This window comes from Stenella coeruleoalba (assembly GCF_951394435.1).
Source record: "Stenella coeruleoalba genome assembly, chromosome: 15".
Taxonomy (NCBI): domain Eukaryota; kingdom Metazoa; phylum Chordata; class Mammalia; order Artiodactyla; family Delphinidae; genus Stenella; species Stenella coeruleoalba.
Window position 1 is genome coordinate 4,700,291 of NC_137161.1, and position 144,179 is coordinate 4,844,469.

General features: G+C 47.4%; 2 protein-coding genes across 2 annotated transcripts; one reads left to right on the forward strand and one right to left on the reverse strand.

Annotated features, from left to right (window-relative positions):
• Positions 1-25,044: 25,044 nt before the first annotated feature.
• APCDD1L (APC down-regulated 1 like) lies at positions 25,045-74,408 on the forward strand (the record flags this gene model as incomplete). The annotated part of the gene is made up of 4 exons (XM_079944853.1): positions 25,045-25,402; positions 65,551-65,689; positions 68,650-69,202; positions 73,638-74,408. Exons 1-4 carry the CDS (start codon positions 25,075-25,077, stop codon positions 74,406-74,408), a joined length of 1,791 nt encoding a protein of 596 aa, XP_079800979.1. The 5' UTR covers positions 25,045-25,074.
• A 13,863-nt stretch (positions 74,409-88,271) lies between these two features.
• On the reverse strand, positions 88,272-138,021 carry VAPB (VAMP associated protein B and C). Its single transcript, XM_079946446.1, has 6 exons — positions 137,738-138,021; positions 111,369-111,521; positions 98,531-98,634; positions 94,896-94,976; positions 92,770-92,946; positions 88,272-90,542 (listed from the first exon to the last, which is right to left on the reverse strand). Exons 1-6 carry the CDS (start codon positions 137,793-137,795, stop codon positions 90,384-90,386), a joined length of 732 nt encoding a protein of 243 aa, XP_079802572.1. The 5' UTR covers positions 137,796-138,021; the 3' UTR covers positions 88,272-90,383.
• Between the last annotated feature and the right edge of the window lie 6,158 nt (positions 138,022-144,179).

Below are 144,179 nucleotides of genomic sequence, written 5' to 3' on the forward strand. Positions count from 1 at the left end.
GAAAACCAGTGTCAAACGGTTCATCCAGAAAGAACTCTGGTCCATGGTTCCTATTTACGAAATTTTCTCTCTCAAATCCCTTCCACAAAAACAACCCCAGACAGAGCAGTGGGGGCGGGCGGAGGGGATTTCTTTAGGCTCTGGGTAAAGCTAGTGAAAGCGAATGGTGGCCTCTGGAGCTTGCCCTTCAAGCAATCGGTGGAGCCCAAGATTAAAATCGGCCAAATTCTGTTATAAACGGCTTCGCTCCACCTGGGGTCTGGAAGGCAGGCAGAGGTAATCCCCTCTCCTGGGCATATACGCTGATGAAAACCCCGCCTCACTCCATCACCCACAGCTTTCCATCAGCCGTTATTCCCAGGCCTGACACTAGAGTTACTGCAAGGTTTTACAACCCTCTGTAAGGCTCTCAATTTTGTGGCCAGAGCTTCCTAAGGCTCCTTCTTACCCAGCCATCCAAATAAAAATAGTGCTATTGATCACAGAGGCATCAATAACGTCAGCCCTAAAGCTACTCATGCACATTTTTAATTGTCCTGTCCCTTTTTATATCTTTAAATATTACCATAAGCTTCCAGGAGACACATCACCCCTCGTTGGGAGGGAGGAAATGGCCCCCACGGCTCAATCCCACGCATCCCAGAGCAGCAGGGAGGGTTCCTCTCGCACTATTTATAATCGGGAGGTCCCTCTTTGTAAAAAAGAAAATAAAACACCAGCTAATCCCATCTGGGGGCTCGGTGTTACAACCCGTCAGGGAATGCCGCCCAATTATGCCTAATTTCTCCTTGTTTTTCCGACGGGTCCGCATCCCGGCAATTATGCTTCATTTGCTGTAACAGAGAAAAGTAAAACACGCAGCTGGTAGGCAATTTCCCCGTGATTAAAGCAACAGGCCGATCAGAAAGCTGCCGTCCAATAAATTAATCAAGAAATAAGGAATGAACGCCCGTGTTTGATGTTTGCGAATCGCACATGTGGATCTCCAGATGTTTCGACTTAATTTTTACCGCCATAAAAACGAAGAAAGAGAAAGCTGGGAGTGGATCCAACAGCCGGGCGGACCTCCCCCGCCCCGCCAATCCCACGCAGCACAGCGACTGCTTAGCGGCCTCTGGAATCTCCTTCTCACCTTTTGGTGAGAGCAAGCCTGGTCCTCAGAGCCTCAGGCACGGCCCTCTCCGGGGCCTGTGCGAGTGTGTACCATGTGGAGAAAAATGATCGGCTCCAAAATTCGACAAGAAAGCCAGAAAATCGAAATTAATAAGTGCTTCATTAAACGCCTGCCAAACGCAGCAATGAGGCCTCCTCGCCGCTTGCTGGCTGCGGTATCCACGATGTCGTAGTCATAAAAACTTCATTACATTTGAGAAAACAGTTGCAAGAATTCCTAAGGATGCTATTGGCTGTGAGGGAATCACAGGTCATTATGACGTTGGTGAATTACCTGCCGCCAGATAATATAAGAAGCAAAATCATTAAATTCCTTTCAAAGATTTTTACTGCAAATAAATTATACTTAAAGTGTGGGTGTGTTTTAATTTGCTGGCGATGATGGGGCACGAGGCATCCAAATGAAAGGCTTCCCAAGGGCTCGCATCCTTCAAACATTACCCACGGTTGGGGGCCCTGCTCCCTCACACCTGAGATGCTCAGGTAGCGCTCTACACCTGCGAGGACCCAGGGGCTCTGCTCAATACCCTGCAATGTATAGGACGACCTCATCACACTGAATAGCCCAGCATCAAGTACCAGTAGCAGTGCCGCTGAGAATCCCATCCAGACCAAAGCAGCCTGCCTCCTGAGGGTCTTTCTCGTGGACTATTTACAACTCAGGAGGGCAGGAAAACTCAAGTTGAGGGACCTCACAAATTCACTGCACACAGTACACCCAGGTCTCCGGGCCGGAGGAGACGCTGCGGAAACCCACTTTTTTGGGCAGCTCTTGCAACTAGACATATTTTTGATGGAGTCAGACCCAAAATGAGGCCGTGAATCTCCAACTTTCCAGGAGAAAGAGCTCTCCGTTTCTAAGCCATAAATTAAGGGACCTGGCCACTCAGTCTCCTCTGTAGCTTCCAAACTTGCCGTGTGTTCATGTCTTTTCTTCTCCACGAACATTATCTCCTTTCACTTAGATCTCCCTTTTCGGGAGACTTGATCTTGTCTGGGGCTGGTTTTAGATTATTCTTTCAAGTAAAGTAACATCAGAAGAGATTAATCATAGCCTGAAATGGAAAGGGATGAAGCCACATCCCATTGTGACCTTATAATTTCCACTGTGATTGCCTGCCCAGCCTCAGGATGGAGACCAGCTCTGGGTGGGAGGTGATCATTTTTCCAAGTGGCCCTCAGCCCTGATCCCCACTCACTGCGGTGACTGTGACAGCGTCTTGGATTTATGAATTAAGTGGCGACCTCATAAGTAGGAGTTTGGAGCCTCACAATGGAAATAGTGATAATAAATACTGCTCATTGGCAACGATGCTATCAGATATAATCTGGGGGCTGTGGGCGGAATTGCCTTCCGCCGGCAAAGGTGTGAGATTAGCCCTCTGAAAAACAGTGACTAATTCCTGTGCTACTGTGAGCAGGGTTGATATTAACTCTATTTTCTAGGAGATGAAACTAACACAGAAAGGTTAGACAAAGCCTGCCCTGCTCCACAGGGAACCGGTCCTGGGGTGGAAATTAGAACCCCAATGTTGTGGGCACCAGACAAGAGATAAAACCTTCATACACATGATAAATTACAGTTTGAAAACTCCGTGCATCCGTGTCCAGGCTCGAGAGCACAACACAGCCAATGATTCGAATAAAAATCAGGCTGGAGAAGAGAAAAGGGAGGCGGGGGGCTGGGGTGGGGAGGCCTGCTCCGGAGGGAGGGTGGAAGTGGGAAGGGTCCTTCTTCCCGGCAGAATGTGGAAACCATCACCCTTTAGAGCAAGAATTTCCCCCACCCAACTACACCCCAGCTTCTTCCCTAATTCCAAGCCCCTTCCTTGGAAATAGGAGAATCCAAGAAGCATCTTGGAAGCAGAGCCCAGTCAGCTAATTCCAGGGCTCCCAGCTTAGCTGCAAGACGCGTGAGAGACCCACGACTGATGATTATTGATCGTGGGGAGCAGAGTTCTGAAAAATGACCCCTCGCTTCCTTTCATAACTTTTCAGGAAAGGCGGCACAATTATCCTTTCTCTTCCCTTGCTTAAAAGTTGAAACTGAAATTAATTTTTTTTAAACAAGCCAGTTATAAAAGAAAACCATAATGCCTTGCCACTGGGTAATTCCTTCTTGATTAAAGACAGGGGCTGTTGATAAAAACTGATGCCCAAAAAACTCATAACAGATGAAGACCTCTGTCTGAAGCTCCTGTGTGACTGCATGGGTTTTCTAGGCAGAGAATGAACATTTTGGGGAGTGAGTTTTCTTGTAAGAAAGTGGAATAAAGCAACCTGAAGTGGGGTAACTGGGAGTGGGTGGATTCCATGAATGGGAGCAAGGGAAGGAATGGGAAAGCTGGTGGGTTTTTCCTGCCCAGAATTAACTCACTCTTTTTCTAGTAATAACCCTCCATTTTACTTTGAAGGCTCTCAGTCCAAGGGGTTCATATGAGGTGGCCCTGTAGCAGCCCCTCCCACCCTCCTGCCCCCAGGGAAGGATACACGTGCCAGCCCGGACATTCGCTCTCCAATAATTTCCTGCTCTAATTATTGGGAGCGAGGTGCTCTCTCTTGGAAGGGGTTGCAAAACTGGCAGGATGTTAAGTCTGGTCCTGCTGAAAATCACTGGTGACACCAAAAGGGAGGAGCCTCCTGAGAACAGAGCCACTCTGGAGGAACTCAAGACCTGGGGACAAGCCAGGGCCGCCACATACAGCTGAGCAGGGTGTGCACTGCACAAGTCTTCCCGCTGAAGGGGCAAGCAGGGTCTGAAAACTAGCCCACACTCTGTCAATCAATGATAAGTATCACATCCCCTTTACCACGTGCAAAGCATCCTTCGAAGCACTCCAGCACCTCGGTTTTGCACAACGACTCTATGAAGTATTATTATCACCACTTTAAACATAAGGAAGGAAACCCAGGCGGTCTGGCTCCAGAGTCTGTGCCCTTAGCTTCTGCCTTTTGTCAGATTCTGGGGTAGAGAGAGCAGAGTATTCAAGAGACTCCAGTGTGGCTGAAGGAGAGAAGGCAGAGAGCGGGTGGTCCATGGGGAGGCTAGAGAAGTAAGGAGGCCGGAACATGAGACATAAAGAAGGAGGATCCATGAGAGGGACATGATCAGATTGCCCTTTGGATCAGATGCACTTTGACCATTGAATCTCATACAAATGGCCAAGGGTCATACCCAGATTATACCAAGAACTACTACAAGTCAAAGAGAACTACGAGTAATCTGATGCAAAAAAAAAAAAAAAAAGGGCAAAAAACTTGGACGGGCACTTCACAAAAAATACATGCAAATGGCCAGTAAGCAAAGGAAAAGAGCCTCAACTTAATCAAACATCCGGAAAATGCAAATTGAAAGTATCACGAGGCGAAAGCAACCTCAACATCCATGGATACAGATGTGGTCCATCCGTACAATGGGATACTATTCAGCCTCAGAAAGGAAGAAAATCCTGACACCTGCCACAACACGGACGAACCTAGAGGACAGGATGCTCAGTGAAATAAGCCTGTCACCAAAGGACAAATACTGTACAGTTCCACTTACACGAGGTACCTAAAATAGTCAAACTCATAGAGACAGAGAATAGAAAGGTGGTCGCCAGGGGCTGGGGCTGGGGCACGGGAGGAATGGGAGTTGTTGTTCAATGGGTGAAGAGTTTCAATTTGGCAAGATATAAAAGTTCTAGAGATATATTGCAGGACAGAGTTAACACTATCGTAGTGTATACTAAAAAATGGTTAAGATGGTAAAAAATCTAATACACAAAATAAAAGCACAGAAAGATACCCTATCTACCCAGAGAACGGTAAACTAAAGATACAAAAATAAACACAGAACTGCTGGACAGTAGCAGGTATTCCAAGGGTACAGGACAGCCAGAGCTCTCACACACCGCTGGCAGGCGTGTAGGCTAGGACCACGGCTTTAGAAAATTATCTGGTGATGTCTATGAAAACTGAACATACCCTATAAGCCAGAAAGTCAACTTCTGGCTTAGATATGTGATAGAAATAAATTTGTACAAGAATGTATATATAAGTTTATATAACTGTTGTTTGTAGGAGCCCCCAAGTAGAAACACCCCAAGTAGCTGTGAAGAGTTCAATGGGTACGAAAATTATAGCAAACTCATCAACAGAATACTACACAGCAAAGCAATGAAAGAGCTATACCCACACACAACGGCGTGCTGGAGTTTCATTTTGTAAATGTTGGGCAAAAGGAACCGGATATAAAAGAACACGATCTCAACTACTTGGTTTAAGGAAAATTCAAAAGCAGGCAACGTGAAACGGCAGGGTGGGATGTCAAGACCGTGGGCCCATTTCTCTCTCTTTTTTTTTTTTATAAATTTATTTATTTTTGGCTGCGTTGGGTCTTTGTTGCTGCGCACGGGCTTTCTCTAGTTGCAGCGAGCAGGGTCTACTCTTTGTTGCGGTGCGCGGGCTTCTTATCGCGGTGGCTTCTCTTGCTGCGGAGCATGGGCTCTAGAGCGCAAGCTCAGTAGCTGTGGCGCACGGGCTTAGCTGCTCCGCGGCATGTGGGATCTTCCCAGACCAGGGCTCGAACCCGTGTGCCCTGCACTGGCAGGCAGGTTCTTAACCACTGCGCCACCAAGGAAGTCCCCAGGAGGGGCCATTTCTGAGACGGGGTGAAGAGGTGACTTCACGATCTGGGTTGAGGCTCCACAGAGGTGCACTGGTGATTATTCTTTTCATCCTTTTTCTGGATGATGTCACATTTCAGTTGGGGAGAAAAATCACTTTATCTGCCGTGGATGATAGGATGTGGGTGAGGCATGGGGCAGGAAGACCATTTCAGAAGCTGTGACACTTGTCAGGCGAGAGGGGAGGATGGGCGGGGTCACGGTGGTGGCTGGGAAGCTATAAGGTGTATTAGTGAGCGTGGGCTGGACAACACTGACCTGCGGTGAGGTTGCTGGACAAGGGGCCAAGCACGACGCCCGGGCCAAACGACTTCTCCCTCCTCATATCCTTTGGGGGGGGCATTTTGGGATAAAAACCATCTGGTGTATATATATATATATATATATATATATATATATATATATATATATATATGCAGTGGAATATCACTCAGCCATAAAAAAGAATGAAATAATGCCATTTGCAGCAACATGGATGGACCTAGAGATGATCATGTTAAGTGAAGTCAGTCAGACAGAGAAAGGCAAATACCCCATGATATCACTTATAAGTGGAATCTAAAAAATGATACAAATGAACTTATTTACAAAACAGAAACAGACTCACAGACATGAAAACAAACTTGTGGTTACCAAAGCGGAAAGGTGGGGAGGGATAAAGTAGGAGTTTGGGATTAACAGATACACGCTACTATGTATAATCTAGATAAACAAGGACCTACTGTAGAGCGCAAGGAGCTATAGTCAATGTCTTGTAATAACCTATAACGGAAAAGAATCCAAAAAAGAATACACACATATAACTGAATCACTGTGCTGTACACCTGAAACTAACACAACATTGTAAATCAACTATACCTCAATTTTTAAAAAAGAGCCTATTTTGTACCTGGGCTACTTGGTCTTTAAGAAAAGGTTTGCCAACTCCTGGTTTAACCAGTCAGAGAAGAATCATATCGGATGACTTTAAAATACACTGATACGGATGTGCATCCTGGTTGGACTAAAAGAAGTGCAAAGAGATCTTCAACTCTTTTTAGGAATAATGATGGTGTTAGTAATAATATTGGTATTATTATTTTGAAATAGCTAGAAAGAGCCAATAAACAACAATTTTAATTATTTGCAGCCTAAGAGAGAAAAGAACTATAAACATAAAATCTGAGCAATCAGATATCCACAGTTAAGACTCCCATGTTGGCTGGGAACCAGCCCGTGGCTCCTGGCCCCTGCATAGGGGGCCTGTGTTTGTGCCCATCTTTCTCCCCAAGATGTGGTTCCATAGCCCCCCCTCCACCCCACCACCCACGTCCTAGCCCCCCACACTCACCCTTCAAACCTCAGCTGCAAACTCACACTCTCAAGGAAGCATCCCCAAGCCCCCAGACTCTCCATGATAAGCTCTCATGTCAGCCTCTGGAGCCACCAATTGTCATCAGCTCTGTGTGTGTGTGTGTGTGTGTGTGTGTGTGTGGTGTGTGAGTGTGCGCACACAATGACTTGTTACCATAGGCCTGAGTCAGAGCACACACCATCATATCCCCAACCCAACAATGCCTGGCACGTGGCAGAAGCTCCACACAGATCTACTGAGTGAAACTGGAAAGACATCGTAACAGCTAATGCTTACTGAGCACTTACTATGTGCCGGCCTACTGTGAGCATTCTCTCACCTAATCCTCTTCCCAGTAATAACCTAACATTTATGGAGAGCATCCTCTTTGCCAGGCCCCGCTTTACATGTAACCCCTCATCTTCTTTTCCCGTCAGTTCTATGCTATCTGGGATGGTCAATGTCATATGTCAGCTTGGCTGGGCTACTGAACCTTATTATTCCACCAAACACTAACCTAGGTGCTGTGGTGAAGGCATTTTGTAGACGGGTGAGCATTGACAGGTGACTTGACTTTTTTCTCATTATTAATAATGAACATTTATAAATGCATGCAAAGCTTGAGGATAAGCAATCTGTGTTCTCCCATTGAATTTTCACAACGTCCCTGTAGGTCACGTACTATTATCATCTCACTTTGTAGTCTTGTTAAATGAGATAGAGAACCGTTACACAACCCGAAAAGATCATAAAGTAGCAAGAGATGAATCTGATATTGAATTCATCTCTGTCTCCCCAAATGCCCTGCTCCTCATCACCCCACGCACATGGGACCAAGAGACTGGAACAGAGCACAGCACACAACTCTTTGCACACACCGGAACTCCACGTGCCCTTTGCTTTCTTTTCTTTTTTAATTTTTTTTTTGAGCTGTAAATTGACTTCATTCAGAAAACAAAATTTTTAAACTGACATTTTAACTGCCTCCCCCCAATTTTAGGGTTTTTAGGAGTAAATTTTTTCTGCTATAAATAAAGCAAAAATCAAACACTTTTTGGGAAAAACATTAAATAAAGGAGATGATCCATAATAAGGTGTGTGTGGCGGGGGCCGGAGTGGTGGGCTTCACCCAGTCAGTTGAAAGGCAAAACTGAAGATTCCTTGAGGAAGAAATTCTGCCTGTGGACGGGGGCCTCAGGCATCCGCCTACAGATTTCAACTTACCTAGACAGACCCCCCCAATCCCATAAGCCAATTCCTTAAAATGCATCCCTTAACATAAATATCCTACTGGTTCTGTTTCTCTAGGGTAACCCTGACCGATACACCATCCAAATTGCTAAACAGGGAAACTGAAACAGGGGCAGGTTTCTACAGCTGGTCCACGGTCCCCCTGCTGGAATAGGCCGGAGCTGAGATTGAAACTCGGGCAGTCGGGCTCCAGGGCTGCAATTAACCTCCAGTGCTCAGCAACGAGTGCTTCCTTCCCCGCCCACCCTCCTCATTGATTAAAGAGAGATGTGGCCGCGGGGGAACGGCGTGGGGCGATGGTGGGGAGAGTGAAGTTCTAGAACAAAAGTTGACTTAGAAACTCCTGCCGCAGTTGGACATGGGTTGAGTTGGGTCAAGGATGGCAATCAGTAAGATTACTACAGCATAGCTTGAGTTTTTATTCCCCCTGTTGTGATGGATGAGGCCTTTGAAGCAACTGGCGGAGGCCTCACCCTGAGCGTCCGGGCAAGATTTGTGGACACATTCATGTGAAGGATCTCCTTCCGGCTCCCATGAGTGTTTAAGTTGACTTGCTTCAAACCAAGATCAAAGAACAGGCGGCAGATATTGTTTCACCAATTTGTATAAATCAGGCAGACAAACCATGGCCTCGACAACTACTGATGTTTCTCCAGTTGGAGATAACTTGTTAAGAAACACATCAGGCAGCTGCAAAAATCCCAATGACTCCTTGGGAGAGAAACTTCTAAAAGAATTGATCACTCGCTGACCGACTTTACCTTAACTACTCCTGAAGCCGTAATTGAGAAGGCCTCAGGGTCCACTATTCACATATCCTTCAACCTTTCAGAATGGATTTGAGTGATCATTTTTAACAGTAATGCCTTGTACGTTCGTAGAGTTTTCAGATGGTCACAGACATCGCTCTGTTTCAACCTCATAACAATCACAGGAGCTAAGTGAGGGCAGCAAGGTGTCGCCATCTTGCTGGTGGGAAATTGAGGCTTAGAGAGGTCAAGGGTCTCCCAAGGTCAAGCAGACACGTGACTGACAAAAGTGAGATGAAGCTGGAAGTTTAGCCCCAGCCCCAGGTGAAGATTTCCTTCTTCTTCTCATTTTGCCAGTGTTTACTGAGGGCTTTCTGGACGCCCTGTGCTGGGCTGGTTACTTCCCCTCTCTCTCACTCGTTAAAATATTTCCTGATCAATACATTTTCTTAACATACAATTCCACAGTGGGAGTAATGCGGAAGCTACTTTAGAAAATCCCATCAGAGTCTCATACACACACACACACACACACACACACACACACACACCAGCCAGAGTCTAGGAGACTTGGGAATCATATAGAAAATAACCAACTCTACAAATAGCTCATACAACTGAATAACAAAAATACAAACAACCCAGCCGAAAAGTGGGCAGAAGACCTAAATAGACATTTCTCCAAAGAAGGCATGCAGGCGGCCAACGGGCCCATGAAAAATGCTCAACATTGCTAATTATTTGAGAAATACAAATCAAAACTACAATGAGGTATCACTTCACATCCGTCAGAATGGCCGTCCTCAAAAAGTCTGCAAAAAACAAATGCTGGAGAGGGTGTGGAGAAAAGGGAACCCTCTTGCACTGTTGGTGGGAATGTAAATTGGTACAGCCCCTACGGAGAACGGTATGGAGGTTCCTTAAAAAACTAAAAATAGAGCTACCATATGACCTAGGAATCCCATTCCTGGGCATATATCCAGACAAAACTGTAATTCAAAAAGATACCTGTACCCCTATGTTCATAGCAGCACTATTCACAATAGCCAAGACGTGGAAACAACCTAAATGTCCATCGACAGATTAATGGGTAAAGAAGATGTGATACATATATACAATGGAATATTACTCAGCCATGCAAAGAATGAAATAATGCCATTTGCAGCGACATGGATGGACCCAGGGATCGTCATACTAAGTGAAGTTAAGTCAGACAGAGAAAGACAAATACCACATGATAGCACTTATATGTGGAATCTAAAATATGACACAAATGAACGTGTCTATGAAACAGAAACAGACTCACAGAGAGAACAGACTTGTGGCTGTCAAGGGGGAGGGGGTGGGGGAGGGATGGACTGGGAGTTTGGGATGAGCAGATGCAAACTCTTATATAGAGAGTGGTTAAACAGCAAGGTCCTACTGTGTAGCACAGGGAACTATAATCAATATCCTGAGATAAACCAGAATGGAAAAGAATATATATATATATACACACATATATATGTATAACTGAATCACTTTGCTGTACAGCAGAAACTAACACAACATTGTAAATCGACTGTACTTCAATAAAATAAATTTTTTAAAAAAGAAAATAAGCCACTCCCTTCTCATCTGTGTACATCTAGAAGTGCCTCCCACAGTGTGAAAATGGCCTTTGGATCCATGAAAATGAATAACCACTCTATCGAGCACTTAACACGAGCCGAGCCCAAAACCAAGCACTATTTACGTATTAGCACTTTTAATCCTCTGGAGTAGATCACATTTGACTTCCATCGTACAAAAGAGGAAGTGGAAACTGAGACTCACTGAGGTCGAGTCCCTCACCCAAGTTCATGCAGATATCATGAGGTGGAACGTGGGTTCCAAAGCTCCTGTCCCTAACGCAGTGTTTCCCCACATCACACCTTCACCTATCACCTCCCCATTTTTTGTCACTTCCTCTGCAACCTGTATGACCGTTTGCTTCCTGTTATGAACTTATTATTTAAAGGAAACGTTAATTTTACTGAAAAAAATTTATCTTTAAAAGAAGTCAGACAGCTTCAGATGTAGAAAGCTGGAAAGGGCATCAGTCCCATCCTTACTACTACAACAAAAAAGCAAGCCAGACAAGTTGAAACTTGCCAGCTTTTCTTTAGTCCAGCAGAGCTCTGAGGTTGCCAGGGAATCAACTAATCTGAAATCTAAGGGAAGATAGGTGCCTCTAGGGAGAGACAGAACTGGGGCACTTGCTTACTGGAAGTACATACCATTGGACACTGGTATGACAAAAGCTAAAATATTTAACAAATTGCTAAAGGTTGATGTGGGCTCATTAGACAGTGTAGGACTTCTGGGAGCCACAGACATAAGAGGAATTCATTCTATATGCAGTTTTGCTTCCACCGCTGAACTGGTGCTCAGATAAACATAGGAAAGGGCAGGGTGAGAATTCTGAGAGAGCTCCCTCGTAGAGCAGGCCTGAAGGAAGGGAACAGCGGCCACCACAGGAAAAGCACAAAGCCCCACCCAGGTCCTTCTCCCCATCTCCTAAAAGTTCTAGGGGAAGGGCAAAAAAAAGTGGTACCCTTAGGACACTGGTGAAAACCAATGAAGCTGATTGAAGGAAAAAACAAAAAAACCCCTCTATTCCTGGGGTAGGGTGGGATGCAAAGGAAGACATCCTGATCCCAGACCCACAGCTGTGGTTGGACAGGCTCACACAGGGCCTGGATGAGATCAAGGCATACTCGTAACAGAGAACACTCCCCCCGCCCTCAGCCCACCACCAGGTGAATCAGTGTGGAGTCACAAGTAACAGCATCAGCAGCCAGGAGGGGGGCAACAGGATGTAGAGAGATCCTCTCCGGCAAAGTGCAAAGGAAGACTTAAAGGTGAGGGTGGAGCAGACATTACGGAAAACGCTCTTGCAAAGCAACTCCCCACATAAACACAAGCTAACCAAAGAGGTTAGCTTGAAGCTAGTGGTACATTGAGGGTAACTATAGCAACAACAAAACCTAAACCCAGCTGAACTCCTAAGTGGATTGACTCATCTCCCCATACTAAAGGCCTGGCAGAAATAAAGGCATGCTCTGTTTCCAGACATAAAAACTATTTACCTCAGTCCCTGTTGTCCAACACTAGATGTCTGGCTTTCAATAAAGAAATTTTGAGACACTCAAAGAAAAAGCAACAAGCCATCAAGAGACAAAAGAATCAACAGAATCAGACTCAGATATGGTATAGATGTTGGAATTATCAGACAGGAACTTAAAATAACTGATCAACATGTTAATGGCTCAAGTCAAAATGAAGACACCATGAATGATCACAGGGGTAATTTCAACAAAAGAGTACAAACTATAAGAAGGAATCAAATGGCAATACTGGAAATAAAAACCACAGTAACAAAGACAAAGAATGATTTTGACAGACTCATTAGTAAACTTAACACAGGTAATAACAAACTTGAAGACAGGTCAATAGAAATTATTCAAATTGAAACTCAAAGAGAAAAAAGAGTTTTTAAAAAATCAGAGCATCCAGGACTTCCCTGGCGACGCAGTGGTTAAGAATCCTCCTGCCAATGAAGGGGACACAGGTTTGAGCCCTGATCTTGGAAGATCCCACATGCCACAGAGCAACTAAGCCCGTGTGCCACAACTACTGAGCTCACATGCCACAACTACTGAAGCCCACATGCCTAGAACCTGTGCTCCACAACAAGAGAAGTCACTACAATGAGAAGCCCGCACACCACAATGAAGAGTAGCCCCCGCTCGCCACTACTAGAGAAAGCCCGCGTGCAGCAATGAAGACCCAATGCAGCCACAAATAAATAAATAAATAAATAAATTTAATTTTTAAAAAAATCAGAGCGTCCAAGAGTTTGGGGACAATAACAAATGGTCCAACAGAAGTGTATTTGGAATCCCAGAAGGAGAAGAGTGAATGAGGCAGAAAAAATATTTGAAGAAATAATTATCTAACTGACATTTATAGAAAACTCCACCCAAGTACACAAGGAACATTCACCAAGACAAACTGTATTCTGGGCCATGAAACCAATGTTAATACTTTAAAATAAATTATTGAAATTATAAAAAAAGGTATTTTCCAAAACTAATGACAGACATCAAACCACAGATCCAAAGAGCTCAGAGAACACCAAACAGGATACAATAAACAAAAACAAACACCAAAACAGGCATATCATAGTCAAACTGCTGAAAACTAAGGACAAGGAGCAAATCAAAGGTAGGCAGAAGAAAAACAAACACATTACATACAGAGGAACAAAGATAATAATTACATCAGACATCTCATCAGAAACTAGGCAAGATAAAAGACAATGGAACAAACTTATGGTTGCCAAAGAGGAAAGGTGGAGGGAAGGGATAAATTAGGAGGTTGGGATTAACATATACACACTACTATATATAAAATAGATAATCAACAAGGTCTTACCGTATACCACAGGGAACTCAACTCAATATTCCGTAGTAATCTAAATGGGAAAAGAATCTGAAAAAGAATAGATACATGTATATATATATATATTTATATATAACTGAATCACTTTGTTGTACATCTGAAACTAATGCAACATTTTAAATCAACTATACTCCAAAAAATAAAATAAAATAAAATAAAATAAGATTTTTTAAAAAGACAATGGAAATGACATCTTGGAGTGCTAGAAGAAAAAAACTATCAACCCCAAATTTATTCCCAGGCTGTGGGCCATATACTGCCTGCTGCCTATTTTTGTAAATAAAGTTGTATTGAATTTATAAAATTCATTCATATATTGTCTATGGTTGCTTTCATACTACAGTGGTAGGGTCAAGATGCTGTGACAAAAACCACATGGCCTGCAAAACCTAAAGTATTTACATCTGACTCTTTAAAGAAAAAGTTTGCCAACTCCTGCTCTAAAAGATAACTGATTTTCAAAAAAATAGTAGCAAAAGCAAAAGTCGTAGCAAGCTTCTGTGTGGTCATATCATATGCAAAACTAAAATACATGACACCAATGACACAAAGCATTTGAATGAAGAATTATTAGCATATTGTTGTAAGTTTCCTAGACTAGACATAACACAGTATCATTTTATTTGAAGTCAGAATTTTTCATTAAAGATTTATATCGTAAAACCTAGGGCAGGGCTTCCCTGGTGGTGCAGTGGTTAAGAATCCACCTGCCAATGCAGGGCTCACGGGTTTGAGCCCTGGTCCGGGAAGATCTCACATGCTGCGGAGCAACTAAGCCCGTGCACCACAACTACTGAGCTTGCACTCTAGAGCCTGGGTGCCACAACTACTGAAGCCTGTGCATCACAACTACTGAAGCCCGTGCACCTAGAGCCCATGCTCCCCAACAAGAGAAGTTGCTGCAGTGAGAAGCCCACGCACCACAACGAAGAGTAGCCCCCACTAGGTGCAACTAGAGAAAGCCCGTGTGCAGCAAAGAAGACCCAACACAGCCAAAGATAAAATAAATAAGTTTTTTTTAAAAAATCTAAAAAAAAAAAACAAAACGTAGAACAACCACTAAAACATATTTTTAAGATATAAATACTAAGCCAACAGGGTAGATAAAATAGAATCATAAATAGAAGAATGGAAATAGTAAAGATAAGAGCAGAAACTACTGAAACTGAGAACAGAAAAATAACAGAGAAAAATAAATGAAACCCAAAGCTTCTTCTTTGAAAAAATAAAGCAGATAAAACTCTAACCAGATTAACCAATAGAAGAAGAGAATAACACAAATTATCAATATCAGGAATGAAAGCCTGGACATCACATTGAAAAGATTAAAAGATAATAAAGGAATATTACAATCAACTCTATGCCCACAAATATGACAACTTAGATGAAATAGAGAAATTCCCTGAAAGACACAAAATGCCAAAGCTCATTCAGGAAAAAATAAATAACCTGAATAATCCTTTATCTATTAAATAAATTAATGGTACAGTTAAAACCTTTTTAAAAAGAAAACCCCAGGCCCAGATGGCTTCAATGTTGAATTCTACCAAATATTCAAGAAAGAGATAATACCAGTTTTTCACATATTCTCCCAGAATACAAAAGAGCAAGGGACATTTCCCAACTCATTTTATGAGACCAGTATTACCCTGGTGCCAAAATCGAAGACATTACAGTAAAAGAAAACTACAGATGAATAACCTCCATGAATATAGATAAAAATCTTTAATGAAATACAAGTAAATCAAATCCAACAATATATAAAAAGGATAATTCATCACAGTCAAGCGGACTTTATCCCAGGAATGTACGGCTGGCTCAACATTAAAAAATCAATCAATGAAACTCACCATATCAGCAGGTGAAAGAAGAAGAATCACATGATCATCACAAAAGATGCAGAGAAAGCATTTTATAAAGACACGTCCATGATTAAAACAACAACAACAACAAAACCTCAGAAAACAAGGACTAGAAGAGCATCTAAAGTGATAAGGGGCATCTACAAACAACCTACAGCTAACGTCACACATAATAAAGACTAAATGCCTTACTCCTAAGATCCAGGACAAGACAAGGATATTGGCTCTCATCATTCCTACTCAATCTGGTACTGCTGCAATAAACCCAGGGGGGAAAGGGCATCTCCTTCAGAAAGGAAGAAATGAAACTGTCTATATTCATAGATTACATAATTATCTACACAAAAAATTCCAAAGAATCTATGAAAAAGTTACTAGAACTAAAAAGTGAATTTAGTGAGGTTCTAGGAGACAAGGTCTATATACAAAAATTAATTGTATTTCTAGACACTTGCAATGAACAATTGAAATTGAAATATTTTACGGTACCATTTACAATAGCACCAAATCCATGAATAATTAGGTATGAATCTCACAAAACACATACAAACCCTATATGCTGAAAACAAAACAATAGTAATGAAGGAAACAAAGACCTCAATAAATGGAGAGAGATGTCATGTCAGTGGATTGGGAGTCAATATTAAGATGTCAGTCTTTCTAAAACCAATTTATAGAGTCAACAGAATTCCAGTCACACAACTCTTTGCATTTTAGAATTGACGTGTTGATTTCTATGCAAAAGCCCAAGTCATGGTTCCATTCCCACCCCACCACCAACAAGTGTCTGCTGAATGAATGACTGAAGGATGAAGAGACTCTGGTCTTCCTAGGGGTGTGTTTCTGCTTATTACAATTTTCTGTAATAGGCATGTATTTCACGTTGGAATTAGGAAAAAAAAAAAAGAGAGAGAGAGAGGAAAGAAAGCTACACCCCTGGAAGCCAGAAGCTGTGGGGTGTCAGTTTCTCAAGCTCACTTCTCACCTCCCTCCAATGCATTTTGGATGTTTTATGGACAAACAACGTGAGTGCAGAGGTAAACAGGGATGCGCTGAGGTCACTGTGGCGGTGAGTGGTTTGGCTGGGCTGGAGCCAGAACCCTGACCCCTGACATCCTGACTCCTCCTGATCATGGTCATCGTCACTGCCATCGTCATTGCCATCGTCACTGCCATCATCACTGCCATCATCATTGCCATCGTCACTGTCATCGTCACTGTCATCGTCATTGCCATCGTCACTGCCATCGTCGCTGCTATCACAACCCGACGCTCACTTTGGGCCAAGCACCGGGACTGCAGCTTTACATACATCTTCTCATTTACTCAGAACAGCTCCTGGAGACCCATCAGTGTGGCCCAACAAAACGTGCATCTTAAACACCAGAATCACCCTCGTGATGGTGCAGCCCGTACGATCTGCGTTCCACTGTGTCCGCGCTGGGGCAGAGCTCACCCCATTAACATTTTTGGTAGAGCGCAGACAGTTGAAACCCGCCACACACTCTACTTCCCAATAAACCACACAGCCTGGAGACACTGCAGGAACCTATGGGTTTAGGTGGGGCAGGAGAAGGCCACCCAGTGCCATGTCGGGGACCGGCTTCCGAGGAAAGGCCCACTGACCCTGGGGGTCTGCAGGGAGGTCAGTCGCAGCCCGCAGATGCCCCCGTTCCCCCTCCTTCCCCACCGGCTCCTCCTCTGCTTCTGGCAGCATCCATGAGGAGGACCAGGACCACGAACGGGGTCTCATTCAGATCCCAGGCCTTTGGTGAGACCTCTGGTTTGAGTTTGCTTAAATTGTTTGCTAAAACTAACGGCATGTTTCTTAATTTCCTGGAGCTTTGGGGAAACAGGCCAGGAAAAAAAAAAAAACCGCCTCTGATTCATTTTCTCTCCACCTTCTGCAAATGAAAGAGAAAACGGAATGAATGGTGTGGTTGATAAATGAGAGCGGCCGCTTAAAGCCCCGCTTCCCCACTTCCCCCGAGGCGAGATAGGACTACACAGCACCCGAGAGACCTGGAAGCTGACTCCTCTCGACGGGTTTCAATCCGAGACCCCGCCAGCCACAAGGCACAGGCAATCTCAGCCCCATCAAACCCACCATGAAAGCCAGTGGGAAGATGCTTGGAGCGTGGGAGGGGGAGGAAGACACACGATCTTGTCAACCCTTTTCCTTAGGGGCGTTTTGCACCATTACCCCAAGTCACTTTTACCTTTGGTGTTGCAGAATTGGGACATTCTGCAGTACACTCTATAAATTCTTTTTTAAGCTAGGCTTGAGCCAAATATAACAGGTAAGCCGTCCAGACCTGCTTAAAAAGGATAAACCCCAGCTAAGCACATAAATTACACCCCACTGCTTTTATCATATAAACACGGCCAGAGAGCCAAGTGCATTAAACAGGCGAGACACAGGCCCTCTTTGCTATCTCATTAAGCCCCTTACATTTTAGGAAAGAAAATACCTTCACATCTCGGGTCTGGTTTAAACTATCAGGGAACAGATTAGAGTTAATTAATGCCGTGAACTCTGAAGCCGCCAGCCAGGAGGCTCCCAGCGGAATCCACACCTGTCACAGACTCAATTTCAGGAAATCTAAGTGGACACCGACGTTGCCTCCCCTCCTCCCCGCATCCCCGACGCTGGAACCCTAGGTCCCTAATCTGTAACTCCCGAATCTGGATCAAGAGATAAATCCCACCCCTGAGACAGAAAGTCGGTGGACTCCAAGGAGAAACTGTGCAAGGGTCTGTCGCTGGCACTCCAGAAATTGCCAGGGGTTCCAGGCTGCAAGGCGAGACTGCTAAGTTGCTTCTGGCAAGTTGGAAAGAGCTTATCAATTATTCATGCAATTGGATAAACTGGGATTTTATCTTGTAGTGTGAATCAAAAGATAAAAATTCCATTTCAAGAGGGAGGGTGGAGACTGAACTCTGAATGTTAATTGTAAGCTGAAAAAAAAAGAAAAGAAGGAAAGAAAAACTAAGTAAGTTCTTCTGCTTGGGCTGTGCCCTGAGCACGTGTAAGCTTCCCCCCACCCCCAAATTTCTGTCTGCTCCCCTGGAACGGAGCTCACCTGCTCCCCAGACGACGCACTGCCTCCTCTATTGATGTAGTGAACCAGCCATAACACTTCCACTTGGCAGTTGGTGGTGGGACCCCTGTGGCTGGATTTTCCAGCCCCCAAACAACACCACCTTCAAGGTATTTCTATTTAAAATCAATCTGCTGCTTCCAGACTGAAATCGGAAGCAGAGGAAAGTTTACAAACAGACACCTAACACGTCGAAAGGCTCAAACAAAATAAAACAAGAGGAAATCCAACACTCGGGCTACACAGGCCAAAAAAGAATATGACTAATACGACTTCGCTTTCTGTCCTCTTGTCTCCCCTGCCCCCGTGGCCTTGCACCTGGCTGTTCCTTAAAGGCTGGAAAATTAAGCCAAAAGGTGAAATTGGGGAATTAGTGGTTTATTTAGACATTCACATTATTAAATTTGACCACAGATTGGAAAATGTAAATATAAATGGAGAAGAAAGTCATACATCCCAGCGTCAGCCAGGCTTGTCCTCGTGTGGTCAGATTCCGAGTGACTGTCATTTTTATTCTTTCTACTTTGTATTTTCCAAAAAGTATATCAGGAACAGTGTTCATGTTATAATGGGAGAGAAATAATCAACTTTGTGCCAACCATGAGCAGCCCTGGCATCAATTAGAGATGATGGTTGGGCTGGGGACCCAGAGATTTCAAAAGAGAACCAACCACAAACTTCCCAGGCAAGCGAGCCTGGTGACACGAGAACAAGTGCTTGCTCTTCACTCAGGAAAGAGCTGAAGCATCTTCCCACTATGCTGGGCTCTGCGGCTACTCATGGGGGAACATATGGCCCAAGTTTGGTGAATGAGCACATGTTGAATGCAGGGATTATGATGTATCTCCGCAGCATGGGGACCAGCAACCCAAGGGTGGGTTAGTGCATTAGTGAGTTATTACTAACAGATTAATAAATGAGAGGATAAAAGCAACAAACCATTCAGCTTGGGTACCACCCAGAACAACGATCATGACAACTGAAATGGTAGGTCATTCTACACATCAATCCATCCACCCATCCAACTATCCACCCATCCGTCCACCCATCCACCCATCCATCTATCCATCCATCCATCCATCCATCCATCCATCCATCCATCCATCCATCCACCCACCCATCCACCCATCCACCTATCCATCCATCCATCCATCCACCCATCCACCCATCCACCTATCCACCCACCCACCCATCCATCCATCCACCCACCCACCCACCCACCCATCCATCCATCCACCCACCCACCCACCCATCCATCCATCCATCCACCCACCCATCCATCCATCCATCCACCCACCCATCCATCAATCCATCCACCCATCCAACTATCCACCCATCCACCCATCCATCTATCCATCCATCCATCCATCCACCCATCCATCCATCCACCCACCCATCCATCCATCCATCCACCCATCTATCCATCCATCCATCCATCCAACCATCCACCCACCCATCCACCTATCCATCCATCCACCCACCCATCCACCTATCCATCCATCCATCCATCCACCCATCCATCCATCCACCCACCCATCCACTATCCATCCATCCATCCATCCACCCATCCATCCATCCACCCACCCATCCATCCATCCATCCACCCATCCATCCATCCACCCACCCACCCATCCATCCATCCATCCATCCATCCATCCATCCATCCACCCATCCATCCATCCACCCACCCACCCATCCATCCATCCACCCATCCATCCATCCATCCATCCACCCATCCATCCATCCATCCATCCATCCAAAATGTGTTCACTGAACACCTACATGTCAGGTGCTGGGTTGAGCCCTCCAGTGCCCCCATCCTCCCCAAAACAGCCTGAGGGGGCAAGAAGACTGAGACAGGTGTGAGGGCTGGTGGGAGGAGCTTCTGGGCATCCCAGGGCATTCTCACAATCTGCCTCCCCCAGAGGCAGGTGAACCGGGAGTCATTTTGGTCCCAGGCGGTTAGGGTCAGGCTGAGGAGCAGAACCTTAAGCCCCAGAGCAGGTCTCGTCCAGGCTCCATCTCACACCAGCGGTGTGAGCTCTGACTTCCCTCCAGGGAGTCTCAGGGCCTGAGAAGACTGGATCCTCACCCAGTGCCCACTTGGGCACTGTCTTCTTAATCCTACAGGGTAGCGTGGGCATTATCCCCGTTTTACAGAGGAGGAAACGGAGACAGGGTGAGTTGCAGGGCTGGGACCAGATGAGGCCAGGGAGGCACCCAGGGCTCAGGGTGTAAGGAGGCGCTCGGCTTCAGGCACTCACCCTGCACCTGCAGGGCCTGACGGTGGGCACCCCTTCAGCTTTCGAGCCCTGGTCCCCTCACCCTGGCCGTAACCCTCGTGAGTTGCTAAGTGGTAGCATTGAGATTTGCCATCAAGTCTTCTGACATGACCCAGGGCTCATTCTGTGACAGTTTACTTGATCATTCATTCATTCATTCAACAAAACGTAGCGAGCCCCCATCACACACAAGGCCTGTGCGAGGCATGGGGGCGGGTGCAGGCAGGGAGAGGCACCAGTGCAATGGGGGCAAGGCCGACACCACGGCAACTACCAGAGGCGACAAATGAGTGTCCATTACCCCGGGACCACGGGCTTATCCCAGAGGACAAGAACAGTTTCCCCATCTGAGACATAGGGGTGGTCGTGAGGGTCTGGTTTACTCTGGGGCCAGCAGATGTGATGCTCTGTAGGCAGGAACGGTCACCAAGCGGGGGTCCAGCCTGCTCTGATCTGCCCCTCACTTCATCCAGAGCAGCCCCCGCCTGCCTTTCCCAGCCAGGGAAGCCGGCCTGGATGTTTATTTGGTTATTAGATAACCAGGCCCAGGCACCACTTCTTTGATCAGACACCCTTGATAACAAGCAGAGGAAACAGACCATTTTATAGCAAGATTTCGCGGGGTGATCTTATCTTCCCGTGGTGTTTTTAACAGGGACAAGGTTGAGGAAGTAGGTGTTTGGTGGAGAGGGAAGAAAGCGGCCCAGTCTGCGAAGCTCTCCTATCGGCCCAGCCCCGGACTTTGATCTGGCGGGAGGGTGGGGTGAGAGATAAACACAGAGCACAGAGGGCCGGCCTCCCACCCACCCTGGACATCTGGCTCATGGCCCTCCCTCACACGGGTTGTGCTTGGCTCCAGCAAAGCCCGCCCTGTGTCCCCCCCGTACCCCCTGCCGCTCAGACCACTTGGGGAGGGCCCCTGCGGTTGACAACTCAGAAAAGCGCACCTCTGGAGGCCAAAACGCGATAATGCCCACGGACATGACTCACGGCCAGCAGAGTCTGGGCTCAGGAAAGAATTGGCTTCTCCCCCCAAAAACCTTATAATTACCACCATTTCCAGTGTTCTCGGGGGATGGTCCTGTAGGTAAGAAAGGGGTCAGGAACTGAGCGAAAACCACCCTTTCTTCAGCAAAATGCGAGGTCTGGACGATACAACTTTTTTGCTTAAAAATAAATATCTATGTTTGAAGCCAAATAAGTTTAGCTTCAGTTCCTTCTCTCTCTTTTGTTTGATCTCCTTGTGACCAGAGGGGAGTCTCGTTCATGATGGATATGTAAGGATATTCACAACAACATTGGAATAGCAGAGGAATTGAAAATGCTATACATTGATCAATGGGAAACTAGCTAAATTAATTCTATTGCATGTACACAATAAAATACCATGAAGAAAGCAAACACACATATAGTCTTTGGTTGAACCATAGACCATTCTAAGTGCTCTACGTTACATATACTATCTCACATAATTTCCCAACAATACTACTCCTATCCCACTTTACATATGAGACAAGAAGTTAAGTAACATGCCCAAGATGACACACACATATATATATATATTTTCTATGTCATAATATTGGCATTCAGTCCAGTAATCCTCCAGTGTAACAGCTCCTTTACTTTGCTACTTGTTCATTTCCTTTTCTTTTCTTTTCTTTTTTTTTTTTTTTGAATAAAATCTGCGCTGAACAGGGAGCTTATCTGCCCTTGTGCTTCTGTTTTCTCACCTGTAAAACCAGGAGAGCGGCACCAGTCGGCCTCGAAGGCCCTTTCCAGCTTCTCCCATCCTCCCAAGCCTCACCCACCGGTAGAGTGTGGCTGGGCAGGCACGGGTACCACCTGTAACTCTCGATCTCAACAGATGAGTTTAGCTAAGACTTAGGCATCACTTTGCAATAGTGCTTCCCTGTCATGCCTAAGCTTCTTCGAAGAATGGCTGTTATCACAGAATGGGCTTCCTCGTTTAGGATCTTCAGATTCAGAATGAAGCCAAGAGCACGGTCAGACAGGGCATCCTGTGCAGACACAAGAGCATCCCAGACACAAGCAGGGACTCAGGAGTTCTCCCACCTTCCAGCTGTCTGGCCTTGGGACAGTGGCCCAACCTCTCTGAACTCAGTTTCCTCGTTCTGTGAAATGGGGCCAACAATACTTTCTACTTCTCATCAAGTTGTCCGGATATAAAGTATATGCATCTGAAGCACCTGGCCCACACCAAGGTCGAAATAATGATCAGAAATTCCTCTTATTTATAAAGAAGCCAATACAACAATTAACACACGAGCACCAGGCTTTGCAGGGAAGTTCCCATTTCTAATAGCAGTACAATAGGTTCTGAAAGTACTGAATCATAACCGCACCTGAGACATCAATGTCACGCCTCCTCCCCGTGTCAAACCATTAATACTCAAAGCCCCGTCAGCGACCTGGGGCAGCAAAATGCCCGCATTCAGGAAGTCCAGAGAGTACAGCCTCAAACACTCACGGACAGAACAGCATGCAGTGTTTAAAACTATCCGTAATTGTACATTTTGAAAAATTAAAGGCACATAATTGCCACAAATAATCACAATTATGCAATTATAAATAACCACCCCTCACAACTCTCCTCCCGCCCATAAGTTATTCCTTTCACAGAAACTTAAGATGCGGCGCGCGTGCGGCCACTGTCTGCCGGGGAGCTGGTACCATCGCGGTTTCGGGGGGGCCACCTCGAGTCTCACGCTGTTCTCAGCAATCCATAGAGACCCGAAAAAAATGTCATTTTCAGGAAGGGAATTGATCGCTTCTCTCACATTTCCATTCGTGTAAGATCACGCTGTGGCCTCATTCCTGCCTCCGGAGAAGAGGAAAGCTAAGGACAGCCCCGGGGGTCCCCAGTCGGGGGTCCTTGGGTTGAAGTTGAAGTTGAAAGGCTCCGGAGGCCCCTGGGAGCCTCACCCAAGCTTCTGCTAATGAATCAAAAGATGGGGTGCTGCCTACCAACCCCCAGGGCCAAGCAGCCCACAGATGTGGACGGGTGGGTCTATAAGCCCTTTAGCGGGCAGGTGAACTGCCTGGACGTGCACCCTGGACACGGACCCGTCCCTACGTGCCCAAGTCCTCCCCAAGGCGACAATCTCCATCTGTCTTCTCTTATTCTCTCCCTCTCTTCCTCCCTCTTCTCATTCTCTTATTCCTTCTCCCTTTTCCATTCTCCTTTCTGTCCATCTCTCTCCCCTCAGCCTTATTCCTTTGTCCCCACCTTTCTTTGTGTCTCTCTCTCTGCCCTTTTCTCTTCCCCCTCCTCCCTTTTTACTTTCTCCCTCCTTTCTTGGTTCTACCTTCTCTCTCTCTGTCTCCCCCCCCCCCCCCCAGTTAAGGACAACACAATGAAAACAGACACCTTGACCTATGCATCTCAGGTCTCCACCCCCACCCCCACACAGCTTTACTTCCATTCTCCCGGTGGTCTGTGCGCGTAGGAACGATCCACTTACATTTCTCTAATGCAAGTGATTCTCTGTCTCTTCTTCATTCATAAATCCAAGAACTTGGGAGGTCCTCCTTCCCAGATGCTACTCCTGTTCTTCAAGGCTTGCCTGCCACTGGGGAGCTGCCTGGGGAGGCCCAGGGCCTGGGGTCCGGGGTAGGAGGTGACTGGTTTGGGGGCATCCCATCCATACCCTGCCCCTCTCCTCGCAGCTGCCTTGCCTCTGAGCTGCCACCCTCAGCTGACTCACTCAGATGGGAAATGTGGGGAGGGGAGGAGTTGGGGTGGGGGGAACCGCCCTGGTCTACTCCACACTGTTTGCCCAGATGCTCTTTGGAGCGGAGACGAGCTAATCCCAGAGAGCGGCTGTGGGCTGCGGGGCGCCCCAGGTTGGCCACATTCACTGCGCTCCTGCACTCGCCCGCCTCCAAGTTGACGCAACTTTTCCAAGAGTATCTGTAAGGCCTGAATAGAAGCCTTGGGGGTCTGAGGGCCCAGAGGGCGTACAGGAGCTTCCCCTGACCCCCCGCCCTTCTAGGAAACGGCCTGGATAGGGGTGCGCTTTGGCTGGAGGAGCGCACCGCACCGTCTGACTTGTCCCGGACAAGAGTTTGAGGGAGGCCTCCCTGCTCACTGCAAAGACCTGGCGGGGAGGCAAGAGCCCGGGCACGGAGGGGGGTCGACTGGGGGTTCTGAATGGCTGGAGGAGCTGCGCCAGAGGGCTGGGCGCGGGCGCGGCAGTGCGAGCAACGCCCGAGGCTGTCTCCACCTCTTCTGGCAGCTTGGACCTATGAGTGCGCAGCTCGACTTACAACCATCAACAGCCCGGGAGGTGAGCGCGTGAGAGCGCCGAGGGGGGTGCAGGACCCTCGCAACTTCCTCGCAGGACCCCGGCGGGCTCCCGGAGTCCGCTGCCACCGGACAGCCCGCGCCCACGCCTCCTCTCCCTGGGGGCCGTCCTGCCACCCCGACGGGATGCCCGCAGCCATGCTCCCCTACGCTTGCGTCCTGGTGCTTTTGGGAGGTAGGTGCCACCCTCCCCCCACCGGCGCGCCGCCTAAGGTCGGAAGGGAGGGAGCTGCCGTCTGAAGTTCCTTGGGGCTTCTTGGGGACTGCCGTATGCGCCTGTGAACCAGGCCGGTGATTCTGCGTTTTGCGCTCTGTTCTCCAGCCTCGCCGGCCAGCACCTGCCTCACCTCCAGGCTCTTCCTGGGCCCTGGGTGGGGTAAGCCGGTTCCGGCACCACATGCGCGCCCGCAGCAGGCTGACCTCCAGGCACCAGGAGCTGCTCCGGGCCCTGGGGTGGCTGGGACCTCCAAAAAAATTCAGGAGGATCCCAGGCCCACTGAGACTCCCTCGGCAAGGTACAAGCCCCACGTCACTCAGACCAAGGCTACAGAATCTGGTCTTGCCCACTGAATCCTAGACCTGCTGGGACTCAGAGCTGTGTCCTGCAGCAGAGCCAGGGAAGAAGTTAGGGGAGGGTACAGTGACCCTGGGCCCCTCCCCTAACTTCTGGTGCCCAGCAGGCCTGGGCCGGGGAGGCAAAGGACCACAGGACCCCTGGTAGAGGAGACAAGGGCCATCTCCAGGACTAACTGCTGTCCCACTGCGTCTTCTTAGGGCCTAGGAATGAACAAAAGTCTGCAAATGCCAGCTGCCCATGGTGCACCACCATTGGCAAAAATGACAATAATCACCACAGTGTGCCAGGCTCACCCCCGAGCACCCTCGCCTTGTGAAGGGTTAAGAATTCTGGCCCTGGAGTCAGACCACCTGGTTCAAAAGCCCAGATCAGCTTCATATCAACCTGTGTGGCCTTGGGCAGGCATGTCCATCAGCTCTCTTAGACTCAACTTTCTCATCTGTCAAATGGGCTCACCAGACCCTCACCTCTGTCTGGGATTGCTGTGAGGATTTCAAGGAGGAGAGCAGGAGCAGCACCTAGCACCTGCTTCCTGGCCCTGAGGCGTCAGGTCCTGCAGGAAGACACGCTGCGCAGGTACAGCCAAGCACGCTTTACTCCACTACGGGCAAGGAGCAAAGTCAGGTCTCCCTGCAGGAGCTCTGCAATCAGCCCCGAATTTCTAAGCAAGATATTTGAAGAAGAGAGGAACGGGGTCTGAAGGAAAGTGGAGGGAAGGTGTGTTTGCAGTTTGAAGAGCTGCAGATACATCCACCAAAAGGGGACATTTATCTCAGGGCTGGGGTGAGAGGTCACACAGCCGTCCACCGTCATGGAGTCCTCCCTCAGAGCAAAGATAGGCCACGGCAGCCCTGTGCCAGGACAGTCAGGGTGGAAGGAAGGGGGTGAGGAGGGGGTGGCTGAGAAAAGAGTCTGTGTACTTTCCTTCGGGGCACGGAGCTGGGGAGGGGAGAAGGGGGATGCTGCGTCTTCATGTCTCCTCCACCTCCTCCCGGGCTGTTCCTCCCCGTGGGAATGGGACAGTCCAGCGCAGCAGGACAGATTTTACCCCAGGAACCTGCAGTCTTGGTCACCGCGCAGTGCTGTTGTCCTTGGCAAGCCCCGAGCTTCTGTCCTGCCAATAAAATCACTGCAAGTGTAGCCTCGCGGCTCTTCTCCGGAGTCCTGCTGCTTTGCTCCTTGGCGACCTTTCACCACCGCAAGTCAGACAGATTCCACAGGAGAGAAGCCAAGAGTGCCCGGCGGGCCCAGGCGAGCGCAGGAGTCCGCTGTGGAGCCCGTGATTCAGACCCAGACGCTAGGAAGGGCGCCGGTCCCACGCGGGCTGCCTTCAAAGTTCCCTGCTCTAAGCCAGGAACCATTTTCCACTGAACCCTTTTTCAAAAGTCCTTTTCACCACTGGCTGTATCACCAGGCAAGAGGCTCTTTGTGCTTTAGTGAAAGGAAACAGAACCCCGTTAATCCTTCAGATACTTAGATAATTTAGGTGCCTGAGCTGAGGGAAGAATGAACTTCACGTCTCCAGGTTCAAAAACTTAGGCACCCCAACGGCCCCAGCACGGGAGCTCACCTTGACACACACACACACACACACACACACACACACACACACACCAGGGTTTCTCAGCCTCGGCACTGCTAATGTTGTGGTCCAGATCCTTCTCTGCTGCAGGTGGTGTAGCGGCATCCCTGGCCTCCACCTACCACATGCCAGTAGCAACACCTCCCAGTTATGACAACCGAAAGTGTCCCCAAACACTGCCAGATGTCCCCTGGGGGGCCACAGTTGTCCGCGGTGGAGACTCGCTGGTATGGGCAGATCTAATTCAACTGGTAGATTTTGAGATGAATCTGTCAAAATCGCCGGGTCAGATGGATTTTGTTATGCTTACTCTGAGCAATCAGGAAATCAAAGACACAGTGGGCCCAAGAAAAACAACACAATCTAGGTAGTTTCTAATTTGGATGTTGATTTTTCCCATTTGTCCTCTCTCCCTCTTGTCTCTGAAAATGTCCTCCCTGGGGATAACAGGAGCTAGGCTGTGGGTAAGCGTGGTTAGTTACCCGCTGGAGCAAACCCTCCTCCAAACCCTGCAACGCCAGATGTGTCTTGTGCCAGTGCAGTGGCTTCCAGCTTTGGTTCACTCCCCAGCAAGCTCTGGCGTTTAAAAATCTCCTTACTCAACAGTTTATGCTTGAGGGGAAAAATGAAGAACCACAGCTTCTTTTTTTCCTCTCATTTTTTTTTTTTTTTTCTAATCTCAGTCCTGCTTTTATCTCTAGCCATATACTTTGCAGTGGCAAGTTATCCCTTAGAGACAGATTAACTAGAAAAAAAATCACGGGCCATTCCATAATAAATTAGTTGTTGATATGGGGGCTCTGTTTCAAAACCAAAGTAAAAACTGGGGAGAAAATTAACTTAAGTACACTCGTCTGAAAAATCAAAGGTGAAAAGAGATCGGTAATTGTATTCGTTATTTAAAACAAAGAAGAATTTTGAACAGAATCTGCCCCTCGCCGCTTTGCGAGGCTCGTGTTGTAGACAGATCGTCATGGCCGGCTGTTTCACTCATGTGCTGACCGAGGCTGGGATCTCCAAATTCAAAACAACCAACTCAAGGCTAATAGAGCAGCTTCCTTGATTTCCAAACCATCTGGATGGCAAGCTAGTAAGAAGTTCCATTGAAGAAGTCTTTGGGAAATGCATTGCAAGTTCACTATGTTCATGGAAACTAAGCCAGAATGAGCCCCTGGTAAGACTTCCAGGATAAGAGTGCTTCACTGCCAAAGTCAGTCTCTGAACTTGAGGGCATCTGAGCTGAGCTGGGGGGACTCTAGGGAAGGAACTGAATTCTGAAGTTGGCGCTGGAGGTGGCCATGAGTTGTGGCCAGGGGTGGTGGTGTGACTGTTCCTCAAACCAGAATGGCTTTCAGAAGCCCTTTGTGCAAAGCCCGCCCCCGACCCTGGAGCTGGGAGTGCAGGTGTCATGGTGAACAGGATGTCCCAGAGAATGTCAGGCCTCCCAGAGGGAAGGGCAACCAGTCCATTGGGCATGGGGACACTGGGGAGGCAGGGCTGGTGCCCGCGCAGGACCTCTACCTGTGCGACGGGAGGTTGCCTGGTCTCAGCTGAATCTAACACGTGTCTTAGAATCTATCACGTGTCTCTCTCTGTGCTACGGAGAGCTTGAGAGCAGCGTCTTGGGAACTGGACAGACCTGGGTCCCATTTTAGCTTTGTCACCTATGTCCCCATCAGTGAGTTGAGAATGGTGATAGCTGCACCCTCAAGGGATGATCGAAGGGTTAAATGAGACGTCGTGTGGTCAGCGCTGGACACCAAGAGCCTTGTGAACCCTCCCTGCTGTCAGTGTTGAGAGCTGGAGGCTGCACTCGACTCTCCAGACCCGGAGAAGAGAGAGGCAGGTCAGGGCTCTCAGCCAGGCGCCAGTTCAACTTGAGCTTGGGTGCGTCCCTTCCTGGCCATCTCCTTTTGGTGGGTGCTGTCTTTTCTTCCCACTCTGATGTTCCGTGTGTCCTCAAGAACACCATGGCTAGTCTAATGATACCGACAACAGCAACAAAATTAGCAACTGTTCCTGTTCAGCGAACCAGGGTCAGCCCTCCTTGTACACCATCTCCTATAACCCTCCTCCAGCCCCAGCTGCCAGCCTCAGTTTCCTGACCTGTGAAATGGGAAGGGTGGCCGCCCTCACTGCTGGGGTCGGACCTGTCTAGCAGAGAGGGGCCCAGGTGAGTTTCCGATCAGAGACTGCGTCTGGGGGGCCTTGATGTGTACGTGCCACTCACTGGGGGAAGACGATGAGGACCGAGAAACAAATGGGGCAGCTCCTGCCCTTGTCGAAGTCGGAGTCAAGCAGACAATGAAATCTCCAGCTAGCAAGTAATAACAATATGAGAGTGACTATACAGAGCAGGTCCGCGGCATCTAGCCTGGATTGGGAGGTTAAGGAAGGCCTCCCTGAAAAGGTGAAATAGCTGAAACTTGAAAAAAAGAGGGCGGTTTAACTAGAGGAGACGGAAGAGTAGGTTCACCCCGGGAGAGGAGGTAGCATGTGCAAAGGCCCGGCTGCAGAAGAAAAGAGCAGTGTGTTCAGGGACCAGAGAGAAGGCCGGTGAGGCTGGTGAGGAGGGAGTGAAGGTGCAGGGGGTGGACGAGGTCAGAGGTTAGCAGGGGCTGAACCGTCGGGGGCCATGGGGAAGGAGTCAGACATTATGTCAAGGGCAGTGGAGGGTCCCCTGAAGGGCTCTCAGCAGGGTGCGGAGGGGCAGGGGATGCCTCTAGAAGTCGTGAGCTCCCCACCACTGGAGGCATCCTAGAGCGAACGGGACGATGGTGGCTAGCACTGACTAGGGAGTGGCCTGGGTTTGCTTCTAGCCCCGAAAGTCTCTGATTCTAAGGAGTCCCACCAACCTCCTAGTACAGGACACGGGCTTTCAACTGTCATTTTGGCCCCCCATAGACCCCCCTCAAAATTTAGTGCCCAGTAAGGATACTGGTAATGGTGATAGGCTACACTCACCAGCATTCAAGGTGTCCAACCATCCCGGGCTCAGTGCCGCCCCTACTTCAGCCCTTGAGGCAGGCTCTGCCCTGGTCCCCGTCTTACAGCATCCCCAGGAGGAGAAGCAGGGTGGGATGCACAGCCTCTCCCCAGACACCTCCTCTAGGTCATCACTCTGGCCCATTTTCCCTGGTCTCTTCTCCTCACTACCACCATCAGCATCTAATCGAGGCGACCAGCCACCCTCAGGGGCATTTTGCGATTTAAAACACTCATATTCTATCAAGATGTAGGAGGTAAGAAAGTCCACCAACTAGTCACTTACGTTTTATGGGACTCAGTCCCAGCCAGAGCCTCCATCCAGCTCAGCCGTGTTCACACCCCAGCCTCCTCCCCTGAGCCCCTGCCAATGCTCCTTGGTCCCCGTGTGACCCTCATCCCCACACACTTCACAGGCAAGCTTTCTTCCTCCGCAGAGAAGATGTCACCAGCCACCTTCTGTGACCAGGACACAGTCACTGTGTCACCCTGTCCATCAAGCCACACCCCTTTCCACCACAGTCTCCACACACACACGTCCTGTTCCTTCTGCTTAGAACAGTGTTCCCTGCCCCTAGCCTCCCCTTCCCCTGCAGATTTGGGTATAAATTCCTAGCCGTGGAATTGCTGCAGCAAAATGTGTGGGTTAAGTTCCTCTACCAGCCTTCCTTTCGAACGGGTTGCACAGTCAACACCCCCCATGGATGGCTTATGAGAGCCCCCATTTCCCACATCCTTGCCAACCCTGGTCATTATCGTTCTTTAAAAATCTCACCAGTGGCAATGCTTGGTTGTTTAGACTTGCATTCCTTTAATTATGAGCAAAGAGGAACGTCTTATCTGCCCCTTTCATTGATTTTCCTGTGAGATGTCTGCTCGTATCCTTTGCCCATTTTTATATCAGACTTTAAAGAAATCTCTTCTTCTTTTTGACTCGTTAGTGCTCTTTCTGTAGAGAGGAGCTGTCTCCCGTATGTGTTGCCGTTTCTCCCAGCTTGCTGCTTGTCCATCGAAGCTTCCTAAAAGAGAATTTACTCATTGTTCCTCGTTTCTTTCATGTTTACTCCATTGAAACGTGCAGAGGCACATGGGTTTTAAGCTAAATGTGCATTTTTTTACCCAGGAGGAGAATAGATGGCCAGATATTCTTACCATAAATGACCATATATGGGGTCTGTGTGTGAGAGAGAAACTGACTTTCCTCGGAAGGAGAGACACAGCCCAAGCGCTGTGCTAAGCACGTCATCAGTGAGACCCCGTTTGATTCTTGCAACCTCCTATGCCACGGGCACCATTTTACAGAAGACGAAAGCAAGACCACACACCCAAGGTCATCCAGCCAGCTAGCCCAGGGGCTGAGATCTGCGGGCCCTCCTGGGGCAGTTCAGCTCGAAGTTCAGGCGAGGACCTCCCTGCCCTGCTGCCGGTTTGAAAGAACCAGGGTTTAGAGCCAAGTCTGGGCACCGGGAGATACACGCGCTCTGAGGCATCTGGGCTGGTGGTTTACATAACACGACTTAATGGGGAAGATTGCAGCGCAGAGACCACAGGCATGCTAACAAGAGCAGCGTTTTAAATCCCCAATTAAATGTTAATCTGAGAGTTGTTGGAGAGGGAAGGCTCCTAATGGTCCATCTGCAGAGACCGCAGAGCTGGCTGGGCTCTGGAATTCAACTTCCCACGTTCAAATTCCAGCTGCTCCACCGACTGCAAATTACTTAATCCATCCGTGCCTCAGTTTCCTCCCTTGTGAAACAACGTCTACCCCAAGGGGTTGCTGTGAGAAATAGGTGTTACTGTCCACGTGAAAAGTTTAGCACAGTGCTAGGCACACAACAAGGGCTTGGTGATGTCACTCACATCATTATTTTCTTCTATTTTTTTAAATTAGTTAATTATTTATTTATTTTTGGCCGCGTTGGGTCTTCGTTGCTGTGAGCGGGCTTTCTCTAGTTGCGGCGAGCGGGGGCTACTCTTCGTTGCGGTGCGCAGGCTTCTCATTGCAGCAGCTTCTCTGGTTGCAGAGCACGGGCTCTAGGCGCACGGGCTTCAGTAGTTGCGGCACGTGGGCTCAGTAGTTGTGGCTCACGAGCTCTAGAGAGCAGGCTCAGTAGTTGTCGCTCACAGGCTTAGCTGCTCTGCGGCACGTGGGATCTTCCCGGACCAGGGCTCGAACCCGTGTCCCCTGCATTGGCAGGCAGATTCTTAACCATTGCGCCACCAGGGAAGTCCCACTCACGTCATTATTAAGGTGACAGGACACTGCCCTGCAGGGTTCAATCTTGGGATTATCCTATACTACCCTTCTTAGGGGTGGCTGCAAGGCATTCTGGGACATCAGGAGTGTGGCTGGAGAGGAAGGGTCAGAAAGGGTGGTGACACAGTCAGAGGAGGATGGGGGTGCAGAGTAAGAAAAGGGAGTCAGAAGCCCAAGTCCCTGCTTCCAAAGGCGTGCAGGAGCTTGGGTTGCCTTTGTCTGGTAATGTATCCAAAGTGCCCATCTGGTGGGTGGGTCAGTGTCATGCATTTCAGGAAGTCTGTATTTGTGTCCTAAGGCTACTGTATAAGGTACCACAAACTAGGTGCCTTAAAACGACAGAAACTTACTGTCTCACAGTTCCGGAAGTCTGAAATCCAGGTGTCAACGGGCCATGCTTTCTCTGAAACCTGTAGAGGAAAATCCCTCCTTGCCTCTCGTAGCTTCTAGGGTTTGCTGACAGTCCTTGGCTTTCCTTAAATGCATCACCCAGTCTCTGCCCTGTTGTCCCATGGCTATTTTCTCCTCTTCTTATAAGGAGACCAGGCATCTTGGGTTAGGGCCCGTTCTACCCCAATATGATCTCATCTTAACTCTTTATATCTGTAACATTCCTATTTCTAAAAAAAAAAAAGAAAAAAAGAAAAAGGTCACATTCTAAGGTACGGGGGTTAGGACTTGAACATGTCTTTTTGGAGGATGCACTTGAACCCATAACACCTACTGTTGTGTCTGAAGGGCCTACTCTGCTGGGTGGGATGGCGCTAGGTGTTTCTGGGAAGAGGAGATTCGAGAAGTTATGGGATCAGCCTGTAATTGAGAGGTGAGTGGGACAGGACCAAGCCTCCCAGGGACCTGGGAGGGAAGGGAGGCCAGGAAACCAGAAACTAAATACTCACCGTTAGGCAATGCCTTAAATAAAATTTGAGGGAATTATGGACCCACATAAAAACTATATATCTAAAAAACATTGAATGATGGGAAGATATTTTGGGCATAATGTTAGAATAGAAACCCAGTGTATGTGCATCTGATCTCAGTTATGTGTTCATGGTGGAGGGGGGCATCCTTATCTTTTAAAATACAGACAAAATCATATGAAATGGGTGGTTATTTCTGAGAGGTGGGATTATGGGTGATTTCTCCCTTTGTCTTTTTATGTTTTTTTCTGTACTTCCTATGGGATTCATTCCATCTGGGGCTGGGGAGTCCAAGGAAAGGGGCTGAGTTTGCCCCCGAATCTCCCAGATTTGCACTTCCGCGCGTTTGCTAGGATCTCAGCAGGAGAGGTCGGTTAGAGAAATGACGGAGGCTGAGGCCTGTGAAACCTGACCTAGCTGCAGGGCGGGGTCCTGGTATCAGAAGTGGGGTCAGCCCCAGCGGCACCATCTCTCCTGGGCAGTAGACATGCCCTTAGGCGGGCTGGTGTTCCTGGGCGCTGATGTGAGGAACAGCAGTGTCCCAACCATTCAGGTATTTAGACAGGAACTTGTACCCTCCTTGCTGCCAGGAGAGGGGGATGCCAAGGTGGCCTGTGTCCAGTCAAGTAGACAGGACTTCAGAAGAGGGAACTGGAGTCCCCTAGGGTGGCTGAGGCCAGACCATAGCTATGGATGGCTCCGTACCATCAAGAGCCAGCATGCACTGGGCACCTTTTTTTTTCAGCACTGTGGGAGCATTATGTTATTTCTTCCCGATCGCCTTGTGATTCGGGCACTGCACTTGTCACCATTTCACACCTGAGGAGATGGAGGCCACTGGACTAGGGTGCTTCTCAAGGGGCAGAGGCTGGAAAGACTGCAGCCTGGTGGGCTCTTAGTTCCTCAGGGGCCATCCACAGCATGGAGGTCCCAGCCCCAGTTAGCCCAGAACTCGCGGCTCTCTGGTGGCCCTAAGGTACTGACAGTCTCTCCACACAGTGAGCCCAGGGCCAGGAGACCCACCACCCATCACCCAGGGGAAGCAGGGAGGGTGGAGTCCAATGCCAGGGAGATTCATTGGGCTACTTGTTGGTCCCATGAAGTGGGACCAAAGTGGAGCCTTTGCCCTCCAACTGCTTCGCAAGTCCTCTTCTGCTTGAAGCCAAACTGCGGTGGACAGGCGCTGGGTTTGCCTGCCTAGGTTCCAGGCTCCCTTTTTCTGCCAACAGCAAAGTTTCCCTTACTGGCTGTAATCCTGGAGGACTTGTTAATCAAAGTGCCTCCCCTCCACCTGGGGCATGAGTCTCAGGCCGGGCTAATAGCTATCCCCAGAGCTTAATGTACGTTACAATATTTGAGCTGCCCTTCTCAAGGCTCAATATTAAATTATACACAAAAAAAGGGAAGCGAAGCAATAGCTCACACCCAACCAATCTTTCCCCAAAATATGCATAAAAACAAAGCACAAGACATAGATGTGTTTAGTTTGGAATGACCAGTGGCCACAGCAAAGCGAAATTATTTGTTCTTTGAAATGTACAATTAGAGTTGTTTTAACATGTGTTTTTGGTGGCTGGGTGTGGGTTTCTAGATAGTTCGAAGCTGAAGTCTACTGTTTGGCCCATCAGCTTTAACCCAGTTCTGATGGGCTCCACTTTCCTTAACAGCAAACCACGGGTACTGAAATGAAAACCAACTTGCCAGGGGGTGAGACTGCCTGGGCTTTTACGACTGATGTTTGGACTCATTTTTTCTGCCACAGTTTCGCAATACTTTTGCATTTCATCTGCCTTTTGCAGGGGAGGTCAACTTAAAGTAACCATTGAAATCTCAGAAAAGGTAATAACCTTGTGATCGAGCGACTGGCTGCATTTTCCTGTAAACCCCACCCCAAGCTTTCAGCGACTGTACAATGCCTGTTTGGGGCAATTCCAAGATGTATCCATTTCTGCCATTGAGGGTGACTAGGGGCAGCCTGACTTCCTAAAAAGTCAGATTTCCAGGTTACGTGTAAAGAACTAAGCCCAGTCCCATTCCGGGCATCCATTACTGCTGTGGACAGGGGCCCAGGGAACAGAGATTAGGGTCCTGAGCTTCCAGAATCCTGTAAGGGCTTCAGCAGAACATGGAATCACTTGGAATTTGCGTATTCGTCGCCAGAGAGCTTCTCAGAGTGTTTGAGGCCAGAGATGCTGGAGTTCATTATTAAGAGGGTGAAACATATTCCCTGTCTACACAGATAATTTGCTCAGAAAGTTCTTTCCTTCTTTTTTTTTTTATCCCACTTAAGTATTAATACAAAGACAAACTTCTCTCTCCTCCAAATTCTGATTTAGAAGAACTAAATGAATGAGTGTGCATTGACTGTGTTTTTACATAACTTCCTATCATTTCTACTCAACGATGGAAATACTTCTTCACTCCAGTGTTCTTCAAGGGGCCTTCGGTGGGTGCCAACAAGGTGCCTGGCACTGTTCCCCATCCTGGGGACACAGTAAGGAACAAAAGGGGCCTGGCATAGCCCTTGTGGGGCTGGCATCTAATCGGGCAGTGGGGTTGGGGGAGCACAGACAGTAAATAAGAAAACAAACAAATAAATGATATGAAAAGAAGAAAAGATAGCGACTGGGAAGGTGGGGTTGCCAGATGAGGTGTCCCTGGAAGGCCCCTCCAAGGAGGTGACACTGAAGCTCGCTCCTAAAAGATGAAAAGGAGTAGCTGCGTGACGATCGGGACGAAAGGAACCTGAGTAGGGGCACAGCAGGTGCAGAGACCCTAAGACAGGAGGCAGTTTGGCCCGTGTAAGAAACTGAAGGGAAATCAGAATGTCTGGGGCCGGAGAGAGCGATGGAGAGTCAGAGAGGTGGGCAGGCCAGCTCACGGGGCGCCTGAAGACCTCGGGGGAGGCTGTGGTCAAGTGGAAGGGCTTTGGGAAGCCAGGGGCAGGTTTGGGGGTTCAAAAGGCTCTCTGGCTGCCGAGTGGAGGACGGGAGGCAGTGGTGAAGGCTGGGGTGCACTGGTGGAGATGGGGAGAGGTGGGACTATTTCCAGGTATGCGTGGAGGCAGGAGGGTCAGGACCTGTCCGTGGACTGGACGTGGGCGCTGCAGGAGTTTCCTGAGGCTGTCACACAAAATACCACAAACTAGGGGCTCAAAACAACAGAAATCTATTCTTTCACAGTTCTGGAGGCCAGAAGTCCAAAGTCAGTATATCGGCAGAGGCATGCTCCCTCTGAAGGCTTAGGGGAGCCTCCTTCCTGCCCCTTCCAGTTTCTGGCAGCTCCCGCTGTCCTTGGCTTGTGGCCGCATCCCTCCGGTCTCTGCCCCATCTGTACAGCATTCTTCCCTGTGTCTTCCGTGTCTGTGTCCAAATTTCTCTCTTCTTCTAAGGACACCAGTCACTGGATCTGGGCCCACCCTCAGCCAGGATGACCTCATTAATCGCTTCTGGAAAAATCCGATTTCCAATACCACATTCACAGGTACCGGGTGTTAGGACTTGATTGTATCTTTCGAGGAGGACACAATTCAACCCAAAACGGGTTAAAGAGATGACTCCTGGATGTGTGGTCTGATATGAGATGAGATGGAGGGACCTGGGGAGGGGGATGGAGACTGCGGTGGTCGGGGCACCATGTGCTGTTGCAGGGTTGTTCACTCTACAAGAAGGAAGTGCTGTCTGTGCTCCACAAGGCTGGGTAAGAGGTGGACAGCTGGACAAGGGCACATAGCGGTGGCCTCCAGCCTGGCCCAGAGCTCGGGCTCCATCCTGAGACCAGTGGGGAGCTTGGAGTCCAGCCCAGGAAGGACACACCGGGATCCACGTCATACCAATCTCCCTTTGACAGCCATCTTTAGTCAAAAGCTAAAATATTCGATTTTTTAAAAAAAATCTTTGCATGAGATGGAAATGCCTGGTCCAAAGTCGGCGCACACACAGAATATTTGTGGAAAGAATGAATGGGAGAACGGAGCCTGCTGGTGATGTGAAGCCAAGGGAGTCGAGAAGGCTTAACTCTGTCTGAGACCAGAGAAAGGAGGTCGAAGATCCCAGAGGAGAGAGGGGATGGAGCTTGGAGGAGGAGCTAGAGAGGGGGGTCTGGAGCACGGGAGGACCCCACAGTCCCAGGTCACATGCTCTGAGGATGTGGGTACTCGCTGTCTCGGGGATGGGGGTGGGAGCAGGGCTGTCACCCCGGAGCGGGAGAGGTTGGGGCCAGGCCGGCGAAGGCTCATCAGGGCCACCAGGGGGAGGGAACAGAGCTGATTAAGAAGGAGCCACGGGCGTGTCCAGGGGCGTGTATTCCCCGCGCATGTCTGGGTCTTTTCTCCAGCAGCTCTTGGGGTCAGTGAAGGTGGATCCAGCAGCTGAGCCTTAAGAAAGCAAGTGGCCGAGGTCACGGCTGCCAGAAGGCAGGCAGCCCAGGAGCTGGGGAGAGCAGAGGGCGCTGGCTGATGTGGAAGAAGATCTCTCTTAGCGACGGCAGGCATGGCCAGGGCTGTGGTCTGTCAAGGGGTCTCTCCCGATACCCATCCTCCCTCCTCTCTGTTCTAGAACCCTTATTTCCACTGGGCGCTTGGTCGTGCAGACGGCGCAGCCTTCTCCAGCCTCCCTGGCAGCCGGCGTGGCCACGGCTTGGGAGCAGAAGCGATGTGTGACTAAACAGGAAGGGCACTGCCGCCTGCCCCTTCTCTCCTTACCCTGGTAGAAATGCAGGCCTCCCAGGTGGACACGGGATGGATGTGCGACTCCAAAAGGGGGACAGAGATGTGAGAGTGGGACACATGGCGTCAGTGAGGAAAGAGCAGTGGCTGGTGGCTGGAGATGACATCCACCGGGAGGCGATGAGGGTCAGGGGAGCCCCCAAGGACAAGGGGCTTTGGCCGGAGGAAGGAGGAACCATGATCTAGAAGCAGCGTGGGCTTAGGACCTGCCACCAGGAAGGCTGACATTCAGGTGGAGACCAAGGTTATCAGGGACGGGAGGAATGGGTCCGGCACAGGACTTGGGTGGCCAGTTTAAACGGACACCCTTAAACTTCCTCCTTCACCCCTGCTGGCCCCTTAAAGCCCTCTTCCTGGTCAAGTGTGTCCCATCAGCTTCCACCTGACCAATCACCTTTCTTTTTGCCCAAGGGCCAGTTCAGGATAACCAAGGATGTGAACGGAATCCTTTTTCCCTTCAAGAAATTATATCCCCGTTAGTCAGGAACACAATATCTGAAGCTGCCCTCGAGCATCCTTTAATAGGTCCCCAATTACCGAAGGGGTGCGTTTCAGAGGCTGAAATTTCAGCCACCTCACAGCCAGCCTACACCAGGCCTGATTATCATGCTGCCCCCTGAACAAATTTCATTACTGAGCAACAAACACACTTGCGGAGCTAGTTTACACTGTCTTTGCTTGGCTGACCTTGTGCGCTATTGAGTTGGAAAATGTGATCTGTATTGTAAGGCCTCTTGGTAATTTGGGTTTTTTTGAAACGAGGGACTTTTCCATGGCAAGTGAGACAAAGAACACCGTATTTAGCACAAAGAACGCCTCCATCTATTTTGAAACAATTTTCATTAAGTTTTTTACTGTAAAGGGGATTTAAATTTTATTCTAAAAACAGTCTGCCACCCACCCACCTACAGCACATATTTATGTATATTCCTCCATAAAAAAGGTCTGGAAAGATGCTAATAATAATCGTCGCTCTTGGGAAGAGGGAAGGATGTTTAGGGGGAATGAAGAGAATTCTGCGTCTCTGCCGTATTTCTTAAGAATGCGGGTGAGCTGGGGCAAATGTTATGGGGTGAACTGTATCCCCACACCAGGATTCGTGTAATGAAGCCCTAACCCCCAGCACCTCGGAATGTTACCTTCTTTGCGGAAAGGGCCTGTACAGAGTGATGGAGTTAAAATGAGGTCACTGGGGGGACCCTGATCCAGTATGACCCGTGTCCTCATAAAAAGGGGAAACGTGGGGCTTCCCCGGTGGCACGGCGGTTGAGAGTCTGCCTGCCAATGCAGGGGACACGGGTTCGTGCCCCGGTCCGGGAGGATCCCACATGCCACGGAGCGGCTGGGCCCGTGAGCCATGGCCACTGAGCCTGCGCGTCCGGAGCCTGTGCTCCGCAACGGGAGAGGCAACAACAGTGAGAGGCCCGCGTACCGCAAAAAAAAAAAAGGGGGGAAACGTGGATGAAGGCTCACAGGGAAACGATGTGAGGACACAGGGGAAGACCAACGTCCGCAAGCCAAGGAGAGGGGTCTCAGAAGGAACCGACCCTGCCACATATGCTGTCCTTCCATCTGGGACGTCCAGCCTCCAGAGCGTGAGAGAATCCATTTCTGTTGCTTAAGCCCCCAGAGTGGGGACCCGTGTGACACCCCCGGGACCTCACACAGTGAGGCACGGCAGGTCCAGCGTCCTCCTCCATGAAGTGGGGCGTCCAGGTTGCCCTGAGCTGGACACGGACCCTCGGCGCCCCAGCTGCCTCCACCAGCCTCCACCCAAGCCGCTCTCAACGCCAGCTCCACCCCCCAGCCCGGAATCAGTCCCGCTGTCTGCACACCATGCCAGGCGGTTTTGGAGGGATTGTGACCATCAGATCTCACGCTGGCCCGGCACCGTATCTCAGTGCCCCTGTTCTGTCCTCAAAAGGCCCCCTAGCCCTCGGCACTGCTGGCCAGCCCTCCGGTGTCCCCACCGAGATCCTACAACCCCACACTGGCCCCCGCCCCCCTCCTTCTCCAGGGCATCCAGGCCTCTGCGGGGCTCCTCCTGGGCGTGTCCTGCCCCAGGGCCCACCCCTCTCCCCTCCGACTCCCTCCCCCTCCCCTCCGACCCCTCCCCCCTGCCAGCTCCCTGCAGGCCCAGTGAACCCAGCCCCCAGGCCCAGCCCGCCCAGCCTTCCCGCTCTGACACCCCTCCTTCCTCTCCAAATACCCCTCCTCTGTCTTTTCACAGGCTTCTGCCCCTCAAATCAGCACAGCCACATAGGTAATTTTCAATTTTCTAGTAGCCACACTTTTAAAAGGTAAAAAGAATGAAGTGAAGTTATGTAATTATACATTTTGATTCATATTTAATTGTAAACTTATTTAACCCAAGAGATCCAAAATATGGCCACACACAATCAATATTTTAAAATTATTGAGAGAGTTCGCATTATTTTTGAAATAATGTGCAATAATACTCGAAATCTGGTGTGACAGCACATCCCATTTTGGACACAAAATTTCCACCAGAAATACTCGATACAGCCTACCCTGGTGGCACAGTGGTTAAGAATCCACCTGCCAATGCAGGGAACACGGGTTCGATCCCTGGTCCGGGAAGATCCCACATGCCGCGGAGTAACTAAGCCCCTGCGAGCCACACTACTGAGTCCACGCGCCGCAGCTAGTGAAGCCCGTGCCCCTAGAGCCCGTGCTCCACAACAAGAGAAGCCACCGCGGTGAGAAGCCCGCGCATCACAACACAGACCCAATGCAACGAAAAAAAATTTTTAAGTATAAAAAAGAAATACTTGCTATGTATTTAGGTTTTATAAAATTTACAGTTGAAGAAGACATGCAAGCACTTACCCAAGTTGTTCCAAAACCTAAAAGTGTTCTAATAACTGAAATGAATTTTAGTTTTTAAATTTAATTTAAAATCATGTTTCTCAGAAAAGGGACATTAGGTAAAAATGAAGAAAATCCGAATCAAGTGTGGACTTTAGTTAATAATGATGTACCAGGATTGGTTGCTTAATGTGATAAGTGTACTGCACTCATGTAAAATGCTAATAACGGGAATGGGGCTGGTGTAGACGGGGACTCTCTGTACTATCTTCCCAACTTTTCTGTAAATCTGAAACTCTCCTCAACTCTCCTCAAACTCTCTCCTGCAGTCTCGCTCCTCAGAGGGCCCCTGTGACCAGATCTGTGAGTTCAGACCTAGTGATACACACACGCAAGTTCACATAGTGACTTCTGTTTTTCACGCGGTTTGCAGAGCCTACTTTTTTGTTTCACGCAACGTTAGATCAGAGTCTTATTAACGCCGCCACCTCAGTGCCGCTCATAAGAAGCCCCTTGCCCCCTCCCCGGCCGCCCACCCCGTGCGTGCACGTGCACGGCCTTGCCCAGCCTCGCCCGGAGGGCTCTCCAGCTCCTCCAGCCCCTCCTCCCCTGCAAGCCCTGTGCTCCTTCAGTTGTACCTGCTCGGAGCAACTCCAGGGCTTCTGTGCCTCGGGATATGCCCCCCCCTGCCCGAGCCCCAGGGCCTGCTCCGCCCAGGCAGCATCCCCCACCTGTGGACCCCACCCTCTCTGCAGGCAGAGCTGCAGCCACAGCAGCTCTCTGTCTTCTCCTTGCCCGTCCTCAGGGCCTTTGCACGCGCCACTCCATTAGCCTCAACGTACTACCCACGTGTCATTTCCCAAAACTTCCCTGGACCCGCAGGCTGGGGGACCCCTCCTCGCTGGTTTTCCTCTTCATCCCCCGCACTGTCGTGTCGGGGTTTTTTGTGACATTTCGTCCCTGAAATGATGTGGGTACACCGTCTGTACCCACCCACCCACCCAGCTCAGCACCTGCCCCCATCCTGGGCACCCACCTCCACTCCCAGGCCAGGCAATGAACCCCTCTGGGGCACAATCGGTTTTATTCTCTCCCACACCTGACCCGGGGTTTGGTGTCGATTCTTGCTAACTGCATACACTAAAATTTCTTTTCAGGATTCAGAAAATCAACCTGAACTTATTAACCTCAGGGACAGCAGGACTGAATAGAAATGCCCCTTGCCCTCCTCTGCTCATAAAAATATTCATAAAGTGTGAGTGTGGCGACAGCCTGCCGCGGCAGGCCCAGTGCTCAGCTCTCCGCCATCCTGTTGTCTGTGCTCACTCCCCGCGCCAGGAATGCCTGATGGGGCTGCATTAGCCCCAGGCTGGGGAAGAGGAAACAGAAGTGCCCACGAACACACAAGCAGGGACCCCAGGGCTGGGGTCCTGGCTCCTGCGGGGGCTGGTGGAAAACAAGGAGGCAGCGCCCTGCTCTGCAGGTGGCCCCGTCCGTGCCGTGGAGACTGGGGGACCCTCAGCCAGGGCGTCGCATCACAGCCCAGCGTTTCGCGTTCTGCATTGCAACAAGAATCACTCACATGGACTGAGACTTTCCTACGTGTCAGACACCTGAAGTAAATACTTCACCCGTGTTACCTCCTTCTGCATGGCAAGCCTCTGAACGGATGAGGAAACTGAGCGTCTGGAGGTGAAGCATCAGCCTGTCACCCGGATTCCAGCCTGGATCTGTCTGGTCCAGCCTGGGCTCCAGCCACGGGGCACACCGGCCATGGTCCCTGCCTTTAAAGAGCCTCGGCACAGGGGGCTGACGAACAGGTGTGTGCTGGGGGTGGAGAAGCTCCCCCGGCAGAGGCCTTCGGCAGGAAAGTGACACACGTGCGTGGTTAGGTCACGCAGTGTGACTCCAAGGCCCTGCGTTGCCTTCCTAAGGCCACGGCCTTTTAACACACTGATCTGCAAGAGGGTGCAGCCGTGGGCATTCACACAGGAACCCATGCGGGCTGTAATGCTCTGCTCTTGCTGTCTTGAAATTCTTAATGCTCTCGGAACAAGGGCCCTGCTTTGTCAATATGCACTGGGCCCCGCAGTTTATGGAGCTGGTTCTGGTGATCAGTGTTTGTGCATGCGTCTGGCAGGTGTGGCACCAGGCCCAGCAGAGGTGTCCCAGCCCTCCCTGAGCTCACAGTCAGCTGAGGAGGCCTGTGACCCCCAAGTGCCCTGATCTGCACTAACAGCGGTCAGTGCTGGGAAGGTAGTGGCCAGACCCCCACTGTTCCCTGTGGAGGCAGTGAAGGGGGGCAGCAGGCCCTGGGGGGCACTGGAGGGCCCAACTTGCAACAAGATCACAGGGAAGTTCTCGCTAAAGAGGTGACACTTGAGCTGAAGGATGAGAATGAGCTGGAACGTCCCAGAAGAGCATTCCTGGGCCTGGGAACTGTCAGTGCAAAGGCCCTGGGGTGAGTACAAGCTGGGCGTCTTAGTCCTTTCAGGCTGCAGACTGGGTGGCTTAAACCATAGACATGTCTTTCTCACAGTTCTGGAGTCTGGGAGGCCCAAGATCAAGGCGCCAGCAAACTCCGTGTCTGCTGAGGGCCCTCGTCCTGGCGTGCCTTCTTGCTGTGCCCTCACAGCACCAAGAGAGAGGGGGCTCAAGACTTCCCCTTCTTGTAAGATCACCAATCCCATCCTGGGGGCTCCACCCCCATGACTGCATCTAAAACGAATGTCTCCAAAGGCCCCACCTCCAAAAGCCATTGCACTGGGGGGCAGGGCTTCAAGGTTTCAACTGGGGGCAGGCACAAACATCCAGTCGTAGCCCTGGGTGTGACAAAAAGTTGACAGTAAGTCAGTGTGTGTGGTGTGCCAAATGCTGACAGAAAAGAAGAGAGAGCCATCGTAGGCGAAGACTGGATTTGTAGGGCTTGGGAATGGGAAGGGTTTTAAACAGAGGGTGACTTGCTCACATGTACCTTTTTATTACATAATATTTGATAACTACGAAAATATATGTCCTCTGGAGTATAACATAAAATGGACTCCTGTGGACCCACCTCTTCCACCAAGAACCAGAACACTGCCAGTGTCTTTATCCACCTATATCTCTTCCCTCCCTAAATTCTGTGGTTATCTGTTCCTTGCTTTTTTCAGGGTGTGTGCACCCTGAATGTATTTTCCGGTGCTTGCACTTGAGCTGTATGTTGTTATGTGCTGTACGTGTTTTTCTGCACGTTTGTCACTCCATAGTAGGTTTCTAAGCTGTGTGTCTGTGTTGTTCTGTGTGGCCGCATGCCACGCATTTTTCACTGCTGTGTAATATTCCAACGTGTAGGCTGCTGCAGGCTACCTTTCTGTTCTTTGGTCTATTCCATCCGTTTTCAATTTGGGGCTATTATAAGCAAGGCTGTTACAGACATTCTTGTACTTGTTGCGGGTACACATGTGCAAGAGTTATAAAGGCTGCGTAAGGATCTATTAATGGGTTAGGAAATCACACTAGAGGAGCCCAATCTGTGTGTTTTCTTTTGTTATTGTTAGAGAAATATTGATTTCAATGCAACATAATAAGGCAAACTCTAGGCATCCATCCATCATCTTTCAGCCTAAAAATGAGCAAAGCTATTGAAACAAGGCACGATTTTTTCCCATACTTGTTACATGGCTCTAGTTACCAAAAGAAAAATTAAGAAAATGTTAAAACATGAAAAGAGAAGCCTGAGGTTTTTTTTAAGCGTATAAAACAACTGCCACAAAACCTGTCCATCTTGTTACTTATTCTACAAAATAGCACCAGTGAGAAGGGCGTGGATGTCTCCTAGTGAGAACCAATACTGTTTCCCGAATCCTCCATTTCCATGATATACATGTGCGAGTGCACATGTGTGCGTGCTCGTGCATGCATACATTACTGGGTGTTGATGTAAAACAGATTCTGACTGTGAGTCACAGAAAATGTAAGCCACTGATCTCGTGTTGTAAACTTTTTTTTTTTAAGTATCATTTTAACTTTATTTTTTGGCTGCGTTGGGTCTTCGTTGCCGTGCGTGGGCTTTCTCTAGTTGCGGCGAGCGGGGTCTACTCTTCGTTGCAGTGTGCGGGTTTCTCATTGCGGTGGCTTCTGTTGTTGCGGAGCACGGGCTCTAGGCACTTGGGCTTCAGTAGTTGTGGCATGAGGGCTCAGTAGTTGTGGCTCGTGGGCTCTAGAGCACAGGCTCAGTAGTTACGGCGCACAGGGCTTAGTTGCTCCGTGGCATGTGGGATCTTCCCCGACCAGGGCTCAAACCCGTGTCCCCTGCATTGGCAGGCGGATCCTTAACCACTGCGTGACCAGGGAAGTCCCCGTGAACTTTTATAACGTTCGTTTACAAGAGTGGTTTTACAAAGCAGCCGCGTTCCCACCAATCGTCACTTACATTTGCTACTTTTGGGATTCGTAATTTTTGCTAATCTCATGAGTGTAAAATGTTACTTCACTGGGCCTTAATTTCCATGGCCCTGACAATTAATAGGCTTGAATGTCCCTACCCAGCTTTACTTACCATTCTGTTTCCTCTTCTGTAAGATACTGTGTCTTGTGCCTACTTTTCTATTGTGTTGTCTTTAAGATGTTTGGGACTTCTTTACATAGTCTGTACATGAATCATTTGTTTGTTCTGTGTGTTGTAGGTATCTCCTCCTGGTTTGTGGTTTTCCTTTCATACCCTTGTGGTGTCTTTTGAGTAACAGAAGTTCCTAATTTTGATGTATTTATTAGCCTGTCTCCCAGTGGTAACACTTTTTGCATTTTGTTTGAGAAATCCTTCCCTATCCTGAGGTCAAAAAGATATTCTGCCACATTCTCTTCTAAAAGTTTTAGCACTTTGAAATTTACATTTAAGTCTTTTATCCATTGGAAATTGATTTGGGGGTGTTGGTGTGAGGAAGGGGTAGAATTTCTTTTTGTTTTCCCTGTGGATAACCAAGCAGTCCTGTCATATATCAAGCTTATAAATTTCGGAGTCAGTATCTGAGCTCTCTATTCTTTTGGTCAATTTGTTTATCTCTTCACAGAACATACAATGTTACAATTATGCTAGTTTTCCATAAATCTTGATCTCTGATACAACACTCCCCCATCCCTTATTTTTCTTCACTTTCTGACACCTTTGCTCTTTCATATAAATTTTATAACCATCTTGTTAAGATCCTAAAAAAATAAAATAAAATAAAAAGTAAAATAAAATAACCTGTTGGGATTCTGACTGGAATCCACTGTATCTATGGATCAGTTTGTAGAGAAAAGACATCTCTTGATATTTCCTACCCATGAATATATCACTTCATTTATTTCTATCTTCTGGAATGTCTTTCAATACATTTTTATAATGTTCTCCAAATATGTCTTGCTTATTTTTACGAGATGTATTCCTAGGTAGCTTATACATTTTACTACTATTGTAAATGGTATCTTTCCCCCTCCATCTATTTGTTGCTGTTATAGAATGTAATCTATTTTTTCACATTGATTTATTGTATCCAGCCATCTTGCTAAACACTCTTATTGTTTCCAATAATTTTTCTGTAGCTTTTGACTTCTGTTTGAAGGTAATCATATCATCTACAAATAGTGACCATGTTATTTCTCTTCTAATCCTTAAGCCTTTTATTTCTTATCTTACTGCTAGGACCTTCAGTAAATGTTGAGAATAATTGGCATCCACTGTGATAAGCATCTCTTATTTCTGATCCCAACACTTCAGTATTTCACTATTAAGAAATATCATTTAGGGCTTCCCTGGTGGCGCAGTGGTTGAGAGTCCGCCTGCCGATGCAGGGGACATGGGTTCACGCCCCGGTCCGGGAGGATCCCACATGCCACGGAGCGGCTGGGCCCGTGAGCCATGGCCGTTGAGCCTGCGCGTCCGGAGCCTGTGCTCCGCAACGGGAGAGGCCACAACAGTGAGAGGCCCGCGTACCGCAAAAAATATATATATATCATTTAATGCAGGGATTTTGGTAATGCCCTTAATCGGCATGAGGATATTTAAAACTATTTCTCTTTTGATAAGATTTTTTAAAAATTGTGAACAGGTGTGGATTTTATCAAAAGCTTTTTCTGCATCTATGAGTCATACATCACATGATGTTTCTCACCACATGTGAACGTGGTGAATGACATTTATAGATTTTTCTAATATTAAACACTTTCGCATTATTGTGATAGACCCCATGTGGACATAATGCATGATCTTCTTATATACTATGTATTCCATTTGCAATATTAAAAAGAATTTTTTTATTGGAGTATAGTTGATTACAATGTTGTGTAAGCCTCAGGTGTACAGCAAAGTGAATCGGTTATATATATACATATATGTATATACAAATACTTATATCCACTCTTTTCTTTTTTCAGATTCTTTTCCCATGTACTCAGACAGAGTATTGAGTAGAGTTCCCTGTGCTATAGGGCAGGTTCTTACTAGTTATCTATTTTATATATTTGCTAATATTTTATTTAGGATTTTTGCAACCATGTCCATAAAATGAGGTTGTCCTGTAATTTCCCTTCCTCACACTGTCCTCAAAAGGCTTCAGCGTCTCTCTCTTGTGAGGGTCCTTTCCAAAACCAGGAGGACGGGCAGGACCCTAGCAAGGTCTGCACGTGGACATCCATTTTTGTAAACATTGGAAATGTAAGCTATGTTAACATCAGTCATTTAGGAGACAGTCTCTTCCCATTCTTTCGCTGGTTCTTTTCCCTCTGACTACCTTCTATCACTGCCTCTTGCTGTGAAGTATTGGAATGACCACAGGCATTCAGGGATCCAGCTTAAGGAGAAGGTGAGCTGGGAATTCTTTTATTTAGTGAGATGTGTTCTTGTGCCTCGAAGCCGCTTCCCTGTGTTGTTAAGTTATCACTGGCTGAGCAGGTGGGTGGCTGGCTTCCAGGAAGACTCTAGCCTCTCACTGGACTCCCTTACCACTGTCAGGACATGAAGGCACGTGTCCTGAAGGTACATGAATCTGTCCTTTGGCACCAGTCACCAGAACCACAAGGGTAGAGAAGAGACAAGACATGAGCTGCCCAGAGCTGGAGCTAACGTGGGAACTGTTGTTTCACATCTCACAGCTTATAGGTGAAAGAAACTTAACAGAGGTGTTCCAAAGCTTAATTACAACCTGAAAAATGTATGACATTATAAGGAGCTGTGGAGCTAAAAAGAAACATTTCTAAATTATCAAAAGCCAAAAATACATTCAATCAACAAAGGCGAAAGAAAGACTGAATGGCCTTTCCGTTCTCGCCATAGAAAAAGAAAACACAGTCTTTGTCTTATAAAGAGGGCATTGAAGCCTATACAACCCAAAAGATGCAGGAAGAAACTGCTGTAGAAGATTCAAGCTGTTGATTAATAAAAATAGTATGTTCTGGATTTTGTAATGTGTGTAATATTTGTCGATGGCATAAAATTTGTAATTTCATATGGCTTTTTCTCATTCTCAATCAATATGTACTTCTATGCTAATTTTGAATTTTTCTATAAATTTGCACCCTTTTTCTTCGGAGGGTCTCACAAGTTGAATAACCTTCAGGCTCCACAAAACCTGGATCTGCCCTGGGTGACAAAGAACTCACAGAGGAGTTGGCGGAGGTGGCCCTCTCCTCTTGCTCTTTGGAGGAATTTATGTAAAATTGGAATGATCTGTTTCTTTAGACTTTAGTGGAACTCCTCTGTAAAAACACCCCAGCCTGGGTTTTTTTATTTGTTTGTTTTTTTGGGGGAGTGACAGTGGTAAATTACTGTTTGATTTCTCAGTTATAGAACTATTTGTGTATGTATGCAGGATCTGTAGTTATGTCCCCTTTCCATTCCCAATAGTATTAATCTCCCTCCTTCTCTTCTCTCCCCATCCGCCCACTATGCCCCTCCGTTCTTTCTTTCTTTTTCTGATCAGTCTCACCAGAGGTGGATCCAATTTATTAGATGAACTTGGGCCTTGTTGATTCTGTCTTTCGAAGCTTGTTTTCTACTTTATTAATGTCTGCTTTTTTTCTTATTATTCTCTCTTTCCTTTTACTTTCTTTAGGCTTATGCTGTTTCTCTTGCTCTAACTTTTTAAGTTGGATAAGTATCTTGAATGTTCAGACTTTCTTCTTTTAAATGTAAGCCTATAAAAGTGCCTCAAAGTCTTGCTTTCTTCACATTTCACGTGTTTTCATAGGTACTATTTTCACTTGGGCTTAGCTCTAATTTCTGGTTTTTATTTTATTTTATTTTGATTTCTTCATTGAGTGGTTCAGAAGTATTTTAAATTTCCAAACACAGGATTTTTTAATTGTTTTTTATTTCTGACTTTTAATTTAGTCGCAGAAGTATCACCTGTATGATACCAATCGTTTGAATGTGTCGAGGTTTATTCTGTGCCCTCATATAGAGTCAGTTTTTGTAAATGTTGCATGCGTGCTCAAAAAAAATGTGCATTCTCTAATTGCTGGGTACAGTAATCTATTTATATATAATTGTGTATATACTTACACAACACACATACAGATGTACACACATACATGTACATGTGCACACGTGTATAAAATGAATTACGTCTAGTCACTCTTTTTTAAATCTTCTGTATCGTTACTAATCTTTTGTCTGCTTGACCTATAAATAATTGAAAGGGTTGTGCTAACATCTCTCATTATGATGGTGGATTTGTCAATATCTCCCTATATAGCAAGTTTTGCTTTGTATATTTTGATGCTACGTGACAGTCACGTCTTCCTGGCAGATTGGACCTTTTATGGAGAGACCTCTATCCTTAAATCATGCTTTTTATAGTAAATCCTATTTCATCTGGTTTCAGTTTTCCTTTATTTTGTATTTGGTAAGGATTTTCAATCCTTTTACTTTCACCTTTCTGTGTCTTTAAGCTTCAAGTATAAAAGTAACATATAGGAGGAGTTTTAAAAATCCAATTTGTTAATGTCTGTTAACTGGCAAGTAAATGAGATTTGTTTTTACCATATTTTTGTTTTCTACAAATTGTGCTTTATATGCTTTTTTCCTACTTGTCTTTTTTTAAAATAAGGTGTTTTTTTTTTAATAAGGTTGGGTTGTACTTATTCCTATTACTTTTTTTTTCTTTCTTCTGATTTAGAAGTTATATGATACTTCTATTATTTTAGTGGCTACTTCTGAAATTATACCATCTTAATATCTTAATCCTTTTCTTACCCATGAAGTGCAAGTTTAGAACATTAACCTAATCATTCCTCCTCCAAATTACATGCTACTGTTTTCCAGTATTTTAGTTGATGTCCTTTTTTTTAAACTCCACGAAATTATAGATCATCAGTTTATTCATTTTTTAATTAAATTTTCAAGTTCTTTGCTCATTATACCTTCTTAAAAATCAGACCTTCCTTCATCACAAATTCCTATGCATACAATATCATTTCATATAGTGGTAAACACTCTCAGTATTGCTTATCTGAAAATGTCTTTGTTTCATCCTTGATCTTGAAAGGTTGTTTGGCTGGGTACAAAAAAAAAAATCTAGGCTGATGGCTCTTTTCTCTTCTTTTTCTCTTTGGTGTTCTGAAGATTCAAGTGTTGATTTATTTTTACTAATCCTGCTTGGTACTCACTGTCCTTGCTGGTACCAATATTTGGTGTCTTTTATCACTTCTGGAAAATTATCAGACAATTTTTCTTCACCTATTGCTTCTCCTATAACTTTCTTTTCTCTCCTTCCAGAAGACATTACTTAGGCTTTCTCACTGTAGCTGCTATGTCTCTTAACTCCTTTTTTAGTTTTCAGCCCCCTCCTCTTTCCTGAATTTTGGGTAATTTCTTTACATCTATTTTCCAGTCCACTAATTCCCTTTTCAACAGTATCTAATCTACCCCATGATCTAAGCACTAAGTTTTTATATAAACAATTATATTTTGTTATTTCTTAAAGTTCCATTGATTCTTTTTTCAAATCTGTTTGGTCATTTTTATAGGTTCATGTCTGTTGTTCTTTTTTTTTAATTCCATATTTTATTTCATGAAACATTTCATACATACTTTATTTTGTGATAGTAACAGCAATATCTGATGCTCTTGGTATGTAAGCTTTTTACTTCTGTGAACTCTTACTCCATAGTGGGTTGTTTACTTGTGTGTTTGGTGATCTTTAATTGGAAACTCATGGAAAACTTTGGCACCTAAAATGATCGTGCTTTTCTCAAGAGAACATTCATATTTGCTTCTCCCAGGAGTCAAGGGGCACTAGCAACCCCCTAAATCCTGGTTCCTCACAGCCTCAGTGTTGACACTGACTTCTGCTCTCAGGAGAGTCTCCACAGGTCCCACTTCAGCTCATTTTGGGGACCAGGGAACTCAGAGGCTTCCCCACTTTCTGGAAAATTATGCTTTACATCAAATCTAGTTGTGCATAAGGAGGGTGTCCCTCAGAATATTCAGACTCACACTGCAGAATCAGGATGCCAGTTTACCTTTTCTAAAGATCACACTTGCTGCTCCATGGAGAATGGACTACAGGGGGCAGAGTGGATTCTGGAGAAACAGAGAGGGACCAAGGTCAGTCTTTCAGATGAGACATGATGGCTTTACCCAGAGTGGTGGCAGTGAAAATGGGCAAAAGGATATGAATCCAAGTTAGTGGAGTATCTGCTTAATAACTTGTGCCTCTTTATTTATAGGTATTTCACAATCACACACAAAAATGTGTGTTTAGCCACAAACTTTCATTAGCTTGTAATTTCTCTTCCATTGTTCATACGTTAGACTTGCAAAAAGTGGAAAGTTTGATAATATCCAGTGTGGCCAAACGTGTAAGGACATAGATACTTTCCTATACCATTGGTGGACGGTAAATTGAAACGGCATTTTTGGAGGGCAATTAGGTCAAATCCATCAAGATGTTAAATGCACATACAATTTCTTTGTATGACACCCACAAAACTTCTACCAAGCTACGTTAAAAGGATGTCCAACATATTGTTGTATGTTAAAAAACTGACCACAATCTAAATGACCATCTACAGAGGATTGGTTAACTAAACCAAGATTCATCTGTATAATGGAGTACTATTTTGTCTTTTCCACAAAGGGATAAGTCTAAGATGGAAAGATATCCGTGATAATTTAAGTGTAAAAAGTGAAATGCAGAATGATGTGTATAGAAAGACCGCATTCATAAAAAAAATTTAACAGCCAAATAAAAAACGTATACATTTATATGCAGAGGTCGGCATGAATGCATTTTCTGGGAGGATGCACAAGAAACTGTTAAAATGATTCACTTTGGAGGGAGCAACCAGGGCTTCAGGGTAAAAAGCAACTTTCACTTTTCATTTTACAACTTTTTTATACATTTTGAAAATTCCACTGCAAGCCACATACTGCTTTTGTTTGAAGAGATTAGCCTGTTTTCATTGGCGTCTTCTTGATTAGAGCTTTCCCTGGTTATTATATCTCCTGTTTGTGCCACTTCATCATTTCCTCAGGTTCTTCCTTCAAAGACCGTGAATATGTCTTAGTCCCTCCAGTCCTAAAAGGCCAACCTTCCTACAAGATTTCCAAAATCCATTATTAAGTTAAAAACATAGATTTCCTATACTATACATAGGACAGTCCTATTTTTGTTTAAAAAAATTGAATAAATGCAGGTATGTGTGTGTGAAAAGAAAAAAGTCTAGAAAGATTTATTCATTCATTCAGCAAAAATTTATGGTGTGCCTGCCATGGGCCAGATATTGTTGTGGAGATGGAGGTTCAAAGGGGACCAGGGTCCCTGTGCTCGGGCTCTCTTGACAACCCAGACTCTAGAATCCAGAGGGTGACTTGTACCAGCAGGTTAATGGCAAGGCACTTTGCATGAGGCAATGGGCGTGAGCTTTTAGATCACCTTCATGCTTTTCTATATCTTCTGATTCTTTTTTTTGCCCTCTGTGTGGCATGAAAGAACTTATATAAAAATAATAATTAGGCCATAAAACACAATCTCTCTATCACTTTGGTCTTGTCTCTCTTCTCCAAACCCCTACACTCATCTGTGCAATCGTTGAGACACTGATACTAAAACATCTTTCATTGTGTATCTGGATATCAAATTCAAGTGGGCATCTTGTGTTGCATCTGCCACCCTACTTATATACAACCTGCGCCCTGGTACTTCTGCATCTCCCGGCGTGGTCCTCCTTGGCCCCTGCCTGGCCCTTCCCGTGCGGCTGCTTTCCTTGGGATTCTGCCTCTGGCTCCACCTTTACCCTCTGTCCTCGCCCCGCGTGTGCCTTGTAGACAGATGTGCGGCCCCAGCCGGCTCCTCATGACTGGCTCTCCTCGATGCCCTGTCAGCTCCTCAAATCGCGCACCCCCAAAACGGAACTCTCCCCAGGTCTCCATCTCAGGAATAGCACCACCAGCTCCCCCAGTTTCCTGGCTGAGAGCCCGCATAGCCACGACACCTTCCTCCCTGCCTTCACGGCACGTCTCAGCAGCCCCAGGCTGGCTTTCCCATCTCCGGCACCCCACTTCCCCAGCCTCGCCTCCACACCTGGGATCTGAGGTGGTCTCCCACGGGTCACCTTAAGCCCCTCCTTCCCCTCCGCGACATACACTAGGTCGTCCTTAACACAAGCCAGCAGGGCCTTAGCGCCTTGGTCCCCAGCCGCCTGTCATTGCGTGTCACCAACAGCAATCTGGCCACATCTGATTGCTACTGTCCTATAATTGGGTCAACGTTTCTCTCCAAATCAACGAACTCATTTTCACTTATTTTTAAAGATAACCTATCCTTGTATGCTCCAGCCTCGTGCTAACAAAATCCCAGGCTGGATGTGTCAGTTATCCAGCTGAGTCGAAATAGACTTGTAACTACTCAGATGTAAACTGCCCATCACCTACGCCTGGAATCAGCGGCAGTGCCACCCAGGTAAGCACGGGGCGCGCGGGAAAGCACTGCCTTTCAAAACGTCCACCTGCGCTCCGCCCCCGCACCGCGGCGCTCCCTCTGCTTGAAGCACACTCCCCGCTCCGCCGGTGCCAGCAGGCGTCCCATGCAGCTCCTGCCGCTAGCTAATGAACCAGCAGCCGGACGGCTCAGTCCGGCTGCTGGTTCACACCTCCCTGCTACGTGCTCAGCCTCTGCCCCGTGCCCGTTAGGCGCTCTCCACCTGTCAAGCAGTTCCTAACTCCCTATGGCTCTCAAGGAGCCCGAGCGGGGCGAGGCTCCTCCTGGCGGCCCCCTCCTTGTGCCTCCCTTCAGCAAGCCAGACCAGAGCACCTCCACTTATCCACTGGGTCCTCACACCGAGCCTTCGGGGTTGCCCTGGCTCAGAGCATCAGGCCCTGAGCCCTTGTAGAAGCATCTTTGCACCCCGTGGTCAGGCACACGGTAGGTGCTCTGTCGTGCAGAGACCAGGGGCTGTGCGTGCCTTTGGAAGGAGAGTGGAGTTTCCGGGTAACAGAGCTCGTTTGCAGTTTGGGCCTTTCCACCGACCAATTAGCGTGATGGAAGCTAGACACTCTGAGAGACTCTTTTTCGGAGTCTCTGTTTGCTCGTCTGTAAAATGGGGGGGCAATCTCAATACCAACCCCAAAGGTTTGATGTGAGGACCCAGTGGATAAGTAATCGTGGGCTTTGCCGACTCTAGAGCTTCACAGAAACGTGCGCCTTATTATTAGGATGGTAACAAGATGCCCGATGACTAATCCACTGCGCTCATCCAATTAGCACTGCTGCTGTCCCCTCGGTGAGCGGCGCGCTCTCTCCCCAGGATAAGAACGCAGCCATCCAGGGTCGCAAGGGAGGGCAAGAATTACAAGCCTGTTTATTTAACATTTAGGAAGCCGGCGTATTTTCCTGTACCTTGCCTGTGACACTAAAGCCAATATTTGCGTCTTTGGGATTCTATTTGTATGGTAATTTAAAAATAGGGTTCGGACTTACAGCCGGCCTTTCTCCGGAAACTCCAAAAGCACATTAATTTTCTAGACAGTAAAATAATGCCGTAATTAAATATTACCATTTCTTTTAAAATAAAATCCAGTAACTCCCAACAAAATAGGTTTTTCAAAACATGATGTAGGTTCTCTCTCAAAATCGCACTCTAGGGAAATTCCTTATTTCGAGTGTATGGAAGAGACCACGAACTTAATCTCAACACAGTGTAAGAAAAATTGACTTGTTAAATGACAATAATTTTCTCGCATTTAAAATCTCCGCGCCTCCTGTCATGGCTGACCCAAAGGCCCCCCTGTATGCGTGTTTGGGGAAAGGCCCCGAGGAGCCACGATGGTTGGTTTCACTGTTGATGAAGCTTCCCAGATGCCCTTTCTTGTGGTTCCAACTGGAGTGTTTGCTCTGCGTTGCAAACTTCTTCGAAAGAAGACGGAAAGGAGGCGAGGCTAGGGGAGCCCGTGACCCTCGCCCTTCGGTCTCCAAATACGCCCTCTGTGCAAGCGGAACCCAAGACCTCCCACGTGGAAGGAAGCATGCTCCCCGGCGCTGGCCTTCCAGGGGCTCCCTCTTCGCCAAAGCCAAGGTGAACGGAGGGAGCCCGGAGGCCCTCGGGGGGAGGCCGGGTCTGGAGGAGGCGGTGCCGGGTTTCATCCGGGGCCGCCCAACCGCCCCAGCCGAAGCTCAAGAGGGCCCCCTTGTGGAAACTCCCGAGAACAGCCCCGTAAGTGATGCACTTCCCCCAACGCGGGGGCTGCTCCCCGGACCCCCGCCCACACACAAACAGACCCAAAGGCACTCAATGGAGACCGACAGACTCCATCCTACTCTCCTCGAAGCCTAAATAATTCTGTGAGACAAGAAGACTCTTGGGCCCTCCGGGGAAGACCTGGTGGAGAAGCAGTTCCTAAGGCCCCGTGAAGAGTTAAGCCCCTGAAGCTGCCGCCCCGAGATCCCTACTCCTGCGCCCTTCTCCGGGAGTCTTCACCGCGATTACACAAACGTCTTCTTTCTTACTGAATGTGTCAAAACCTTGTGATCACCTCTGCCAAATTCCTGTTCTGTAGAGCAATGGGAGCTTCAGTCTCCTGCCAAGAGAGCGAAGAAGGATTCAATCCAGCGGGAGACTTCTAGACACACGTTCTGCTTAGCAAACACTGACTTGTAACTACATCCCTCGGGGCAGGCACCAGAATGTTCCGCGAGACCGAGCCAGGTTCAGAAGCCCGGAGAGATCTCACATTCTATCTCTCCAGGCCCCAACTCCCCCTCGCCGCACCCCTCAAAGCACAGGGCTGAACGTTGGTATCCATGGACAGCACTGACCAAATTTGGTATAAATTAGGAACATCTAAGGGGCCAACGTGCAGACCTGGGAACACAGGCGCTAAGGCTGAGCGAAGGAGGCCTTGTCTCCAAGACACCAGAACATCTGGGTGAAAAGGGAAACACTTCCATCAATCACCCTGATGCCTTGGCTGTTTGGAAACAGCTGGGCTTTGGCTGGAATTTTCCAGTTTTCATCTGGGTGGAAGCCCCAGCCAGAGCGAGGAATAATTAGTATTATCATGGGGCTGAGGGAGCTTTGATGTGAACGGTTTTCGTGCTGGAACAATCCTAAACAAACAAACAAAAACTGGCTGATGAGCCAGGCCTGGCGGGCTAGACTGTCTTCCAAACCCCCCATTCCTGTCCCATCCCGTGAGCTGTGCGTTTCCACTTCCATTAGCAGGAAACGCTCAACACAGGCCGCGGGGAGATAGCTACACGGTCAGCCACTCCCCTTGACAAAATGTCTTCAATTTTGCAAACACAAACATAAAACAGTCCCCTTCTCCACGTGGCACCAATTAGGTCCACCTTTTCCACCGGCCCCCCTGGTCCAGCCCAAGCCGGGACTTTTAACCCAGAACGGGGGAAACGGTGACAAACCAAGCTATGTCCCTTCAGTAGCCCTTCAACACACTGACACCCGAGTCTGAGGCCCTCCAGCGCCTCAACGGCTCAGAATCTGTTTTTCCAGGCACGGGGTCGCTCCAAAATTCCTCAGGGCAACTTTAAACTCTGAGCTCACCAAGCAAAAGAGGGCACGTGTCACAGTCCCGGGATGCTGCAGGGCTGGGAGGTGGTGTGCACTTCTTTCTAGAGCACACCATCTCTGAGCTTCCCAAGAATGCAAAGTCCATCCTGCCTCACGCCCACGCCCCAGCCTTGAAGGCAAAGACTCTCACATTAGATGGATAATGAGATTCAATTATGACCAAATGAGGGACATATGAGGAATATGAAGGCCAGCCATCCACACCAGAGGGGAAGTTTAGGCTCCTTAGAATTCAAAGTTTGTCTTCATATTTCTGTGATTTGCTGGTACTGTCATAGCGCGCCAATCTGTAACCCTCTCCGGGGAGTTCAGACGGAGACTCTGCGTGCCTTTTGTGCGATGGCTTCATTGGAAAGCACAGCTTTTGCTGTAGCAACACGGTGACAGCTGCCATTTCAACAGCCGGTTTCTGAAGCTTGTTGGCGAAACATTCTCTGTGTGCTGTTGCACACCGGCCCATCTTGATTTGTAAAAGGCGGCCGCCTCTAATCAAGAGAGGTTATTTTTTTGGGAGGGGATTTTTATTTAAATGTGCATAAGCTTCCAAGTATAAACATTCTAGGTGAATTACCTCAAGCTAAGGATTTTGAAATAAACCACAGGGTTTCAGACTTTTTTCTTTTTTTAAGCAAGAGAACCCTTTTTTCAAAGCAGATCTTAATTAGCCTCCCAGAGCAAATGGCAGAGGCCGCAGGGGCTAAAGCAGAAGGTGGGAGGCCAGAGCCCCACCCACTGGGTCCCCCCTTCTCTCCTGAAAAAAAACACCTGTGGGCTTCAGAAAACAGCTTGAAACCTCTGATGCAGCGAAATCTGACACACACATCCCATTCCTGAGCTGGAGCTTTGCTTCCAATACAGCAGCCGCCAGCCACGTATGGCCCCCGAGGCACTGAAATGTGACCCATCTAAACTGAGTTGTGCTGTGAGCGTAAATATATGCCCGATTTCGAAGACTTGTCTTTGAAAAGGCATATAAAATATCTCATTACTGGTTTTCATATCTATTACCTGTTGAATTTATACATGTTGCATGTATTACATATACGATTGGGGGCTGGATAAAAATATCGTTAAAATTAATTTCACCTGCTACTTTTCAGCCTTTTTAATGCGTGACTCACAGTCTCTGTTTATTGAACAGTGCCGTGGAGCTAGATGGAGCCTTCCTTGGGGGTGGAGAACCATAGCAGGGTCCTGGTTTGGCTGGGGCAGGTCCCAAGGGTCAAAAAGGCTATGAAGCCAAGGGCCCGGCATCAGGTTCTTAGGCCAGATCTGGCCCATCCTCAAAACTCTCAGCAGGGCTGATGCCCAGACTTGAATCTCCCTTTGCCTCTACTTCTCTTTCCTCTCTACCTGCCTGGATCAATCAGGGTCCCCAGCCTGCTGGGAACTCCCTCACTGACCACCCTTTCACCCTCAGCCAGATTCTTAGTGATCCCAGCAGCTGCTAGCCTTCTCTTTCTCCACTTGCATTTCAAGCCTGACCCTAATAGCCACACACGTGATGGAAATCACCAGCCAAGTTTTAGGAGGAGGAACCTCAAGGGGGTGGGAGGAATGTCAACAAGGAATTCACGTGCATTGGTCTTAGGGAGCACGTCATTCATTCATTCAACTAAAAGTAGCAATCACAACGAGCACTTATTGAGTGTCTACTATGTGAAGGCGTTGTTCTAAGTGCTGTCCATGTACTGACACAACAAATATTTATTTAGCATCCATCGGGCACTGTGCTAGGGGCTGGGAATCAGCAGGGAGCAAGAGAGATAAGGGCCTGTCCTCGTGGGAAGGAAAGGAAAAGAAAGGAAAGGAGAGAAAGGAAAAGGAAAGGAAAGGAAGAAGGAAAGGGGAAAGGAAAGAAGGAAGGAAGAGAAAGAGAGAAAGAAAAGAGGGAAGGAAGGAAAGAAGGAAGAGACGAAGGAAGAAAGAAGTTGAGGCACCTGGGGTGACACCTCAGTAGCAGTGAGCACCCAGCACCTACATCTTGGTTTCTAAATACTATTCTCCAATAAAAGGAACCAGGACTCCTTGGAGAAATGGCTGATTCCAGGGCTGGGTCGGGAAAAGTACAAAGTGAGCCTGGAAGATCTTCTAGTGCCAGAAAATGAGGACACGCTCAAAAAAAAAATGACAAGTGCATGTAAAAAGGACCCAGGATGGAGTCCTGGAGCTTGATGGAGTCAATGGAGCTCCCAATGGCCAAATCAGGGACAATTTGAGCCACAAAGTAAATAATGACAGCAATGGATTGTAACCTATAAACTAAATATCCCTGAGTTCATACTAAGACAAATAATAATTGAATAAAGAGATAAACAGGGAGAAGGGACAGCGCTTCCTTACAGCACAATTCCAATCAATAAATCCAGAAAGTTACAGATAATACAATAAAAAATAAATCCAGAAAAGAATGATGCAACTAGAAAATGACCATTTGGGAAACACCACAGTAATAACTGTTGTAAGTAAGAATCATCAACGGTCATCAATAGATGCTAAAATTAGTGGGAGGAGTATAATGGAAAACAAGATATTTGCATGAGCTCTAAGTATATCCACATAAGATAATTATTAATGACAAAGAGGAAAGGAGTAATTTAACAGTGGAGAAACCTGGCAGACACCTCCTTAAGCAAGTGGTCGAAGTTAACATCACCAGCGTTGGGACAAACTGACATCTCGGTACCTCCTGAAGCAACGACTGAGAGGGGCACAACACTGCTTCCCTGGGGTTCCTGCCAAAACTGCCCAAGATGAATAAAATCATGAATAAACATCGGAAAACCCCAACCCGAAGAACACACTTCAGAATAATTGGCCAGTACTCTTCAAAAGTGTCAAGGCTGTGAAAGACGTAAACCAAAGAAGCATCTCTGATTGAAGGGTGCTGAAGAGACGTGGCAACTAAGTGTGACGTGTGATCCTGGATTGGATCCTGGACCAGAAAGGAGACGTTACTGGGACAACTGGTGAAATCTGCATAGGATTTGTAGACTCATTCTAACATGGGATCGGTGTTGATTTCCTGGTTTTGATCACTGTACTATATATCTTTGCAAGATGTTAACCTTTGTGGAAACCAGGTATACTAGAGCTCTTTCTACTGCTTTGGCAAAATTTCTGTAGGTCTGAAATGATATCAACTTGAAAAGTCAAAAAATAAAAGTAAATAAAACACAGCAAGCAGGTAAGTAATTGAGAGAGGTGAGGAGTGCTGCACAGGTGAGATGGGACGGGCAGAATAGAAGGGAATGTTTGATATCAGCCTGCCGGGCAACACCGATTATGCTGAGACCCCAGTGAGTGGGAAGCACCCAGCTCAAAGCAGAGGGAGAGATGCTCCGGCCGAGGAACAGCGTTGCGACAGCCCTGAGGCAGGAAAGAGTTTGCTATTCATCCCTAGGAACACACAATAGAGAATCATGGGGGGGGATCTGATGTACGGCCGTGGAAAGACAGGAAGACAACCGATGTTGAAGGGCCCTGGAGATCATAAGGAAAAGCGTGGAATGTTACTCCAAGTGTGTTAGGAAGTTTTTGGCCATTGTGTAAATTTCCTTTGAGACACTTAACGATTCTTTGAAATTATAATCCATGGTGGGACCACTTGATTAATGCCAGCCTCTCCGAGAGAACAGGAACTCCGGCCATCATGTGCCGCTCTACAAAGGCATGTAACAGCCATGCAAGGTTCATGTGGGGGAGGAGTAGACGGACAAAGGTTAGGGTGCTGGGAGACCTGGGTGGCCCTTGGTATCGGCTGTGAATTGAATTGCATCCCCAAAAAGATATGTTCAGATCCTAACCCCTGGTACCTGTGAATGTGACCGTATTTGGAAATAAGGTCTTTACGGATGTAGACGCGGTCATATCGGATCAGGGTGGACCCGAATCCAGTGACTGGTGTCTTTATAAGAGAAAGAGAGGGAGGTTTGGATACAGAGCTGCAGACACACAGAGAAGAAAGACGGCCCTGTGACGACAGAGGCAGAGATTGAAGGGATGAAGCTATAAGCCAACGATGCTTGGAACCCCCAGAACTGGAAGAGGCAGGAAGGACCCTCCCCCAGAGTCTCAGGAGAGAACGCGGCCCTGCCCACCCCTTGATTTCAGACTTCTGGTCTCCAGACGGTGAGAGAATAATGTCCTGCTGTTTTCGGTCCCCCAGTTTGCTGTCCTTTGTGGTGGTGGCTCCAGGACACACAGCCGTGAGGGGAAGTGATGTGTTAGCCTCCGTCTCTCCCTCTTCGTTCTGTGCACCCCCCTCAGGCTATTGACCGCGTTTACTTATTAAATAGTTACTTATTAAATATTATTTACTTAAAGTATTACTTAATTTTTTAAAATCCAGTTCAGACCAAGCCCCTGTGAAAACTCAGTCTTGTCCTTGGCAATGCGGGCTGTGAAAGCACAATTTTGCTACGGTAACTGCAGCTGCTTTCTAACACCCTTTAAAATCGATGCCTAACCGCTGGGATAAGAAATGCTCACCACTGCACCTAGAATCACCTGGCACACCTCCCAGAACCTCAGAACAAGCCAATTAGGATGGGGGGGGGGACAAAAAACAGTGCTTTTCTTTTGCCTTTTGCCCCTAAAAGAAAGGTATCTGAAGACCTGATTATTTCTCCATCTGCTCTGGCTACAAACCCCATGTCTTTTCTCCACCCCTCCCACGCCCCACCATTGATTCAGACCTACACTTTTCACGTTCTTTGAAGAAAACACGGATGGTGGACCTGGGTGTAAATCTTCTCCCAAGGCTCCATGTTTCATCTGGAAAATGAAGATAATCACGTCCATCTAATCGAAGTGTTGTGAACAGTAGATAAGAAAAGGGAAGTAGATAAGAAAGGGGTAGATGTTTTTTATTCCACTTATACAAAATATCCAGGATAGGCAAATCCATAGAGACAGAAAGCAGATTACTGGCTGCTAGGGTTTGAGAGGAGAGAGGCGTGGAGAGTGACTGCTGATGGGTACGGAGTTTCCTTTTGGGGTGATGAAAACTTCTGCGACTAGACAGAGCTGATGTTTGCATAGCCTGGTGAACATCTTAAGTGCCACCGAATTTTAATTGTATGCTTTAAAATGGTTAAAATGGTGACTTTTATGTTAGGCGTATTTTACCATATTTTATTTGTTAATTGGATAAGAAGCAGCTGCCTGGGGTAGGGTGGCCAAGTCTCTCCACCCTCTGAACCTCAGTTTCTTCATCTGCAAAACGGGGGCATTGACTGAACCTGGACCATGGGCAGTTGTGCAGATGACACCTGCTGGTCCATAGGTATGGCCGCCACCTGGAAGCACTCCATCAGTGCACCGACAGGCTGCCTTCCCTGGGATTCCTGGGTGAGACAACGTCCGCTCAAGACAGACTCCAAGGTCTCCCTCCCCACTAAGACCCCAGGCAGGTTCCACACGATGTTTGCCATGTCGCCTGCTCCTGGCGTTCTGACTCATGATCATACAACAGGCTGGAGCAGATCATATTTTAAACCCCAGTAGCCTGGTCTGAGCAATTCGACGCTCTGGATTTAATTCTGCAGGTAATTTGAACGATGCGATCTAATTTCAAATGTCCTGCTCTTATGAGTGCAAAAGCAGCATAATTTTTAATTAGTGGGTAAACAGTAAATAATGGATGGCGGTAAGTGGACACCACTGTTAATTAAAAATCCATGGTTGATAAAAATCAATTTGGCCCACGCATTTAACTCAGTCTATCAGGTCCCCAGGAAAAGTTGTGCAAGCCGGCCCAGGGCACCATCTGCTTTCAGTTGTGGTTCCCTGAGCTCAGACTTTTCTAGGGGAGAAAAGAGGGAGAGAAAGGAAAGAAAATCTATAAGCTACCTCCAAAGCTGGGACTGGAAACATTTCATGAGTTCATTTCTAGTCGGTTGGTTTCATTTTTGCAACCTTGAAGCTGAAGGTTCAGCCGAGAGGCAGTGTCATGCTCCACTCGGGTTTTTACAAAGAAGGGCTCCCGTTGCGTTTTGCATGTACATGTTCTGAATATGGTGAGATTTCACCGTATCTCTTTGTCTCCTGACTTAATTAAATCCCCATTTCTCGCAGAAAAGCAAGACAAATAAAACACACTTAGCGGGAACATACCATCTCAGGATTCGTGTCAAAATATAACGTCGTGAAGGCGACATCTCTTCAACGCGCCTTCAGAGGGAGTACCTGGGGGAAAGGCTCGTTTCCTTTTGGACAGAAAACATTTCCTCAAGAAATCAAGCTTTGTGGAAGCAGCGCCAATGTCATATTCGGGGCCTGTTCACGGTTTTGCTCTGAGACATAAGCTTGATTTTCCTACCACGCAAATAACACCCACCCCCTTTTGACCTTTTTCTTCCCTTTGCTCCCATCCATTCCCCAAATCAACACTTGCGTTGTCAAGCTTCACTGACAACCAGTGATGTTCAAATTAACCTGCAGAATTGGATCCAGGGGACCCAGAGGGTCCGGGTGAAGTTGATTTCAGGAGCACAAGAAGGCGTGAGCCGTGGACACGGATGCACGTATGTCCCAGCTCAGGATTCCCGACGGGGCCATGCTGGGCGTTTGGCCCAACGTGCATGTCCATCCGTCCACCCCAACATCCTGGCTCTGGTCCCCAAAAGGCTAGACGTGCCTGAGTTAACACAGAACCACTCCTTCAAGACTGCCCTTGGCGTGGACTCACTGCAGAATGGCCCTGAGAGCCTTTGGGGCAGCCCAAGTGCCCACTGTCCGCGGGGACACCACAGCCCTAGTACCCTGGTTGTTAGTTTTCATCTCTCTTATTTGGCTGTTTAAAGCCTGTAAACCAGGTATAGGATACAGCAGGAATATACAGGGACTCAGGGCTACACGGGACTACAGGGCTACACTCATTCCTTCATTCCTGTAGCCACGGGACTACAGGGCTACACTCATTCCTTCATTCAGCCCCTCCCCCTGCCTGCAATGCAAAAGGGCCACGGTTAAGCCATCAGGCCACAGCCGACGGCCTGGCTCGAAGCCCGGCTCTGCCACCGCGGGCAGCCTGGGCCCCAGGCCAGCTAAGCCCAGGTCGCCCAGCCCGTGGCTCTACCCATCAGAGGCAGCGATGCCAACACCACCTCCTGGGCTGACGTACGCAAATGTAAGATAATATAATAAAAATACACGGAGCCGGTCCTGAGTGAGCGGGAACCACTGAGGCCGTATCGTGGTCCCCGTCGGTGTCACTCCAGTATTCGCAGCTGGTCCCTGGGGACCCCGAGCGTCTCCCGGTGAGACCCCAGACCTCCAGGAAAGTGAGGAATCCACTGTGAGAGGCCGAGGGGGGCAGAGAGCTTGGGGGCCACGGGCCCCGTCAGACGGCTTCGAAGGGGCAGGGCGGGGACCCCAGCCTCCCTGGCCGAACTGCCCTTCCTGACCCTGCCAGGACCACGTGACTGTGTGCTGGGGGGTGGGCAGCAGGGGGCACCATGCATTCACTCCTCACTCAGCCCACACGCCCTCCCGGGCCTCCTGGACCGGCCCAGCAGGTCTCTCCAGCTGCCCGCCATCTCTGCCAGGCCCCCGCGCCCCCCGACCCACTTCAGCCACAGGCGTGGTGGGACGAAGTGTCCCGGGAAGGCCTGTCGCAGGAGCGGGGCCGGCGGGTCGAGGCGGCCGCCCCTGAGCGCAGCCTGTCGCTGTAACATTGGGATGCCGCCCTTCACCAGGCTTCCCATACATCCCGCCATCGGGGCTGCGTCAAGCCCGACTCTGAGCAGGGATGACAGGGAACTGCTGCTCTTTGGCAGCTGAAGGCCCTGATGGTCTCACCTCTGAGCTGCTCCTAGAAGTGAAGCTCCCACGGCCAGGCCTGGCTTGGCTCCACGAGACGAGCCCGTCTGGAGAGGGCGGGGACCCCGGGCCTGCCCCACTGCTCACAGCCTCCTCCCTGAGGCCTCCGAGCCCTCCCCTGGCCCCGCTGCTGGCCTCACGCCTCAGCCTGACCCCACCACACGCATCCCGAGTGAGCACCACGGTGAGCCGGCGCCGGCCAGGTCCCACCCGTGGGGATGGACGACACCCGGGCCTGGCACCACGGAGGGACCATGAACGGAGTGGCCACGCGCGGCAGGCACAGGTCTGGCCGCTCCAGGGGCAGAGGTCAAGCAGAGCCCGGGCTCCTGGTGGGAGGGGGTGGGAGTCCCACCGTCTGGCCCCGTCTGAGTCCAGGCTGCCTCCTGTCCCGGGTGCAGGGCCCGTCCGCCACTGCCCGGCGGCACTTGGCCACGGCAGGCAGGCACGCAGAAGGCAGATGGGTCCTGAGGCTGACTCGAGGCGCCCCGATCTGGGGAGCCCATTGCTGGCCAGGCAGGTGAAGAACCAGGGTGTGCTGGGATCGCTGACCCGGGTCCGTCTGCTTTGCAGCCCACACTGCAGAGGCAGCCGGGATGGCAGAGGGTAGCCGCCTGCGCTGGGGACCACATTGCCAGCAGCTCCTGCCCAGCAGAGCGCCCGTCACCGCACTGCTGCCCCCACGCCTGGACGGGCCCTGGATCTCCACTGGGTAAGACCCTGCTGAGGTCACGCTGACCACAGGCCCCTGGGCTTGGAGGCTTCACCCACCCTGAGCCTCAGTGTCCCATATCTGTGAAACGGGTACAATTCGTGCAACTGTCCAGAGGCCTGCCAAGCACGTGCTTGCTGTCGCCCTCCCCAGAGTGAGCCTGGCAGGTCGGGACTGTGTCGGGCATCCCGCCCCAGCCACAGACAGCAACTGGAGGAAATGCCCTTGTTCCACACACTGAGCACCTGCTGTGCAAACACTTACTGAGGAGCTACTATGAGCTGGGTGCAGGGGGAGCTGCGGCGGAGACGAGCCCTAAACAGAAATAAGTGACTTAAACTTGAGACGGTGGAAGACATAAAAGGGAGGATGTGAGAGTGAGCGGCCCGGGAGGGCTCTTTCGAGGGCGGTCACAGAAGGCTTCTCGGAGATGGTGACATTCAGTCGAGATCTGAAAGGAGGAAGGAGTCAGCCATCCAGGGAGCCAGGGGCAGAGCCAGGCAGAGGCAGCAGCTGGTGCAAAGGTCCCGAGACCGGAAGGAGTAGGCCAGAGAGGGCCCGGGGTCCTGCCTGCCCATCCAATTCTCCTTCTAACCTGACAGGCTCACCTGACCTTTCAGAGGCCTCAGTGCTGCTCTGGGGCGATGGGCTTTGTGCTCTGCCCTCATGTGCGGGGCAGCCAGCTGGGTCCTCCCTCCCAGTGTCAGGGAGAAGGAAGGCAGTGTCCTCCTCCACACCTAGTACATCCCCTCCTCCCCGGCCAGCCCCTTGGGCCAGTCCCATCCTGGGGTCAGGGACTGGACTTTCCATGTCCTCCACGCACCTCCCGAGGTCAGGGAAAAATCCAACTGCCAAGCATCTGCTAGCGCACTGGGGGAGGAAGGGGACTTGAGTTCTGCAAAGAGGCTCTGGATGCATTCCCAGGCTCTGCCCCCTTCTCGACTCCACAGGCCAGGTGGGGTTCATGCACCACTGGCCGGGGTCACTCTGAGACAGAACTGAGACATGGGGAGGATGGGGACTGGCTGCAGGCTGTTCCTGCCCCAAGACAACAGCATTCCAGAGAGTTCTAGAAACTTCTAATACTTTCTTCCTAGAAAGTCCCCCATTGTACCCTTCAGACAGGCTTTGCTATTTTCTGGGAGTAGTGCAGGGAAAGACCCAGAGTCTGGGAACCACCGAGCTGTCTGGTGTGACCTGCTGCGTTCCTTTGGGCAAATCTTCCCACCCTCGGGCATGTGAGTCACCTCTCTCCATTTTTAACTACTGCCTGTACTGGTATTTCCTTACGATTTTTCTTTAAACCAACTTGCTTTTGTTGGTGTAAATATATTCATGCATTTTTATAGCTTTATTGGGGGATAACTGGTATACTGTGCCCACTTACAGCACTATGATTATTTTTAAAGGAAGCGTAAGATCACTATGGCTATGGGGAGCTGAGCCACTTGCCATAAATAGGAGGAAACCATAAAAAGAAAGTCTGGGCTTCCCTGGTGCCGCAGTGGTTGAGAGTCCACCTGCCGATGCAGGGGACACGGGTTCATGCCCCGGTCCGGGAAGATCCCACATGCCGCGCAGCGGCTGGGCCCGTGAGCCATGGCCGCTGAGCCTGCGCGTCCGGAGCCTTGTGCTCCGCAACGGGAGAGGCCACAACAGTGAGAGGCCCGCGTACCGCAAAAAAACAAAAAAAGAAAGTCAATGAAAACAAAACAACATCATTAAATTTTCACCTGATTCGCTGCCTGCCTAAGGCCCTGAGTCTGTTCACTTTGGGAGAAAAGGGAGATTGGTGTTAAAGACACATGAACTCCAACCGTGACTCTCTCCTTAATATAACCAGAAGGACTGAAAGAAAAGGGTGAGCGAGAACATATTTCTCCCGCTCCAGCAGCGCTGGTATGAAACATTTCGAGAAAATAACAGTACAGGTGGCACCTGGTTAGCGTAACATTGTGCAGGGGGTACCTGCCTGCTCTTTTTCCCGGGGAACTTGTCCACCATCCACCCCAAAGCCAGGGTGTGACTGGGGGTCTAGGAGTCATGGTTTCATCACCAGCAGAATAGGGCCCCGGGGTCAGGGCCAGCCTGACGCCTGGCTTTGCAAATAAAGTTTTATTGGCACACAACCACGCCCACCATGTACATACTGTCTCTGGCTACTTTAGCTCCAGAACCACGATCTTGAGTAACTGCCACAAAGACAGAAATACTTATTATCTGACCCTTCACTGGAAAAGTTCTCTGGTTTAGATCAACAAGCCTGTCACAGATGTGGGTGAAATGTGGTGGCAGGGGGCCCGTCAGCTTAGCCAGCGGGGAGACAATGTAAGCACCATCATTCACGATTCACTCAGCGAGGACCAGGGTTTGGGGGTCCAGTGTGTGCCAGGCCCTGGACCAGGTGCCAGGAGCCCAACGGGGAGGGAACAGGCAGGACCCTGCCCCCAGGAGCTCAGAGCACAGGGCTCCCCAAATGGTGCGAAGGAGCCCCCGTTTCTTAAGCTCCTCCCAGGTGCCACCACTGTGCTGGCTGCTTCCTCGAAACCCTGACTGTGCATCCAGGGCCTCCCGGTCCCAGAGGAAGGAGCCAGGCGTTATCCAGGCTCACGATCCTCGGGAGGGACGGAAATGGGATTTGAACCCGGGTCCTCTGGCTGCAAAGCCTGTGTGTTTCTTGGGCCAAGGGGGAGCCGTGGGACCCACGGGGAGCCGGGCCAGGAGGGTGGATGTCCGCTGAAAAAGGCATTTGGGATGGCATGAAGGACAGCTTCTGCTGAGGCCACAAGGCAAGAGTGGAAGGCCCCCAGCCCTCAAAGTGGGGCTGAGATCAGTTGGGGAAACTGAGGCTGCAGGCTCCCAGCCCTGAGCTGAGGCCTGAAACAGAGGCTGTAGGAGGGGGATCCCGGAGCGAGGCTGGGGGACTCACTGCTCTGCCCAATCCCCCTCTGCCCCCGCAGCTGCGAGGTGCGCCCGGGACCCGAGTTCCTCACCCGCTCCTACACCTTCTATCCCAACCGCCTCTTCCGCGCCTACCAGTTCTACTACAGGGACCCCTCGTGCCGGGAGCCCGCCCACTCACTGCTCATCAAGGGCAAGGTGCGCCTGCGCCGGGCCTCCTGGGTCACCCGGGGCGCCACCGAGGCCGACTACCACCTGCACAAGGTGGGCGTCGTCTTCCACAGCCGCAGCGCCCTGCTCGACGTGGCTGGGCGCCTGGACCAGAGCCGGGCCGGCCGGGCCTGCGCGCACCGCCTGCCCGCCGCCCGGGCCTGGCTGCCGGGGGCCCTGTACGAGCTTCTGGGTGCCGGGGCTGAGCGGGACTGCGCGGCCGCCCTGGGCTTCACCATGCACGAGCTCAGCCTGGTCCGTGTGCAGCGCCGCCTGCAGCCCGAGCCCCGGGACGCGCCCCGGCTGGTGGAGGAGCTCTACCTGGGGGACATTCACACCGACCGGGCGGAGCGGCGGCACTACCGGCCCACCGGTTACCAGCGCCCGCTGCAGAGCGCCCTGGTGAGTCTGGGGCCCCGGGAGGGCGAGCTCTGACAGCCTGTGGGATCTGCCCCTGCCTAGGGCCCTCTCTGCACAGCCCCCCCTCCCCCCACCCCCCACCCGCACTGGTCTGCTTGCCTCAGGACCTTTGCACATGCTCTTCCCGCTGCTCGAGACATCTCTTCTCAGGTCTGGACAGAAGGAACTCCTGGGGAGTCTTCTGGAGTGTGGTCCTCCTGACATTCTCCTCGTGGACCCGGCAGGGTCCCTTCCTGCCCCTGCTATGCACGGGCAGGTCCCCCCTCCCTCAGTTCCCGGCTCAGACGTTCCCTCCCATCCCCACTCTGCACGGTTCCCAGCACCCGGCACACTCTGGGCTGCACTGTTTGTTTACTGGCTGACCGTCTTCTCCCAATATCACCTGTGGCGGGGGAGGCCCTGTGCCCCTCCGTGTCCCCACAACTGGCCCAGGGGCTGGCACACGGGCTGGGCCAGTAAATGCTGGTGAATGAACTAGGGGGGCGGCTCCTCCAGAGCTCTGCCAGGCGGCCGCACAGCCCTCAGAGGCCCCTCTGGAAAGCTCCGTGTGGATCCACTGTCACCCCGCAGCCAGCAGCGCTGAGCGCTCCCCGTCATAGTAACACCAGGCGGAGCAGCGCTTTCTCAGACTCTGTTCTCAAGATGCCGGCACCTGGGCATCTTCTTAGAAAGCACAGTCAAGTTTGCGGGTCTGGCCTGGGATTTTGCATTTCTAACAAGCTCCCAGGTGGTCCATGGACCACCCTCTGGGCAGGAGGCTGCAGTCTAAAGGGAGATGCCCTCTCTTTGAGATGTGCCCACCCCAAAGTGAATTTCACGTAAGTCAATTAACCTAGACTTCAGCTTAAAGACATCACAAACATACTCTCCTGATTTGGGGAAGATCTGATAGCCCTTTTTTGTCCGACGAGCACACAGGCAAAAAGAAACTGAACTTTATGTATGTAAAGTTCTCCTGGCACATAGCACAGAGCCTGGTGGGCAAGGCTAGGGCCTCGTGACCACTCCAGTGAGTCTGGTGAAACCCCAGGACCCCTCCTCAGAAAAATATTTGTAAAAGCATAAAATAAAAGACATGGGATTTAAACAGAAACCAATTCTATGAAAAGAGTTACCCAAGTCTTAAAACACTCTGAGGTGGGATTACTATGAATGGCAATTCTTTATTCTCCCTATTTCAGAGTAGCCATGAGTGTAAACAGTGTTTCTAGTATCTGCAACACTGTTAATATAAGATCGGCCACGAAGCAGAAGTTTCCACTGAAGTTACAGGGGTCTGTTGCCCACATTCACAATTAGAAGAAACTTTTGATTTTAGGTCGAGGTTTGTAAACACGAAGTCGAGGTTAGGACTCTGGGTTAGGAATCTCTGTAGGAAATACCCAAGGGATATCTTTCAAAAGTGAGAATGGACGGATGGATGGGGGAATGGCTGAGTTCAGGCATCCCTGTCAAGTGCTCTTGGAGCCCACAGGCAACCCTCACATGTTCAGCATGTACTGAGTGCCTGCTGTATACCAGACACTTACGGAATTAAACCGGACGGGGCAACATGTCACCCCTGAGAGCAGCCTCTTGTCAAAGCATCCCCAGTGTGTGTGGGGGGGAGGGGCACCAGGTTTCAGCCCATCTGCTCTCCTTCTCCCACCTCCCTCCTCCCAACCAGAGATCTGGGTAGCAGAGAAGAAGCACAACGCGAAGCCCTCGTGATCAGAAAATCAGCCTGAGTTCTCTTCATGACCTCGAAACGATTCCCCTTTGGGCAGCCAATGTTCTAGGCTGGTCTGACGTCCATCCTTCTTAGAGCCGAGAAGGCGCTGGTGGTGGGGTGATTACCGGCACCCACCACCTCGTTAGGAGGGCACACTGCTCTGAATGCAGAGAGGACGGACCCCGGGGCACGGAGGATGACAATGTCATGTCTCCCCAGGCCAGGCTCTGGGGCTGCAGACTCCTGCCCTCCTGCTGCCTGACCAGCCAGGGTGGCCCATGCAACCTGCAATGCAGTTGCCAAGCAGAACATACAGGACCAGCAGGGCCAGATGTACGGATGTTCAATTAAATGTTCACTCACCAACCGCCCCCCTCCGCATAAGAAAACAGAAAAAGGAAGATAATTTCACAGGAGGATACACTGCAGCTAAACCCCCCAAGTAACGAATCAGTCATTACCTTATGCTCTCCGGAGCCCAAGCCTTGCCCACAACCCAAACCAGATGGTAAACATGAACACTTTTAGAAGTTAATTAATTGAAAACCAATTTGATTCCCAAATTCATTGCCTGGATATAGAATCCTAATCAGCCACCGCTTGAGCAAAATCATCTAAGCCTGGCGTCGCCTCCGGGAGTTAACTAGAAACTGTATGTGCTGCTGGTGTAACTTTACATAACAGGCTGAAACCAGTAAGAGTTTGGCTTGCACACAAGTGTGAGTTCTGCTGGCTGGGGCCTTGTTTATTAACACGTGCAACTCCGGACCTGTGCACGACGATGCCTGGAAGGTTTTTGATAGAGACAGGTACTTTCTTCCATCCCCTTCCAAAGCATCAGAGAGGGAAATGCTTTCTCTCTCCCTCTCTCACCTTCAAGTCTTGCTAGTTCTCCAGCCATGCAGAAAACTGCTTGCCCCAAATTACCAACCAGCATCCCCAGATGTCCTGTCTGCAAAAGATATCTCTTTTGAGGGAGAAAGGCAGCCCTGAGATTATTTTGGTGTAATGCACTATGTCCTGTCAATACACATGAGTGTAACAACAGTTGGAATGTGGGTTAAAATGCCTAAATGAGAGGAGACTCTTACCAGCCAGCATTCCAATTACCTGCACTCCAGCTAACTACCCAGCTTTCTTGCTTCTTTCCATCACAAACCTTTCTGTAGCCATTTATTAGCATTTCCAAGTGCCTTCTAGTCCTCTGGGTCAAAATCCCCCAAACCAAAAATAATACCGTTTTCTGTATTATGGGGAAAAAGGCAACTTTAGGTTCACCATAGAAATAAATAAGAAGAGCTTATAATGTAGCAATCCAAAATAAAAAAAAAAAAAGTCTGTTCTCAATCATCCAATATTTTCTTTCTAAACTGGAACTCCCAAATGCCCCCTTGTTTGGCATGAAACTCATCCAGCAGCAATCTATGGAAATCTTTTGTTTTTTGAACAAAAAACATTGGAGCTGTTTTCCCAGCTGGGGCGCTTCAAGATGCCTTTCCCCTTCCCTGTCCTGTGCGCACCCATGGCCCTGGGTGTCCTTCTGGAACTGCAAAAGCTGGGGACGCCTGCTTTGACAAGCGGCTGTTCCAGGACATTTACCTCTCAGAATGATGCTCTGAACTAAATTCTGGGCAGCAGCTCCCTTAAAAAAAAAAAAAAAGTCTGTATCTGGTTTCTTTTTGGCCTGGACTGAGCTTTTCCACTCCAGAATGCAGACCGACTCCCACGCAACTTGGTTTAGCATCTGCTTCCTGTTGACGTGTTTTACTGTAAACCCAGCTCATAAGAATTTATAAGACAGGGGCAACTGTAAATAAGGCCAAAGCGAGAGGAAAACAGCCTCGGGCAACTGAGGACTGTGGCCGCACCTGACAACCAGTGCAGAGGGGGCTGGGTTTCCCATTATAAATAACACAAGCATGAACATCTTTGTGCCAAATCTCTTTGCAACTTTTCAGCCACGCCTCAGCACAGACGCTCAGCAAGGGGTTCCAAGGGCATGAGAATTTTAGCGGCTGTAAGGTAACAGTGCATGAAAAGTGCTCAGCACAGCTCCTGGCCCTTACGAAGCACCTAAAAAAGAATGAGTTGGGGGTGGGGGAAGTAACAACAGGCAGGAGAAAGGCAGTAAACGTGAACGGTCGAATTTCGGGAACAAGCAGGCCGGGTGTGGGAAAGGACAACTTCTTTCAAATCCCAGGACACAAGTTCCATCCGTCTCTCCTTCCTTCGTTTGCCCAATACACCTGCTGCGAGCAGGTACTGTGCTAGGCCCTGGCGATGGAGCAGGCAGAGAGAGACAGCCTGGGCTTCCTGGAGCTCACTCTCCAGTGAAGCGGAAGGAGTGGAGAGCAGAGGAAATAGGGCGTGACACGTCCCTGAGCACCAGAAGGGGCTGAGGCCCACCATACAAGGGGTGGTTGGGAAAAGTTTCTCTAAGGCCTCTGAGCTGAGACTGAGAGGTCGGGAAGGAGGCAGCCAGGCTACGTGCCGGGGGGAGTTCCGGGTAGAAGCAGCAGCAGGTGCAAAGGCCCAGAGGATGGGGGAGCCGCCTGAGGTCCACGAAGAGTGAAGTGACCGTCCGGGCTGCAGGGGGGGAGGGAAGGGGTGACGGGCGGCCGGGTGCGGGACCCCGAGCCAGCCCGCCGCGGGTGCACCCTGACCTCCCCGCCTCGGAAGTCACCGCCTTCCCTTTGTCTCTGCCAGCACCACGCCCGCCCCTGCCCGGCCTGCAGCCTCATCGCCCGCTCCGACGAGCACCACCCGCCCGTGCTGCCCCGCCAGGCGGCCCTGCCCCTGCGCCTGGGCGGCCGCTGGGTCAGCCCCGGGTGCGAGGTGCGCCCTGCCGTGCTCTTCCTCACCAGGGTCTTCACCTTCCATGGGCACAACCGCTCCTGGGAAGGGTATTACCACCACTTCTCGGACCCCACCTGCCGGCAGCCCACCTTCACCGTTTACGCAGCCGGCCGCTACACCAAGGGCACGCCGTCTGCCAGGGTTCGTGGCGGCACCGAGCTGGTGTTCCAGGTCACGCGAGCCCGTGTCACCCCCATGGACCGGGTCACCACGGCCATGCTCAACTTCTCCGAGCCGAGCAGCTGTGGTGGCCCGGGGGCCTGGTACCTGGGAGCCGAGCGGGATGTCACCGCCACCAACGGGTGCCTGCCGCTGGGCATCCGGCTCCCCCACGTGGAGTACGAGCTCTTCAAGATGGAGGAGGGCCCCCTCGGGCAAAGCCTGCTCTTCATCGGACAAAGGCCCACTGACGGCTCCAGTCCCGACACCCCGGAGAAGAGGCCCACATCCTACCAAGCACCCCTGGTGCTCTGTGACAGGGTGGCCTGGGGCTTCTCCAGGCCTCCGCAGCACAGGCCTCTGCTGCAGACGCCCGTCAGTGGTGGGGGGCTGGGCCCCCCAGCGGCCCCTCTCCCCTTCCTGCTTCTGGTTCTCGGGCTGGCCTTCCTCCAGTGGCTATGAAATTGGTCTCTGACTTCCAGACGGTGCCTCAGGACACTCGTCCGACCCCATGGACTCCCTTCTGGCACAGACTCCTCCACCCGTGACCGTCCTGGACGGTTACACAGCCCGGCCTGCATCCTAAGTGGCTCAGGACCTGAGCTTCAACAGCGCCTGCAGAGCCTACACCACGGCTAGCAACGCGAATCATGACCACAAACTCGGGCACCGCAGCAACGTCAACTGCTCCGAGTTCCTAAGCGCTCACTCCCAACCTTCCCGGGCAGCGCGCGGACCAGCGCCGGGGGGGTGGACCACACCCGTCTCCCTGCCCGACGGCACCCCAGTTCCCTCCCTGAGCCCTTGAGATTCAGTGAAATGGAAACACGGTTCTGCACGCGCGTGCTGCCGCTGCTCTGCAGAGTCCGTGGGTTGTTGTTTAAAGATGATTCATTTGAATTTAGCAATACAAACGGAAACCCGAGCCATGAATTAAAGATGCTGCTTCGGGCTCCCGGCGCGTCTCAGCTCGCTGGCAGGGGGCTCGGCTCGCCTCTTTGGGAGCCGCTCGGCTTTCTCGAGTCGTGACTGCTGGCGTCTTGTCTGCGCCTGCCTGTGCTTCTGCGAGTCAGGCCTCGAGCTGTCAACACGGCGAGCGGGTAAATCCAGCCCTCCCCGGCCGGGAAGCAAATAAAGGCAGCCCCATCCACACCGAACCCCAGTGTGTAGGGCTGGCAGCCGGGGTCAGGTCTTGGGAGGAAAGCGGCGCTTCCAGCCTTTGGAAAGTAATTAATACTAATGACAGCGGTGACACTAACGTGCTCTGTAATTAGCCCTGCACAGGCGTCCTCTGTTTTCAAGATTCCCTGTGCTTGGCTGACAAGGAGGGAGGGAAACCTCCGACGCGTCTTTGGGACCATCCTAGGGTCAGCGGGTACCCGGTCACATCTGGAGGAGGAGGGAGCGGAGGGCCACCCCTCACCCAGCCTGCTCGCTGCAGTGCTAATGTGCTCAGAGGGGGCTGTCATCAAGGTGGGGACAGGCTGTGCCTCTCCAGGGACCCTGCCTGTGTTCCCAGAGCCTCGTCTGTACACTGTGAAATTAACCGGCATCCTGGTGGGCTCAAGGGTTTCCGGGATGCTGTGCGATGATTCACGCCCTCCTTCCTCTGCCCGAACCCTTGTCTCTGGCTCTTATCACAGATCTTGAACAACAATGGTCTGTGAGGCTAATGGTGCTTTCTGAGGGAAGCCCTTGTCCTCTGTCGGCTGTGTGGGGTTCAATCAGCCCGCTGAAATTACCCTATCTACACAGCCTTCTTAAAAACAAAACCAAAAACCCGAGTTAATATTCTCTGTAGGTCTCAGAGAGCTATGAGTGTTCATGGCATATTTACCAAAGTACAAGAAATAATTTGTTTATTTACAGTCTCAGACTGCATGGGGGTGGGCGGTGTGGCAGTGTTCCTGGTGGGGATGAGGGTGGGTGGTGGGAACATGTCCACGGCTGAGCAAGTCTTGTATCCAAGGCTTAAGGCAGCCACACCACCATTTATCATCAAATTTGAATCTTTTAATAAAATTAAACAGCCTGAAAAATGTTCCTGCTGGTTATTAAAGTCAACCAAGGGGATTACGGTTCTAAAGAAAGGAAGAGAAGTGTCTTGAGAGAACGTGTGAAAGAGAATAAAACAAGTGCAGGTAAACCCCAGCTCTCTCTGTTATGCACCTTCACTTCACGCCCCTGCCCTGTCCTAATTAAAGCGCTCTGGGGGCTTCCAGTGCACACAGAATAAAATCCCTAGGTCTAGCGATACCTCCCCTTGCCCTGGCTGCACTGGGGTTCCTTCTGTTTCTTGATCACGCCAAGCTGTTTCCTGCCTCAGGACCTTTGCATGTGCCACGGCCGCTGCCCAGCAGCTCTTCCCCCAGATCTGCAGAGGCTCAGCTCCCCTCATTCAAGTCTCAGACCACATGTCACCTGCTCAGGGAAGCCACCATGAGCATCCCCCCACCCCCACCCCGAAAAGCAGCCTCCTTTTGCCGGCTGTCCTATCCATCCATCCCGTCACTCTGCTTTCTGTTCTTTATAATGCTTACTGATCAGTGTCTGATTTATCCACGCTTATTCTCTGCCTCAAGGGAAGGACTGAGTCAGTCACTGGGATCTCTTCCAGCAGCTTCAGCTGTACCTGGCCCACGGTAGAACTTCAGTGAATACAGTCGGGTAAACCAGGTCGTTGGTGATCCTGGTTAACCCTTGCCAGCGAAGAAGTCACTGCCACACGCCTGGCATCCTGTGAGGGAGGCCCCACAGTGCAGGGTGCGACTCTGCAACTTGCAGAAAGAAAGCAGGCTCGGAGCAGAGAGGGACCAGCCCGAGGCCGCCGCAGCCAGGCCCCAGAGCCTGAGAGCTGAGCCTCCACCTTGGGGTGTCCCTCTGGGACTCTGGTCCCTGGCAGGGGTGGGATTCGTGACCGTATTTGGGGAAAGCAGTTCAGAGCTGCTCTGTGGGGCTGGCTGGGCCTCCCCTAATTAGGAGGCCTGTGCTCAGGAGGAGAGAAGGTTCCTGGCCCCATTGACTGGACTGAGGTACCCTCCCAACCCCGGCTTCTTGGTCTGGAGCATTTGGTGCTGACAGAAAATCCCAGGCTCTTTTCTCCCGGGCAAGAAACCATGCTTCCCAGACTCTAGGCTCCAGTGAGGGGTGGGTTTGGGGTCCAAGGGCTGAGGGGACTCTCCCAGGGATGGGGACCCACCTTATTGTTAAGTCTGGACCCTCCACATAGAACCCAAGATAGCTTTAAGCAGAAGAGGCGAAAGTAAAACCCACAGTTGTAGTTCAAAACAAAACAAAATAAATGTTCTCCACTGTATGTTCAGCCACGTTTAAAAGGAAAACAAAAACAAAAACAAACCCGTGCAGTTTGTAATTTCATAGCACAGGCTCCCAGGAGGGTGAATGAGTATGTTTTGGTTTTGTTTTTAATAAAAAGTTTAAATTGTATACAGTTCTCAGAGGCCCATTAACAGATGCTTGTTATCAAAAGAAGTTCTTTCTTTGCTTTCTATAAGCGAATGTGTTTCATCTCCCAGCGGTGCTGCTGGCGTGATTGACACGGCTCACGGTGACGCGGGCTATGCTGCGCTGCCCCGGGCCCTGGGGCCGCTGACTCAGGCAGGAGCCGGGAGGGGCAGCGCTTCCTGCTGCAGGAGGCGGGGAGGGGGTGGACCTGGGCAGCAGCATGTGACCCCTAGTCTGCCCCTGGTGGCCTTAAGTGACAGCCAGCCAGTTCCTTGTCACCCACAGCCCCCATCAGATGGATGTGAGCATGGAGTCAATTACCTGCCAGTACTCCTGAGGACTCACCTTCTCAGCTTCCAGGCCAACCCTCCTGTGACCCCCGGATCCCCCTTTTGCCACCTCCATCCTCCCTCAGCCCCAGCCAGGTGGCCTCTCTGCTCTCTGGAACTCGGTCCCCCTCAGGCTCGTTGCCTCAGCTCCCCCCTCTCCCTGGAGTGCTCTGCCCACCAGGGCACCCTTTCTATTCCACCACAGCAATTTTCAGGGTCTCTCATACCCTATTTGCTCGTTTCCTTCTGCCTGGTCAGCCTCCCTCATCGACAGCACGAGCTCCTTGACAGCCAGCCCTTGCCTGCCTGGCTCCCCGCTGTGCCCCCACGTGTGGAACGGAGCCTGGCACAGAGTAAGGGGCTCAATAAACACTGATGACTTGAAGAAATGCTCTGAGACCTGGCTGGAAGTACTCTGAATTCAAGCATCAAGATGATAACCACATACTTTAAGTAACAGCTTGGAATTTTTTTTTTTTTTTTCTTTTTAATAAGATGGGCAGAGCACAACTCTGTGATCTTGAGGACACCTGTTTTCTGCTAGCCAGGCTCTCTCTAGGAAGGACGTTAGGGACTGCTGTCCCAACAGAGGGGGAAACACGGCCTGACACGGGGTCCCCCAAGAGTCCAGGTTTCTCGTACTTAACAGAGGTCAGGGAGACTGGGGCCCCTCAACCCCACAGACGCACCTAAGATTCTCCTTCTCGCTGCTTCAGTTTCCCCACCAGCAAGGTGAGTTGAAATCTGGTAATTCCTGGAGCCACCCAGCCTCAACACCCAGAAAGCCCATAGCTGGCAAGTGAATCCGGAGGAATCAATGATATATTCTAGGAGAAATGGCTTTAAACCAGGAAACTCGCAGTGAGGATGGGTCTTTTCTCAGTGATGTCATATTTACTTCCTAAGGGCTATTAACAACTTACCACTCTTCCGCTTACATTTGGTGTTTTTTTAATCCTTCAGGAGAAAAAAAAGTTAACACAAAACTTAGGTGGTTATTGCTTCTGTTAAAATCAGCCATGCCAGTTTAATAAGACCTACATATATTGACTTAGCACCTACCATGAGCCAAAGACTATACTGGGTGCCTTGGAAGGACAGTCTTCCAAACTTCTGGCTAAAGTGGTCAGGGAGAACACATGCTTTCCCCTCCAATTCCTTCTGAAGTCCCAATAAATTACAGGAAAAGAATTAAAAGGCGCAAAATCACACAGATAAACAAAAAAAAAGGAAAAGACAAAACAGCCAACAAGAGATGTCGGCAAAATTCTGGAATCTGGAAAGCTGATGGGCCACTTATCATGGACAGCAGGCTACAGAAAGCAAAAGAAAAGGGCTGGCAGGTTGATCAGAGGGGTAGAGCTCAGAAGCATGTCTACTCGTGCTCTGAGGCTTAGGAATTGGTGGCCCAAGGCGCCTCAGAGGCGGGAGAGCAGTGGGGCTGAAAACAGGAGGACCATTTGCAAGTCTGTAAAAGGAGTTTTGCCCCCAGATTCTCTCCCTAACCCCTCTAACAACCAGCAGTTTAAACAGGGGATCTTCGTACGTGGAGACCACCCAGGGCAAGGTCAGGTATGAAACCGAAAATAGAGGGAGTAAAGACAACTCTGCACATGAAACAGTGAGGTTGTACAGTCTCTCCCTTCTTAAGAGATGACTGCCGGACTAATGCTGCCAGGAAGGAGGCTGTAAGATTCCTCTGTAGAGAAATGAGCCCAGGGTAAACCAACTACAGATACTGACAGCTAGACATTCCCCAAAAAGGTGTCCGTTAGGTCCCTACCCACTTAGCTTTCATACAAACCCACCATTCAACAAATCCCACCTTCACCCATGCAGCTTCCCATCAGCTTTTTAGTGCTTCACTAATAAATACCTAAGGATGGTCAAGGATAACCAGGCATTTGAGAAAACCTCCAAAATGACAGAGACACAAACCTAGTCCAAAGTGAGTCGTAAGTAGCAGATGATGCAGGAGCTAGAACAACAGAAACTATACGTTCCTCGGTGAAAAGAATGTAAACCTTTGAAAGACCACAACCACTGTATAGTCCCTCACGTAGAACATCAAAACGAAAGCTTCTAGAACAACAACAAAAGAACGATAATATCCACGGTGAAAAGAAAATTATATATATATATCTAGCTAGTAAGTGGAAAAGAAAGAATTCTTGAAAATGATAAATACGTTAGCAGAAAAAAAAATCAAAAGAAAGTTGGAAACTAGAGCTGAAGAATTTCCCCAGAAATAGAAAAAGGATCAGGAATTAAAATGGCCTTAGACTTCTCATGGGCAATACTGGAAACTGGCAATCAGTGAACAATGCTTCAAAATCCTCTGAAGGATGGCCAGCCTTGACTTTTATAACCAATACAGCTATCAACCAAGTGTGAGGGCAGAATGGAACACTTCCAGAAATGCAAAGTTCTCAGAAACATGATCTCCCACGTACTCCTCCGTCAGAAACCTGCTAAAGGATGTGCTCCACCAAAGGGAGGTAGTAAAAGAAGAGAAGGCTAGAGATGCAGAAAACGAGAAATCCAAAACCCAGAAGAGAACAAAGGGAGTTCCCAAGATGAAAGCCAGGGAGGAGCCCTCCTGGGCTGAGAGCCGTGCAGCAAGCCTAGGAAGCCGTCAGTCCAGAGACTAGCAAGAGAACGCAGAGCTCCAAGGGGGGACCTTTCTAAGAGGAAAATCACAGACTACCCGATGTGCAAATGTACTCAAGAGGCTCATACTTCTGTCAGAGTCTGGGGCTGAATTTATCATAGAAACTAAGCAAACAGAGCACTGAGATTTAGTTACTCCGAGGGGAAAAGGACTGTGGATAAAAGGGAAATATAATCATAGAACACACAAGGCAGAGCTGTGAACAATATTTCAAGTAGTCTTAATCATGCAAAAGCATGCCGACACAGCCAGAAATGATGACATAACACTCTGAGAGGGGCAGGGATGGAGAGAAAGGTTCTTGGAGCTAAATCCTTATCCTCCTTAGGAGGAAATCAGTAGACAGTATCTACACATGAAAAACCAAGAAAAAGTAATACAGGCACATTATTCAGAAATACAGAGGTTGATACCCAGAAGAAATTAGTGCTACAACAGCTGCCTCTAGGCAACGGAAGCTGGGAGTGATGGGGGTCTGCTGGGTTTCATTATGAGCCTATTAGAACTATTTGGCTTTTTATACCATGTACACGAAATGCTTCAGTTAAAAAACAAAATTAAAAATACCACACGACCAAATCCAGTGACAAAACCTAGAACGTCCCTTCAAATTGCTCTTACTCCAGTAAAGGGACAGAGAGTTGGGGGGACAGGGGTGGTGGGGTAGGGACGGTGCCGTAGAGCAGGCAGTGCCAGATGAAGAGAGAAGATAACATCTTCACTCTGCAAAGTGGGCTTATCCTCAAGGTCTGAGACTGAAGGGAAATACCCGAAGTATGACAGGGCCGCAGGGCCTGGAGAGCTATTCTTTGATGGTTTCATCTTTACTAAGGGAAGATACTTCTATGTTTTGGAATCACGTTTAGGACTGGCAATGTGACCGCAAGGAGGGGCTTAAAATATAACGGTCGGTCTTGGTTTGTCTTTAAAAATAGAGTCCTGCCTTGCATACACACTTTCCTAACGTTTTTGAAATAGCATGAAAGTATATTTTTGCAAAAGTCCGTAACATTAATTTTGTATTTCTCCAAAGTTTTGCTGTTTCTCTGCTTCTTTGATGTGACCTTAGCAGTCAAACATCGCTAAGAAACAGAAGTTCTACTTGAAAAAAAAAGGAAGTCTAGACTCCGAGTACAATTTCCGAGGGTATTCTCAGTTTCTGACGGGGCACGTCACTCCCGTTACAGGACCCTGGCAGATTCTCAGGGAGGTTTGTCTTCTAATGCACTAACGAAAGCTAATGGCAAATTGGTGTGGTTATTTCCTCAGAACGGCACCTTTTGTTGTTTGAAAAGGCCTCTGTTTCACAGCTTGGATTTTAACCCTTTAAGGATTACCACCATTTTCAGTCCCTCTTACAGAAGCTCCCTGGACTGGGAGGCTGAAACATCCCACCCCATTCACATCCTCTGTGGACTCCATAGTCAAAGGACCCCAGGAATGTGACAAAAGATGTTCGGACTGGTGCAGTAGTGAGGCTGCTAGTGCAGGTCAACGGTCCAAGCTCAATTCGTTGGCCACAAAGGGCGATTTCCTCCCCCTGCCCAATCCACTTCTGTACCCTTTGCTGCACGTGATTTTCCTATTAGTAAAATCCTGTCTAGATTCCTATTTGCACATTCATAAATGTGTGTCCTCAGAATCTTCATCTTTGCTCTCCGTCATCAGCCCTTTGTGTGGCCTTTTAATGTCCCTGCAGATCCTTTACCGTATGAAAAGCTTCTCAACCTCATGTAAAGGAACCCCAAATTAAAGCTGGGAAATCAAATGCGCTTTTCAGATGAGCAAAGATCAAAAAGGTGGACGATGCAACATGCTGGTGAAGGAACAGGGAAGGAGGCAGTGCTGGGACCATGTGCGGCCACGTCCTCTGGAAGACGATGTGGAGTCACATGACCAATTTTACATGCAGGCGCCCTTTCCTGTTTCTCTTCCAGGAACTGTCTCATTTACAGGGGAGTCTGCTGTGGCTGTGTTTGCAGCAGCGAGACCAGAAATGACTTAGGTGCACCTCACAGAGGGCTGGTTAAGGAAGTGATGGGCACATCACCCAGAGGAGAACTACAGAACCATTCAGATGTGTTGTGGCCATGAAACGATCTCCAAGATGCATCACAAAGTCCACTCGCAGCACTCAGGATGGGGCAGGGCGTGTGGGCTGCCGCTTGTGCGCAAGGACACACGAGGGCTCTGCGTACACAGGTGCAGAGAGAGTCCAACAAGAATGGGGCACAGGAGCCCCTGGAGAGGGGAGCGGGCCTGGGCCTGGGGGGGCACTGACTTGGAGCTGTCTATCCTTTGGTCTTGTATGAAGTCTTACTGTTGGCATGTGTAACTTTCCCCAAAGAGGTTAAAATGTTTTCAGGAATGTTTTAAAAAGATAACATCAGAAGATGGAGCCTATCAGCCACCGCTTAAAGACCATCACCACCCCACCTTGCAGGCTTGGAGGCAACTGGACACCAGTGAGCAATCAGTAAATCAATGACAAACGCCTCCCCCAGTAGGAAAACACGGGGATGCAGGTCTGGCCCCCATGCTGAAGCTCTCTGGGCAAAAGGTTCCCCATCAGTAAAATGAGAAGGTTGACCTAAGTCATCCCATAAGTCTGTCTTGGGGCACAAAATATCTGATTGTTCTCTTAAACCAATTTCATGTTCCTAAGAAGTGGTGAGAGAGGGCTGCACCATCTTCTCTGAAGCACAGCTAAACTGCTCATAGGCCATCTGTTCAAAATAATCGTACACTGAAGCATCCTTTAAACACATTCAGAGCACAGAATTTATTGAACATAATATGGAGATGGCTAGTACAGAAGTTCATGCCTCAGCAGGGCAGGTTTCATCAGGCTGACACGGAACATGTGAGAACATGCTGTGAACGGCTCTCTCGAGCTGGCCGCTGCAGGAATACACCTCCTTCCCTCCGGAGAACAGAAAATCAGCCATAAAACCGTGAATTCATTACACATCAGATAACCAACACGTACGATGCTAAAGAGTCCTTTCCTACACCAGCTTTTTAAAGGAATTCCATGTCAAAACAGGGCATACAACTTCAAATATGTAAAAGAAAAATTATGAAAACGAAAGCATTCTAAGACATCTCTTAAAATACTCAATCGCAAAACGTTAACATATACTGAAGGCAGAATAAAAACCCTGACCACAAACCACAGAGATCTCTTTCCAGGACAGGGAGTGACAGGGGGTGAGACACAAAGCATGGAAAGAACAGCACGTGTGACTGAAACTACTTCTTTACTCAAAACTGTTGAGAGGAGGTGAAGGGAGCATTTAAATAAAAATAGATCGTCTTGAGTTTCCTAAAGAAGTTCCAAATGGCAGCAGTTTACAAACTGTCTTTAAAAAAAACACGAAACACTAGCAAGAGAAAGGAGAACCAAATGTATTTTGCGTTTTTCTAGGTAGGAGCCTGAGGCACCTTACTGAGGCTGCTTACGAATGAAAAACACAAAAACACACTCTTTCCCACTGAGTAATTTCCCAGCATCTCATTCGGGATCAGACACAGAGAAGGTAAATTGATCAACGTTTGCTGAATGAGGGAGTGGTGAAAAGCAAGCAGCAGTTCTTGTACATACACATGGTCTCAGTAGGACAGACAGTAAACTCTGACCTTTGAATCCAAAGAAAATTATCAAGGGGAAAGAAGTATTTTTAAATGAATGCTGCACTAGAGGTTAACAGCTGAATTTAAGTTACTTCTAAAATACAAAAGACAGGGCTTCCCTGGTGGCGCAGTGGTTGAGAGTCCGCCTGCCGATGCAGGGCACACGGGTTCGTGCCCCGGTCCGGGAAGATCCCACATGCCGCGGAGCGGCTGGGCCCGTGAGCCATGGCCGCTGAGCCTGCGCGTCCGGAGCCTGTGCTCCGCAACGGGAGAGGCCACAACAGTGAGAGGCCCGCGTACCGCAAAAAAAATAATAAAAATTAAAAAATAAATAAAATACAAAAGACAGATGGGAATGCAGGCAGCCAGTTCATAAAAAGAACCAGACCTCTTCGTATTACATGGAAAACCGTCGAGCTGATGTGAGAAACATGCATGCTAATTAATCATCCTAGATCACAAAAAGCTATGCATTCTTGTTAGCACTAAGCCTTAATGAAATCGGGTTAAGGTATCTGATTTGTCTCCCCTAGTTGGCAGTTGCTGAAGGAAACAAACAAACAAAAAGTAACCTGTTCTGTTTCGGCCAGACTCGGCGCTGGCTATCAGTGAGACGAAACCCTCCGGGGCCGCAGCTGCACCTGCGGGAGCCGGGCGGAGCTCCTGCCGTTCAGGATGCAGAGGTGAGCAGGACGGGGGAGCGAGCATCAGCCCTGCACCCACCCACCCTGAGCCAGATGATTAAATACACATCAACCCTGCGGTATAAGAAAGTAACTGTAATACGGTATTGTCACAGGATCAATGTTTCCTGGTTTAAAAACAAACATTAGCATTTACTTAGCAGCAGAAAACTATTATCCCACGGTACTGTTTTATTCAACTGACATCTTTTAATCAAAGCAATCCATATTGTGGCAACATTCCAAGGTATCATAATTGCAAATATATATGGCATGTTAGATAACAGCTGTATCCTTGTTGCTAGTTCTTTTTTCCTTCCCTACTGATTGGATGCAGGCATTTTCTGATGATTATTTGCACTAAGAAGAAAACCTGAAGTAATTATACTGAGACAACTTCTCATCCACCTCTACTGGTTTCACTTTTAACTCTTACACACAACTGTTTGTGTGTGCTCACGTCTTCTAAATGTTTCAGAATACCTCTGTGATGACAATGAGAAGGACACCTCGCTTTTCAGTGGCGGGGCCGTAGCTAACAAGAGTGGGGTCTGTGTCGTCGGCACGGGGGTGTAGGGCCTTGTGTACCCCAACTCCTGGTCCTGGAGGCCAAGCCTTGCGTGCTAAGTACGCGGCTGGTGAGATTCAGACGCAGGAGGAAAAGGGTCTGTGAATCTCGCTGGAGATCCACGTTCACAGCCTGTCCAGTCTGCCTGTCCGCCGATGTGCCTCATTGGGGTCTGCTATTACTGGCTCCCCCCGGTGATTTCCCGGAGAAGCACAGCGCTGACTCGGGGGAGAGGTCTGAGACCAGCGGCTCGGCTGCTGTGAACCTCAGCAGGCCACTTCTGTGACACCAATTTTAATGAACTGCCTTCGCTTCCCATTTAATTCACAAGTTTCGTAAAGCCTCCCTGGAAAGCCTTCTCATTATCACCTCGCTGAGACAAGCTAGTAATTTTCTTTCTCAAGCCCCCAAACTCATTCCCCAGGAGCATCATGCAGAGATCTTCAGGCAGTGAGAAAATGGAAAACACACATTTCTTCACTGCCTGAAGTGTGCTTAGTTTCAAAAAGCAAAATACAAAGCATCTGAAGGAGAGTCCTGGTTCTGTCTACTTTATCTTTAAAATCACTGCAGAAGGGACGAAGGCAAACACCTGGAAGGTGGACGAAGATCAGTGCTGCTGAGATCAGCCCCTGTGAATTCACCGAGGCCTTTCTCGCCGCTCCTCTGACTGGTTTTTGTGGTTGAAACAGCGTCCTGGCGATTTAGGCCCTCGCAGCAGGCTTGCCAGAGACTGACTTCATTCCAAATGAGGGGTACTAACAAGCCGCCCCGTTTAACCTCCCGGAGGCTGCATTTCCTCACGTGCAAAACTAGAGCCCTCACGCCCCCATCCCCATCACAGTCGTCGTGAGCATTAAGCCAGTGAGTGAACCTATCGGATGCTCTGCACGGGGTGGGAGGGCGTCCTAACAACAGCGACTCTCTCTAAGAGGTTACTGTCAAAGCAGCTCTGGCTGAGGAAGGCTTTTAAAAAGACTAATAAGTTTTCTCCAAACCCAATCGGGCCAGGAACCCTGAGGGACCCCGCTTCTCGTGGGGCACACGTGGTCCCAAGCCGCCCTTTCGGGTCTTATCGGATCTGCGTGCCCTGAGCTGGAGTCTTCCGTCTACCGTGCAGGGGACTTTCTAAATACAACCCCATTCCCGCTCATCTCTCGGCAGCAGCAACCTCGGCCCAAGCTTCACTGAGCCAGGCCTCCTCAGAGTGGGAACTCTGATAATTCCATGTATTACTTAAAGCTCCTCCTGCTCTAGCCCGACTGTCTCAACAGGAAGAGGCCGCTCCCGCCCCAGGGCCCCAGCGAGACGCGAGTCAGTGAACGGCCATCACCAGCAGGGGGAGCAGCGGCCTCTCCACCTGCCAAGGTCTCGGAGGTTAAACGTTGCTCAAGTGTTCAAGGTGACTTCCGAGCCCAAGTCCCACCTTGCTCGTGTTTCTTTTCTTGTTTTCTTTTAATCAAGAATTTCACAAACAACCCACAACCAGAAACTTGTAATTGGGCCAGTTCTTTGAAGAAGGAGCTGAAGATGACAAAAGGCATTCTATTGTGGTGTGGATTCTGAGTTGGCAAATACAAAGATTTTTGTGTGCAAAAAATATAGGCACCGTTTGAAAAACGTTAAGCTACTTACATGTGGCACATATGCTACATATACACACACAGCTTGTTTTCAAATTAATCTGAACGGCCATTTAGCTCTGGGCTATCACCTCATTCAGTTGTATCTGACTCAACACAGCCTGCAAGTCCAGTACTGGTATCTTCCAATAGCAATTCTGTTCCTGGGGTTTCTTTGAAAGCTTTTAGGTTTTCACGGATCACTGGAGGTTCTTCATTTTTCCCCCTTCTGTGTTATGTAGGTATAAGCCGTCTCTCTAGGCATAAACTGTCCACTGGTAAAAATCAATTTTGATTTTATCAGTATTTATTAGCACTGGTGCCAGCAGTTTAGAAGACTAGAGAAGGAAAACATGCAAACTAGGAGGAGAAAAAAAATGAAAGCCGGGTCCTCATACCTACAAATAACACAGCCTGCTGGTCTTTCAGGTATTTTGTAAGGTGCCGAGGGAGCTTAAATTACCAATTTTTAAATTCAATCAATAAAAATTTACAGGACTCTGTTACTGCTTGCATCTCTCCCGTATCTGCGAGCCCGGTGGCGGGTATTTCTAAAACAAGGGCACCACTCTCAGAGGTGCCGTGAGCCAGTAACCAGGGCAGCAGGCACCGGAGCAGGCACCTGACTGCACCCACCCAGGCTCCCTTCCCGGCCAGCACCCTAACCAGCTTCAGCCTGGCTCGCTCTAAGCCAGTTTATTCCAGTGACTTGACTCTCACCCTCTCAGGACAGAACAGACCACGGGGCAGGACCGCACATCCAATCTACCTGCTTTACTCTCATTTTCCAGAAAAGACACCCAAAATGTGCATGCTTGGGACTTCCCTGGTGACGCAGTGATTAAGAATCCGCCTGCCAATGCAGGGGACACAGGTTCGAGCCCTGGTCCGGGAAGATCCCACATGCCACGGAGCAACTAAACCCCTGCGCCACAACTACTGAGCCCACGAGCCATTAACTACTGAAGCCCGCGTGCCTAGAGCCCATGCTCTGCAACTAGAGAAGCCACAGCAATGAGAAGCAGCACACACACCACAACGAAGAGTAGCCCCTGCTCGCCGCAACTAAAAAAAGCCCGCGCGCAGCAACGAAAACCCAAAACGTTCAAAAATAAATAAAATTTAAAAAAAAAAAAAGTGCGTGCTTCTCCAGGTTCGAGATCTTGAGTGTCTGTGGCTCTTAAAATGGTCCCTGAACCAGAGCAGTGCCTGCTCCACACACGTCCTCCTCCCTGACACACACTTCACTGACCAGGGTCACTGGCATGGTGTCCGCTCTGCCCATCACCACCCTCCTCCTCTCCCTGGGGCGGGGGGGAGACGTTCCCTTTTTCCACTCAGTCAAAAAGCTCAACAGGTGCTCACCAAGTCCTAGCCCCGAAAACAGAAAGAGGTTTCACAGGATGATTAGTTTTAAGAGACAACTTTGGATTTTAGATTTTGATTTTTAGCTACACACAAAATGCCACCATCCTCGGAGAAGCTGAATTCCTTCTAGATGCACACGAAACACTTAGTCACTTCCAAAGACCTAAGACACAAGTGTCCCAGGTACGCTTTGTGAGAACCTGGTCACTCGACCACGGGCGCCAGCAAACTCCAGCCTCACGGGCCAAATCCCAGCAGCTGTTCTTGTGAATAAAGTTTCAATGGTACACACGGCAACATCCTTTAAGAAAACGTCTGCCAACTCCTGCTCTAGAGGAATGGGACTGTACTGCACCCCCAGGCACTATTTGAGGCACCCCCCCATCACTCTCCTTTCAAGGTCATGAGGTGTTAGAAGCCACATGAAGAGCAATTCGTTGCAACTCCTACACTCAGATAGGTTTCACTCCACTTGGAGAAAACAGCAGGAAGCACAGGCTTCCCAGCTCAGTCTTCTCACTCCTTTTCCTAAGTACCTGGGTCCACACGGAATAGAGACTGGAGAGTAAGTTATAACCGGGCAGCCGGCCTTCCATAGCTTCACGCCATGGGTGTGTGGTCGAGAACGAGGTCTAGTCAACGTTTACCGCGAGTTCTCAGGATGTACAGTAAACATGTTATATTTCTCATCGATAGGGTTCATTTTTAAATCAACCTTCCAATGACGAAATAATAATGATAAAAATAATGTCTCCTTCCCCCCGCCATTTAGCACAAGTGACAAAATGACAAAAGAACTCTTAATTTGGGGGCTTTATTTTAATTTTTTTTTCTTTTAAAGATGCTACATAGTCGAACAGAATTGGATTGGTCTTTTATGGCATAAAATTAATTCACAAACTCTCGATCACTACTTGACGGATTATCTGACGTTTCTCTCCCACCCCCTCCCAACCCCACCGAGCCGGTTTCCTCTCTGCTCACCCCTCTGCTGCCTGACTCACATGCCCTGATCCCCAGCTAGGGCCACACGGGGAAGGTCAGGGCCACGCTGGGGCACGTGTGCTGAAGCGTGAGTGGTGGCTGAGGAGTGGAGAAAGAAAGAACAGCACAGAGATCGGCTGCCCTTCCCCAGAGAGCGTGGCCTAGAGCCGACCGCCACTGCTAAGCACTCCCCTCCCTACGAGAGTCGCTACTTATTTGCACAGAAAAGCACTTCCCGGCAGCCGTTTTCCAGCGTTCCAACGAGCCGCACCTCCATCTGTGTGTACAGCCCAGAACCTCCAGCAGCAATGCCAGCTTCACCCAGCAGAGTTAGGTAGCACAGGTGATTTTAGGCCACAGAGTTAATTATAATCTTGTGACAAGAAAACATGAGATGAAATACATTAAATAAGTTAAATATGCATTAAACATCTCTGAATAACAATTCAATCTCATGACATGAACCAATGGTTATCTAGCTTGGTCCCTTTAAGAGAACAAAGCCTTCACTGACTTCTATTTCCAGAGTATTGGGTCACTCGGGCAACATACACCTCCCAGCATAGCCGATGCTGCCACAGCGCCGTTCTTCTCGGCCTCAGACTCTCTCCATCAGTCCCAGGGAACTGATGGCCGGGGCAGACATGGAGGAGCAGCCCGGAGGGAGCGAGCAGTGCGGGGAGGACGCCTTGGGGGGGATGCACTCTCCACCGCGCTGGGCTCCAGCTCCCCGAGGGCCAGCACCAACAGGCAAGGAAGAGTGTCGTGTTGGAAGAGAGGTGATTAGCAACATGGACCAAGGCTACAAGTGTTTAAAATGACATGTACAACATGCCAGTCTCGTTTACATGGTTTCCCTTGTCATTAATAAGGATCATTCTTTTCCCCCGATCATTCACTATACGTGTTAAACTTTCTAAAAGATTGTTATTTTATGTTCTATGTGTGTGTGCACGCGTGCGGCAGCACACACGCGCAGGGAGGGGTCATTTAAAGGCAAGACCTGTGAGATGTCATCATACGTTAACTTCTTTTTACACGCGGTTATGATACACTTAAATCCCATGACATGGCGGAGCCATCAATCCAATTTACCATCCTTTGCCTGCTGCCTCTACAAGGCGATCTTCCCTATGATTACACCGACGATAAAGAACAAAACCACCAGCGCGAGTAGCCGGGTGCTGAGGCCCTCCTCCTTCCCAGCCGCAGCTAACACGGGAACGGGGCTGTTGCTCTGCGCTGCCTTCCTCATCCGAAGTCCATCTTCTTCCTACGGGAGCAAACACACGTTTCAAAGACAGTCCAAGGCACCAGAGCAGCAGTCAACTGTACAGCTTGGGGGACGCGGCGGGGAGGCGGTGATGCCCAGACTCGATCACATGATGAGGTCCAACCTCCTCGTTTTGCAAATGGAGAAACAAGCCTACACAGAAGAAGAGACTGGCTTGAGGCCACCACAAAAATACTGCCGGGAGCCCCTCTTTTCTCCCATCCATCCTACACAGTGCTGCTGGGTACCTTTTTATACCACACATCTAAGCAGGGGACTCCCTGGTTCCCCATGATTTACAGAAAAAAACTCTTCAGAGAAAAGAATCACAAGAAACGACCAAGTGGGGGACCTGGAAGTTTTCAAAGGTAGAGCTCTGTATATAGTTGATATCTGATGAGTTACAGGTAGACTGCTGGATCAAAACTGTGATGTCTGTAATATTAAAATGAGCTTGATACATGCATCTCAAATATTTTCTACTTAACGCATGGAATTCCCACCAAGGAAATGACTCTCTTTCTCATACGCGTGAAGATAACTTGGCCATTTTCCCCCGCACACACAGACCTGTACGAACAGAAACTTTTGCTTTCTCCACGTCCCCAAACGGGGCGCACACCAAGGCTTTCCTACCCCGGCTAGTTACCCCTCGACTCATCCCTGACGCCCACACAGCAGCTGCACCTTCTCTTCTTCTGCTTCAGTCCATTCACATTCAGCAAGTGCCTAGCGGGTCTTGAAGACAAGAGGCATCAACCCACCGAGCAGACTTTCCGTGACACTCATGGCCACCTCGGTGGAACCGCTCATCACACTCGGTATCAGTATTCGTGCCGGGGCCTCCCCGGCTACCCTGGTTAACAAGGGAGCTTATCTTAAGGGCAGGGACTGCCCGTGTCTGTATCCACAGAGCGGGGTACAAGGTAGGGCCTTAGGAAATGTGCTGGCCAAGTGACAGGAGGAAACAACACAAAACAAGAAATCAGTGTTTGGCAAGATAAAGAATCTTCTAATGTCAAGATTCGCCCGATAATATTTTAAAAGACGCTCTGCTCACGGGGCACGGCCAATACGACTGCGCAGTGATAAATGACTGGTGCTATTCGATTAACTTTAAAAAAAAATGGGCACAGCAATACAGCATTTATTTTATTGGGTTTATACAGAAGCTATTTCTACCTATTTATCACTTTAAATGGCACAGAAGTCTGTTTCTGAAGAGCAATACATTCAAGGAGAACCTCTAGGCGTATCTTAGATTTTTAGCCAAAAGGTAGCGTGTCAGCTTCATAATTTACTCCTTACTAAAGGAAGTCAAATCAAGATTACTGCCAAGAAAGAAGATGATGCCATTTCCCAAACTCTGTCAGCCCTCCTGTATCTACTACCTTGCTAGAATAAGAGAAGGAAAGTCAACTGCCACGAATTTATGACGTGCACCTGGCGCTACGCAGTGAAAAAAGCCTATCATGTGGTTGGGGGACATGATCACGATGCAGAGAACAGATCGGCCTCGAGATTTAAGCTGCAACGAAAGACCCTATGATCAGACGTTCAGAAATGCTCTCTTTAATACTGCGTATGAAACAGACATACTTTTAACACTGGAGGGGGCCTTAAAGGGGTTTTGCGAACAGAGGCCTGGGAGCCGCCGTGACTAAAAAAGATTCACAGCGAGCCCAAGTTTGGCTGGTCATTTCCACAACACTGCAGGCCTCCAAGACCAAGCGAAATGCACCTGCTTCCCTCCAATGCCAACCGCCGGGTCAATGGCCACAAGCTGGAGACTCTGGTTCCCTGTAATTTCCACCCATGTACGGCGACAGCTTCCCACCTCCAGTCTCCTCACCGCGTTAACAGCAGGATGAGACCCTACTGCCTAGACCTATTTAGGATCCTCATGAAACAGAATTATGCTGTGTTAAAACGGAATACAGGTCAGTATTTACCCACTTAAAAAAGATTCTCATCCAGTGGGGATGGAGTGGGGTTTGAACACGTGAATTCAAGACAGCCATTGCTGTTTCATTTTTAGTCTCAGAACTGAATTTCAGTTTACGCTAATGGATTGTTTGTTTGTTGCTTTTATACGAGGTGACAAGGGTTTATATTGTGCGAATATAAGACAACTCTACAGATGCTGGGGTCCATCAACCTCCCCACCCAAGATCACGGCGAAAAGCCCCTGTTCCCTGCAGATGATCAGAAAATGAAACGCTGTTACCTTGAACTGCTTGTTCTCTTCCCGCAGCCTCTGAACTTCACTCTGCAGCCGCTTACATTCTTCCATCACCTTCTTAACTTCAGTGTCATCCAAAGAAGAACTCAGAGCTTTAGACACTGTTGGTGTTTCTGTCTTTGATGCAGTTGTGGATATAATTTTATTTATTTCTACATCATGCTGTTCAGAAATAAATGAAAGCCCAAGTGTCACCAACTATGTAGTAATGGACTTTTTAATGCAAAGTAAAAAGTAGTTCTCAGCAAACACCACACGTGGTAGCGTTTCATCCACACTGTAAAATGTCACATTTACTTTTAATATGGATTACTTTATCTAGTATCTTAATAATCTAAAGCAACTGCGCTCCAGAAATCATGGATAAGGGCAAATGATGAAGTTCGGCTGAGACTAACACGTCAAAGAAAGAGAGGAGGGGCCGTGCATACTGCACTATCAAAGTCCCGCCATGCAGAAATTAGCACACTGTAACTGCAAGCTCAGGAATTACCATCCACAAATTACTGTCACCACGAAGGTCTGAACACCCCCAGGGCTGGCTGAGTGGGGGTCTCGGAAGGCGGCCAGAGGGGACGTAACACAGAGGGTGATTTACTTCATGAAGATGGAAGGAAGGTGCAGTAAACTCAGTGTCTACAATATTTCAGTCTGGGGAAGCACCACATTCCTCCATTTCCTCGGCCAAGACTGTGCTGTGACACACTCTGGAGACCGGCGGGGGATGAATCAGTAAGTGGGGAGAGGGCATGGAAGCACTCAGGTGTGTCGGGAAAATAAAATAACTGGGGATCGTTGCCCTGGGGGTTCCATGCAGCAAACTGAAAACTAGGAGCTCTACCCTTCGTCTCTCCCAAGCGAGAAGAGTGAGGCCCTGAAAGGCAAGGCCCCACCTTACAGAGCTAATCACCTAGCACAGAGCTAGGGCCAGAACACAGATCTCACAGCGTCCACAACTGACCTTCCCAGGACTGGAATGGGAATGGGAAGGAAAAAAAGAAAAAAAGACCAGTGCCATTCAAACCAACAGGATAACGATAGTGGTCAATTACTGAGCAGAAAAAAAATGCTACGTGGTTTCGACACGAAGCATCAGCATTCCTGGAGACGGCTATGGACAATGTTGAGGAGGTGAGCATTTCTATCTCCCACCTCCAGCTGTTAACAGCCAGGGTGGCTGAATGTTCTACATGTGTTTTAAACTGTGTTTTTAATACAATTTATTATAAGTTTTTTGACTAGGTTGAAGGGAGGTCCACATTAGCATTACTGATACAATCTTCTCTCTCCAACTGTTCACAAGCCAGGGCCACGACAGGCTTATCCCTTGGGTTTCACACAGAGAAGAGAGAGCTGACAGCTTGGAGGAAGTCGCTCCTTGCCCTCACCCGCTCGAAAAGCAAAGGGGGTGATTCTCAACAGGGAATCATTCTGCCCCAGCAGGGGCACATTTGGCAATATCCGGAGACATTTTTGGTTGTCACAACTAGGGGGTGCTACTGGTATCTAGTGGGCAGAGGTCAAGGATACCGCTACACATCCTACAAGGCACAGGACTGCCCCCACGGCAAAGAATTATCCAGCCCAAGTGTTAATAGTGCTGAGGTTGAGAAATCCTAATCTAAAAGCATATTTTGACTGAAGAGGTGCGTGGGGTTCAAGGGGTAGAGAGGTGGTGCTGAGGGAAAGTGTAGACGGGGAAGCCTACAGGCGGCACTCTGTAGAACAACAGAACCTTAGAGCTCACCACCACCTGTCCACCAAGCACCACGATAAGCGGCAAATTATTCCGTTTTGGTCTTACCCACCGTTAAATAGCAACCTATAACTTTGCCAAGTCACAGAAGCTCTTTGGAATTTATGACATTTCAACAGCCAACAGGTTGCACTTTTCAAAGGGAAAAAATGTTTCAATTAGCTGTCTTTCTGCAAGTCTCTCAAAGGCAGATTTCATGAAGGCCCACTTACTTGTTAACTTCAGCTTATTTTTTTCTTCATACATCAGAAGAAGGAAAATAATTTGCCAACTTAAATCTTGGTTTTGCGGGAGACGGTATGCAAATAAGCATCAGCTTGCAACATCAATTACTGTTAACTAGAAACATACTTACTGGTTTATCATTTTCTGCTGGCAATTCAAACACACATCTAAGTTTTGAATCCATAAGGTCTTCCGGTTTTGCCTCCTTCCACTAAAACAATTTAAATTTAATAATCAGGATATTATAAAGCTGCTGGAAGAATAATTTTCTTCCTATAACTGACAATTTCAGAAAAATACTCTTAATGAGAAAGGCCTGATGTATATCAAATAAAGAACTTAAGTCTGCTGAGATTTCAATACTTTTAACATGACAAGATTAAACGCACTAGCTCTCCTGAATATATACTCTTCTTCACAGACCCCAGTCTTGCTGCCGGACCCCTCAGAGCCCACCAGCGCTCCTCCTGTCGCCAGTCTGCGGGAAGCACACGGGACAGAGAAGACCACCGCTGACCCAAGAGGAATCTTCTAAACTACAACTGGATGGCCTAAGGACATCTGGGCTCTCCTTAAGAAAACACAACTTACTTCACAGGGCACGTCCTTCTTAAGAGAGAGTAGCATGTGCTATCTGGGAGTGGTTTTAGAACACTGCCAACTACCAACAGGGCACAAGAACTGGCAGGCCACTCCCTGTGATCGCCACTGTCTGGGCTGCCCCCCACTGCCTCAGTGTGCTGGCAGTAATATCTCCCTGACTAAATCCATGTCCTGGGACGATGCACTTCTGGCTTACTCCTCCTCCTCTGGGCAGTGGAGGACAGGAATCCCAGGTGTTCTGATCATTACAGACCAGCATAGCAGGAAGGCTGCAATACAGAAAAAGGAACGAACTCCCCCACCCTCACCCCAGAACCATGCAGGAGGCAGCGAGAGCAACACAGTACCAAGAGCCAAAAATGGGAAATAATCTTTGTGTTGAACAATAGGGAACCACCAAATAAACCATGGCAGGTACAGTCAATGGAATAGCATGCCATTCAAGGGATACTGAGGAGTGTTTAATTGCATGGGGGAAATTCGCAGGATGTTAAGTGAAGAAACTACAAGCAATATCTTAAGTCTGTTCCTCTGCACGCGCGCGCGCACACACACACAGTGTACGTGTGCCTGCGTGCGTGTGTCAAAAGAACATCAGGCAAGGATCATCTCTGGGTGCCAAAAATCACCAAGTGAAAGACTGCTCGCCGGCAAGCAGGATGTTCATGTGGTCTCCAAGTATCTGATCACCCTGAGTGTCACAGATTACCTATTAACCACAAGGGGAAAATGTGCTTTGACACTGGGGAGAGTTGGCATTCACCAGCTTAACCAAGTAATCAAACTTAGTGTCACCAAAAGAGGGACAACACGGCATTAAACGCCTTCTAATATGGTGCATCATACATGACACCACCTAGGGAATATTCTTGCCAAAATAAAAAAAAAAAGAAAGCAAAAACATTTAACCTGAATTTAATCATGAGGAAATAATTGGACAAATCCAGAATGTGGGACATTCTGCAAGTCAACTGGCCTGGACTGTAAAAAGGGTGAGGGTGCTCCAGGAGAAGAAAACCTAAAGGCCATTTCTGGAACAACTGGAAAATGGTGACCATGGGTATGGGTTTCTCTATCAAACATTACTGAATTAATGTTAAGCTTCTTAGCTGTGACAATGGGACTGTGGCTATGTACGAGGCTGTCCTTGTCTGAAGCAGTTACAGGTGGTGAAGGGTCATGAAGTCTGTGTCTTACAGCCAAGTAGTTCAGCAAAAAAGGAAGTTTATGACAGCAACGAAGCAAACGTGGCAAAATGTTAAACGGTGCATCTTAGTAAAGGTTAGATGAGTAGGCACTACTATTTTTTCAACTTTCTGTATATCACAATATAAAGAAAAATATTTTAAAGTAAAGAAAAAGCACAAGGCTCGCATTAACAGTGGTTGGGTTTAGTATAAACAAATTACAGGTCACTTAGTTTTATTTTTGCTCATTTGTATATTTCCAAAATTTCCAACAATGTACATTTCATATAAAAAATTTTTAACTGTTATAAAAGTTATCATGGAAGCAAAATTCACCTTTATTGTATATAGAGTGCCTGGCCTGTAACAGTGCTCAGATAAAACAGCTGCCAGATGCCAGACACTACGCCAAGTTCTACATACACAGCACAGTTAATCCCACCACAGCCACGTGAACTAGGTGTTCATCCCCATTTTACACGTGACCAAACCCTCAAGAGAGTTAATGAACATCGCCCAAGGCCACAATGTTAGTAAGAGGCAGAACTCAGCTTCACACCCAAGGCACCCAAGCCCATGCTCTTCTCACCAAGCCATGCAGCAGAAGCCAAACAGATTATATTCCTGGATATTCCACATTCTGCATTTGCCATACATTTCCTTGGTCACACAAAGTAACATGAAGTGACACATCATGTTCCAGGAAATAAAAGTAGCGAATGTCTCAACAGTCATTCCTCTTCGAAGGAATCTTAAAGGAAGCCTACTCTCCCTGATCTCTCTGAAACCCCCAAATATCTAGCTTACCCTTCATTTCCTACCCAGAAGTTAAACATGCGTGAAGGTGGTCGGTTATGCTTTTCCGAGATGAAAAGCAGCAGCTGTGTGGTGGCACGGGGACACGAAGGTAGGCTGTGCATGAAAACAGCACCTAGTATACAACTGTGAAAGAGAAGCAGCGGTACAGTGTGCATCCCAGCTAACTCAAATTTGCAGCCATTCCTCGGATGACTTCAGTCTCTTAGTTTCAGTTGGCGAACTGCAAAGCAGTGAAAACCTTGCGGCAGTCCTGCCCTTCTTTCCCAAACTGTGAGGGCTACACAGTCTGTCCTCACTGGTGCTGTGGATTTTTTTAAGGTTTATCCGTATATTGTGATACACACTCACAGCACCAGGATGCCTGCTGATTTATTCAAGTGAAACCTTGGGGAAGAACTACCATTATAATCTTCTTCTAGAAAAATCAATACGAGGGATTGATTGCAGGGCCCCGCCCCCACGGCTACCAAAATCTCAAGTCCCTCACATAAAATGCTAGGACCGCTGGCCCACATCCACAGATGCAGAACCCACAGAAATGAAGGGCCAACTGTAATATATCAATTATTTATTTTATGAAAATGAAGTCATCTTATTTTTACCAAAATTAAGAGACAGAGTTAAACATGTATTTAAGCAGGGGAAAAAAAAATGAAGGAAACTTGGGGAAAACAACAACAACAACAAAAAACCCAGAATCATGCTTACCAGAACCAAGCATGAAAAAAAAAAGGCCTAAAGGGTTGAAGGATATTTAGTATTCAACTCTCTCCCATCCCTCTGGGTTCTGGAAGATGGGGAAGATGTGGTAGGAAGGTTCTCTATAGTGAAAACTGTCCTTTTCTGTGGGGGGAATGGGAGGGGGGTGAAGGGAGAGAATCCTCAGACCATTCAAGACACAATCCACCAGAAGAAGGAACTGCTGAAGGCAACCAGATATAAAAGTCAGAAAAGAAGAGTGTTCTAAAAAGTTACATGAAACGTTAAAATCAAAGTTTTAGAAAAACCATAAAGGCAGTCAAAGCACAAACCTCCCTGAAGGCACCATTCCCCTTTAAAATCAATTTTGACACATTTTGAAATGCATGCACCCACAATTCTGCACCTAATCATTTCTTTTAATTACTGAAAAAAATAAGAAGCATTCAGTACTTACTACTGCTTCCATATCAGAAGTGTCAGTTGGAGCAAACATAGACTGAACCATAAACTTGTGTTTACTTTTCTCATTGGGATCATAATCGAAAGGCTGTAACATCACTGAGAAAGAAAATATTTCATTAGGAGGGTCAGAGCTTGGTTACCAGCAGCCATTTGTTACGTTAATTACTTGTAGTTTGGTTGTAGAGCAGTTTACCAGGACTCTGTCTGAGCCTTCAGAAGCCCCAGGCCTTCAGGATGACCAGGTCTCAAACCTGAGGTCCAGGAAACTGAAGGGACTTCCCCAAGGTCCACCTGCAGGTAGTGGCAGAGCCAGGACTGGGGCTCAGGACCCAGGTCTTCTGATTCCCAGCCCACTGATCTGCCGCTAGGGCACACCTGACCAAACATCTGCTACGGGCCTTACATCCAGGTCAACCAGGTAGAATCACCTGTGCCTGTTTTGCTCAAGAAGACACGTGCAAATGATCTCTTCAGGAACTAAAACAGAGTAATCCAAGACATCTGAGGAACTGTTTTAGCTTCTCTCTGTCCTATTTCCCACGTCAAGGTCATCAAAGTAATGCTTCAAATGCAATTTTGCCAAGAATGTTAGGGAATTTTCAGAACCAGCACCCTCAGGGCATGGAGAAGACACCACCAGCTTACACCCTTTTTCTCCCTAAGCACCTAGGGGAGTCTCACATAAGGGCTCCCTGACTGAGCACAGCCACTGCGCTGAGCGAGGTGTCGTCCCGTTCTGACCGGCTGCCCTAGGACTTACCACCCTACCCCATTAAATGACAGCTGCTTTCAAATACAGGTTTTGCTACAAGCCTTTGACTAAACCACACATCTCACTAAGTTCCCTGAAAACTAACTTTTCCATACCCAGGAAAAGCCCGCTGTAGCCCTGACCTTGATAAGAGCTCCCTGGGACTGAGCGTCTCCCTTGGGCCAGAAGCTCAGCTCTGCACTTCAGCTTTATCATTACCTCAAAGGCAGGTAATGTTGTGGAAGTTATTGTGATGGCTGTTTTCAGATGAAAAAACTGAAGCGCAGAAAGGTTGGCTAACCTGCCCAAGGTCACACCGCGGAGGAGTGGACACTCCAACGCAGGTGGTCTGACTGGAAAGCCAATGCTCGTGGCCACCATGAGGGGCTGGCTCTCTGTCCTCTGACAGTGCAGGTCCTGTCCTTCTCCACCAGCACCTCTGCTGCTGGGCACTCGTCAGTGTTCTCTTGCCCTTGAACACCACTTAGAACTTCCCAGGTGCTTAAAGCCTCACAATCAACCACCCCCTGCAGCAGATGCAGGGCACCTACCCTAAGCCCTAGCTCATAAAGGAATCGTGAAGGGACTCAACAAAGTGAAGGGACCTGCTCAAGGTCACTGTGCTGGGAAGCAGCAAAACTTCGACCAGGAGCCACGTGCAGTCAGCACCCCTTCAGCCACAATGGACACTCCAATTCGCGACGGGGTCACATCCTGCACGCACCGCAGACCCACCATCACGTATCTTACAGAACCACCCATGATGAGGAAGAGAAATACAAACACCCCCCTCCGTCTTATCTGTAACGAGCCCAATGCCCAGGAGATGAGAGCAATCGGAAGACACGGTTAATTTTCAGAGAAGTTGGCTCTTCAGCTCCAGTGACACTGGATCACACACAGAGAATGGATGGGTCCAGAGACCCTAAGACAACCCCACATAAAGAGCCCCAGGAAGACCTGCTGTTCCCTTTCCACTCTTCTCCCCCTTCCTCCAGGGGGCGTGAGCCAGAAAGAAGGGCTTGGGTTGCAGGCACGTTCTAAAGCAAACTGACCCTTCCTTTTTCTCTCTACCTCGCCCCACACTCCCATCCCCAATGCCTTCGCAATGTCCCAAAAAAGGAAAGTAACTTTTACTAGGGCCTAGTACGGACTAGGCACCAAAGAAGGAATATTTTCCTTAGTTCTCCCATCAGTTCTCACAACAATCATAAAGATGGCCATGTCTTTATGTTCTAGATGAGAAGACAGGGCTTGGTAGCCTCCCTCGAGTCCCATGGACAGCGTATTAACTGATGGAACCAGAGCTCCACATTGGCTTTGTGTCCACAGTCCGACTTCCACACCACAGGTTCTCGAAGTGTTACTCCCAGACCCCGAGACCCACCCCTCAGGCGGTCCATAAGATCAAAACTGCTCATAATACCAAGACGTTACATGTTACATGCTTTTTCCACTGCACTGACATTCGAAGTGATGATCGGCACAAAAGCAAAGGTGGGTGAAACTGCTAGTGCCTGAGTGCAGACTTCACTAAATTCCAACCCCCGACAATGCATCTTAGCGCTCTGTACAATGAAATGACAAGTACACATCAAGCATTTCTGCTGCCTTGGGAAAAGCACCTGTGCAACTGTTTGGGTTGTGAGCTCAACTGGACGCTTTCTCATGGAACCATGTACTTGAAAGAACAACCGACAGAAAAACTATGGTTATTCACACCTGGGTATACAGCAGATATTTTCCTGAAAAATGAATGAAGTGAGCCTGTCACTTTAAGGAAAACAACTTATAGTTGTTGCCGGTGACAAAAACCAGGCATTCAAACAAAAGTTAGAATATTGGAAAACCTCTTTCTGCCACCAAGAGCTTCACAGTTTCCTGAAGATTTAAGGACTTTTCCAATGAGATCAGTGGGAACAGTAACGAATGTACTTTTCTGATACTGTATAATGAGATGTCAACAGCTGGAAGATCTGTATAACTCAGCTAGCATAATATTACCAAAGCCATCAAGTGTAAGAGAAACCAATGCATTTTAGTGAAACAAAGTTCAAACGGTTCACTGACAGGGTGTCAGATTCTACACTGTATTAAACTTTAAGAAAGTGTCACTTGTCAAGTTTTGGTATAGTGTCAAAGAATAATGTCTATAATTATCTGAAAAGGCTATTAAAAATACCCTTTCCTTTTCCAATACATATCTGTGGTAAAGGTGGTTTTACTTCATATATATTCACCAAAACAACACATTATAACAGACTGAAATGCAAAAGCAATTGAGAGAATCCAGCCTGTCTTCTATTTAGCCAGAAATCAAGGAGATTTGCAAAACATATTGAATAAAGCCATAATTTTTTTGAAAAGTTATTTTCCACTACAAATGTTACTGTTTGCATATAACTGTATTTATTAAAGTTGTTATTAAAGGAATACTTTTTAAATTTCTCAGTTTAATTTGCAATACGATAAATATTGATACAACCCACAAATCAAAAAAAGCTCTTTTGGTCTTTGATTTCTAAGAGTGTAAAGGGGCCCCGAGACCAAAAGGTCTGACCACCGTTATTCTACATCAAGCTGCCTCGCAGGCCCCTCCAGGAGGAAAATGCTCGTGTTAATAATTCAAGTGAAGGCACTGGTGGCTCTGTGTGGTCCCCTTCGTGGGAGAATGTGCAGTGTGAAACAGAAAGCAACCTCACACAAACCAAGTCTTGAGTCCCGTATGTACCCAGGCCTCGGGTGGAGACAGAAGCACACGTGCACGCGCATGTGTCCCTTACAGGGAGGGGACTGGGGTTCCCTGTGCTCTGCTAACCAAACCACCCTGCAACCTCTTGCTCCACCTCTGGAGAAGGGCGCTGTCTGAGACCCCCTGCCACCCTCGGACCTTGAAGGTGGCATCAGTCCAACTCCAGGCCTAGAGCAGGCTGCCTGCCAAGTCGCCACAGTGCAGAGCTAGACGACCCTCAAGAGGATGTAACTGACACTTAGACCTCGAGGCTCAACAAGAATGTAAGCACACAAAGAAGTGGGTACTGGTGGTAACAAATCACCTTACAGGAGCACTGGAGACAGCAGAGGCGGCGGGTCAAATACCCCTCTGCAAAAGCTGGGACTCATGAAACAGAAACGCAGATGCCCGATGCACTGGTGAGACTGGCAAGGTGAAAACTTTAAGCTGAGTGAAAATGGTGGCCGCTGGTGAACTTCTGCAGCAACTCTCCTTCCACCTAGAGCAGTAGGTGGAAAAGAAGGCGTTTGCCTTCATGGGCCTTCATGGTCATAAAACACTGGATCAATAAGATCAGACTTTCTTCAGAAGAAATGCAGAATATATGCCGCTTAACACACACACACACACACACACACACACACACACACACACCCCTCAGAGAAATGACTTGATTAAATGCAGCATAAAAGCTTCTTATGAGAACCTGAGCAGGTCACAGATCATGTTCATCTGCATCATAATAATGGCAACAGAGCAAATGAATAAAAGTCTAACAAGCACCTCGACACACGCTTTATTATTTTTTTAATCTCAGAATTTTATCTTTAAAATGTCCCTCTCCTTGTTCACATGACCACAATCTCAGCTCAGCTCCTTTCTTGTGGGCTCCCCAATCAGCGTGCGAGAGGGAGGATGTCAAGTGGCACCCAGGCTTTGTGAAATTTCATAAACCCTCGCTGGGCCTCCGCATCTGCACCCTGCTGAACTAACACGGCCCCCAACTCACGTCCAAAAGTTTGTATTTCTCAGCTACGATCATCTCATGTTGAATTCAGTTTGTTATACTCTATTAGCTGGAACTTTACGAGAACATGACAGAATAAATGTTGTTAAACGTTTGTTCTTTCGGCTGCATACATGCAAATTGTGACAGAAATTATGTACTTTTTTCCATGACAGGCTATAAAAGAGCTTCCTATTAACTTATTTCACTTGAATACCAGAGACACTGATGATAAAATCCTCTTAAATGAACCATCTATCCTACTTTTAAAATGTATTGCTGATACTACACTAAAAAGAAGCCTGTTACCAGGAGACGGCCGGGAGACCAGGCCACCACTCACCAGCATGAATGCTTTGTCATACGATGTCTGCTATGCTGCAGGCTGCGAAAGCGTGATCCTGTTAGGAAAGGGGCTTCATGGTCATAAAACACTGGATCAATAAGATCAGACTTTCTTCAGAAGAAATGCAGAATCTATGCCGCTTAACACACACACACACACACACACACACACACACACACACACACACACACACACACACACACACACACACACACACACACACACACACACACACACACACACCCTCAGAGAGATGACTTGATTAAATGCAGCATAAAAGCTTCTTATGAGAACCTGGTCACAGATCATTTTCATCTGCATCATAATAATGGCAACAGAGCACATGAATAAAAGTCTAACAAGCAACTCGACACACGCTTTATTATTTTTTTAATCTCAGAATTTTATCTTTAAAATGTCCCTCTCCTTGTTCACATGACCACAATCTCAGCTCACCCCACCCCCCAACACCTAAGCCTCTCCAGCTAGATCTCCCCGCCTCCTCCCGGCCTCTCTCTCAGACAAGCTGCCCTGCAGAGCCCTAAAACGCTACAAATTTAACCTCCCCCTAAACACCCTACTCACCATCACGATATTCCTCGGACCAAAAACCTGCTACAAAAAAAAAAGCCTATTTCCCAAGTAAAAAACAGTCAATTCAAGTCCACAGCCTGGTTCTCTCAGTTTACTGATATGATCCAACAACAGGCTTCCCTGCTGGTCCAACAGGTGTGCACATGGTTCTGGCCACACCCCCGCACGCAGGTATTCTCCTGTCGTTACCCAAGTCTCCTCTTATCATGTTGGGCCTAGGAGGCAGCCACATCCCTCTCGGTCCCCCTGCCCTACTCACATCTCAGTATGTCACACCTCCCCGGGCTTCATCTGACTCTGAACCTGCCACTAGTCTGACTCTGTCATGAGGGGGTCTCCAGCTTCAGCGTGCATCAGACCCACCTGGAGTGCTTGTCAAAACACAGGTGGCAGGGTCCCACCTCCAGTTTCTGATTCAACAGGTGGGGCTGAGAACACGTATTTCTAACCTGTTCCCAGCTGCTGCCGCCGGTCCAGGCACCCTACCTGGAGAACACGTGCTGCACGACACCTCCTCACGCCGCAGCTCCTACTAGAATGCTATTTCACACTCTCATCTTACTGGGGATCTTATTCTATCAGCGGACACTACTGATACAGAGTTCTCCCCACATGTTCGCCTTTTCTACCCAATTAAGCTGAGACCAGGACTTCATGCTTTGCTACCTCACATTCTGGGAACTAATCTGCAGCTTTCCACTGGTTGAGGAGTATGCCCCCTCTTCCCTTCCAACATTCAAAGCCCTCTGGAATCATGCTCCCCCCAGAAATCTCCCTGGGCAGCACAGAGAGAGGAAACCCTCTTTAATCCTCAACCCGCTGTCTTCTCTTCTGCCCCACTTCCCAGAGCCACTCACTCTTCATCTCGTGGTTTAAGACAGTGGTTTCCAATCCTCTCATCACCACTGTGCTCTCGCATTCTCTGGCTTTGCTTTCATGCCTCTGTCAAAAGACTGTTCTCTACTAAACTGCATTTACAATGTCATAATGAAGTCACTGCTCCACTTTTTGAAACTAATCAGAGACACACCAGCACTCTGTCATCAGCTTATGATAACCAGTATTCCACAATGAGGGGACAGAGTTCTAGCCTAAAGCAAAGCGGACATTTTAGTGAGACTGGGTGCCCTTATCGTGAGTAAATTTATTACTTCCTTCAGGATGCTCAAAATGTTGGAAACATGACTACTTTCCTGGACTTCTGTCTATTCAGGGACCCATGGATGGAACTAAGAGTCTAGAGAGTAAATAATTAATTTTATCTATTTATAAATTGGTTGACACTGAATTGTCTTTGTGCTCTCTACAGGAGTTTCCAGTTCAGTATAGCCCATCTTAGATAACAAATCCCTCAGAGTCTTATTGATTTATCTGTGCAGAGTTTACAGTGCAAATGTACCCCAGTATCACTGGAAAATGAGGTGTGCAATATACAATCACTGGCCAAAGAACATGGCTGACTCACTCTTTTTTATAAATATCTTTTAAAATGCACATCTTTTTTCAAAGCTCCAACACACTTTCCTATCTCCACTAACACTTCATACTGGAATACCACACAGCCTTTCCTGAGTACTCTCGTGTTCTGATTATCAACATCCATTACATGCCACCTTAATATGACCCACAAGCAAGGTCTCTCGGGACTGACCCACTGCACAGGGAGAACGGTGTGCCCTGAGGTTCGGGCAATCCCAGATCCCTGCTGTTACCTTCCCGTACTTGTTCTCTGCGGTGTTCCTGTCCAGGCCTTCACTGTGGCCACCGCTCGCAGCCCTTGCCCTTCACTCTGGTCTGTGATGGGCTGGACATCAGAACAGGGTTAACAGAGAGTCTAAGGTAAGAGTATAAACAGGACAGTCAAGACTAGGGAGCCTAAGTGTAGAATGTGCAAAAGGTGCTGTAACCAGTGAAAGGAACATTACTTTTGGCTGCTCCTCGGCCACGCTGTAGTGAGCTGTACTGAATGTACTTCAGCTAAGTGAGGTGTACTGAATGTACTTGGATAAAGTCCTCTTGATCATGATCTTTGAAAAATGTAAAAACTAAGGAAATTGTGTTACACTCATAAAAAGTGAAACCTAGGATTCTCCTTAAGAAACTTCAATATTACAGTAACCTTTTTTTTTAATAAATTTATTTACTTATTTAGTTTTGGCTGTGTTGGGTCTTCGTTGCTGCACGCGGGCCCCCTCAAGTTGTGGCGAGCGGGGGGTACCCCCCATTGTGGGGCGTGGGCCTCCCACTGCAGTGGCCTCCCCTGCCGCGGAGCATGGGCTCCAGGTGCGCGGGCCTCAGTAGTTACGGCACACGGGCTTCAGTAGCTGTGGTGCACGGGCCCAGCGGCTCCGCGGCATGTGGGATCCCCCCGGACCAGGGCTCGAAACCGGGTCCCCCGCACTGGCAGGCAGGCTCCCAACCACTGCGCCACCAAGGGAAGTCCCTACAGTAAACTTCAAAAAAATCTTTAGAAGCACGATTAAGCTTAATTACTGTTGGCACTTTCCCCCTTTTTTTAAAAACCAGAATCTCATCTGGTGAAAAAGATTAAAGACATCTTTTAAGTATGAATGTGAGTTGTTCTTATCTGAGAGTCATAAAGCTGGTTCGTGAAAACCACTTAGGAAAAGGTTCTGTTTATCAGAGACTTCCCAAGCAAACGATCAATCGAAGAAGAATGTGGCTGTTAAGATGCCCAAACCTCCAAATTTAGCTCCCACTATCAGCACTTGACGGATGCATCCCTGACTTCTTTCTCTAAGGGCAGGGCACTTATACTCCGGACGCTAATCACCTAAAAGCTGCAACCCAAGGTTGGCTGGTCCAGGGCAAGCAAGTACCTCCTTTAAACTGAGTCAGCAAAATCTTAAAAGGATTAATTATCAATTGTAGTACTACCCAATTACGTTACCTGACCGATGTTTCCATCCAAGAAGAGCTGCTGATACGCATTCTCTGTCCTCGGGATTTTATTGGAAGAACTTTACGCTTTAAATGTGACTGAAATAAGTGCTGAAAAGGGCTATATGTCAGGAATAAACACTGCTCCTTAATTCTCTGGATTTTAATTTAAAACACAGATTCAGACACTAGAAGATTTGTGTTGGTTTGTCTTTAATTCATTTTCAATTCCCAGGGTACACTTAGTAAAGTGTATCTGTACCTAAATATTGGTATCTTTAATGACTCTTTCCAATGCCCCCCCCACCAAACAGATATTTTGCATTTCTAATTTCCTTGGTACAAAGGCAACCAATATGCATAATTGAACTGCAAATGGAAGCGTGCTTGCTACTTTAGTGAAATTAGAATTCAGTGAAGGCTATAAAAATATTCAACTTAATATCATATTACAGGAAGCCTAAGCATTTTTGATGGGCCCATAATTTTACCACTTCACCTGCTGTATCCGCTGGCAAACATGGTTTGGAATATTAATGGAAAACCCCCTCATTATGAAACTGCAGTATTAAAACAAAAAAATCCACAACACTAACAGCTTACCACAGACATTTTCAGAAATTGTCTACCTTAAAAATATTTTCCCACCAGACAGTTCAGAAAACAGATTTAATTTTGTAAAGCTAGAACAAATGGAGAGACCCCCCACTGCTTCAAACAATTCATTAATTCAAAAAGTTCTATTTTCCTTGCATTTAAAATCTCTAGAGGAGAAAATCCAATCTCCTCTCCTCCAATCTCCATTTAAGTGTGCCTATTTTGCTGAGGTCCAGATTTGAATAATTCAAAACCGTCTCTAGCAGATGGTGCGTATCAAGGGGCAAGGGGCCAAAACCATGGCATTCTGGGCCAATTAATGCAAACACAAAGCACCCAGCACCCTCCCACCTACTGCCTGCCTCATCCAACAGGCACAGATCCCAGAAGGGGCTGTCAGAAGGAGATGCAAGGAGCACCTATCTAAAGGACAAAGAAAAGGAGTCAGAGACCCGAGTGACCGGATCCCCAAACACTCCTTTGCAAAGTCCACATGTTTTCACCTACCGACACAAGAAGTTTAGGTTATACCTGTTTCCAACTGTAACTTTACCACCTGAGTTTATACAAGAGTTGTTGTGTTTTTTTTAAGGGCCCAATGAGTGATGTGCCGTCTTCTGAAGAAGAGACATGACAGGTCAGCGTCTGGACTTTCGATGCATAATGTAAGGTCCTGCGAATATCAGATTAAGCTGACAGCTGAGAAGAGTTTCACAGGGTGTGTCTGAAAGACATCTGACAGCTGGAAAGTCTCAATCCCCCATCAAAACCCTGATCTGTGTGCCCTCAGACCTCAGTCTGTGTTGCCAGCTCCATGGGTGGATACCATCCCCCTCCTCCTCTTTCCCCTCCTCCTTGCCCCCCTCTCTCAAAGAATGATTTATAACCTTTCCTGTCAGCTAGCACATCCCAAGGGTTTTCAGAGATGGGAAAAAAATAATGTACTAGTCATGTCCTTTTCAGGTATGCTGTGACATTCTGTGTGGTAGGCAGGGCAATGCCGGTAGTATTTTCAGTTGATTTGATGACCTCCTTTTCATAGACTGTATTTGAAAATTTACTAGTGACTTTTCACTATAAAACAAATGCATATTATAGAAAGAAGAAAAACAAAAATTTCTTCTTAAATTAGAAAAATTTCATAAATTAGTAAAATGTATAGGATTGATTTATTTCTAAAAAGGCAATTCAAATATGTACGATCCACCTAGATCCAACAGAAACTAGCCAGTTTTTGTCAAAGCTAGTGGAAGAAAAATGCAATCCCACTCTCGTACCACGCTTCCCGTTAAAATCCTTCAGCACTGGTAAATACTCTGTGAGGCGGATACCACTCCCTCCACCTCACAAATGAGAAAACTGGAACCTAGGGTGGTTAAGAGTATTGGCACAGGTCAGCCGACAGGCTAAACAGCAGGGTTGGGCTTCCCGGTTCAGGTCTCCAAAGCCCAGCTCTAACGCCCTCTGAGTAGAGCGGGTGCAGCCCAGCTCAGCCCAGCTCAGCCGCGCGCTCGTGCGCGCGGGAAGGGAAGGCCGGCCTCCGAGCCCTCTGCGCTGCCCGGCCGCCGGGTGCCTCCTTCTCCTGAGGACAGTCTCTCTCACCCGCAGGAACCCGGGAACCCCACGTCCTCACCCAGATGCCATCACGTGGCTGCATTTTAACAAGACCCTTGGAAAAGTGCAGTGCTTTCACCCCAAGACATGAACGTCTAATAAATGATACAGCGGCCCCTCAGCACGGAAAACTACAGCAAGTGGAGGCTGGTCTCCTCTGCTGACTGATGAGGCTGTCCCGAAAATGCAACAAAATCTGGCTTTACCCAGGTGCACCCCAAGCACTGAGACCGATACACACCAAATAAAAACAAAGGAGGCCTTTCTCATGTGTAAACATAATCTTGTCTCATTAGGAGGAAGGTCTGCAGACACATGGACATTTTGTTATTCAGTGGCTTTTTCCCCCAAGTACATGACATTTTGAGAGCCAAGGTATTTTGCTTTACATTCATTTGTAAGTGGGGCCATCCCCTAACACTGTTGAGGCAGTTCAGTGTCACCAAAGAGCCACTAGATCAGGACAGACACCTGGCTTCAAATACTAGCTCGGCCACTAATCACCCATGTGCCTGTAGGTATTCACGCCCACTCTCTGAACCTTACCTTCTTATCTGCAAAAGGAAGGCCACAACCACAAAATCTTGGTCTTCCTTAAGGAGGCAGACATAAATCAAAACAAATGCCCAGAGTTCGTTATTACTTTAAAAAACACTCCTCTGATGGGGGAGGGGTGAATCTTTCTGAAAGAGATACACATATACTCACACACGTTTATACTTCATATTGGAAAGCACACCTACACTGTACAACTGCCCGTTGAGACTATTCAGAAAACGATGTTGCTGCCCCATGTCTACCGTGAAAACATCTAAGTCTCATCTACTGACAACCTTACTCAAATTTGACATGGGCAAGGAAATCAAGAGGTAAAGAAGAAGTCAACTTAAAAAGGGAATTAAAGATACCAGCTGCCCTTGATTTCAATGGAAAAACTGAAACCCTCTGGATCCAAGGAACACCGAAATGCCAACACCCTGGGCCCCTTCCTTTACCAGCATGCTGTAGTTCAGAGCGTCTGGGCATCAGAGTCAAACAGGATGGTCCACACCTTCGCTCTGTCACTGGCCCCCTTCTTAGTACAATGGGGGTAACAGTGCATTCTGCACAGGGCAGATAACAGAAATTACATGATGACATGTATGCAGGCCCAGCACAGAGGAGACCCTCAGTAAATGCTGGCTGCCACCCTCCTGATTTCTCCTGGATAATAACCCGATGCAAGAGTCCAAATCAGGTCTTGCAGCCTCAGGGACAAACACACAAGGGGACAGCTGGTGTGAGCGCACCATAATGAGAGGGACCAATGGATGTAGGGAACAAGAGTTTGCAGAAATGATCAGATAATGAAACACCTTATATCTTTCCCAAGAGGTGAGTCATTTTCTTTTAGGTGTCAAATGAATAGCCCAATGTATCACAATCAAAATCTGTCATGAAAAAAGCCAGCCAGGTACCCATTTCAAATGAGTAGTAGTTTCTAATGATGCCGAACCTTCTGTGACAGTCTCCTGATACTTAAAGGATTAACACACACTCCCCCACAGCTCCTCCACAAATACAAAAAGCACTGTTGGATCCAGAAGTTCTAATGAGCTAAAAGTTTATTCCATTTCTAAAAATACATTTAAACTCAAACCCATCACTTACATCTCCTTAATTCTGAAATCCAATTCTCAATTTGGGTACTCTACCAGCATCTTTTCAAAATTTGGACTTTGGAAAATATATGCCCTCTCAGACAGGAGGGGAAAAAACCCATCAGACATGCACAGAACTTGCCCCCTTGAGTATATTCCAATTTCCTCAGCCTTCATCTCCCTTACCCTTTCACAATCAGTAAAGTGCAGTTACCAATCACTGGAAATGACATGAGCTTAATGTCAGAAATCATTTAGCTTAAATAAGAAAATAACTCCATTTAGCTTTCTCCCACAAAGTAAAATTAAGTTTGTTTAGCCCTTTTTTATTTACTGCCAAAGGGCAGATTTAATTTCAAGGGAGCGAAAACCAAACTCATTCTGAAGCAAAGTCTGAAGTTACCACTTTAATTTTGCTCTAACTATTGAGGCACGAAGGCTGTAAGCATTCAACTAAAGAGACTTTAATTATGGAAGAACAACAGGTGAGTGGGACCCACAGAGCTTTTTAATCAGAGGGTGGGGGCTTGTGGGGGAGAAAACGACCATATTATTTTGCTATACTGCACACACAAGCTTTAAGAGATCCCACTACTTCTAGGGGGCCTTTTTAGCCCACCCTGTTGGCCTTCATTCTCAGAACTTACCAGATACATTAATAGAGGCCCCTGCATCAATGATCCCACTGTTGGGCCTCACGCAGTACCTACGTGGTGCCGTGGTCTTCACTTTAAAACACACATTTCGGTCTGTCGGGTTGCCAAGCTTTAGGTTGGTGGTGACAACGTCGGTGAAGGGACCTGTGGAATGAGACAGAGATTAATTGGGGATCTCAGGAGGATCGTTTAGAAGAAAGACTGATTTATGGTCTGGGGTCAGGAGGGATGTGCAAATATGGTTAATCCAAAACCACCTCATTATGATGGATGGGAGAGACCAGCCGAGGCTGACGCACTAACAGTAACAGCTAACATTCACCAGGTTCTCACCACGCCACCAGGCACCTGGCCTAGTGAGTGTCCTAGCATACGGTGTCTCCGTGACACCTCACAAATCCATGGTTACTGCCGGAGGAGAAAACGGAGGCTCGGGATGACGCACCGCCTGTCTGAAGTTTTCATGCTAGTTAGCGGTAGTCAGGATCTGGAACCAGGCAGCCTGAATCCAAGGCCAGTTCTTAACCTATGCTGAACACTGATTTCCGCAATAACAAGATGAAATCTAACAGGGAGAATGTAAAGGACTGGACCTGGGTCCAAAATGATTATCAAAGGCAGAGTGTGCCCACAGTAGTAGAGAGGCAAGAATGACGCTGAGGTGTTAATGGTCTATACACACAAACTGCCCCCACAGCAACACAGTGTCGCTGCAGAAAAGGTAACATCATCTCAGGCTGTGGCAAGTTCAGAGTCCTGCTGGGCAGCCCACCCCTGAAACATCACGTTCAGTTTTAACTACCCAGGGTACTGGGAAGATTGAAACAAAGTGCCCTGAGGGTATTTTTTATCATTATTATTTATTCATTTTCTACTTTATTAGATTTTTTAATTAAAAAAGTAAAACATGCTTCTTAAAACAAGCCAAATAATAAAGGATGTATAAAGAGGAAGTTAATCAGCTTTCCCTTGTCCCCTGAGGTAACTAATATTCACAATATGGGAGATGTTTCCACATCACGTATGCTTACACAAGCAGTACACACATACATGAGTGAGATGGGGGGATTAACAAAAATGGGATCATACCATTTACATTACTCTGAGACTTCTCCAACACCTGACCACTAGGGTTTATCAAGAAATCGGGTGGGGGACGGGGGGGGGGGGGGCGGGGGCGGGGCGGTGAACTACAAGGTCTCTTAGGACCTCTTCAACCTCTTTTCAAATTCACATCTTTTCACTATGTAAATCAATGATGTCTTTGTGTTTCCTCCAGGCAAGCTCTTTACCCCATCTTTACATTCACAGGAAGTAAGAGATGGGGTGGGGAGGTATGTGTGCTCCTGTGTTCACAAACTAAGAAACACATGAAGTTGGTTCATCTGCTCCCTACGGAGATCCACAACCAAGACGTTTAAATCTGCGCCTTGAAAATTTTTCAATGAGACTCTGAGCTCCTGAGGACAAGAATGATACCAGTTTCTGTATCTCCAGCACTGTGCCTGGCATGTGGTAAAGGGGTGTGTGTGGAGAGAGGGGGCAGGGAGAGAGAGAGACAGAGACAGAGACTGACTGAGAGTCACTCACCAAGGAGGAAAAGTACCTCGTGGATTACCACTAGCAAAATTAAAATCTCAGGCTGCGTTCTCGCCTCTGGAGGTGCTCTGGGCATGAAAAATCAATCTGATATGGGCTTAACAAATATAAATTAAGAAATCAATAACGGTGAAAAGAAAGAAAGGAAAAGGGACTCAATTCCAATAAAATAAACTGCAGCCAGTTCCGCTAGAAAGCTTATTTTGAAAACGTGAATCTGTTTCAATGTGATTGATGTGCATATTATGGGGACAATCTGAGCATAAAATGGATTTCACATTTGCTTATGTGTGATTTTGTCTGCAAGAAACGCTAAGTGATCACAGAAAACTGCACCCAGCTGCACTGAGTGGCATAGAAATACACAACATACACAACTACACACACCTCAATCACCCACCAGCACCTCCGTTCACCGTGTGGGACAGGGGCCACACCCATCCTCACCTGGTGTCACTTTCCCTGTGATTTCGGGTAACCCTCCTTCCTCCACTTCAGTACCTCACAAACTGCAACTCTCTTCCAACGCCCACTTCCACAGGCAAACTTCAGGTCTTTTTCAAGGTAAAATGCCATATTTATTGTAGTATGTATATATTTCCGAGCCATTTAATGTGCGCAAAACTGTGCTTCTGCTTGTATCAGGTTCCTGTCTTTGTGTGTGTGTGACCAGCAAAGGTTTTGAGTGCTGTGCACCTAACCTCGTTTCCTCCTCCTAAGTCCTATGGTTTTTACTGTGCTATTTTGTATAGGATGGCGATTTTTAGGAACGCATGTGCCGCGTTGTAGCAGGACTGATTATACTACTAGATTATCTATTGTTTTGTAGTTACTTATACTAAAAGCTATTCCCATTCTTTGAGCAACGACACCTTCAGGAACGAAATGCCTAGGGAATTCCCCAGTGGTCCAGCGGTTAGGACTCCACGCTTTCACTGCCAAGGGCAAGGGTTCAATCCCAGGTCGGGGAACTAAGACCCCACAAGCCACGTGGCAGGGCGCCCCCCCCCCCAAAAAAAAGAATGAAATGCCTAGACAGAATTTCTCCATTTGCTTACCTTTCCAATAAGCCCTGCCCTTGGCCCCGTGGCAGTCAAGCTGGACGCCACAAGAGGGAGGCACTTTGTAGGTCCGGCTGTGGCCAGGCATGGGGAAAGGCAAGGCCTCTGCTATCTGATCCCGCCTACTGACTCCATCACACATAACCCTCTCTTGACATGCTAAGTCATCTCCTTACTGAGAACTAAAAGCTGACACAGGAGGGTGGGTACCCTGTGGCCCAACAGGATTTTCAGCCACGGTGAGCGACAGCCAGACGCTGACCACGCTCCATCCTCGTATCAAATTCTTGGCCTCTCGGGAGAAAAAAGACACGTGGTGCTGAGGCAGTCTTTTCAGGATTATGGAGGCAGCAGCTCTCCACGACTCTACCCTTTTCCGCTCTCCAACACATGCAGTCTGGCTCAGAATGAAGATGGAGAAAGTCTGATCTCCCGTTAAGCCTCTTTGCTTGAAGTGGATATCACTTCAGCAATGGTAAAAGAAAAAAAGAACAACTAAACACAACTCAAGTTTTCTGGAGTCAAAGAAAGCAATTAAACAAACACACAAACACAAGCTCAGACAGACCTACACGGGCACAATCACAATGTACATATATTCCTTGGCCCTCATGTAAAAGGTGCCAATCACAAGGACTTACATGCCAATCATATAAGCAGAGCTCCAGCTCGAATGACCCCACAATGCTGGGGGGGAAAGGAGAAGAAAACAGACAAAAACTGTGAGACACCTGAAAAGGGGTGCGCTTTCAAATATAAGGCCTACGGGGGAAAACAGTACTCTCACCGACAACCTGAAGGTGCTTCATAAACTAACAGGCCTTAAAGCTTTCCAGATAGAAGCTTAAAGTTATTTGTTTCAACAAAATTCTGCCTCAAGAACATGGAAACATCTTCAGTTCAGAATGCCAAGAATTCATAAGGCCCCACAAACACATCCAAAAAAATAGAGGATTTTCTAAGGTGGTTTGAAGTTTACTAAGCAGAAAATAGGGATGCTGGCAAGATTCCACGGTGATGAAATTAAGAGCACTTACTTGTTTCCAGCTCAGTTTCTCCCGTCTCTTCCTCCTCACCCTGCCTCATCAGAGGGGGGAGTTTAAGTGTCTTTATCCTTTACAATGACCTTTTCTGCTAGGTATTCCACAAAAATAAAGCAAATTTAACTGTAAACACTAATCTGCTTTTGGAAATTCCACCAGTTAACCCATTACATAGCAATCTAAATAATATTTCAGCCTATAAGATTCACCTAAAAAGTAGTCTAAATTATTGAAAGACAAACGATATTTGTGTAATAAGCAGAATAAAATAAATATCCCAGATTTCTCCCTCAACACTCAATCCTGAGCCATTAAGTGTTAGAGATTCCGGGCTTCTCTGGTGGCGCAGTGGTTGAGAGTCCGCCTGCTGATGCAGGGGACACGGGTTCGTGCCCCGGTCTGGGAAGATCCCACATGCCGCGGAGCGACTGGGCCCGTGAGCCATGGCCGCTGAGCCTGCGCGTCCGGAGCCTGTGCTCCTCAACGGGAGAGGCCGCAGCGGTGAGAGGCCCGCGTACCGCAAAAAAAAAAAAAAAAAAAAAAAAAAAAAAAGTGTTAGAGATTTCTTGGGCTTACATAGGTTTTATTTTTAAAAATCTGGAATAAACTATACTAAAAATATATGCAAGTGAACAACATCATTGATAAAATAGCAAAGTCTCATGTGTAAAAATCATGACATTTTGTAAAAACAGGCCAACCCTTCTCTCCTCTCCCTGGGCAATTGACTCTAAGAATTTTATTGAAAACAAATTCTATTCGATTTGAGTAATTATAGGAAATAAATCATGTTACTGTTCTCCCTTTCCCCTCTATTAATGAATCAGAATACACAAAAACCTCAATAAAAATGATGTAATAAGGGCTTATGAGAATCATTCATATTTTTACTAGTCATTTTCATTTCATAGAACTGCCATTTCCATTAAAGCATTATGTAAAAAATGGGATTTTCCTATACCAACATGCATATTTATCACCAATGAACAGAGTCAATTTACAAATGAAATCTTCAAAAATTAGACTTTTTTATTTTAAAAGATGAAAAAAATGATTGGTATCTCTAGCACTGCAGCACCTCCTTTTAAGCATTTTTCTTTCTAATCTTCCTTATTTCATATAGTTATACAGATATTTAAGAATTAACATCTAACATGTGAAAAAGGAGGTCCAAAAACATGAAGCAACATGAATCTGGGAGAAATTAGGAATATTCCTTAAAGTTTTAATTTTTCTCCTTTTTAACAATTTGAATAATGTTCTTCATGCCCTATATTATGCATATTCATCTGTGAAAATTCTTGTGAGTCTGATAGATGCTCATGAATAGCATTAACTAACGCAAATATGAATTCCATGACATGCTCTAAAACATACTAAGATAAAACTAAGCACAGTATAAACTATTTCTTCCACCCAGGTTTGGCTTATTGTCATTTTAAAGTGTGTATTTTAAAACAGTAAGAAGATCTAGAATTGGCCTTAGAAAGTAAATAATACAATTTCAGCAGAAATACGCATAGCATTAAAAGTAAAAGCAGGAACAGTTAATTTTTCAGTCTTACTTACAAAAATGGAGTCTCAGCATTATAAAGCGCTGGTTTTAAAGGTCAAGGAAAGAAGGTCATAATCCAGCAAACGAGATTCTCAACAGTAAGACATCAGGTTTCAGGTATTGACAATTTCATCAAAAATGGCTAGATAAACTTATCAATCAAGAAACACAAGAGCATTCTGTGGAAAAAGTATTCCATTAAATTTTTAAACATTTTAGCAATCTATGCACGGTTTAAGAGTACTTCCTTCCTGTAATCGTTCATTCCAAGATCCATGGAAGAAAAGACTATAACAAAACTCTTCCTTTCAGAAAATGCAAATAACCATTTTCACAAAAGAATAACTTAAGCATTCAGGTCCCAATGACTGTAAAAGGTGACAGTGAAACTCCAAGTGAACTCAAAACTCAATCTTGACCTTACTTATCTGTGTAACCTTAAGCATATCGTATCACCCCATATGTAAAGAGCAGGACAGAAATTAAGGGGTAATATTTTTCCTTAGCAATTCAACTAGAAAACAAAGATAGATATATACACACACACACACGAAACTATAAAACTCCTAGATGATAACATAAGAAAATCTAGATAACCTTGGGTTTGGCGATGACTTTTCAGATACAATACGGAAGGCACAAACCATGAAAGAAATAATTGATAAGCTAGACTTCATTAAAATTAAAAATGTTTGTTCTGCAGTGGATACTGTTAAGGAGAACGCGAAGACAAGCAAGCCACAGACTGGGAGAAAATATGTGCAAAATATTTAAAGTATTTAATAAAGGACTGTCACCCAAAATATATAAAGAACTCTTAAAACTCAACAATAAGAAAATGAACAACTGAACTTAAAAAAAATGGGCAAAAGATCTGAACAGACACCTCAGTAAAGAAGATATACAGGTGGAAAAAATATACAAGTGAAAAGATGTTCAACATATGTCATTAGGAAATTGCAAATTAAAACAACAAATGAGATACCAATACACACTTATTAGAATGGCCAAAATTTAAAACACTGACAGCATAAAAGGCTGGCAAGGATGTGGAGCAACAGTTCTCATTCCTCGCTGCTGCGAATTCAGAATGGTATGGAACTTTGGCAGACAGTGCGGCTGTTTCTTAAAAAACCCAACATACTCTCTTGCCACACAATCCAGCAATCGCACTCCCTGGTATTTACCCAAAGGAGCTGGAAACTCACGTCCACACAAAAATGTGCACACAGATGTTTACAGCAACTTTATTCATACTGCCAAAACTTGAAAGCAACCAAGATGTCCTTCAGTAGGTAAATAAACAGTGGTATATATAGACAATGGAATATCATTCCATACTAAGATGAGCCATCACACCATGAAAATTCAGACACAGACGAATCTTAAATGCATATTACTCAGTTAAAGAAGCCAATCTGAAAAGTCTATAACCTGTATAATTCCAACTATATAACATTAAGGAAAAGGCAAAACTATGAAGATAGTGGTTGCCAGGGGTTAAGATGGAAGGGAGGGATACAGAGACTGAGTACAGAGGGTTATTAGGACAGTGAAACTATTCTGTATGATACTATATTGGTGGATACATGTTATTATACATTTATCAAAACTCACAGGATGTACTACGCCAAGACCGAACCCTGACGCAGACTACGGACTTTGGGTGACAATGACGTGTCAAGGCAGCTTTATCAATTGTAACGCACGTACTACTCTAGTGCTGGACGTTGATGGTGGAGGAGACTGTGCATGTGTGCAGCCGGGGCAACTCTCTGTACTTTCTGCTCAATTTTGCTGTGAACCTAAAACTGCTCTAAAAACAATAAAGCTTTTTCTTTTCCCCCCAAAAAAGAAGGAAAAAAAAAGTATTTGGTCTTCATATTAATCCACTTTTGGTGGCACCCCCGCAGTTTCAGATAGTAAATATGACTGATTTTAATATACTGTGTGTGTATAATTGAATAAATAAATAAAGATGCTTTGTTTTGCTTTTCTTCCATTTTCTGGAGTTCATGAAATTCTGGTGTTGCAAATACATAGCCTTCCTTTGTAATATGTGTCCTGAGGTAGCCACAATACTTTGAAACTCAAACTATGTGTTACCAAGTAAGTTATATGCCAATTTGATATATAATTTATCAGCTCTCAGCTTTCCAGATATAAATTTAAAGTTATTAGCTCCATAAGTTTTTTCCCACTCTGCATAAAAAGAGCTATATTATTTTATACTCTTTTATAAACACAATTTAGGTACAATATCTCTTGTTTCTTCAACACTTCCAAAAAACAAGTTACCATATGTCATTTCAACTCTGAAAAGATTACCTTCTGGAAAGGCAATAATCTGTCTCCAGAAGCCTAGGACTGATGATGGGTTTTGTTAAGACAATGAAATTATGCTTGAGGTTTCAATACAATAGACCCTGATACACAGAGTCTATTGTAAAAGTATATTAAGATGGGGGAAATGGACACTGTCAAGTAAAAATCTGTTGGATATCTTATAGACGTCTTTAAAATTTATCCTTTGACAGTGTATTTTCATTAAAGGTATCCTATTGCTTCCTACTTTCCCTAACCATCTGCAATGCACCAATCCTCACATTATTTTTCTTGTTTATGTAAGGCTTCCACTTTCAGAATGTAAACTCCAAAAACAGAGACTTTTCTGTCCCTCTTGTGTTCACCGCTGATCATCAGTTTGCAGAACACTTCCAGACATAGCACAGATGCGCAATAAATATGCTGAACAAATGAGTAAAACGGCCGTGCCACACTTCTCTCTACTTTAAACAATGCTTCCAGTCTTCCTGCACCCTCCCTCCTGGATGCACCACCAGGCTCGGGGCGAACCCACACTGATCTGGCTGCTGACTGCTCCCTCCGCAGCACTATCCCCCTTTTCATCTTCTACCTAAGACTTACCACTGACTGATAGTTCATGTGTTCCTTTCCTGCCTGTTTCCCACCTAGAGTGAATCTCCACGATTCAGCACTGGAAGGTCTGAGTCTAGAAGAGCGCAACACACTGTTGCACTAAAGGGCTCAGTAAGTGTGTGCAGCACAAATGAACACCAGACTTCCTCAGAGGCGATTCAACTCTGATTCTGACACGTTTCCATAACTTTGATCCGAAATCATGATATATTTTTGTTCATACACAGGTTGAAGGTACTAAAAATGTTCACTTGTGTCAATGATGCCTTCGTCATTATTATTCTATGATAATTTTGTTTAACGTTGCCCCTTCAAAAAAAATGAAAAACAGATTTCATAGTAACAGCTATTCAAAGACGGTAAGTTCTTAAATAACCATGAATTCAAGAGTAAGGACACTGGGAGGTAATTTTTTAAAATCTATTTTCTTGATTTAATTATTAGCTCACACGTTAATTCAAAGCTTCAGAAACAAAAATAAAGGTTTGCAACCAATGTGCCTTTAATGGCAGACAGTGGATTCCAATATTTCAGCAGAAAGCCTAATTATGTACCTCTTATTCTGAAAGAACCACACATAAAGAACCCTACACATACACATAACTTTCCCAAAGAAATCTTAGAATGCAAAGTGTTCTAAATTAATAAAGTAACCTACCTGATATCCTCGGAGAAGGCCAGCTACTGAGAAACATCACACCCATTATTATAGCAAGAGAAATCAAAAACCAAGAATACTCCCTAATGATGCCATCAAAAGCACACTAGACGCCAGCTTGACTGAGATAGACTATACCAACCTTTAAGGCTGCTTATTCAACTCACTAGTTTCCTAGCTCCTTTGGAGCAAAAAGAAGTAAAACTCAGTCTCCCATCAACTCCATGGGTGGGAAAAACTAGACCACAAGGCACCCTACTGTAGTGTAAGAATCCAATGGATAAAGTACTATGGAAGTGTAAGATCAAACTCAGGAAAGCTACCTGCAAAAGACATAAAGCTGGACAGCAAGGAACACCTTAGGAAACTGAAGGATATTTGGAGCTTATGTTAACAGATAAGCAATTACTATTAGAATATATAAAGAACTCTTATTAAGAATAAATGTGTTGGGACTTCCCCGGTGGCACAGTGGTTAAGAATCTGCCTACCAATGCAGGGGACACGAGTTCGAGCCCTGGTCTGAGAAGATCCCACATACCGCGGAGCAACTAAGCGCATGTGCCACAACTACTGAGCCTGTGCTCTAGAGCCCGTGTGCCACAACTACTGAAGCCCGTGGGCCTAGAGCCTACGCACCTCAACAAAGAGTAGCCCCCGCTCGTCGCAACTAGAGAAAGCCTGCACACAGCAACAAAGACCCAACGCAGACCGAAAAAAAAAAAAAAATTCTTATGAAGGAATACTATACAGCAATTAAAAAGAATGAGCTACATCTGTATTTCAACAATAGCTGGGTCTCAAAAAACATGTTACGTGATACATACACCACAATAGCACATTAGGTAATACAGAAAAAAATGGAAATAGTTCACACTAGATTCCTCTGGAAAGTGAAGAAGAGATCTGGAGCATGAACGGGCAGATGTGGAGGACAAACATGTCTTCAAATTCTTGGTGAAGGTTTATTTATTAAAGAAAAACTTTACAAGTCTAACAAATTATTAACATTTAGTTATTCTGTATTTGGGTGTTTATTAAATTATATGTATTTTTGTGTATTTACATTTTTTCCCACAGGAAAAAAGCAATAGTTTAAGATCCAGACAATGTTCTGAGAGAATTTTCTTCTTGTCCAGAATGCTTTGTATACATGAAAATACTAGAATCCTGAATTGTGGAGCTGTTGAAAACCAATATACACACATCAATAGCCATTCCTGTGTAATTTTTATAAAAATCAAGGTTATTATTTAAAACACGTTTAGAGTAGAAGTGGTCTCACTAATTCAAGACAAAGACCCAAACTCAAAATTTTGACAAAATCTATTATAAAAACTTTGAAGACTAGAAGCCTTTACCCATCTAGAGATAAATTCCTTTTTTTTCCCCCGAAATTTATTTATTTTATTTATTTATTTTTGGCTGTGTTGGGTCTTCGTTGCTGCGCCTGGGCTTTCTCTAGTTGCGGTGAGCGGGGCTACTCTTCATTGCAGTGTGCGGGCTTCTCATTGCAGTGGCTTCTCTCATTGCAGAGCACGGGCTCTTGGCGCGTGGGCTTCAGTAGTTGCGGCACACAGGCTCAGTAGTTGTGGCGCACGGGCTTAGCTGCTCCATGGCATGTGGGATCTTCCCGGACCAGGGCTCGAACCTGTGTCCCCTGCATTGGCAGGCGGATTCTCAACCACTGTGCCACCAGGGAAGCCCTAGAAATAAATTCTATGACTACTTTCGTTAATGCAACATTTCTTTTCTAAATAGAAAAATGGCTAAAAGTATTATATAAGAGCTGAAGTTTCGTACATTCTACCTATACCCAGCACTAAAACAGATTATTTTAAGGTAATGGCACACCTATCTAGTGTGAATTTTATATCAGTTCTAAAAGTACCTTAGACTCAGTTTTTTTTTCAATGCATAATCTTTGACCCATTGACTAACAAACATCTAGTAATTTTTCTTTATTTAGGAGACCAAATTTGTGATTAGGGTGATCATGAAATTAAACAAAAAGATAAGCAATATTCTACTCCAATTAAAATTCTACCTGTAAAGGAGAGTGGCAAAACATGACATTTTTTTTCACACAAAGCAGGAAGAATCAAGACAGATATTATGCCCAAAGGAGTTATATGCGTGATTAGAGAGCAAGGGGTCCCAATTTCTCATGGTCATTGTGGCTGGAACTTGACTGAGTTATAAATTAACAGGTCAAGTCAAGTGCCTAGAGTCAGTAACAGCAGAAGTAAAAACTTCCCCAAAATGTTCAACCTTCAGTGGAGATGACAACACATGAAAAACCTCCACACCAAAATCAACACGTCCCAATTCACAGCAAACACAGAGGAGTGAAGCAAAAACACACTTAGCATTCTGCACCTCTATGGTCCAAGTCGAATTTTCAATTTGTGAACAATGAGAAATAGCAGAATGTGGTTTATCAGTCAGTATGTAATCTGCTCTGGTTTCCTTTTCAATAGAGAACCTAAGTGGCTATACAAGTGAAAAGAGATTATCAACCAGGTCAGCAGCTTCTTAAACAAATTCAACAAGAGGCCAGGGAAAAAGGCTGTGAGACTTGGGTGAAAAATATTTTCCATTTTCCCCTTTCTTGACTTTGGAAATCATACTCATTCTTCAAAGTTTTGCTCAAATGTCCTCTCTTTTGGAAAGGCTTACGTCACCTCTCAGTTGGAAAAAATTATTCCTCCCTATACTGTGTTCTAACGATAAACTGAGAATTGCCAAATTTATATCCACAGCCTGACCCTCTCCCCTGATGTCCACTTACAGCTGTACTAAGCATCTCAAGTTTATCATGGCCAAAGAGCAGAGTCCCATTCCCCTCCCCCAAACCCAGTGTTTCCCATCTCAGGAAAAGAAACCACCATTCACCGAAATGCTTGAGCCAAAAGCAGTCACCTTAGCTTCCTCTCTTCCTCTCCTGCTCCACATTTGACCTTTCAGCCAGCTCTACCTTCAAAAGAGATTTGGAATCTGAGCACTTCTCATCCCATTCTCTCCACTGCCACCGCCCTGGTCCAAGCCACAGTCTCTTGGCCTGGGTTACGGATAACTGTATGGATTACAGATGGATGGATGGATTATGGACAACTGTGTGCATGATGGATGGGTAGATGGATGATGGATAACTGTATGGAGGACGGATGGGTGGACGAGTTACGGGTAACTGTAGCAGCCTCATGGCTCCCACACATCTCCCACAGCCTACTTTCCCCACACCGACCATGGTCTTTTAAAAAGACTCCTGGTCAGAATCCTCCATGCCTTCCCACATCACAACAAAATCCAAAGTCCTTCCCGTGGCCTGTCTACCAAGAGCTCCTCCTTCCTCCCTGAGCCCATCTCCTACTGCACCACTCCATCGTTCAAGACTGTGCTGCTCCTTGAACACACCAAGCCCATCACCATCCGAGGGCCGTGCACTTGCCGTCCCCTCTCTCTCTAATGCTCTTCCCCCAGCTTGCACGCTCATTTTACACAGGTCTCAGTTCAAACATCACCTTCGCGGAAACTCAGCCTTCCCCAGTTACCCTCTTTAAAACAGAACCCACTCCCAACCAAACCCCTTTATCCTGCGTCCACCCCCACTCCCCATTCAGCACCTACCATTATCTGATACCATATTACACGTCTTTCCCATCCTTTTATATACTGCCCATCTTCCCCACTAGGAGGTTTTGTCAGTTTTTTCATCTTGGCGTCTCAAGTACCCGGGACAGTATTTAGCACACTGCAGGCATCCAGTAAGTAGCTGACGACTGCACAGCCCAGGTGCTGCACTAGGCTCTCAAGCTAGTCCCTGCCCAGAAGCCTGGAAAGACCCATCCAGAGCTAATGAGTAAGAGTCTCCAGGGCTGCCCTGGTGGCGCAGTGGCTGGGAGTCCGCCTGCCAATGTGGGGGACGCGGGTTCACGCCCCGGTCCGGGAAGATCCCACGTGCCGCGGAGCGGCTGGGCCCGTGAGCCATGGCCGCTGAGCCTGCAACGGGAGAGGCCCACGTACCGCAAAAAAAAAAAAAAAAAAAAAAGAATCTCCAGGGTTGAGGCTCCGGAATGATGTATCTTGAAAAAACATTATCAAACAACAGTAACATTAGTTAACACTTAACAGGTCTATTCTAAGCACTTTACATGTGCTAATTCACTAATCCTCTCCTAACATACCACAAAGTGAAGAATCTGAGGCACAGAAGTTAAATACTTTATCCCAGGTCATATAACTTTTAGGTGGTAGATCCAGGATTCACATCCAAGCATTTTAGCCCCAGAGTTCACACTCTTAACTGCTGGGTTGTACACTACCTCTCATTGCACTGAATACCACGTGAAAGATAATATATAAAGTTTTGTGTAAACACAGGAGGGCGGGGAGTTGAACACTGAGGGGAAGTCCCAGAGTTTGAAAAGATAAAGGAACGTACATTCTCAGTTGGAGAAAAAGCCCTGGGGTAAGCACGGTGTGGTGTGATCAAAGTGCAAGAGGCCTTTGTAAGGGAGACCGTATGGCTGCAGAAGAAGGGGTTTGAGGGAAGGGAATGAACTGAGAACCGGGAGGGGTGGCGGGAAATCATGTCTGCTTATGCTTTTTAAAGGCTTATAGCTTAAGTAAAGCCATAAACCTACACAAGTCTGGCAATGAGCTCTGTGGAAGGAAATGAAAGGAAGAATATTAAAAATGACGCTAGGAAGGCAGGTATGAGGAAGGAAAATGGGTTTCCTTCTCCTCAGGGGCTCTGAAAAGTATTCACCGCCTCTGCCAGCATTCAGGAGCAACCAGATACAAGAGGAGATGTACTCACACATCTGTGTGTGTGTGTGAGTGTTTGAATATTTTAGTTGTTTAAAATAGAGAATAAAAGCCGAGACCGTTTTAAAAATAAAGAAGTGTGACCCAGTTTTGAAAGGCTGTGATGCTGGCCTAAGAATTTTGAACACTAACCTGTAGGACTGAGGGAGCCAACGAACGTCGTTTTAAAATAAAGAAATGACATGATCAATTTCAATTTTTAGAAAATAATTCTGAAAAGTGTATCCAGGATAGCTTGAAGGGTGAGGGAAGTAAGGAGTAAATTAGAAACAGGGAGTTGGGACATGGGGCAATAATACTGAAGAGAGAGGGCCTACACTCAGGATACGGCAGTGGGCAGAAACAGAAGCAGAGGGGTGCAGGAGACGCTGCTCATGAAAATGGACTGACTAGACGTGAGCAGCGTGGGATAAGGGGCAGGGAAAGACGAGGTTAGGATCTCTGGCGTACCCCTCTGGGAGCAAGGGCCAGTCCCAAGATACGGCAGACACATTCAACAGGGAACGAGAGCGTAAACCACGAATGCAGCGCGGAATATGGCAAGTCCTGAGGTGTTTTCATGACCACCAGAGAGGCAGAAATGACTGGTAGGCAGATAGCCTAGAGATCAAAAGATCTGCTTGGAGATTTGCGAGTTTTCTGTGTAGAAGTGAGAGCCGAAGGGACTATTAATGCGACAACCCAGAGAATGCTTAAATGGAGAAGACTGAGGACAGAAGGTTGGGGAATGTCAACATCCAGTAAAAGAGATGATAAACGGCTGGGCAGTTCACCAGAAAAGTCAAAGACAAAAGTCACAAAGAGAAACCTGGTGACTGAGAAGGGCTTCAGTGGAGGGGTAAGGAATGAGAATTGAAAGGAGAGTGAAGACGTAAACCAGTCACTGAGATTCACTGCTTCCAAAAATTTACCTGTGATGTAAGACCGAGCATTTGCTTAAGTGGGGGAAGATCTGGAGGAATGTGATTTCCTTTTAGGAAGGGGAAGCTTAAGCATGTTTGCAGGCACTGGGAAAGCATCAAGTAGAACAGGAAGTTGAGACACCAGAAACAGAGAGGCTGACTAGGGGAGCAAGATACCACAAGCGATGGAAGAGGAACGGGGTGAAGCACACCAGGTGAAGGGGTGGTGCGGGCGCTGCTGAGGCCCTGCACCAGGACGGAAGGCGGCGAAACCGAAGCATGCAGAGGAGAGAAAAGTGACCAATGCTTGGTAGAATATCTTTATTTTCTGAGTGAAAGGCACTATGTCCACATCGATCAGCTGCACACAGCAGGCCTTGTTGATGGGCTTCATCATTCCTTTGCACATTAAGTTTTCTTTTCTTTTTCCCTTCTCACCTTTCTCAACCTGGACGTGAACTCCCTGAGAAGGTGCCTCGTGCCATGCATTATGCTAAGCACTGGGATCAGGGATAGAAGACATGGTCCAAAAAAAGGCAAAGGCCTTGCTGATTAACAGGGGAGGAAGGCAAGTAACCAAACACAACTCACCATGATACGTGCAGGGGCACAGGGGACAGGCACAATGTGAGTGGAGTGTCAGGAAAATGACCTCAAAGTGCAGGAGGGAGCAGTGGGACAGGAGGAGGAATGAACTCATCTTGAGTGATGGAAACAACATATGCAAAAGCTCTACAACCAGGGAGAACCAAAGGCCAGAGCACAAGCATGAGGAAAGGTGATGCTGGAGAGATCAGGGGCACAAATGATTTTCCAGGTCCTGTTAAAGAATTTAAAAGTTTTTCTTTTGGCAATGGGTAGACATTTAAAGATTTTAAGAAAGCAAGAGAACTAATAAGAACCTGCTGTATAAAAAATAAACAAAATAAAATTCAAAACTTCAAAAAAAAAAAGCAAGAGATAAGCTGAGATTTGCACATTTGAAAGTGCCACCAGTATGGAGAGAAGAAAGACTCAAGGCAGGAAAACCAGGAGAGAAGCTATTACAGCCATCCGGGAGGACGATGAGGCAGCCACAGAGGGGACAAGGAAGAAGGGACAGAGCTGAGCCATGGGCTTTCTGAGTTTGAGTCGCTCCACTGTGTGGATGTGGGTACCATTCAAGGAGGTATGTGCAGGAAGAGGAGATTTGGAGAAAAAAGGAAAAGGGAGTGGGGAAAAATACATCTTGGGGCATGCTGCATTTGAAGTATCTGCAGTCCCACATATGGGCTAGGGGCAGGCCTAGGATCATTCATAAACGCTGTTAGAAGCCAAGGGTACTGGCAGAAGAGCTCCCCGACAGGGAAAAAGGAAGACGGGTGGGGACACTGAGAGACAACGAGAAGAGGAGCAAGAAGGCAGGGGGGAACCTGTATCCCTCAGCCTCACCCACAGGACTCCATAAGGAGTGGGTAAAAATGGCCAGATGGGTGGGAGAAAGCCAAAAGAGGGTGATTAAGAAGCGGAAGGGGTCTTCCCTGGTGGCGCAGTGGTTGAGAGTCCGCCTGCCGATGCAGGGGACATGGGTTCGTGCCCCGGTCCGGGAAGATCCCACATGCCGCGGAGCGGCTGGGCCCGTGAGCCATGGCCGCTGAGCCTGCGCGTCCGGAGCCTGTGCTCCGCAACGGGCGAGGCCACAACAGTGAGAGGCCCGCGTACAGCAAAAAAAAAAAAAAAGGTGAAGGGAAGAGTGTCAAGTAGCACAATGGCAACAGGTGTCAAATGCTACAGAGGGTACACAGGTGATAAAGAATAAAAATACAACAACAGATGCAGTAATGAAGCAATAAGGTTCCCAGGCAATGACTTTAGGAGTGAATGGGTGGTGAGAGAATGGTGATTAAGACTATTTGCAGAGGCTTGCTAGGATAAGCTACTTCCAGAAGGGAATAGCTAGGGAGAGCAAACGAGACTGAGAAAGCAGTTATTCTTTTTTAAAGGTAGACGGGACAACACTCACACATTTACTAAAGAGGACTAACTGCCAAAGCACTGTGCTCAAAGTCAGGCATGTAGAGAAAAAAAAAGAAACAACCTTACTAGGAAGGGCAAAGGCAACGAAGGCATCCATTTAAAAATTTTTTGAAAGAATAAAATAAAGAGACCCAAATAAACTGACCAAGTTTTCTCTGGACTTCACCAGATGACCTCTCATGTTTCTTCCCCCTCTGCCACTCTCTGAACCAGAGGTCAACTAGGCACCCACAGTAAACTGTGGTCCTCCTGTCCCCAAATTACATGAGAAGTTTTGAATGAGGAGTGTATCTGCAGATTCTCCAAGGAGTGATTCATGGCTTTTCTTCATCCAATTAGTAAAGCAGTGTCTGACTTCGAAAAGGTCAAAAAGCACGGATTTAGATCTTCAGAGCAGTCCATCAGGACACACTTATACGCCAACAAATCAATTCAACCAACAGAATGAGAATCCAAATAAGTCTCCACAAGGACAAACCTTTGGTTTTTCAGCAAATCCCTCTTTTTATTCTTGTGTATATGCTTCTATTTCAAATGGTCAAACCACACACTGAAAAGATGACCAAGTCCAACTTCTTTGGGGTTACTAGCAGAAGAAAAGAATATATTCTATCAGTTACCACTGGGGAAAACAAAAGAAACAAAACCTATAGGAGCTTGCATTCTATAGCATGGAAGACAAAGCAATCAGTAAATAAAGCACAGGGAGAGGATAACATAAACAAAACATGCAGGGCTTCCCTGGTGGCGCAGCGGTTGAGAGTCCGCCTGCCGATGCAGGGGACGCGGGTTCGTGCCCCGGTCCGGGAAGATCCCACATGCCGCGGAGCGGCTGGGCCCGTGAGCCATGGCCGCTGAGCCTGCGCGTCCGGAGCCCGTGCTCCGCAACGGGAGAGGCCACAACAATGAGAGGCCCGTGTAAGAGGCCCGTGTACCGCAAAAAAAAAAAAAAGATAAAAAAAACAAAACATGCAGTGGTACACAATTTGTACAGTTTGAGGTGATGCAGAAAACACTGGAACTGGATAAGAATATCCAAGAATACTCAAGAAAGGTTACTAGGATATAGTGAGCTTTGCAACAGGAACAAGAAGGCTCATTAGCTAAAAATCTGAGAGCCCACTAGTGCAAAGCAATGGTAGGTTCTAAGAGAAACACAAACTCCACTTTCTGCCCTCATGGGCTTTCCATCTTTCTTCTTCAGCGAAAATAAATTTTCATCACATGTTTTCAAGACTAGAGCTGGAAGGAACACAAAGTGGCATTGAGTTCAAGCTTCCTCATCCAACAGAAGAGGAAATCAAAGCTGGGTGGGGAGGTGAGCTGAGTGTCTAAGTGACAGCAAGAGTAAGAACAGAAGCCTCCCTTTGTAATACAAAGCACACGAGCTCTAGAGGCTTGAAAGCCCGAGGTGCAAATTATGCATTCCACCAAGTGCTGGGCCCAGTTTCTCTGATTTTTAAAATAGAGATGATGATACTACTGGCTGTTTACCTAGATATGAACTGCTTGTGATGTGGCTTGGAACACTTAGTTCCTTGGGTTCTCTCAAGGCTGGAGGGTGCTCCGAGAATGGAGAGAAAGACAAAACTGACCTAGGTACCATTCCTTTCCTTCCCTTTTTGCTACTACACTGTAAATGTTGCTGAGTGATGTAATTAAAAGGCAAAATAGGACCCAATCGACCTGCACTGTTTGTGATGACAGACACTGAGGTAATAAAGGCCTTGGAGTGGGGAGTGGGTGGCAGAAGGAAAGATGTGGTGATAACATTAGCACATAATTTTCAACATTCATACATGAATGACACAACCAGAAGTGATCAAGTTAGAACAAAAGTTCTTAGGGGAAAACAGAATTAGTACAAAGATTTTTTTAATCAGTCGCTTTAGCGTTCCAGAACAACTCTGCACTGCGTGGAAGCAGTGACAAAGAAGCCATTACTGGATCACAATGACAACTAAGCACCTTTCCTTCCTTTTTATATCTCGTTTCTCTTTCACTCCTTCTTCTCAATTCCCACTGTCCTATTTCCAGTCCTCCTTTCATCTTCCTAACAACATAATAAATAAGAAAATCCCGGGCCTTCCTAGTGAGCCACACTCCTACTCACTTTTTAAGGGGAGCAATACAGCCAATGTAATGATAAACAACATGGGCTTTGCGGTCAGACAGATCTTGGTTCAAATCCCAGTTCTACCTCTAATTCAGGTCATGAACCTGAGGATGGTAACCATCTACTTCCTAGACCTGTTTTAAGAATAAATGAGCACTTACAGAAAAATGCCTAGCACAAGTCACAGATCTCAAATCCCACCTTTCCTGTAAGGTTCAAACCCCAAAGCTGAATTAACAGTTTTTTCTAAGCTCCCAGTGAGGGACAGCCCGTAAGTGTCCCGTTTCCACATTCTCCTCCATCCTCCCACCACCTGGAGGCTGGAAACTCTAAGGGCCGGGACTCCTCTCCAGTCCCCACTCCGGTGCCTGGCCCACAGGAAGCTTTCAGGATGCGGTGACCAAACCAACCCGGAGTCACAGTTATGCTATGCTCCGTCAGACAAGAGGGGGGTCATCTGTTCATGAAGTAAACCTCAAAGGATGAGCTGTGGAAAAGGAAGAAACCCCAAATGCTCTCAATCGGACAATCATCATACCCATGCATGTCTCCAAAGCCTCTCCAATCTGGTTCATATGCATGGATGTCATCATCTGGGGGAATGACGACTTCCCAGAGTATACCTCCTACAGAATAAAACAGCACTTTCTGATAGTCACCTTGAGTTTTTCTCTTTCAACATTTGAGAAATCTCTAGTTATATGTTAATTCACACTTATTTGTTTCTCTGCCTTTGTAGCCCCACCTGTAAGGTTTAAGGTAGCACCTATGAAGGTCACTTATTTCAGACCTTCGTATCTTAATAAGCACCCTTTTGAACTCTAAATTCCCACTTTACAAATGTGCAAACCTGTGAAAATCTCTACCTATAAGTTTCACCCTACCTTCCGAAGACTCCAGAGCAGATGTGCAAATTACTCGAAAGTTAAATGTGTTCTAAATATACAGAATCATGACACACCAATGATACCTGCTATAAAAACTGAATATTCACAAGGTGAATCAAAGAATGCTTTGGAGTCACCAGCATGAACTTCTTAAAAAGTATGCTGAGAAATCCCTCCTAAAAATTCCACAAATAATAATTCTTAATTAATTAATGTTCTTAAGAAATTATCCTGACAGCTCCTAACACTTCCTTAATGGTTAAAAATTCTCTGCCTCCCTCCCTCCAAAATGAAACCCTTTATGAGTTCATTCTAGAGTCGATGTGAAAGAAAAGGGCTTTGACGCCAGACAAACCTGTGTTGACTCCTTGCACCACTGTGTGCCACAGTGGCCTCCTCCAGGAGCAGGCGCCCTAACCACCGAGTAACTCCACCACAGGACTGTGCTGCAGATTAAATAGTAAGATGAAGAGCATAAAGCATCTACCACAGTCCCTCGACTTTGTGGTCTACCTTCTGGAAATTAAGCATTTATCTTCTAGAAACGTTCATTCTTCCCTCACCTTTTCTTTCCTCTCATGTTGCAAAACGAATGTCAGCTCCACTACGGCCACTGCTTTTAACTCCCACCCTACTGCGGGGTCTACTAAGTGGTGGACCTCTACCACTTAGCCCCTTACAAATATGCCCTCTGCTCCCAGCTCCCTTGGTGCGGGGTTCTGTTCCTCTCCAGTCTTTGAGCACCCTCCAGCCTTTAAAGACAGCCCAAGGAACTTAGAGTCATAAAGGTTACAAGCCACATCGCAAGCAATTCAAATCTAGGTAAACGGTCCAGGGGGCCATAACATTGTCTTCAAGTACAAGCCAAAAGACAAAAGTCTCCATCTCTTTCTCCCCGCAAATATCTATTTCCCTAACACCCCTCCCAAATAGGCTAAGGTTGTAAGACCCTACTGAAATGCCAACTGGATACTAACTCAAACACATCATGGGTACCTGTGAGAATGTGTGCACACCAGCAACACTTTAGGTGCCCACATGGGCGTGCACACACAAACACAGCCAAAAGCCTGATAGAAGACACTACTTGACACAGATGAAAAGAAAGAAGATGAAAAGAAAAGAAGACACAGATGAAAAGAAAAGAAGACACAGATGAAAAGAAGATGATGAAAAGAAGATGAAAAGAAAAGAAGACACAGATGAAAAGAAAAGAAGACAATACTTGACACAGATGAAAAGAAATAGTAACCTGCTAGTCAAAAACTGATAATAACCCCTCTGAAAGGATGAAGGAAAACTCTAGGAAGGTATTTCTGCACCTTTACCGTTTTGTGCCATTAATGCTAAATTATTAAATGAAAGCACTTCAAGATTCTTCCCTTGGGACTGTGGCATTTTCTCAACGATGTTTTTTCCATGCACGGGGGAAAATCCAAAAGCACATTAAGGCATGGTTTCTAGACATCAACAGCTTTTGTTAAAACAGCATATTTAACATTTTGAAAAACAGATATTCTAGAGATACTATTTTGCCACACTGGCATTTTTAAAAATCGTCTTAAAATGATTGTCAAGTTCAGTAATTTTGTTCCCATAATGAAGCTGTTTAAACAACTGTTGTTTTTGTAAAGCTAGCAGCCTAGGTCTGTCAGGTAAAAACTTCAAAGAATGTGCACATCCGCCGAACAAGGGCCAAAGCAATCCTGGATATGCTACGCTGATGACAGCCTAGAGAGGGGGGCCTAGAATGATAGAAAAGGAGGAGGCAAGCCTGGAAGCCATAATGCAACTTTGTTTTTAACACAATCCCCAGTGCAAAATAACTGCTCAGAAGGCTTTTATTTTATTTTATTAAAGACACTCAATGGCAACCCTGTCTTGACTAATGGAACTCAGCGCTCTTTGTGTTGGTCTTTCTTGTCATCTTGCTGAAAGCTATGCTCATTTGTTCCAAACCATGGTCATCCTTCAGACGGCAAATTTTTCAGATACAAGTGGGAGATATATGAAGCAATCTTGGAGATAATTCCTTATGTAAAAATTCAAGTTTCAGGTTCTAAAAATCAAGCCTAAGGGTAGTATATGAGTATAACCAATGTAGTTTACTCCCTTGATTCCTCCCCTCATTTTCAGCAACTTAGTGGTAATATGACAGGGTCAAAGTTCTCAGTATTTTGCCTTCAGCACTGGAAGGAAAGATGCTATATAATTTTAATAAATAAAAGACAGTGTTAATAATGTTTAAGAGTTCACCTCTTTAATAAGCATCAATTCAGACGAATTATTTTAATAAATCCACACTTGGATGCAAAGCTACCAGGTTTATCATGAAGAAAACTGTGTTCATGTTACAACCACACACAAGGAACTATCACCATGTAAGCACATAGCCGAGAACTATCCATTTCTTCCTTAAGGAGTTAATTGTGAAGAAGAGAAGTAAATAAGTGGGTAAAAGTAAGTTAACTTCTACTTCACAATCTATGAAGATTTAAGTTTGATTAAAGGTTGGTAAGTTTAGTGCCACTTGCTTCTTATAAGCAAGCTGGTTAATAATTAAATAAATGAAGATGATCTATTCAGGATGGATTTAAACCACTACCATAAAGAATCCTAAGCACACTGCTGACATTTTGTTGTGCTGTAAAACACAGTCCGCTCTGTGTGATCATGAAATGTTAAGGAAATCAGTGCTATGCTAGAACTAGGGAATTAATGCTGTAATTAGCATCTGAAAGATAATTACGGCACTGAACAGACTATATCTACAAGGTGTTATATTTTTTAGCTTCCTAAATACTAAACTACACGTTAACTTAAGAGGGTGAACTAATGATTCTAAGCACGCTTTCCTTATACAAAAGAGACTGTCCCTGACCTATCTACCCAAGTTCCTATTTCCACCCCAAAGTGGTGATCAACCACACCAATCCAGTGGCGCTACCCCACCTGTGACCCACACTGACCAACAGCAGGACTACCTGAGACTTCTAGAAGGCCACTGGTTTAGTCACACAATAAAGCAAAAGTCATGGGTCCACAGCAGGTTTAAATCTTAACTAATCAGCTCATGAGGACGGTTAACTGACCATTCTCAGGTGACAGTATCACGAGATGCGGGAGAATGCTAGAATGTGAAGAAGGATTAAGAGTCCTGGGCAATGACCAAGAAAATACAAGACATACTGCTCACCATGGATGGAATCAATGGAAGGGGGAGAGGAGGAGAAAAGAAAAGAGATACAAAATGCCCTGAAGTGACTCATTGAAAAAGTTCTCATTGAGCTGGGCAACAAGCGGGACCTCAGAGTGAAAAAGAAAATGATCTGGCCTCGGAAGAGGTAAGAGCAACAGAAAGAGCAACGATGCAAAGCACACACCTCACAGGTTTTAGAAGCGCTTAACTCGTTCAGAAAGGTGTCCCAATCCAAACAGATCCTACTGTGTCACCAAGGCAAATGTCACAGCGTCATGCTTCTTTCAGGAGGCCAGGAATCCTTCTCCTTTTGACACTTAACACAGTGCAGCGGGGCACTTTCTATAAGACTGAACGAGGGCTTCCCTGGTGGCGCAGTGGTTGAGAGTCCGCCTGCCGATGCAGGGGACGCGGGTTTGTGCCCCGGTCCGGGAAGATCCCACATGCCGCGGAGCGGCTGGGCCCGTGAGCCATGGTCGCTAAGCCTGCGCGTCCGGAGCCTGTGCTCCGCAATGGGAGAGGCCACAACAGTGAGAGGCCCGCGTACCGGAAAAAAAAAAAAAAGTAAGACTGAACGAGGTCCTGTAACTCTGTGTCCTCTTTTCTTCTGCAACATGCTTAACTTCAAAAGAATCACACAAAATGCCCAAGACGAAAATATATCCAACATATACAACCCCATATCATTTTAGGCTGCACTTAAAAGATGACTAATTTTTTTCCTCTGGATGACAAGCATTTTAATTATTATCTTCTTACGCAAAGTTAGCTTACGAGTTTGATTCATCTAAGTGAACCGTATGAAGTCAGCATCATCACCCCAAGCCATCTGGAAGACACCAGTGAAATGTGCCAGTTCGCATCCTGAAACGAATGCTGTCTATATAGCAAAACAGGGTACTGAGCCTCTTCTGATTTCACAATCTTAGTCCTCAGTTTAACACTAACCAACAAACAAATCATAAGGTGGTTTACATACATATGCCTGCAGATGCCTCTTCTGAAGCCACAAGCCAACAGCCTTCAACAATCTGACACCGTAACTTTCCTGGATCACTTCCCTAGCAAAAATATCCAGTGACTTTGGCCAACCCTGGGCCAGAGACAGATCACTCTTCTTTGCCGTACCTTTCAGGCAGAGAAGCTGAAATGATGAAGCCAGTAGCGTAAATACAACCAATCTCTGCATAATGCTGCACCTCTGCAAAGCAGCTGAACAGCCACAACACCAACAAAACCTTCTGCACGAGGCAAGGGAGATACGAGCGCCATTCCCACGGAGTGAAGAGTAACCCCAGGCTTCGGGGAGCAAAGCGGCCAGCCCAAGGTCAAACATCACTAAGTAAAAGAACTGGGACAAAAACTTTAATTTTCTCCAATTAGTGCCTCTTTCTATGACATCACATTAGAGGAGTGTATGTACTAGGGGTGGGGTTAAGGTTGCAGGGGATCAATCAAGGAAGAACTAGCCGAGGAGACACAACACAATATGAACTTGGACACTGGCTGTGCCTGTGCACGGAGGCCTTAGACGAACTGGCTCCTGTCTACTAGACAGCCTCATCTCCTCCTTTGCCTCGTGACCCCAAAAATGCTCTGTCACTGTCATTCCGAAACACTACTGGCATCCCAAAGGAGCCCAATCATCTCAGTCTTCGTGCCTCTGTACATGCAATTTCCTCCACCCGACAGGCTCCCCAACCATTTCTCCTTTTCACCTGCTTCCATTCGACCTTTAAACTCTGCTCAAATGACACCTCCTTCCGGAGCTGACCTCCTCAGTGCTCTCAAGAGTACTCTGGACTACCTTGTATCACTGCACTGCTCTGGCTGATTCTGTCATCTGCTCTCTTCCCTACACCTAAGTTCCGGGGTGGGGGGTTGAGGGACAGCAGGGGCCTACATGTGATGCGCCTCATCTTCTCCTGGTACCTGACACATGGAGCAGGCACTGAAATGTCTGTGGACTAAATGAATGAACGCGCCAATTCCCCGGAGTAGCTAAGCCACGCTTCCAGGGTTGAGAACTTCAGACAACTCAAGTGGAAACCATCACTCTCCATGTTCAATTGAGTTACCTGGATTCCTTTCTCCGGCGGGTGATGAGAACATCACATAAGCTATAGCACGGTTGTGGAATTATAATCCACGTTAGGTTTTTGGGGTGTTTGTTTGTTTTAACTGGAAAGCCTTCAGTTGTTTGTACATTTGGAGTCACTTCCAAATGTGACAATCTGGAGACTGTTCACCTGGGAGGCTGAGTGACAGCCACAGCACTGGAGTATTTCCCAGGGGTCGGATAGCATGACCGTTCAAGTGTGAACTCTGAAATCTGGGTTCAAGTGTGCCATCTGCCAACTGAGTAACTTTGGGTCAGTTACCGGACACTACCTCCTGCCGGTACATTTAAAGTGGGGTGCCTTGTGGCCAGCAGGCATTCCAATGCCACAAACATCTATCGAGCAGCTACCCTAGGCCAAGTGCTGGCGACACAGCGGTGACCTGGCCGTCCAATGCAAGCATACTCTCATCATGCCAGCCTGTCTTACTTCCTTCACAGCACTTACCACTACCTGAAACACTCTCATGTGCTGGCTTGTCGCCCCTCCCTACAAGGTAAGCTTCATGAGAGCAGAGGTCCTGTCTGTCTGGTCCATTCATATCTCTCAAGGGCCAAGCAACGTCTGCTACACAGTTACTCAGTCCCTTTGGAAAGAAGGAATGACCAAGTCAGAAGAAATCCCCCGGCTCTAATATTTTGCTGGAGAAGGTAGGGGAAAAAGATTAAAAATAAAGGTACACATTTCAAGGGGCTCTGGCTCACCACAAACGCATGTGGCCCCCTGGGCTTCCTCGGGCTCCAGTCCCAGGCGCCTCCGGGGACAAAAAAGATCTCGCCGTCCTGACAGCCCCGCACGGCTGCAGAGACACGAGCAACGGGCACGAGAAAGGCAGGAGAAGGAAAGCTGGGCCACGCACCCCGCGGGAACTTCTGCGGACGTCCCTTTCGTTCATTTGCTCAACAGGTACTTATTAGGCTCCTAAGGCATGCGGGGCGTAAAGCAGAGACGTGACAAAGTCCTGTCCTCATGGAGCTTCCCTCCTAACATACAGACATGGTACACAAGTGCGTAAAGTGGTCCTTTCAGGGAGTGGTAAGTGCCGAGCTGCCACGAGCAGTTCGCGACAGGGGACGGCCGCAGGGGTCCACGGCGGGGTGGCCGGCCAGCGAGAGGCGACCTCTGACCCAGGACCTGAGCCTTCTCGGCACAGGCGGCCGCCGGGGCCCACACTCAGTGAGGAGGCCGCATTCGGGACAGGAACGGCCACAGCGGCAACGAGGCGACTGTCCTGAGGGCGAGGCGCGGGAGGCTGCGGAGGAGCAGGCCCTGGACTCCCGCGCCGGACGCCCGGCCCTCGGGGCCCGGGAAGCGCGGGCGGGCGGGCGGGCGGGCGAGCGCCGCGGCCGGGGGGCCGACGTCACCACCGCGCCGCCGGGCCCTCCGGAGCGCGGGCCGGAGCGGGGGCGCGGGGCGTCGGGCCTCCGGGCTTACCTCGGAATTTGAGCTCGTGTTGCGGCTCGAGGCTCAGGACCTGCTCCACCTTCGCCATGTTCCTCGGCGGCGGAACACCTCGGGCGGGGAGACCCCTGAGAGGTCACCTGGGCCGGAAGGCGTGAATGCTGCGCCCCCTTTAAATTTGGAATGGGGGGGGCCAGCCGGGGCGCGGGCGGGGGTCGCCTAAGGGGTGCGCGCCGGGGGGCGGCCTACGCGGTGCAGGCGCAGGGGCGGAGGGCGAGGGCGAGGCCGCGGCCGCGGTGCCCAGCGAGCGCACGGCACGCACGCACGCACGCAGAGACGCACGCACGCACGCAGCAAGCCGGCCGCCACGGCCCGGCGCGCGCTCGGGCGGTGGAGAGCTGAGCGCGCCGAGCCCCTATCGGGCAATGCGCAGGCGCGGCGCTTGCCGCGGGGGCGGGGCTGCCGGACGGCAGGGGGTGGGGCGTTGCGCAGGCCCGGGGGAGGGGCGGGTGGGGGACGCCCAGAATTGAGGACCGTCCCCCTGAAGATTATTTTTTCAGGGCCCTTGGGGGCCAGGCTTTGTGTTAAGTGCTTTACTCAATAATAATAATTAATAAGAATGAACTTCCACTTTCCCCTGCTAATGTGGTGCCAGGCACTTAGAGATTTTGAATAATGAAAGTACTATTTATTCTTATTATAAACATGATGTTTATGGGTGAATGATATGTGCTAGGCACGATGACGTATGGTAAACAATAAATATAAATTTAGTAAGCTACCAATTATTGCTTGCTTATTTTGTGCCACTTTGCTGAATGCTTTGGATAACAACAGCATCAATTATAATAAATAAAAGCTACTCTACATTAAATGTTTACTATGTAAACAAGCACTGTGCTGAATCCTGTGCTACTAAATGCAACAAATATTTAGAAATACAATGATCAGAAATACTGACTGGTTCCCACCCTCTCACTAGAGCCCATAGGAGAGGCAGCCTTTGAATAAATAACTGCACAAAAAAAGTACATGATTAAAAATTACTGAGACCCCTGGACTTCCCTGATGGTACAGTGGTTAAGAATTCGCCCACCGGGCTTCCCTAGTGGCGCAGTGGTTGAGAATCTGCCTGCCAATGCAGGGGACACGGGTTCGAGCCCTGGTCTAGGAAGATCCCACATGCCGCAGAGCAGCTAGGCCCGTGAGCCACAACTACTGAGCCTGCGTGTCTGGAGCTTGTGCTCCGCAACAAGACAGGCTGCAATAGTGAGAGGCCCGCGCGCCGCGATGAAGAGTGGCCCCCGCTTGCCACAACTAGAGAAAGCCCTCGTACAGAAACGAAGACCCAACACAGCCATAAATACATAAATAAATAAATAAATAAATAAATAAATAAATAATAAAAATAAAGGAATTCCCTTTAAAAAAAAAAACTCTAAGTCCAATGGTGTCATGCCCCTGCTTAAACCCCCAATGTCACTCATCTCACTTAGAATAAATTCCAAAGCCTTCCATGGCCTTGAGGCTCTGTGAGACCTGGTTTCTGCCAGTTTCTCTGACCTCATCCCCCCGCCCCACCTCTAAAAAAGAGAGAAAAAAAAAAAAAGAATCCGCCTGCCAATGCAGGGTACACGGGTTGGAGCCCTGGGCCGGGAAGATCCCACATGCCACAGAGCAACTAAGCCGGTGAGCCACAGCTACTGAGCCAGTGCTCTAGAGCCCACGAGCCAGAACTACTGATCCTGTGTGCCTAGAGACCATGCTCTGCAACAAGAGAAGCCACTGCGATGAGAAGCCCACGCACTGCAATGAAGAGTAGCCCCTGCTCGCCACAAGCAACAAAGACCTGACAGCCAAAAATAATAAATAATTAATTTAAAAAAAAAAGTTACTGAGATCCCATATCTGCTTGGCCTCAAAAGTGAACACTTCACCTCATTATTGACATTTAAATTTTACTTCGTTATGTAATGTTTACTACATAAAATATGTATTAATATTCTCCTTTTCACATATAGATGAAACACAGCAAATAGCTAACACGGACCCTACATGGCAGGCATATGGGGATTCTTTGTACTATTTTTCCCACTTTTCAGTATGCTTGGAATTCTTCATAAGAAAAAGGGTTTTTTAAAGAAAATCTTTGTCTTTTAACTACAGCATTTGGTCGATTTATACTTATTATATTTATGATATATATGGATTTATTTCTACAGTCTTATTTTGCGCCTTCTATTTGTCATGACTGTTTTTTCTTTCCTTTTTGCTTCTTTAGGGCTGACTTTTTTTTTCCTCATTCCACTTTTCTTCCTCTTATATACTCTATTTATGTTGTTTTAGTGATCACTCTTTACTTTGCTCCCTGAAAATAAAAGCACTTAGGCATACTTTAATCACCCATCCCATAAATTATATGCCTTAATTATAGTATATTTTAATCTTTTCCTTTTTCACCAGTGAGTCATTACTAAATTGTTTATACAGTCAATGTTGGTTTACACTCAACCACACAGTTACCAGTTTCTTTACTCATCTTTTCTTCTTGCGTCTCAGAACTTACAACCAGGATCACTTTCCTCGTACCTGAAATAGAGCCTCTAAACTCTATTTCAGTGAGTTCGTTGCAGCAAATGCTATCGGTTTTTGTTCATCTGAAAATTACTTTATTTTTCCCTTGTTCTTGCAAGGTATTTTGGCTGGTTCACTAGAGGGATAATTGTTCTCTCTCAGGGCTGTGAGGATGCCGCCACTGACTTCCAGCTTTCGTTGTTACTGCTGAGGTTTCAGATGACAATCTCCTCATTATTCCTTCAAAAATAATCCGTTTTGGGCTTCCCTGGTGGCTCAGTGGTTAAGAATCCACCTGCCAATGCAGGGGACACGGGTTCAAGCCCCAGTCTGGGAAGGTTCCACGTGCCGTGGAGCAACTAAGCCCATGCGCCACAACTACTGAGCCTGTGCTCTAGAGCCCATGAGCCACAACTACTGAAGCCTGAGCGCCTAGAGAGCCCATGCTCCGCAACAAGAGAAGCCATGACAATGAGAAGCCCGTGTACCGCAACTAAGAGTAGCCCTCACTCGCCACAACTAGAGAAAGCCCGCGTGCAGCAACGAAGACCCAATGCAGCCAATAAATAAATTAATTAAATAAATAATTTTTTTAAAATATAAAAAATAAAAAGTTTTTTCCTGTTGTTCTGGGGTTCTGCAGTTTTATCACGATGTATCTTTTAATTTATTGTCTTAGCCCATTCAGGCTGCTTTAACAAAATACCATATAGACTGGATGGCTTAAATAACAACATTTATTTCTCACAGTTCTGGAGCCTGGGAAATTCAAGATCAAATCACCAGCAAATTCTGTGCCAGGTAAGAGCCCACTTTCGGTTCATAGTCAGCTATTTTCTTGCTCTCTGGAGTCTCTTTTATAAGGGCACAAATCCTATTCATGAGGTCTCCCCGGTCATGACCTTATCACCCCAAAGACCACAGGTCCTTAATACCATCATTCAGGAATTGGGTTTCAGCATATGAATTTTGGGGAGGATACAAATGTTCGGTCTATAGCATTTATCCTGCTTGAATTCCCGAGGGTTTCTGAATTTGTTGACTTGTATCTTTCATCGTTCTGGAAAATTCTCAAACAATATTTTTTAAAATTTTTTAAATTGTTGTAAATACACATAGCATATAATTTACTATCTTAGTCATTTTAACTGTACAGTTCAATGATATTGAATACATTCGCATTATCGTGCAACCATGACTGCCATCCACCTCCAGAACTCTTTTCATCTTGCAGCTAGAACTCCATACCCAGAAAACAACAGGTCCCTATTCCCCCTCCCCACAGCCCCTGGTAATCACCATTCTACTTTCAGTCTCTATGAATGTGACTACTCTAAGTAAGTGGAATTGTACAGTATTTGTCCTTTTGTGTCTGGCTTATTTCACTTAGCATAATGTCTTCAAGATTCACCCATGTTGGAGCATGTGTGACAATATCTCTTTTAAATGTTACTTTAGTCCATCCTCTCACTCTTTTCTCCCAGAAGTCTGACTAGTAGTTTATTCAACCAGTATTCTTCAAACTGCAGGTTGTTTCCCAAAGGCGACATAAAATCACCGTTCTCCGTGTCTCTTTGCCTCTCTGTCACAGCTTCATCTCTCATCTCTGTGTCCCGTATTGTGGATATTTCTTCAGATGTCTCTTCCACTCAGTAATTTTCCCTTAGACTGCCGATAAACCTATTTCAGGAGTTTTTCATTTCAGTTATTTTTTTTTAAGCCTCTAAGTTCTATTTTGCGCAGACCTCCTAGAGAACAGACTTGAGGTTATGGGGAGGGGGAAGGGTGAGCTGTGACAGGGCGAGAGAGAGTCATGGGCATATACACACTAACAAACGTAGTAAGGTAGATAGCTAGTGGGAAGCAGCCGCATGGCACAGGGATATTGGCTCGGTGCTTTGTGACAGCCTGGAGGGGTGGGATAGGGAGGGTGGGAGGGAGGGAGACGTAAGAGGGAAGACATATGGGAACATATGTTTATGTATGACTGATTCACTTTGTTATAAAGCAGAAACTAACATACCATTGTAAAGCAATTATACCCCAATAAAGATGTTAAAAAAATAAAATAAAATAAAATAAAAATAAGTTCTATTTTGTGCCTTTATACAACTAAGGATCCCATCGGCAGGTCTCTAACATTGGTTCCAGGCCCCCCTCCACACAGGGAATGGTGCCGTATTGGGGTTTTAGTGTTGGTCTCCACTGTTGTCACTTTAGGCAGTGGCAGTGGCCAGATCAGCTTGATGAGGGGAAGTCCATGTTCTTGGGCCCATGCAGAGCTTCCACACCTGCTGCCATGAACACTTTTAAGTAAACTCAGTGTACAAGCAATGGCAGGGCTGGCCCAGAATTTGTCACCCTGTCCAGTGGATTATTACTGAGTCACTGATGCCCTTGGGTGGGCATTCACATGGAACACTGGAAATATCTTCACACTGAGCTTATCCTGGGAGGCATCCACATCACCCCTCCCCACACCTCCTTCTCACGAAATCCGGTTCTGCTGTATCTGTTCCTGGCCACCCACTCCTCAGGGGTCAGTGTACATCTGTGCTTCTGGTCATCTCTCAGCCAGACAAAGTAAACATCTAAATGTACTGCCTGAGATTCTGGAAAATCTATGGATTCCATTTATGTTGTAATTCTGCAACCTGACCAATTAAATCTGGGCTATGATTTTCAGCAAGGTCGAAAACATATAGCTGCAAGAAATAAAGGATTATTTTAGGGCTCTGTAGAATCTCTCTGGCTTTCCAACCGTGACTTAAGCTGAGAGGTTAAAGAGCTTATCATTTACTTTCCATAACAGTTCCAGGAGGGAGTTCCCTGGCCACAGTGGTTAGGACTCCTCACCCTCACTGCCAAGGGCCCAGGTTCAATCCCTGGCCAGGGAACTAAGATCCCACAAGTCATGTGGCCAAAAAAAAAAAAGAAAAGCTCCAGGAACTCAAATGCAGCCACCCACCCCCACACACACAGTCCCGTGGTCATCACTGCCATGTCAGGGGTAGCAGTCACTCGGCTCTCCCGGGCCCTTGCTGCTGTGGGCACCACATCACAGTCAGATGCAGATGTGAAGGCAAGTAGTAGTGATGCCACTGCATATTACTTGTAGATTACTTGTAACCCACGCTGGATGCTAAACTGACTCTCTGGGATAACAATAACTGATTTGTAGTTTGGGCAGATTTCCGTGGTGCAAACACTCCCATCAGGACCGATTTTAAGCCACCTATGGAACATCGCGGAACACGGAGTTAAAAGAGATGCACCATTGGCTTCTGCAAGCTGGTCTGAGCCTAGCACACCCTTGCCTCTGTTCCACACCCCATGGGCACCACAGTCAAGCATGAGGATGTGGCTAAGTCAGCCCCAGAATCCCCTCTTCGAGGGTCTGTTTCCTGGGACCACTCTTGGTACAAAGTACTCTATCAGTCAAGGTCCAGCCAGGAAAGAAGAAACTACACCAGTTATTTTGACAAAGATAATTTAGTATGAGGAAATGGTTAATCAGGTAAGGGGGAACCGTAAAAACCAGAAGAGGAAGACGCCGAGGTATCGCGAGGGTAGTGGGGCTGGGGGCAGGGGAACATAGGCAAGGTGTTGGGTCATTAGACCCCAGGAGCTCAGAGGAGAGGCTTGTGCAAGTGGGAGCAGACTGGCCAGTGCCGGGGCCTCTGAGGGGATGCAGTGAGGATGCTTCTGGGATCACCCCCCAGAAAGGAGCAGGCTGCTGCCAGGTGGAGGGCGGCTGCTGAGGTGACAGTGACAGGAGCACGCAGCAGACAGGAGGAGCAAGACCCCCTTCTCAGCCCTCCTGCCTTTGGGTCTTCCTCAAGCGCCTGTACTGAGGGAACCTGTCAGGAAAGCAGCTGCCTGAGGAGAAATGAGTGGACAG

What these genes read in the sequence shown, in the direction of transcription:
- VAPB (XM_079946446.1), bottom strand. Translation starts at nt 137,795, where the DNA reads ATGGCGAAGGTGGAGCAGGTCCTGAGCCTCGAGCCGCAACACGAGCTC. An exon ending in ACACGAGCTCAAATTCCGAG is followed by an intron (nt 111,522 to 137,737) that starts GTAAGCCCGGAG and finishes CTCATTCCACAG; the next exon opens with GTCCCTTCACCGACGTTGTC. An exon ending in CTTCTGATATGGAAGCAGTA is followed by an intron (nt 94,977 to 98,530) that starts GTAAGTACTGAA and finishes AAATTGTTTTAG; the next exon opens with TGGAAGGAGGCAAAACCGGA.